Source organism: Oryx dammah, unplaced genomic scaffold (genome assembly GCF_014754425.2).
Source record: "Oryx dammah isolate SB20612 unplaced genomic scaffold, SCBI_Odam_1.1 HiC_scaffold_2, whole genome shotgun sequence".
Lineage (NCBI taxonomy): Eukaryota > Metazoa > Chordata > Mammalia > Artiodactyla > Bovidae > Oryx > Oryx dammah.
In genome coordinates this window covers 77,083,942-77,207,564 of record NW_024070186.1, presented here as the reverse complement: position 1 = coordinate 77,207,564, position 123,623 = coordinate 77,083,942, and the positions used below count along the sequence as shown (strand labels likewise).

The following is a 123,623-nucleotide window of genomic DNA, read 5'->3' as shown; positions in this document are numbered from 1 at the left end:
AGGCACACAGCTGTGGCAGCGTTTCAGCTAAACACATAAGCTGCAAGACAGAAGCAAAGCTCTCAGTCCTGGGCTGGAATTGGGGCCTCTGTTATTTTCTGGGAGGCTGTTCCAACTTCCTTAGAACTTTGGGTTCCCATGGTTCCTAAGCCCCCACGAGGTACCGGAGCTTTTTAACCAGGGCCTAGCACTAGTGTCATGGTTGTTGTTTAGTCACTAAGTTGTGTCTTACTCCTTGGAGACCCTAAGGACTGTAGCCCGCCAGGATCCTCTGGCTATAGGTTTCCCAGGCAAGAATACTAGAGTGGGTTGCTGCCTCCTTCTCCAGGGGATCTTCCTGACCAGGGATCAAACCCATGTCTCCTGCTTGCTTAGGAGGCAGATTCTTCACCACTGAGCCACCTGGGAAATCCCCTAGCACATTTTTAGGTACTCCATAAATGATTTTGAGCAGTGAATTAACACCGACTTTGTTCCTTGACAAAGCAAGATCTTGAATGAGATAATTAAACTCTATGAGCTCGGATTCATCATCTGTAAAGTGGGGGTCGTAATAGCCATCTCCTTTCAGAGTAACTGTAAGTATCAAGTGAGTAACCCTTTGATAACTCTAAAGAACTACACAAACATTGGTAGTCATAGCAACACAGAACACCTTCTTAAACTCACAAGGTCAAGACAGACCCTGCCTTGTCACTGTCTCCCTTGTGCTGCCTAGAAACCCAATGCAACACACGCCCATCAAGCATCTACAAAGGCTGAGGCTCCATGGAAGCCATCAAGAGTCCAGATATTAATATACAGGGAGTTTGGCAGGTAAGACATGAGCGTAAGGAAAAGACACTCCATCACTGAACATATAATTACTGAGTGTTTAGCAGTCAGTTATTCAGTAGCTGTTGAGAGCCAATTATGGACAAAGCCCTGGGAATTCTTGGCAGTGGGAGTTTTTTTTGGTTAGGATAGACTAAGGTAATGACTCAACACAAAACACATTTATTTCTTGTTCACATAACAGTCCTGGATGGGTATGTAGGTTGCTGGGGCAACCCTTCTTCACTCAGTCATTCGACGGTCCAGGTTCCTTTCATCTTGTGCCTCCACCATCCCAAAGGGCCTTGTCATCATCTGGCAGAAAGGGGGAAACATGCAGGAGTGTGCATGAGAGGCTTTCATGGGCCAGGCCGGGAAAGCAGCCCTGACTGTTTCCACTCCTGTTTCATTAGCTACAACTCTGTCCCACCTAACCGCAAAGGAATATGACACGAGCCTTACTTTGTTTCCGGGAAGAAGAGAGAGATTTTGGTGAACACCTAGCCAGTGCTGATACAAGGATATAGCAAGTAGCAAGACAGATCCTTACCCTCAAGGAGCTTACAGTTTGGGGAAGGTTAGGTACACGTATAACCAAGATAATTTCACATAATATTTTAATAGCTACTCTGTAGAAAATAAATAGGGGAATATGATGGTGACTTTAGGTGAGGGGGTTTATTTTAGATGGGAGAGGGTATTATATAAGCAGAGACTGCAATAATAAAAAGTAATCAGTTAGGGGAGAGACAAGAGGAAAAGCAGAGGCTTACAGCAAACAAGTGCAAGGCGGCAAGATGGGACTTGCCTGGGATGCTGAGGATGGAACAAAGGCCAGCACGGTTGGGGTGCTGTGAGTGAAGGGAGAACTTTATAGGATGAGGGCACAGGAGTTAGAGAAGGGCTAGGTTAGCTCAGGTCTTAGAAGCCACAGTAAAGAATTTGGATTTTTAATCAATAAACTGTTGAAGATTCAAGGCGATCAAAGTAGAAAAGAGTTGTGTACCAGTCTGGGACCTATTCATCAACAAATTCTTTCATCCATTCGAAGTTGTTTCCCAGCTCTTTTCTCACCTGCAGAAGGGCTGTGTATCCAGGCTTCCATGTCACTTGCCTTCCAGCTGGTAATAGTAAGTGGAAGGTGTTGGCAGGAGATTGGAGGGTAGAAGAAAGGGTGAAACTGGATATATACCTCTTTCCCCTTTCCATCTCAGGAAGCTTCTACAGCAGGGCTCTGTCCCCTCCATAGACAGGCCCACCTTGGTCCAGCTTCTGCCAGGTGATCCTCTGGACTCAGGATATGACCTCCTCTCTACGTCCTTCTCTAGCCCAGCCTAGTAGAATCCTAGTAGCAACCACTATTATGGCTAATGGCTGGATTGGCTTTGTGGCTTCTTCCTATCACCTATTTAGCCAATGACTGGCCTTAGATTTCCTGCTTTTAGACACTTAGAGTGGCTTCAGTTTCCCTGATTGGACCCTGATGACTGATACAAGGTAGATATCACCACCTGGTTCCAGGCCGGGTACATGGCAAGTCCACGGTGACAGTCTTCGTTTCCTATGACTACTATCACAGCACAAATATTACAGCTCTGGAGGTCAGAAGTCTGAATAGGTCTGTCGTACTGGGTTAAAATCAAGGAGGCTTTAGGGGAAAATGTTTCCTGTCTTTTCCAGATTGAAGAGACACCTCACATCCATGGTTCCTTCCTACATCTTGACCAGCCACGGCAGGTCAAGTCTTTCTCATCAAGCCACCACTCTGATTCTGACTCTTGTGCCTGCCTCTTCCGTATTTAAGAACTTTTGTGATTACATTCTGGGCACATGATTAGTCCTGGATAATATTCCTAGTTTTTAAGTTTTTTTTTTTTTTTTTTTTTAGGCTGATGAGCAAGCTTAATTCCATCTGCAGCCTTAATTAGCCCTCACCGTTTAATATAACACATTCATGGGTTCTGGGGATTAGGACATGGACATCTTTGAGGGCCATTATTCTGCCTGCCACAGTGACTCACTGAGCAAATAAGTTAGAACAGGAGGAGAGAGGTCATGGAGGCTTGCTGAAGGGAGAGTTGCTTGGTGCCTTACCCTGCATACAGGGACAATTGATGCCTGTGAGCTGAAAGGAACACAGAGCGTCCAGTCCTGTGGAGAGAGCATTTGTGTCCTGTGGTTCAGAGGGTTTCTCCAGATACCCTTGAGGCTAGGCTTGCTGTCAGGAACCCCTCTGAAACTTCTCTTGCCTGTCACTCCAGGGATGCGATGCTGGGACCCAGCTCCTGTCCATCTCTCACCCAGGATGGCATGTAGGTTTCTTGTTTTCCCAGAGGAAGGTTCATTTCAGAGAGTAAGTGGGTGAAGGCAAACTGTTGGCTGAAGCACGTGAGGCCCATCAGTTCCAATTCGGGGACAACTGCAGTTGATGCGGGCACTCCAGCCAAATGTAATCAAACGCCTCCTGCTGCCAGACGATGTGTTGTTCAGAGAGGGGCTGGTGGGGTGGGGGGGGGAGGTTTGTTGTGAATTCAAGATGCCTCTGTATCTTTATCAGATGGATCCTCGGAGGCAAGGAGGGAAATTCACTGTACTGGCAAAGGAACTTCAAAATCGCAGCCGATTCCTGAAAAACTCGGAAAACTGCCTACAGAGGAGAGAATCTGCAAGCTGTGGTGGCCGGCACACACTTGGAGTGGGAGGATTTGTGACCACATAAGCCCATGGGGCAGCACGGGGCACCAGATCTCCAGGAAAGAATCCTGGGCCCCCCCACCACTTCACTGTGTTTAGGGCAGGGAGGCGAGTTTGAAGAGGACAGAATTTGGGTAAGTATAGAATGGCTTTCTCTATTTTGAGCTAGATCTTATGGAAATGACTTTTAAAAAACCGCTTCATTGGAGCTGGAATTCCCCCACCCACTCTTCCACCTCCCAGCCCAGCAAGCACAGGAGGGCAGAACACCATGAGGACGGCCCTGCCAGGTCTGAGCCCGGGAGTAGGAGGGGCCTGGGATGTGGGCCTGGGGTTAATGTCTTAGTCACTGCAATCCAGACACACAGAGACTCTGATTTCAAGTTCTGAGCTTTGTGAAGATTCAGATAAATCTTTGGAGCAAAGAGCTGTTTTTAAGGGAGCGTATCATGTTTGAGAACCTCCAACTGTCTTCGTGGGTTAAGAATGATCTTTAGGAAGAGATGCAGGATGCAATTCTGGTTATGTAGCTGGCATCCAGGTGGTGTGATTGCATCTTTCTCAGCACAGATTACATTGCATTAGTGACATGCTTTGATCTGATAGATAGTTTTTGGTTCTTGAGAACCTTGAAGGACTAAGGGACTTTTTAAGGATTAACTTTAAAAATGGACAGATATAAGCATCAGGGCTTCCCCAACGGCTCAGTGGGTAAAGAATCTGTCTACAATGCAGGAGACACAGGAGACATAGGTTCTAGCCTTAGGTTGGGAAGATCCCCTGGAGGAGGAGATGGCTACCCACTCTACTATTCTTGCCTGGAGAATCCCATGGACAGAGGAGCCTTGCAGGCTACAGTCTATGGGGTCACAAAGAGACAGACACGACTTAGTGACTGACCACACATAAGCATCAGACTCGTTTCAAAGGAGATGTAGGAGACTTGGGAGAAATTTGGATGATGAGAAACAGGAGCAAGGGAGAGACTGTCTTCTCCCTGCCCCCTTTTGTGCCTTTTAAATTGTGTATGTTATGCGTGTGTTATTTATTCTAAAAAGAAACTTAGAATACTTTGTAAGCTACAGAATCAATATCATCTTCATAAAGTCAAACAGGTAGAACAAGGGAACTATAGTGAAATTTAATAGTACCCCACTTGCCATGATGAGATTGCTTTTCTTATATCTACCTTTGGATATTTTCTGTATCTTCCTCAATGAACAATCATAATAAATAGAGTTTTTGAAATGATTGTGAAAGTTATATTTTTGAAACAATCAGAGGAAGCAACATTTCCATAGGCCACGGCTACCTTAATCTATAGATCAGACCAAAGCTGATAAGATAGTCCCCGCCCAAATGCCTTTTCCATTTTCCAGTTTCTTCTCAGTTTGCCAATGAGTGGGCTGTGTTTCTAAGTCTGATTTGTGGATCTCCTGTTGTTCACTCAGTCATAGTGAAACGTCGTGCGTACATTACCCTTCGTGACGGCTGGGTTTCGGTTCAGTTAACCTTCCTCTTATCACTATCATCTCCACCGTCAATCCAGCACCATCACCCACTGTCAGCAAGCTTTTCTCAGTTCAGAGCTGTGTGCATTTTTAAGTGCTTGCAACCTCAAGCCATGTGCTGTGAGGAATGAGGAGGTGAATCCATTCCACCCGCTAAGATACTACGTAGCAGAAGCGAGAGACCATATAGAGAGTCAGCTTCCATTAGAACTAGAAAGTGATGAGAACTTTAAAAGGTACTGTGACGTATTGCGGCTGGCAGAGAGGAGAAGCGGGAAGGTATGCTTCAGGGAGGAAACCTTCTTTCCTTTGATCCTCCTGGGTTTCTTCATCTGAGCTTTTCTCTCCAGGCTTTATCACAGTCTGCCATGTGTCATGTCCTTATGTTGATCCTTTTTCTTGCCTACCAAGGCCCAAGTGAGTGTCTTAGTGTAACAGAGATACCAGCAAACTACCATGGAGCTTGGAGGAAGCTGAGATTAACCCTGGAGGCAGAGCGCATAGAAGAGTTAGCATGTGAGCAGACTTGGGGGACAGATGGCATTTAGATAGCAGAGGCAGAGGAAAGAGTGGCTTCAGAGGAGGAGGAGGGCACAGATATGTGGGGGTGCTGTGAGGGACGTGCTTGTCTGAACTTTAGACTCCACTTCTGCAAAGTGAAGATGATCACACCACTGACCTCAGAGGTTGCTGTGAGCATCAAGTAGCACATCAAACAGCACAGCTAACATTTACAAAGCACACACTGCAGGTCCAGGGCCACACAGCTGACAAGAAGCAGAGCCCGGATACACACTTGTGGCTCAGAAGCAAGGCCCTTAGCCACTATTCTATACCACCCTCAAAAGATGAAAGGGCAGTCCGTGCACCAAAGAATTCACAAGTGTGTGTTACACTACCCCTTCTAACTTGAACCTGTCCCTTGGACCGGAGAGGTTTCTGCTTTGAAACTCTAGATTGTTTCTGAGCTAACTGATCTTCCTGGAGAGTTGCCCTGGGCCTGGCCTCATTTGGCTTTTGGCCTGAGGTGTTGGAAGGGTCACCCATTCTAGGCCTGACTGTGACCAGAGCCCCTTGACTCCACTAGGAGGAACCAGCAGCCATCAGAAGACTTTCTTAGTCCTAAAGTTTTCTGTCGTCAAAGACAGGAGTCCCTGAGGCCTCTTCCAGATTGAGAGGCCCATTGAAGAGTCAACCCAGCACCAAGTTACTTCCAGGGATGTGAACAACTATCTGCTCCTCCTCGCCTTTGCCTGATAAACACCATGACACCTTCTTGGAGGAGGCTTTTCATTTCTACTGGACAAATGCTAACAAACTCAAGCCCAGTGGAAACCCAGTCTTGAAAGTGGTGCTGGGCAGTATTCTTCAGGTGTTCTCTATTATTTGTTCTCATATTGCTGTGGTGCCACCTGCAATGGCACCATTACCACTTTTGATAGGGAAATCATTCAGTAATAAAGTTCCTTTTCTGTGCTCTCTTAGAAAAATCAGACCTTTTTCTTTGGCTGCACTGCTTGGCATGTTGGATCCTAGTTTGCCAACCAGGGATTGAACCCATGCCCCCTGCATTGAATGGGCAGAGTCTTAACCACTGGACCACCAGGGAATTCTCCCCAAACATGAGCCTTTAGAGTGATAACAAATATTTGACATTTTAGCTCACAGTGTCTTTCACATACATAACTTTTGGTCCTTCTGCCGATGTTTTGGTGGTGTGTATGGAGGCTGGGAAAATGGAAGGGAGATGCATGGAGACGAGGTACCATTTCCGCTGGATTCACAGGGACTCAGGCTCAGAAAGGTCAGCAATGTGAACGTCAAAAAGCCAGTCAGTGATCATGTAGGGCTCAAATGCTAATTTCCTGCCTCCAGCCTCCATGCACTTCTACCTTTCCTGAGCTTTGTGGGAAGCCCCATTTCCAGATCCTTAGGCGTGAAGAGAGGCTGTGCCTGGTTTCCACACCCTCCCAAGTCCATCCTCAGCTACACTAATCTAAGGAATCTTTTGTTTTCAATTGGGAATGCAACTCATGGCCTGTGGTTCTCAACTAGGGGCAATTTTGCCCCCAGGGAACACTTGGCAACGTCTGGTTGGGTTGTCACAATTGGGGAGAGGGAAGAGGATGCTACTGGCATCTAGTGGGTAGAGATCAGAGATGTTGAAAGACATCCTACAATGGAAAGAACAGCCCTTTATAGCAAACAGTTGTCTGGCCTCAAATGCTAACTGTGCTAAGGTTGGGAAGTCCTAAGTCAGAGTAAAAGGAAAACCCTCCAATTCCCAGATCCCATGCACAGAGTTTTCATGTATGTCTCCTTTAAAAAAGAAAAAACTCCATAGCTGTTTTCACAGACTTTTCCTCTCCTACCATAATGAGGATCTGTCAAAAATGAAAGGGGAAAATAAGCCCAGAAAAAAGAGGTGAGTGCTCAGGATCACAAGCTCATATGTGTTGGAGAAGGAACAGCCCAGTCCTCCTGACCTGAGTTGAATGCATTTTCTACTTCTCATGCTAAATTCCCCGCTCACCAGCTCTGCTTTGAGACATTTTCTGACTCACCGATTCAACAAATGTTGTGATCTGAATATGCTCCCTGACACAGACATGCTTATAGCTTATTCTAACACAGAACAAGGAGACGAGAAGCAACCTAATGCAATATGAGAACTTCTTTGATTCTGCCTCAGTTCTCTGTGTGTCGGTTCTCTGCGTGTTTCCAGAGGCCCAAGGCCCTGTACCCAAGGCCCTGGTACAGCTGCTGGGCAGGGGCGGGGGGCTGGGCAATTCTTTCCCTCTCTCCTAAGGAGACAGAAGGTCAAAACTCTCTACTGGAAATGAAACTGACACCATCTAAGCCCTCAGGCTTCCTTGCAGGAGGCACATTACTGAAAATACCTAAGTTTCTTGGAACTGAAAGATTTTTTTTCTTATTTGATTTTTCATAGCTTGTTCTGTTGGTTTAATGTTTGTTTTTTACTCAGTCAGTTAGTGAAACTGGGTTGGTCAGTGAAACTTTCTAGGGACTGCAGGTTTCACTTTCAGGGACTGAAAGTCTGGGTTTGGGCTTTTAAAGCCTCAATAAAGGCAATCAACACTCCTAGGTTCAGAGTGAGTTTAAAATTACATGAACACACACAAAAAAACACTTAGATCGTATTTATTGAGTAGGTTCATTCATACGAAATATTTATTCGATATGTGCTGTATATTAGACTCTGCTGTGGGCAACAGACAAACAGCCCCAAGCCAGACAGAGACGTTTCCTTCCCTCAACTGCTTACTGTCTGAGTGGGAAGTGAATCAGTAAATAGCTCTGCTCTTCTCCTGCCAAACACCCTTTATCCACTGTATCAGGGTCTTAGCTTACATTTTATTCTCTTACAAGAACACTTCTACCTTTTTTTCTTTGTCAAATTCCTACTTAGTCTATAAGAGCAAAATCGGAGCCAACTCATTCAAAAAAAAACAAAAAAAAAAACCATTAGAAATCTCCCTAGCTGACCAGGAAATGCTGGTTGAGTATATCTTCAACTTCTCCAAGTGGCTACAAAACTATTTCACATTTATCGTGTCCCTTTGTAGGCAAGCAGTGGACCCTGGTTGTTAAGTGGCACCTGTGTTCAAATTTGAATTGTATCATGTACCTGTTGTTGCCTTGAGCAGTTTACTTAGCCTCTTTGTGAGCTTAGCTTCCTGGTCTGCTGTAACGAGAAAATATCACAGAGCTTGTAGCAGTTGCACCTGGCAGGTGGCAACTGCTTAGCACAGAGTCAGACCAAGAAACAGGCATTAGATAGGCTCTGTGCTATGAAGGATCCAAGAAGATAAGGGACATGGACACTCCCCCATGAGAGCTCATCATAAAAAATGTAGACAAAAAGTTTACAAAATCGCTGTAGAACATAGACATAGATGTGTTAGGACACTTGCTATAAGACATATTTGGGAACAAGTGAAAATTAATTCTGAACAAGTGGATCAGATTCTCTGCAAAAGTTCTTGGAAAGAAGAGGGTTTGGGATTGAAGTGGGATTGGATATGGGCTGATTAACAGACTTAGTTGGAAACATAATTAAACCCAAAGTCTTAAAGGCTTAAAAAAGAAAAACTGCTTCATTGGGTCTTCGTTGAAGCGCAAGTGCTTCTCTTATTGCAGAGCACAGACTCTAGGGCACTCAGGCTTAGCTGCCCCAAGGCATGTGGGAATCCTCCCAAACTAGGAATCTATGTCCTCTGCATAGGAAGGTGGATTCTTAACCATGGGACCACCAGGGAAGTCCTCTTGATGGCTTCAAATGCTCAATATGAAGGTTTGGACTTCCACACAAGAGCAAAAAGAAGCCACTGAAGCTTTATGACTTGGAACGCTGGTTTAAGTTGATTAGATTCCTATCAAGGAGCTCACAGTCTGGTCAAGGAGAGAGACAAATAGAGAATAAACAGTAAAAGGATGTGATAAGTGAGATGCTAGAGGCATGAAAATAAGTGCTTGTGAGATGCATGGATAAGGGAACAACTAAAGAGGAAGGTTTTGTGAGAGGAGATGAAGAAATACAACATGAGCCACGTTAGAGCCTCCACCGTCACAGTTCCACATCAGGCTGTACTTAATACTTTAATTTTCTCTGCCTTTCTGGATTGTGAATTCTTGAAGCTTTCAGGCACAGAAACTATACACAACAAATCTTCTTAAAATACTGATGAAACTCAAAGACTGGAGATAACTCTAGGCAGAGCACACAGTGGATTGAGAAGGAAGGGTATTAAGGCTGGGAGACCACTTAGAAAGTTTCTGCAACAGTTCAAGTGAGAGCTAGTGAGGCAGAAAGAAGAGTAAAGCAGACAGGGAAGGGATAAGATGGCCTGGAGATAGACACAGAAAGAACAAACATCAGGGACTGGTTGAAGGTGAACAGGGTGAGAGAGGAGGAGGGGTCAGAATTTACTCAAGATGTTGAATGTGAGTGCTTGGAAGGATGATGATGGCCATCAACCTATCAAGGACTCAAATCGTATGGACAAAGCACAAGTAGGAATTCAACAAATATTTGTGGAAAGAATGATGGATGGATGGATGGACTGATCTTCAATGCTAATCAGGGAATTAGGGACTCATTTATTATTGTGGCTGAAGGGGAGGTTACGTGTCATCAACCCACTCATTCTATATATGAGTGAAATGAGGTAAGATGAGGGAACTGACTGCTTTTGATCACAGAGCTACTAGGTGATAAATTTAGGGCATGAAATTAAATCTCTGGATGCCTAGGCTAGTGTTCTTTCCAGTATGTTATATGGTTATTTTCTTCAATTCTTAAAAAGAATCTCAGAGGAAATGGTATGCATGAATATCATATACCACTTGCAATTTTTTTTTTTAACTAAAAGCTACATTGGAATTTCATTTCCGTTTCACTGATTAAAATAGGAATTCTGAAAGTCATGCATATTGATTGAGGAGTCCTCGACTTTGGGGCCAAATTCTTCCAGTGGCTGTTACCTTCTACAATCCTGTTTCCCCAGACATTCCTCTCTGGCCAACCCAAATGCACAACTTGCAACTAAAAATGTGGGACATGCCTTGGTGAATATGTGCAGAAGACTGGCTAGCATCATTCTGAGGGTGCTTCTGAAAGTATGTTCACTACTCTGCAAAGACGAAATTGACTTTTGGATAGACAGCCACTTGGCAGTTTAGTCAATCAACATCTATGTGGCATGACTAAAACAGAGGGACTAGTTTCCTACCCCTTCTCCAAAACCCAAAACCATGTTCCTTACTGTCCCCCAATTTGTATGTACTTAGTGCCTCCTGTCTGCTCCTCAGCACACTAGCTGGCGAGGTGGAAGAGAAGATAATAAGTTCAAGATACAATTCCTACTTTAAAGAGTTTACATCCCAATTGAAGAGAGGAAACTCACACATACAAAAGTCACTCACACATACAAAAGTCACACACACACACACACAAAAAAAAAAGTCACACAATAATTTATGATGTAAAAGCACATTCTCTTAGGTAACTTTCAGCATTGAACAACTAACAGAGTGAGAGAATCTCAAATTCAGAAGTTTATCACTCCAAATTTCTTTGGGGTACTTGAGGATAATGACAGCATCCTAGCCCATAGGCCATTAGTCTAGGAGGTTAGAGAATGCACCTTTTCACTTGCTGGTCCTCCTAGAACAGTACTGTGGGGGACAAAGAACCAATTAATTAAATGGGATGTTGTGAAGAAGTGCTAGGAGAACAGGAGAAGGGCATTCCACCCAGTCTGGGAGGAGCCACTTGACCTCCATGCTTCTGTCCTGTCTCCTCTCCAATCCAGCTTCCAGACTGTTATTGTTGTTCAGCCGCTCAGTCATGTCCCACTCTCTTGCGACTCAATAGACTGTAGCCTGCCAGCCTCCTCTGTCCATGGGATTTCCCAGGCAAGAATACACACCAGTCAGAACAGCCATCATCAAAAAGTCTACAAATAATAAATGCTGGAGATGGTGTGGAGAAAAAGGAACACTCTTGCACTGTTGGTGGGAATGTAAATTGATGCAGCCACTATGGAAGATGGTCTGGAGATTCCTGAAAAAACTAGGAATAAAACCATCATATGACCCAGCAATCCCACTCCTAGGCATATACCCTGAGGAAGCCAAAATTGAAAAAAACACATGTATCCCATTGTTCATTGCAGCACTATTGACAATAGTTAGGACATGGAAGCAACCTAGATGTCCATTGACAGATGAATGGATAAAGAAGTTGTGGTACATATATACTATGGATTATTACTCAGCCATTAAAAGAAACACATTTGAATCAGTTCTAATGAGGTGGATGAACCTAGAGCCTATTATACAGAGTGAAGTAAGTCAGAAAGAGAAAGATAAGTATCATATTCTAACACATATATATGGAATCTAGAAAAATGGTACTGAAGAATTTATTTACAGGGCAGCAATGGAGAAACAGACATAGAGAATAGACTTATGGACATGGGGAGAGGGGAGGAGAGGGTGAGATGTATGAGGAGAGTAACAAGGAAACTTACATTACTACATGTGAAATAGATAGCCAACAGGAATTTGCTGTATGGCTCAGGAAACTCAAACATGGGCTCTGTATCAACCTGGAGGGGTGGGGTGGGGAGGGAGATGGGAGGGAGGTTCTAAAGGGAGGGGATATATGTATACCTATGGCTGATTCATGTTGAGGTTTGACAGAAAACAGCAGAATTTTGTAAAGCAATTATCCTTCAATTAAAAAACAAAAGAATACCAGAGTGGGTTACTTTTTCTTCCTCTAGGGGATCTTCCCAACCCAGTGATTCAACTCACGTCTCCCGCATTCAGGCAGATTCTTTACCACCTGAGCCACCAGGGAAGCCCAGGCTGAGCCAGCTGTTAAAGCTTCTGAAGGGTTCCTATTGTGGCAGTATGCTTTAATCATAGCTATAACCAGCATTTATTGAGCATTTACACTACACCAGGCTTTCTCCTTAATACTCTGTGTGCATTATATCATTGTATAGTGACAACAGATCAGACATCTTGGTGCCAGCATTGCCAGTACCTGCTGCTGCTGCTGCTAAGTCGCTTCAGTTGTGTCCGACTCTGTGCGACCCTATAGACGGCAGCCCACCAGGCTCCCCCGCCCCTGGGATTCTCCAGGCAAGAACACTGGAGTGGGTTTGGCAGTACCTAGGTGTGTGTTATTAGAACTGCTGATTCTCTCTAAGCCATTTCCTCATCTGGCAAAGGAGGAGGCAGTTCTAGTACTGGAGAGCAAGTGTGAAAGAAGCAGCCCCATTCAACTGTCCATAGGAGTGTAAGCCATTAATAGTACAACTCTTTTCAAAGGGAATGAGGTAATTCCTAGGAAGGTTTTAAATGTGCGTAGTCTTTGACTTAACAACCCAACCTCCAGGAATCCATCCTATAGAGATCATAGCAAGGGCATGTCAGGATTCACATGCAAGGATGCTCGAGGTAGCGTTATTTGCAAAAGCAAACATGTTAAAGCATCATCTATGTCTATTAACCGGAAAATAGTTGAAAACTTTTCGTCTATCTAGTCTAAGGACTAGACTGCTTGTGAGAGACGGAGTTGGAGATTTTTTTCACAACATATTTTTAAACTAAAAAGTAGATCAATATGTAAGGCATAATTTCTTCTCCATAAATACATGTGTGAGTGTACATGTATATATATGTGTGTGTGTGTGTGTGTGTGTGTGTGTGTGTGTGTAGAGGGAGATATATTTGCTTTAACTCGGGAAGATATTTTGACTGATAAATGCTAACAGACTGTAGGAGGAAACTTAAAGTTTGTTTTATATAATTTTTTAAAAGAACAGCATAGGATAATTTTTACTTTGGGGGACTTAGAACTTTTCAAATACAAACTAACACCTGCCTATACGGAAGGAGAATCTGGGCAAACAGGAGGCTCTTTTGTTCTCTGATTATTTACTATTACCCAAAGGAGACCCAACAGAGAGAAGTTTCTGTGCTATGGGTGGGGGCAGTCTGGAGGGCTGGGTGAGGACTTGAGATGAGAAAGAAGGCATAGAAAAGCCCCTGAGAAGGCAGAAAGCTAGGGGTTCACCGCACAAGGTAAAGCATTTAGTGAAGACAGCCTACAAGTTCACAAGTTCCGAGGAGAGGAATCACATATTCAGTTTAAAATTATTTTATTTTAGTTTTTGGCCATGCCACATGGCTTGCAGGATCCTAGTTCCCCAATCAGGAATAGAACCCATGCCCCCGGCAGTGGAAACACAAAGTCTGAACCGTTGGACCACCAGGGAATTCTCCAGTTTGAAATTATTTGAGTTACTATCATGCTTCCTTCTCCTGTGTCCAGCCCTGGATGTTCTTCAGTGAAGCCTATTTCACACACACACATTCATGTTTAAATTAACAATATGTGTAACAAGGACAAAGATGACCTCCATCATCCCTAAGCTCCCTCCTGACTAAAACCTGGGGTGTCTCTGTGCCTTTGTGTTTGCCTCTCCTTATCTGCACCCACCTCCATCCCGCCTTTATCTCCTGCCAGGCCCATGTGTCTACTAAGGAGGTTCTCCCCGTTCAATCCCCAGCTGAGCCACCTGCCCTTCCACACCTTCCAGCTTTTACCTGTGCTTCTCTTGGTCTAGAGTCCCTCCGCTTTCTCTGCCTGGAGGATCCTATTACTACTAATGCCAGCTTGCACGCATGCATGCTGAGTCACTCAGCCATGTCTGACTCTTTGCGTCCCCATAGACTGTAGCCAACCAGGTTCCTCTGTCCATGGGATTTTCCAAGCAAGAATACTAGAGGGAGTTGCCATTTCCTCCTTCAGGGGATCTTCCTGGACCAGGGATTGAACCCACGTCTCCTGCATTGGCCAGTGGATTCTTTACCCTCTGAGTCCTACTTAACCTGTATGGGTGTGCTCCGATATGCCCTTCCTAGAAACCTTGGTTGTCCTGGAAACAGAATCAGTCACTTTTTGCTCCCAACACACTGTGCAAGAAAGTGAAAGTGTCAGCCATTCAGTCATGTCTGACTCTTTGTGACTATAGCTCACAAAGCTCCTCTGTCCATGGGATTCTCCGGGCAAGAGTACTGGAGTGGGGTGCCATTCTCTTCTCCAGAGGGTCTGCCCGACCCAGCTTCGATCCCTGCATTGCAGGCGGATTCTTTACTGCCTGCGCCACCAGGGAAGCACTTCATGTGTACCTTCCTTCTGTTTGTTGAGTAAAGGAAGCAGTCACCATTGTTCTCATCCCTGAGGGTGTGTTTACTTATCTCTTTGGCCTCCAGCACAGGACCCCATCCATAGTAGATGCTCAAAAATTGTTGGAAAAATAACAAATGTGCAAATGAATGAATCTGACTTTGTCTGTCTGTGATTTCAAAGTCCTTCCTGGCTCTGAATCTTTCTCCCTGTGATGAACACCCATTGCTCCAAGATCTATGGGAACATTCTGGTCTGGACCCCTCCTGCTTCACCAGCAAATAATATCGCTCCATCAGCTGGACATTCCAGGCTGTGCTGGCCCCTGGAGGGTCCCCGAAGCCTGTTCAGATCCCCAGTGATTGGTATCCCCAGGCCAAGGGTTGCAGCCTGACTGGGTCTGGGTCTAGGCCTGGCTAAAGGTGGTAGCCCGGCCAGCAGAGGGGACGTCAGCCTGGGAAGAGAGTTTTTTCCCATGAAAAGGATGATTCTGCCCTGTAGCTGAGGACCTGTTAATAGCTTAATGATCATGTGAAAGTCCTTGGCCTGGCCTGGTCCGGTGCTGAGAACTGGCAGTGCTAGGCCTAACACAGGAGAGACCCACCCAGGTTAATTGATCTGTTTCTGTCCTCCAACAGGCCCTGGGCAGGATCAGCACATTTTCCTCTCTGTCCGGGTCTTTCCTGTACCAGACTCACAAATGAAATTTTTCTGAGCTGAGCAGGTCAGGTAGATGTTTAGTTGTCCCTGTCTTGTGTGGGTACCCATACCTCTTCATTGCATCCCTCCTCTCTCGCCTCAGAGTTTTCTCTCATTCCCAACTTAGCTCTGATTTTCTCTCTGGAGTCTCTGCCTGTCTCTTTTTAGCATTTAATGCCCCTTCCTTCATTTCCTTTCCCTTCCCCTCCCTCCTTTCCTTCCTTCCTTCCCTTCTTCCTTCTTTCCCTCCTTCCCTCCTTCTTCCCTTTCTTCCCTCTCCCCCATCCTTCCTCCTTCCCTCCTTCCCTTCTTCCCCATGTTTTTTTGTTCTCAGTTTTTCTTATCTCTGTCTCATTCCTCTGCCCTCAATCTAGATTCTTCCTCCACCTCCTGTCCACAGGGACCTCCTCCACTCCCCCATCCTCCTGTCATCTCATCTTGAACGACCACTTGAGAAACCTCTCCTTTGCTCTCTTGCTTGTACTGTTGGACAGAAGTCCCGTAGGTCTTTATATTATCTCCCCCTCCTTATCCTCCTCCAAGTTTCTGGGTGAAAATGTCACTGGATCCAAAATTGTTTCAGGTAGCACCCTTGTTGTCTGTCTGTTGCCAGGATCCCCTCCCTATGGCCAGGTTGACAAATGCTTATGCACAGAGAATAGACCTAGGTCCCTGGCCAAAGTCAGTGGGGAATGGGATGAGATGTTGACTCTGGAATGAGTCTCAGGATGAGACTCATCCTGAGTCTGACAACCAGCAGTTTAAGAGTTGGCTTCTTGCTCTTCTTCCCCATCTCCTAAGCCTGGTCAGGGTCCCTCTGTGTACCCTGGCCACCTATGAGTACTCAGAGACATACAGTAGGAAATGCAATGATGCCAAGCCAGATATGCCCGTTTCTGACTTCTGATTCCTCATAAAGGATGAAACAGAGGCCACCGCTAAGCTTATCATTACTCTGAGGGGCTTCAAGGGCACAGTCTGGATACAGATAAGTACCTCTTTCTTCCATGAATTCATTCATCGACAACTGGGCATCATTTCTGGCTTTGTAAACAGTGATACAAAGATGTTCCCAGTTCTCAAAGAGCTTATGACTTAACAGAGGCAATGGATCCATACACAGGGATATTAGAAAAGGTCAAGGAAAATATGGACAAGGTGTTGAACTAGAGACTGGCAAATGGGAAGATATACAACAAGAAGAGAGTTCAGCATTTAATTTTTGCCCCCACCCCCCAAAAAAAAGAGAGAAAACATTTGTGTGTATGCATGGTGGTTGAGAGAACTGGAGAAAAATGAAAAATTATGGGGAAAGTATGAAAAACTTAGTGACACCCCAATTAAAAACTACTGGTCAAAGATTTCATTCCCTCCCACCCATACAAGAATCTACTGACATTTTATTTCAAATGGACACATGTCATCAACCCCTAAGCCCTGACTCTGGCTAGATATACCGAAGCTAGAGGAAGAAAGACAAGCTGGAAAGAGGATTTGGAACCAACAGATTAACTCATAGTTGTCTTTAACTTGCTGCTTTGAGTGAATCTCTTCTCCTTCAGCCCTCAATGATTCCAAGGTCCAATCAACTTTAAATATGATGTTTGTTTTACAGGTTGATGGCAATCTGTTGGGCTCTTCCATGGCCCTGCCAAGTGGACCTTCTGTGTCCTTCATGTCGGTCCTGTGTTCCTAAAGCCACAGCCTTTTGGGGGAAAGAAGTATGGGGTATATTTTTCACATGTTTTATGAAGAATAGAAAAATATTTGAGTCCTGTGCCTTACTTCCCAGCCCAGCATTCACCACATCTTCCCAAGCAAGGGGATAAAAGGAAGCAGAAAAAGACTTGAGTTTTCAAAGGGTAAAAAACCCCCATGGAATAAAGCAAGAAGATAACCCTGATCAGCCCCTCATTTTAAGGATGGAGAAAATGAGGCCCAGAAAGAGCAAAGTGTTTGGCCAAGTTGACAGTGCAAGTTAGTGACACAAACTGGATTCAGAGTCCTGTGGAGCCAGCGGCTGGAGCTCTATCACACCTGAGTTCGTCAGGTCTCCGTTTGCCTCTGCAGTCTGACCACAGATGCCAATGATAAGACTCCATCCTTGACATGTCCTAGAGAGCGTGTGACAGGCCACTGTTACATGTGCACTCCTGGGTTCTTCGGAGCTGCTGCTCTTTTTCAGTATGTACCACTGAGGCTTTCTCCAACAGGCAGGTGTCCCATGGACAAAGGTCGACAGTGCTTCATGCAATGGGCTTCTAGGGGCAGATCTTCTGAGCATCCTGAGACAATGAAGATCCTCTTGTTATCTACACTGATGGTTGGTTGAGGCCCAGACTCACTCCAGTGAGATGGAGTCCTAGCTATCTGTGTGTTAGAGGCCACACACCTCTCAGTTTTAACTGCGATAATATGCACAGAATCCATGGTTCTCTCTCCTTACCCTCCTAAAAGAAATCAGATCCTTTAGCCATTGAAATAGCATGACTGAGGTCAGGAAGGATGCGTTGAGGTCAGTTGTGGACATTTATATAAATAATAATTTTCCAGTGGGAACTGTGAACTCTCCTTGTCTCTTCTATTTTTAAATGCTAATTGCTTCTGATTTTGTTGATATAGGCGGAGCTAATAAGAACATTTGCTTCCTAACCATTGAACTTAACATATCTGTTTTTGGACACTTGTGATTTATTTTTGCACACATGCTCCAAACTGGTGCTAATCACTTGAAAGGATCAGGGTTTCTATTCTGAGAGGGATGATGAAAGAATGTCAATTTGTAGTCTCTGAGCATAATGTCCCAATTATCAATGCATTCCAGACCAGAATGGACTTGGCACCTTCTTGAAGGGATTTGGCTGTTCTTTTATCAGCCAGTCCCTGGACGTAGGTTCATGAAAACTTGCTTTCTAGTAACTTGTGGGTGTGCCTGTTCTTTCCTCGGTCTCAAAGACCATTTAGTGACGTATCAGTGTCCCAAATACCTACCATACCATGTCCAACTTGAATGCTTCTCTCTCAGAGCCTTCTTTGATCTCTTTGGCTAAAGACAAGTTTCACTTCCTTATCAAAGTCCCAGAGTATTTGGCTGATCCCTTCCTCAAAGGACACAGCACTTTCAACTTTGAATTGAAATTATTTGCCCACCTTCTTATCTTCTTTCTGCATTATAAGCCCCCCAGGGACAACACCTTATCTGTGTTATATTTGTCCCCACTGACAGCACACAGAAACTTCACCTAATGCCCCATGTTTCATTCTTTGATTTAATTGAAGTGCTTTTCCTCTAATATTTCACCTGCTCAAGAAAACTTTAAGGTAGGTTTAAGTAAGTATGGGACAAATGATTGACTATATCTATACACACACAAATAAAATGACTAAAGTCTATAATGATTATATGAAGTTTAGCTGGAGAATCCAACTTTTAACTATCAAACCAAGGAAAAAACAAAACACTGTGCTGTAGGGAATGGTTGGAGAATAGTGAGAAAGGATTTAAAACTTGATCTACTTAGTAAGTGTCTATGCTAAGTATTGTGTCTGCACCGTGGATACAAAGGTGAATGAGAACATACTAGTTTAACTTTTTAGTCCAAGGGTCTGCAAACTGTACCCAATGAGCCAAGTCTGGCTCACCATCTGCATTTGTGAAAAAAGTCAAATACACTTGGTTTGTATAGTGTCTGTGACCACTTTCCCTAACTACCGAGTTGAGTAGCTCTGACCAAGGCTGTATGCCCTACAGAGACAAAAGAATTTATTATCTGTAATGTATCCCTTTATAGAAAAAGTCCTTTGAGCTGTTTTGTACCCGGGTTTAAAAGTCCTTAAAATATACCAGAGACAGAACCATGTAGAGTGAGGACAGGGTTCCATATGAGACCTAACAGACTTGGAAAGTCAAGAAAGGCCACTTGTATTGGAACCATGGGGGCAGAGACCACTTAGGTCTTGCTTGCTGTGGTATTACAAGTGCCTGTGTGGTGTCTGGCACATAGCAGCTTGCTTAGGAAATATTTATGAAATGAATGAATGAGTGGGGTTACTTCTAAGGTAGGAGTGAGAGGATGATTGGAGTGATTTAGGAGTATGGAGGGATCAGCAGAGAAGGAGGATAGCATGTGCAGAATGCTGAAGCAAGAGAGAGCCAGATACCATGGAGAGCACAGGCGGCTCAACTGGTGGGAGTACAGCGTTCAGGAACAAGCTTTGCTGTTATCTGTCTTAAACGTGGCAGTGTGTACATGTCCATCCCAAACTCCTGAACTATCCCTCCCTTACCCCATCTTCCCCTCAGCAGCCACAAGTTCCTTCTATAAGTCTGTGAATCTCTTTCTGTTTTGTAAATAAGTTCATTTGCATAATTTCTTTTTAGATTCCACATATAATGGGTGTCATATGATAGTTCTCCTTCTCTGACTTACTTCACTCAGTATGACAATCTCTAGGTCCATCTCTGTTACTGAAAACGACACTATTTCATTCATTTTAATGGCTTAGTCTATACAGTCAACAAAAACAAGACGAGGAGCTGACTGTGGCTCAGATCATGAACTCCTTATTACCAAATTCAGACTGAAATTGAAGAAAACAGGGAAAACTGCTAGACCATTCAGGTATGACCTCAATCAAATCCCTTATGATTATACAGTGGAAGTGAGAAATAGATTTAAGGGCCTAGAGCTGATAGATAGAGTGCCTGATGAACTATGGAATGAAGTTCGTGACATTGTGCAGGAGACAGGGATCAAGACCATCCCCATGGAAAAGAAATGCAAAAAAGCAAAATGGCTGTCTGGGGAGGACTTACAAATAGCTGTGAAAAGAAGAGAGGCGAAAAGCCAAGGAGGAAAGGAAAGATATAAGCATCTGAATGCAGAGTTTCAAAGAATAGCAAGAAGAGATAAGAAAGCCTTCTTCAGTGATCAATGCAAAGAAATAGAGGAAAACAACAGAATGGGAAAGACTAGAGATCTCTTCAAGAGAATTAGAGATACCAAGGGAACATTTCATGCAAAGATGGGCTCGATAAAGGACAGAAATGGTATGGACCTAACAGAAGCAGAAGATATTAAGAAGAGATGGCAAGAATACACAGAAGAACTGTACAAAAAGGATCTTCATGACCCAGATAATCACGATGGTGTGATCACTCATCTAGAGCCAGACATCTTGGAATGTGAAGTCAAGTGGGCCTTAGAAAGCATCACTATGAACAAAGCTAGTGGAGGAGATGGAATTCCAGTGGAGCTATTTCAAATCCTGAAAGAGGATGCTGTGAAAGTGTTGCACTCAATATGCCAGCAAATTGGGAAAACTCAGCAGTGGCCACAGGACTGGAAAAGGTCAGTTTTCATTCCAATCCCAAAGAAAGGCAATGCCAAAGAATGCTCAAACTACTGCACAATTGCACTCATCTCACATGTTAGTAAAGTAACGCTCAAAATTCTCCAAGCCAGGCTTCAGCAATACGTGAACCGTGAACTTCCTGAAGTTCAAGCTGGTTTTAGAAGAGGCAGAGGAACCAGAGATCAAATTGCCAACATCCTCTGGATAATGGAAAAAGCAAGAGACTTCCAGAAAAACATCTATTTCTGCTTTATTGACTATGCCAAAGCCTTTGACTGTGTGGATCACAATAACCTGTGGAAATTTCTGAAAGAGATGGGAATACCAGACCACCTAACCTGCCTCTTGAGAAATCTGTATGCAGGCCAGGAAGCAACAGTTAGAACTGGACATGGAACAACAGACTGGTTCCAAATAGGAAAAGGAGTATGTCAAGGCTGTATATTGTCACTCTGCTTATTTAACTTATATGCAGAATACATCATGAGAAACTCTGGGCAGGAAGAAACACAAGCCGGAATCAAGATTGCCAGGAGAAATATCAATCACCTCAGATATGTAGATGACACCACCCTTATGGCAGAAAGTGAAGAGGAACTAAAGAGCCTCTTGATGAAAGTGAAAGAGGAGAGTGAAAAAGTTGGCTTAAAGCTCAACATTCATAAAACGAAGATCATGGCATCCGGTCCCATCACTCCATGGGAAATAGATGGGGAAACAGTGGAAACAGTGTCAGACTTTATTTTGGGCGGCTCCAAAATCACTACAGATGGTGATTGCAGCCATGAAATTAAAAGACACTTACTCCTTGGAAGAAAAGTTATGAGCAACCTAAATAGCACATTGAAAAGCAGAGACATTACTTTGCTGACTAAGGTCCGTCTAGTCAAGCCTATGGTTTTTCCTGTGGTCATGAATGGACACGAGAGTTGGACTGTGAAGAAGGCTGAGCACCGAAGAACTGATGCTTTTGAACTGTGGTGTTGGAGAAGACTCCTGAGAGTCCCTTGGACTTCAAGGAGATCCAACCAGTCCATTCTGAAGGAGATCAACCTTGGGATTTCTTTGGAAGGAATGATGCTAAAGCTGAAGCTCCAGTACTTTGGCCACTTCATGCAAAGAGTTGACTCATTGTAGAAGACTCTGATGCTGGGAGGGATTGGGGGCAGGAGGAGAAGGGGACAACAAAGGATGAGATGGCTGGATGGCATCACTGACTTGATGGATGCGACTCTGAGTGAACTCCCGGAGTTGGTGATGGACAGGGAGGCCTGGTGTGCTGCAATTCATGGGGTCTCAAAGAGTCGGACACGACTGAGCGACTGAAATGAACTGAACTGAACTGAACATTCCATTGCATATATGTATCACATCTTTATGCATTCCTTTGTCAATGGACATTTAGGTTTCTTCCATGTCTTGGCTATTATAAACAGCGCTGCAATGAATGTTCGGGTGCATGTACCCTTTTGGATCATATTTTCCTCCAGATATATGCCCAGGAGTGGGATTTCAGGGTCATATGGAGCTCTATTTTTAGCTTTTTAAGGAACCTCCATACTGTTCTCCACTCTTCACATCTGGCGGCCACCTGATGCGAAGAGCTGACTCATTTGAAAAGACCCTGATACTGGGAAAGATTAAAGGCAGGAGGAGAAGGAGACGACAGAGGATGAAATGGTTGGATGGCATCACCAACTCAATGGGCATGAGTTTGAGTAAACTCTGGGAGTTGGTGATGGACAAGGAGGCATGGCGTGCTGCAGTCCATGAGGTTACAAAGAGTCAGACATGACTGAATAACTGAACTGAACTGATACTATTCTCCATAGTGGCTATACCAATTTACATTCCAGCAACAGCGTAGGCGGATTCCCTTCTCCAGGAGTGGGGTTTGGAAGTCAGAAGTCTGGAAGGTAAGAAGGAGTCAGACCATGCAGGCCACTGAAGCATCCTTATGGAGTTAGATCTTTATTCTGGAGGCCACGGAGAGCCACTAATAAGTTGTAAGCAGGGCAAGAACAAGTTCAAAGTGCTGCTTCAGAAAGACCACTTTGGTTGCCTTATGGAAAATCAGTTACAAGTATGGTAAGCCCGGCACACAGCTGGTTAAGAGCTGTGACAGAAATCCAGGGGCCTGCCCTAAGGTAATGACATTGGTGAGAGGAATCAGTGGACTGATTTGAGAGATATTTAGGAAGGAGAGTTAATAGGACTTGGTGGTTGATTGTTGAGGGAATAAAGAGTCAGAGGGATGACTTAAATAGGATGACAAGAGCTCAATCTTGTCATAGATGCTGGGTAGAAAGTAGGACCCTTCACTGAGATGGGGGGCACATGAGGAAGAAAAAGTTAAGAGGAAGGAAAAATATGGGCTCTGTTTGGGGCATGCTGAATTTGAGTGATATTTACAAGGTAGTTAAATACATGTGTTTGAAACTCAAGTGGGTCATCCTTTCTAAAGATCAAAACTTAGGAGTCATTAGAATCTAAAGAGTAATTAAAGTCATTAGAGTCAATTAAATTTCTTTGGGAGGGTATGTAGATTGAGAAAAGAAAAGGGTCAAAGGATACATCTCAAAACTCCAAGGAATGCCAACATTTACTAGAGGAACAGAACTCAAGCAGTCCTCGAAAAAGCCTGAGAAAGAGAGAAGATCCAGGAAGAAAACCAGTACAGTTGTGTCACAGAGTCAAGAGACATGGTCTAGCAGTGGTGAGAGTTTCAAATGATTAAGAAATGTCTGCTATAATAAAGGGGGAAGCAGAGATACAGACACATTTACTCTGGCACTTCAGGATGGCAGCTTGGGTAGGATGGTCAGAGCAGAAGCAAGACTCCAGTGAGCTGAACCATAACTGGGAGGTGAGGAAATGGAGACATCACAGACCATGTACAAAGGAATTTGGGTGGGGAGGACAGCTGCTGATGGATGTCTCTTTTCTTTTCTTTCGTCTTTTTTTTTTTTTTTAAGTTGGGAGAAATTTGATCATGCTTAAACATTAGCTGGGAGGAAACAATGGTCTCATTTTAATAAATCACTAGGGAAACTTGGCTTCTGCAGATGACTTCACAAGTCATATCTCATTAGAAAAAGAAAATTCAGTAACCCAATGTGTTCTCTTTTTGTAGTTAGTTCCAGGAAGCTTAGAATCAAATTCAGTTCCTTCTAGGTGTCTGGTAGTATTTACTGTCACTTCCTTCACTTGCTTTCTGTTCTGTTTTGTATCTCAGTATCTTATTTCTGAAGAATAATTATTGTGAGCTGTTTACAAGGCCCTTTCACACATGACCGGTCACAGCGTTCATCCTCCATTCCACTCGCATTTAATTTGTGTCCATGGCGGCCATGAGCTTTGCTCTGGGTAGCAGATACAATGTAAATAAACCAGCTCAGTGGCTTGCAGTCTGGTTGACAAGATTGACATCAACTGAATGAGTACAGTAATAATTACAACCATGGTAAGTGCAACAAAGGAAAGTACAGGAAGACCTCAGAATCTGAGGGGTCAGGAAGAGTATCTGAAGCAGGAACAGAGACTTGGAGATGGTGGGGGGTGGGGAAACTCCAGTCACAATGAAATGTCCTCTATGGAAACCCTGTGATGATCATCCAGCTCCTGCCTGGACACTGGCAGTGATGGAAACCAGTGCTGCCTTTTTGGACGGTGCCAATAGTCAAAAATGAGTAGAATATGGCTCACGTCACCTCGGCCTGGAGACGTATACCTTGAGCTCACACAAATAAGTTTAACTTTTTTTCTAGCATGCTCTCTCACAGCTGGAATGTGGCAGCAGAAATGCCCATGTGCACATATTTACAGATAGATTTGTTCTCTCCGTTAAAAACAGGTTTTCCAATTTTCCTTTTCTTTATTTCCAGATGATGACTTGTTAAAAGAGATTTCTGTTTACAAATATTCATCCTTAACTTCTTCTATAGATCTACAACTCCTTGCTCCCTTATATAGAATGGTTAGCTAGATACCTGCTGCCCAACTAATAATTCTAAATATGGGACCAAAGAGTTGTAACAAAAGACTTCATTTCTAAGCTTCTCTTGCAGCTAGGTGCACTATATTACAAGCAAATTTTAAGCAGTCAGCTCTCTTAGAAAGAAAAAAAGCCTTGATTCATAGCAGTTGCCAATTTTCCTGGTGTTAATTCTCCTGAGACTAATTTAAAGCTGTTAGCGTGACTCACTGAATGTGGAGCTGGGAGGAAATGCACACGATGGGCTTTCACTTGCCCTGGGACTGAGTCCAGCGCACCGTTGACTAGATGGACCAGAAGATGAAGTTACCAACAGGATGTGAGGGAAGCAATGTGTGCAACTGCCCAGATGTGTGTTAAAAGGAAGTGGGGTACCTCCATCTCCCCCTTTCCTCCTTCCAATGGTCTGGAATACACACATAGTAGAGGCTCTGTTCTATACCATGGAGAAAAGGACAGCATTCTAGAGATAGCAGAGCAACAAGACAGGAGGAACCTGGTTTCCAAATATTTTAAAGCTACCTTACTAGCCCTAATTTCCTTGTGGATAGTTTTTTAATGTAAAAAAGAAATTTATAACTTGTTTCTAACTTGGACCCCTCATTTGTTGTTCAGTCACTCAGTCATGTCCAACTCTTTGCAACCCCATGGACTGCAGCACACCAGGCTTCCCTGTCCTTCACCATCTCCTGGAGCTTGCTCAAACTTATGTCCATTAAGTCAGTGACGGCATCCAACCATCTCATCTTCTGCCATCCCCTTCTCCTCCTGCCTTCAATCTTCCCGAGCATGAGAGTCTTTTCTAATGAGTCAGCTCTTCACATCAGGTCGTCAAAGTATTGAAGTTTCAGCTTCAGCATCAATCTTTCCAGTGAATATTCAGGATTCATTTCCTTTAGGATTGACTGGCTTGATCTCCCTGCAGTCCAAGGGACTTTCAAGAGCTTTCTCCAATACCACAGCTCAAAAGTATCAATTTTTCAGCCTTCAGACCTTTATGGTCCAACTCTCACATCCATACATGACTACTAGAAAAACCATAGCTTTGACTATACACACATTTGTTGGCAAAGTTGTCTCTGCTTTTTAATATGCTGTCTAGATTTGCCATAGTTTTTCTTCCAAGGAGCAAGTGTCTTTTAATTTTGTGGCTGCAGTCACCATCTGTAGTGATTTTGAAGCCCAAGAAAATAAAGTTTGTCACTGTTTCCTTTGTTTCCCCATCTATTTGCCATGAAGTGATGGGACCAGGTGCCACGATCTTTGTTTTTTCAATGTTGAGCTCATAGAACAGGTGAAATTGTATCCCAAATGACAGTCATCCATTACAGAATGGCAATGAGACCACTGTTATAACATCATGTAGAATCCTGCTACTTACAAGGTACAGTGAGAGCAGATGAACTAGACATGCTCCCTGCTCCAGGAAGCCCATCCCAGGATGAAAAACATCATGTACTCAAATTGCTATGAGGCAAGGTAGAGGTCATGAGTACTCTAAGGTAATGCAACCAGTCAACCATGCAGATTTAAAGGAAAGGATGATGGTCATGGTGATGATGAGACAGTATGTGATTCCCACTTTCAAAGATGGTTATAATTTTGACAAGTAGTATGGAGCAACAAAACATTTCAGGCAGAGGGATTGTACTTTTCATTCAGATTTTAGATTCCAATCATTCTGAAAATGTGATCCCTCAGAAAATCTCTAGACTGCTTTTTCTTCCAAAATAGAACAAATTAATATTGCAAAACTATGACAAAAATGTTTCAGATATTTAAGAGAATCAATTGTTTTCTGAGTCTCTTATCCCGCCATTTACAAAGAGCCCTTGATTTGTTCATTTTGAAGCATTTTGGTGGATTAATTCAAGCATTCCTCTGAGTGTTTTCCTAAGCAGATCTTTCTGGCTTATTTTTAACTGTGCAAGGTGTATAGAGACACTAAAATTTCATTCCTTAAAAACATCTATAATGCAAACTTTTCACTAATGCAAAAGGCCTCTCTTAATTTTCCTTAAGGGAAGAAATAATGCCTTATGTTCCTTTTTCATTGCTTCGCAGTGCCCAGCATAGCACTGAGCACAAGAGAAGCTCTCAGTAAATATGTATTCATCTAAGTGTGAGTCACAGATTTGAGATTCTGAAGGAAGATACTGGGATTATGGAGTGAGGAAGGGACCACACAAATGGCCTGGGGATGTAAAGAAAAGCCTGGTATATGTGTGGTAAAGTCTCAGGAATGAGCCTTTGAGGTCCCCCAGCAGATGCTAACAGTAAAGCCTCAATCTCCTTTTCTTATCATTGCATAGATCAGATGGTAGAGGCCCTGAAGGAAAATGGCCTTGATAAAGGTGACAAAGCCACTAAGTTCTAGAATGGGTTTAGCTTTCTAGGGCTCTTCGGGGCTGGCCCATCTTTGTTTTCAAGATTTTTTTTTTTCCAAATTCATGTCACCATAAACATAACAATAAGAATACTATGCATTTTTGGACATTCAAATTCACACTGTGTTCCTTCCTTAGAAAATGAATGCATGAGTACATATAAAATAGTGGGAACAAAGCCATATATTGAAATTTCAAGGCTTGAAAATGTGACTCCTTTTGGCAAAGGAACTAAAACATTAAAATTGGGGAGTTCTCCCAACCCATCGGGACATCCAGGTGTTATCTGCTTAGCCTCTCCCTTTCAGTGGAGTGAGAGTATTCAAGTCAGGCAGGCAGATTCCTTAAAGAAAACCAAGCAGAAAATATCTAATCTCCACGGGGTTATGTGAGGATGGAGAGTGAGGCAGGGAGGGAGATGAAGGAACCAAGCTGGTGTGGTCAGGACAACGTGGATGGAGCTAGTTCTTGTCAGATGTCTAAGAAATGCAGAAGACTGCAGTTCTTAATAAGAGCAGCTGTAAATGATACACTCCAACCCTTCTTACATATTAGCAACAGGATATGTTATAAGGAAAACTTTATGGAGGAGGCATCATGCTGGCGTGAGAACCAAGTTCTGGTCCAAACTTAGTAACTTTTCTGCAACTTGGACGGTTTATCTCCCTCCTGAGTCTCATTTTCTTCATGGACAAACTGGGATCTCTTCCACATCTAGTGACTTGTGTCTCTTTCACATGTTAAGATACTAATACTTAAATTTCTGAGAGAACTTCAACTTTTATGATTGCAATATACTCTACCATGAACTTCTGTAGAGCTCTGAGAATTATTTTCTTTTTCGTCATCACTTAACAACCGGCTAAGATATTCAGCTCACAACCCATTTAGTGACTCAAGTTATAGAAAAACCAAGAGAAGTGATATGGAATGTTACTTTATTTTTCAAAGTTGGAAGGGGAAATTGCCTATATACTTACCAAAGATAATACTTATTTGTATTACCCTAGAGAAGTAGAATTAGTCACGTAACTTTAAATAGAGTTTAAAGTTTCCTGTACTCTCTCCCGTGGTTCAAGTCTTTAAAGATAAATTATCCTTAAGTTTGGCCCAGAGATTTCTTTTTATTTAGGGCCAACAGGAAGGCCTACTGTGGTCCAGGGCACAGTCATTTTAGGCTTAATCTCTTGACATAGTCCACATATCTATCTCCCTTCTCCCCACCATACCCACCTCTCAAATCCTTTTCCACGTAGCAGCCAGGATGATGTATTTAAAAGCCGAGTCAAATGGCATGACACCTCTGCTTAAAGTGCTCCGGTGACTTCCAGCCTCACTCAGAGCAAGAGCCATACTTCCACTCAGGCCCTGCCGGACACAACTGCCCATCAGATTTCCACTCCTACCCATTCCCCCTCACAAACTTAGCTGTAGCTACAGTGGCCTCCTTGCCATTCCCAGGACACCCAAGCAACCTCTCACCATGAGATCCTTTCTGGTGATGTCTCCTCTGAGAACATTCTTCCCCAGATGGTAACAGGGTGACCTCCTTCCTTCAGACCTCGACTCAGAACTCACCTCCACTAAATAATACATTCATGCCCTTTATCTTCCATCCCCTAATGTATTCTGCATAGCCTCCCTGGTTATATTTACTGTTTGTGTCTTTCCTGTCTGTTCCTTCCCATTAGAATATAAGCTCTGTGAGTTCAGAGATCTTATCTGTTGTCTTCATTCACTCTTATATCTTTAGGGCTTAGAAGTTCATGTGGCATATAGTCAGCATTCAATAAATGTTTATTCAATGTATACTCAGAAGCAGTACTTTTAAAATATATTTTGTGTTTATTTTGTACATTGATTTATTTTGTTTTATTGGGCAATGTGTACAGAATAATTTGAATTGGAAATTTTTACTTTTTTCTCAGTTATATAAAACAACAACCACAGAGAATGTCAAAAGTCCCTGTGAGATCATTGCCAAGCGTGGCAAATTTCAGGGCAGTATAGAAGGGCTGAGTTGATGGTTAATCTGACAAAGTTGAGGAAACTTGAAAAATGCAGAAGTTTGACACCAAAAGCCATGGTGGGGCCATTTCTACCAAGTTGTAGAGTATATGCAGGTAGACAGTGCTTTCCTTTCCTCCTGGGGAACTTAATTTTACAGCAGAGGTGCTATGTAGCTATGTCACCTGACAGCAGCTGTACTGATGTGGAGATCTTCCTTTAGACTGTCAGGACATCGTATGACCTTGATTCTACAAGTGTTAACATTATTGGATGGCTTGGGCTTGAGCAGGCGTGTTGCTGTCCAGTTGACTAAGGCATTAAGATGCGGGAGAGATACACACAGGGAAAGGGTGTTGGGAACAGGGCCCAGAGCCTCTGTAGGTGATTTCAAATCTGGTTTCAGCTACTCCACACTAGGTGAGCTCAAGCAAGCTGCTTAAGTAACCCAGAGCACATTCTTCTCTTCTGCAAAACATTAGTCACAAACAATTCCTACCTTACCACCTCATGGCATGAAATAGCCAGTGTGAGAATTTCTCAAAGTAAATAGAACTCCATGCAAACCACTCAATAAATGACTAAATGCCATTGCTGGGGTTCTTTAGGCTGATTTCTGAAAAGATTAGTAGGTATGTCTAAGTAAACAGTCTTATCTGAGTCCTGCTTTTCACCAAGAGAATGCAACCAGGATTTTATGTCAGTTTTATGGAATCTGAATTTAGGAGTGGTGTCTGGGGATCTGTTCATTCATCTGACAACACATCTTGTGAGCATAGCCCTGATCAGGGTTTTAAGTTCATACTAAGGGCTCCTAGCTCTTCTACTGGGGAAGATGGGTCTGTGATATTAAATTCTTGAACATTTCTGAATCCCTTAACCAGATACCAAACAGTGAGGACTAGAGAAAGTCACTTTCAGTTCAGTTCAGTTTAGTTCAGTCGCTCAGTCATGTCATACTGTTTGCGACCCCATGAATCACAGCACGCCAGGCCTCCCTGTCCACCAACAACTCCCGGAGTTCACTCAGATTCACGTTCATCAAGTCAGTGATGCCATCCAGCCATCTCATCCTCGGTCGTCCCCTTCTCCTCCTGCCCCCAGTCCCTCCCAGCATCAGAGTCTTTTCCAGTGAGTCAACTCTTCGCATGAGGTGGCCAAAGTACTGGAGTTTCAGCTTCAGCATCATTCCTTCCAAAGAAATCCCAGAGCTGATCTCCTTCAGGATGGACTGGTTGGATCTCCTTGCAGTCCAAGGGACTCTCAAGAGTCTTCTCCAACACCACAGTTCAAAAGCATCCATTCTTCGGCGCTCAGCCTTCTTCACAGTCCAACTCTCGCATCCATACATGACCACAGGAAAATCCACAGCCTTGACTGCTGCTGCTGCTGCTGCTGCTGCTGCTAAGTCACTTCGGTCGTGTCCGACTCTGTGTGACCCCATAGATGGCAGCCCACCAGGCTCCCCCGTCCCTGGGATTCTCCACGCAAGAACACTGGAGTGGGTTGCCATTTCCTTCTCCAATGCATGAAAGTGAAAAGTGAAAGTGAAGTCGCTCAGTCATGTCCGACTCTTGGCGACTCCATGGACTGCAGCCCACCAGGCTCCTCCATCCATGGCCTTGACTAGACGGACCTTAGTTGGCAAAGTAATGTCTCTGCTTTTGAATATGCTATCTAGGTTGGTCATAACTTTTCTTCCAAGGAGTAAGCCTCTTTTAATTTCATGGCTGCAGTCACCATCTGCAGTGATTTTGGAGCCCCCCCAAAATAAAGTCTGACACTGTTTCCGCTGTTTCCCCATCTATTTCCCATGAAGTGATGGGACCGGGTGCCATGATCTTTGTTTTCTGAATGCTGAGCTTTAAGCCAGCTTTTTCACTCTCCTCTTTTACTTTCATCAAGAGGCTCTTTAGTTTCTCTTCACTTTCTGCCATAAGGGTGGTGTCATCTGCATATCTGAGGTGATTGATATTTCTTCCAGCAATCTTGATTCCAGCTTGTGCTTCTTCCAGCCCAGTGTTTCTCATGATGTACTCTGCATAGAAGTTAAATAAGCAGGGTGACAATATACAGCCTTGACGTACTTCTTTTCCTATTTGGAACCAGTCTGTTGTTCCATGTCCAGTTCTAACGGTTGCTTCCTGGCCTGCATATAGGTTTCTCAAGAGCTAAGTCAGGTGGTCTGGTATTCCCATCTTTTTCAGAATTTTCCACAGTTTATTGTGATCCACACAGTCAAAGGCTTTGGCATAGTCAATAAAGCAGCAATAGACGTTTTTCTGGAACTCTCTTGCTTTTTTGATGATCCAGTGGTTGTTGGCAATTTGATCTCAGGTTCCTCTGTCTTTTCTAAAACCAGCTTGAACATCAGGAATTCACTTTACTCCCCCTCAGATCAGTTAGGTAATAATGCCTCCATTTTAAGGGTTGTGAAAATTAAGGATTAGAACAGACAATGTTTGAAAAAGCACTAGGAAGTCAATAAAGGACTATATAACTACTTTGCTTCAATAAATGACTCATGCTTTTCCTAATCCAAATGTTAATGATGATACTGTTTACACTATTTTACTCTAAGCCTTCTCAAATATGTTTATTAAGTGGGTAGTCAATAGCTAATAAGTACATGAATAATTAAAATCTTTTATTGGATTTTTTTATCTGACACCTTACCAAAAAAGAGGAAACTGGCTTATAGCTTATCATTGTGCCAAGATGGTCATAGAGACAAAAAATATCACTGTTTCACTGTTGTCATACTAACAAACATTTATTTTTTATTTTTATTTTTTAAATTTTTTATTTTTTATTTTACTTTACAATTCGGTATTGGTTTTGCCATACATTCTAACATTTATTGAGTACATGCTATGTGACAAAGACTGAGCTAAGTACTCTATTCCAAAGACTGAGCTAAGTATTCTATTCTTCATCATCTCATTTAATTATCAAGGAAGTGAAAGTGTTAGTTACTCAGTCGTGTCCAACTCTTTGCAACCCGATGGACTGTAGACCCCCAGGCTCGTCTCTCCGTGGAATTCTCCAGGCAATAATACTCGAGTCGGGTAGCCATTCCCTTCTTCAGGGAATCTTCCCAACCTAGGGACTGAATCTGGGTCTCCTGCATTGCAGGCAGATTCTTTACGATAGGGGCTTCCCTGGTGGCTCAGAGGTTAAAGCATCTGCCTCCAGTGTGGGAGACCTGGGTTCGATCCCTGGGTTGGGAAGATCCCCTGGAGAAGGAAATGGCAACCCACTCCAATACTCTTGCCTAGGGAATCCCATGGACGGAGGAGCCTGGTAGGCTACAGTCCATGGGGTCACAAAGAGTCAGACATGACTGAGCGGCTTCACTTTCACTTTTCTTTCTTTACCATGTGAACCATCAGGGAAACCCCAATTACCAAAGGGGCCCCTTTGGTATAGGTAATTACCTATACCAAATTACCTATAGCCCCAAGTACCAAAGGTACTATTTTTATTCCCATGTTATAGAGGAAACTGAAGCCCAAAGCATCTAAGTAACTTGACTAAGGTCACACAACTATTAAATTTAAAAAGACAACTTTTTAGACGTATACACAGTGTATTTGATATTACTTTATACTGCTGTTGTTGTTTAGTTGTTAAGTCATGTCTGACTCTTTTGCAACCCCATGAACTGTAGTGTACCGTTTTCCTTTGACCATAGTATTTCCCAGGAAAGAATGCTAGATTGGCTTGCCATTTCCTTCTCCAGGGATCTTTCCAACCCAGGGATTAAACTCATATCTTGTGCATTGACAGGTGGTTTCTTTACCACTGAGCCACCAGGGAAGCCCTACTTTATACTGAATCTGTCAAAATAAAACTTTTGAAATGTCTTGAGTGACATGAAGTCGAGGTCACTAGCACAAAAGAACACGGGCAAAATGTTAGTACACAAGTAGTGAACTTGTATGAGTATGTACGCATGTTTGTCAGAAGGGATGGGAGAAAAGCAAAGAAGCATAAGAAAAGTCTAGTTAAAGAAAATCACTGGGATTGCCTACAACTTGTTGCTCTGCACTTCTTTACATGGAGAGACACTTGCCAGCTTACTAACTGATTTGCTAATCAACATATATACTGAGCACTTACTATGTGCAAGGACAGGTGTTCAAGTCTAGGGAACAGAGAACACTTAGTCACAGAGCCTCCTCACTGCACTGCACAGACTCCTGGGTAAATTGTGAGATAAATGCACTGTGATTATTTCTTAAGTATATGTGTACTATCTAAGTAAATTTCCTCTTGGGTAATGCTTTTAAGTTATTTCTTACCCAAACTGTCCTTTTACACAACTGCTCAAGAAAAGAAATAAGGGAGAATGTCCAACTTTGTAGAATATGGGGATAGGATTTGGAGAAGAAGGTGAGTTATTTAAATTGATCAAGATGTTGGGACATAGGATACTTTTATCTTCAGCAGTACTTAAGCTTTGGGGGGGGGGTGGAAATCCAATGTCCTGAAAGCTAAATAAAGGCAACTGGGCCTCTAATTCCCCAAGGTTCAGATTAAGGGCCCAACTCTTCTGTGAGGTTTGGGAAGGATAAGAGACTAGATTTCCCTTATAAGTAACCCTGGAGTTCAATCAATGTGTATTTCTTATGAAGCTCTTTAAGAAACCTGGGATAAGGCCAGAGGGGATGTACCCAGTAGGTCGAGTCAGGAGAGCAGGGAATGCCTATAGCTGATTTCGCTTTGCACAGCATTTACTGCTGTGAATCACAGCTAAAGAAAGCAGCCAGTGGTGGCAGAGGTAACCCCCTGCTGGAGGCCTGGTCATCAGACTGTCTTTTTTCCCCCATGCAGGCAACATGGGCTCGGTTTGCATGTGTGGTATATGTGCACTTCCCCACCTCAGAGAACAGAAGGTCTTGTAATTAGAGGCCATGACATTCATAGCCCAGCCCATCTAAGTACCAGTTCTTGCTACAGGCAGGTTATCTTACTTTTCTCTGTGAGTTTCCTCATCTCCGTCATGAGGCTGACTACACAGAGCTACTGAGTCACTCAGGTGACATGAAGGACATTCATCTACAGCCTGTCATACAAAGGGAATCCAGAAAGAGAAAAACAAATATCATATATTAACACATATATATGGAATTTAGAAAAATGATACTGATGAGCCTCTTTGCAGGCCAGGCATAGAGACGCAGACATTGAGAGCAGATTTGTGGGCACAGCAGGGGAGGCAGAGGGTGGGACGAATTGAGAGAGTAGCATTGGTGTATGTACACCACCAACTGTGGAACAGATAGCCAGTGAGAAGCTGCTATATTGCGCAGGGAGCTCAGTTTGGTGCTTTGAGATGACCTAGAGGAGTGGAATGGGGGAGACAGGAGGGACACGCGAGAGGGAGGGATATATACACACAAACAGCCAATTCACGCTGTTGTACAGCAGAAACTAACACAACCGTATAAAGCAATTATACTCCAATTTAGTAAATAAATAAGCACACTGGGAGGGGATCAAATTTCTCAAACAAGAAAGTGTAAATAATTTAAAATCTAACAAGCTCTGAATACAGATGACCATGCCCATCCACAGTCAAAAACAAAAACGAAACTAATGAATGTTGCCCATAAAGCCATGGCTACACACCCTGTCGACATGGAACAGAACTCAAACTCACTCACCGATTTTCAAGATCCTCCCCCAGACGTTTCCTTTTTACTATCATTGCCTCTTTCTCTAGCCCCCTTTGGTCTCTTGCAGTCTTGTCAAATTAACTGCTCAGTAACTCAGGAGCCAGAATACGGGCTTGTCATACCTCCATTTATTTGTTGGGCTATTTCCACCTCCTGGAATGCTTTCCCCTACACATCTGCATATCCAAACCTGTTTAAACACAGCCTTCTCGAGGAAGGGTTCCATCTCTGATTTTTCCCTGTTTGCAAATCATCTCTCCTTAATCTGAGCATCCCTAGCATTTTTATTTGTACCTCATACACTAAAAACTTATATACCCATGAATATGCTGATTCCTTGAGAAGGATTATGTCTAATTCCTCTTTGGTTCTTTTTGTTACTTACCAGGGAAATGATAATAGCTAATGGCTAAGATTTACTGAGCACTTAACGTGTGTGATCTCTTTTAATCCTCACAGCTAACTGAGGATTCTGATACTGTATTTTCCTCATTTTGCAAATAAGGAAACAGGGAGTACACAATGGTTACGAAAGTTGCCCAGGTACACAGTTATTAAGGGGTGAAACCAAGTTGAAAACCAGGAATTTCTAGTATAAATCTATGGTTTATTCTTAGCATAGGAAGTACTCAGTAAATGCTTGTTGAGTGAATGAACACATGGATGAATGAAGAAAGTGTGAGTCTTTAAGCGTGAATACTCCCATTCTATGTATAGGACTTCAGGTTCTATTTCAGGTCATGGACACTCAAGAAATATTCGCAGAGTTAATAACTGAAAGAATCAGTACTAGAGCAGATGTAGGGGGCTGCTTAGTCTAGAAGGTTCTCAAAAGGCAGTCATTTGCTCCTTCTTTCAACATTTACTCACCACTATTTATTCTTTCAGCATTTATCAAATAACTGCCAAACACTGGGAAGATGACACGGCCTGCTGCCTGCTAAGTTGCTTTATTTGTGTCTGACTTTCTGCTACCCCACGGACTGTATCCCACCAGGCTCCTCTGTCCATGGGATTCTCCAGGCGAGAATATTGGAGTGGGTTGCCAGGCCCTCCCCCCGGGGATCCTCCCATTCCAAGATGACACTGAATAAAGAATAAATGAGACATGAGTCCTGGTTAGTGGAGGCTTATGTTTTGGTAAATGAGAATTGACTGGTGTTTTTCAAGTCTGAAAAAGAGCAGACATTGGCAGAGTAAAGGTAACTCAAGCTCAGGAAATGACCAACAAAACATTCAGAGGTGACCAGTAAGGTAAGCCTGGTGCTGAAGGGGCAGGGGCTTCCCCTTAAAGAGGAACTGCAGCTGAAGATCATGAAGCGCCTGATGACTCACCCATCACAATAGGAAACTGTCTGATAAGGAAGGTGGCAGCATCCAGGCAGCTGAAACCACGAAGATCCTACACAAATACTCACCACCGTCGACTTCATCCCTGCTGCTTGGGCTAGTGTCTGAGGAGTGGAAGACCCACTCACTGGCCAGGGCTGGAGGCAGGGCAGCACTGTGGTGAGAGACCCCAGGCTCTTGGAGTCACTGTCTAACTCTGAACAAAGACTCCTTCATGCAACAGCTCTGCAAATTCAGGCATTCAGGAAAGCAGATAATCACAACACCTTTTTCACTAGCTGTTGTGAAGATCGAAGAGCTAATACCTGAAAAGAACATAGAACAAGCCTGGCTTACAAGCAGTTTAGCTATTTTTATTACACTTCAATCATTGATTCTAATTGTTTTTATTGAACAAACAATTTAAACAATATATTTGAATCAAAGAACCCCTAGTGAATTTTCAAAGGAAGAGAGGATGTTTAAATCACAGGAGTATAAATCACACATCCTATACCTTATAACTACTTCATTCCTAAGATGACAGTATTCTCATTGGCCCAGGGCCTGGCTTCTCTAAAGTGCCATACAGTTTCTTATGTGGCAGAACTCCAAGTAGATGTCGATGTTCCATGTTGGTGAACTTTAACCCAAGACTTTAAGAGGAGCATAGGATAATTCTGCCAAAGTTACACAGTTATATTTTCTTTTACTTTACCAGAACACTGCAAGTATCAGAATCCACATTCTATTTTTTGGTATTTAAATGTTACCCTAACCTAAAAAGTAGATATTTCTTTATTAAGGCAAGTGTTGGTGTAATCCCTATATTTCTTTTCCATTTAAAATATTAAATATATATCTTAAGACATATATATTATAGAAAAAAATTATAATTTATGTAAGTAATTTACAAACTGATGCTGGACCTAACTCTACAGAAAAAAGAATTCTGATTTTATATTTCACATATAGTCTTTTCATATAAATATGTTTTAGTACAAACAACAGTTTTTAAATTTATGACCAATGAATAAATTTTTTCAGAATGTTATTGTTTCTATTTATTTATGTTTACATATCGAACATTGCAACTTACCACCAGATGTTAGGGTCTTAGTTTGCCCTGTTTTCTATAAGATTCCTTAAATAAAAGAACACACCTGTAAAAGGGGAAGAGACTTCCCAAATTGCCTGAAGGGATAACTTAGTTAAATAGTTAAGGAATTTTTTAAAAAATCTCTGCTTCATTACACACTAGCACCAGTCATAGAAAATATTTGGGGCTAATTGGTGGGTGAGGCACAGGAGTAGGTTTGAGATAATCTAGAGAAGGTAGTCCAAGAAGGCAGTGGCACCCCACTCTAGTACTCTTGCCTGGAAAATCCCATGGATGGAGGAGCCTGGTAGGCTGCAGTCCATGGGATCGTGAAGAGTTGGACACGACTGAGCGACTTCACTTTCACTTTCATGCATTGGAGAAGGAAATGGCAACCCACTTCAGTGTTCTTGCCTGGAGAAATCCCAGGGATGGTCGAGCCTGATGGGCTGCCGTCTGTGGGGATGGCACATGACTGAAGCGACTTAGCAGTAGCAGCAGCAGCAACAGAGAAGGTAGTGGCTATGGTAAAAATCACAGACTTTGGTGCCAAGAGGACTAGGTCCCAAATCTTGACTCTGCCACACTGGCTATGTGGCTTCTGAGCCTCAGTTTATTCACATGAAAAACAATCATAATAACATCAACCTCACAAAATTGTTGGGAGGCTTAGAGCTAATAAGTTATTTAAAGTGCTTGAAACAGAGTGCGTGTGCATGCTCACTCTCTAAGTTTTGTCCAGCTCTTTGCAACTCCATGGACTGTAGCCCACCAGGCTTCTCTGACCATGGATTTCCCAGGCAAGAATACTGGCATATGTTGCCATTTCCTCCTCCAGGGGATCTTCCATACCCAGGGATTGAACCCACATCTCCTGCCTTGGCAGGTGGATTCTTTACCACTGAGCCACCTGGGAACATAGTAGATACACAAATAGCTAGCAGGTCTTATGATGAGAATTATTTTGATATATTTGCATGCATGCAGATAAAAGTAGATGGTGTTCACAGTGTATTTTGTTGTTGTTGTGTACTGATAATTTTCAAATGCATATTAGCCACTTCCTTGAGGTTGGCACAATGGGATCTGAGAGAAGTTGGCTCATTCGTGTACTCCATAAAACTTTCTACAGAGCCTGACCCAAAGCACACTAGAGACAGCATCACTCTATACATACTCAGCACATCACCACTGATAATGAAGAGCAGCACACTCTACTAGGAGTAGGGAGTCCAGCGATTTAGTCCTGACTCCATCTCAAAAGGGCTCTGTGATCTTGGGTCAGATGCCTCCTCTTTCTGGGCCTTTGTTTCTTAGTTTTAAGATAGAGAATTCAGATAAGATTTCTTTTGGGAATTTTCCAGTCCTAAAACTGGATTCGGCACCAAAATCTATAATTTTTCTTACCTAGGTATAGGTCCAAAAGGAAGAAAACCTGTGGAAATGACTAATCTGATGGGAGAGATTAAATGTCCATTGGTATCTGAAAAACTATGATATTGACCTGAATTTCATATGTTCTCTTGAAAGTCAAAGGTGATTAGATCAAGTTCTTCTCTGTGACCAATGAAGAATTTTCACACAAGCTTTATCACAAATACCTAAGGCTGTCATTTGAATGTATATGACTAGCCCTGACACTCTGTACAGCAGCCAATATTTTTCTGTTCACTCTGCTGACTGAAGGCTTACATATGGGTTGGGATGTGGGGTATAGTCTGTGATCATGAATCCTATTTGCATCCATTATGGTCACCAACCTACACACAGCCCCAAATACCTTTGGCGAGTGCTATCTTGCTGTGATAAATCGCTTCCTATAATTGAGCCAATAAATAAGTCAAAGTTTAACACACCTAACTTCTAAATCTGATCAACCATAGAATGGGCCACCTTGGGAGGTAGAAAGTTCCCAGCCTGGAGATGTCTAAGAAGAAGCATGATGGACACTTTGTTAGGGGTATCACATAGAAGATTCAGGTATGGAGTGATCGCTGAAGTCCTTCCAAACCCAACAATTTTATGATTTGGGGGTTCTACCTAATATTATCAGGCTAATCCTGGAATGTGGGTAATGGTTTTATCTTTATATTAAAAAAAGAACAGGGCTGTTTAACCCTACTAAAGAAGAGAGGCCAATGTTTTACATTGGATATAAAGACATCAATATTCCAGGTTTCTGAGCCATGAATTATAAATTTTGATTAAATATGAAAGGCAGCATTGTGCAAAAAAAATTCAGTAGAGGAAACTGACATGCCCAAACCTGGACTTGGCGCACAAGAGTGGGCACAATCACCTAGCTGGTATTTGCTGTGATGCTCAACTATTACCTGCCAGCCCACTTCTCCCTGGATCTTCTAAGAATCCCAGGAGCCAGCTTGGTTTGTGCCCAGCTCTATGTCCATGGTTCAAAAAACTGTTCTCCAGTTTAATTCAGTTCTCCTTCCCTTGGCATGCTGCCTGCTCCAACTCAGAAGTTAAAAGGTTGCACTTCCTTAAAATGTAGCATTTCCCAACCAAATCTGCATCAATCAACTGATTAGTATAACTACACATGCTTTGCTCAAGGCAAAACACTGGCTAGTGATCATTGGCTTTGTTTTCTACCAGGCTGTTCTTTCCTTGATCCAGCAGAGAACAGACAACTGGAGAAAAAAGATACACGTGAAGATGTAAAATGCAACTGGAAAAGACCGTGTCAAATTGTCATAGCCATTGGAGGCAGCGTTTGCAGCATCTGTCCTGAACTGGTAAGGTGGTTGAGTCTTGGTTTGCACTGTGGGGTGTGGAGAGTGACTCAGGAGTTAAAGAATGGCTTGGAAAAGGAGTCACTGGAGAGGTTTCCTGCCCTAACTCTCTCCTTGGGCTGTCTACATGGCCTGTGCCCCCTCTGTAAAATTTTCTGATTTGCATGCCTTACCTTGGGTTTGCATTGATTTGCTGGCTGGCTGAAGGAGGTGTGCGGTCTAACACTGGCAAGCCTGGCTGCTTGGTCTGTGTGGATCAAGAGGGTTCTGAATCTTTACAGGACTCACCCTGGCCTCAGGCAGGATCCAAGACGAAGGGGAGAGGCCCATCCCTGGAAGGACTGTACCTGACAGGCCAGGTCCATGCTTGTTAACGCAAGGCAGGTGTTAAGGCTTGGCTTGCTCCTCTGTTCTGTCTCAGGAATCACAAATGGGTGGTAACATCACTAGCTGGAGAGCAGGAAGGGCTCATGTTCCTGCTCCTGCCTGCTCCTGTCTGGAGTTGCTCTAACCTTCTCTGAAAAAAAGAAAAAAAACTGTTTGGCTCAAATCTAAAATATAGGTCTCATTAGCTACCCTCCTTCCAAAGAGTATAACCCAAACTCCCTGTTTCTCCTTTCTCCTATTCCTTGTCCTCTGTCTTCTTTTCAGTTGTTTAGGTTATTATATGCATTTGCAGAGGATTTAAACGTTTAACATGGTCACCAGGGAAGCCCAAACATAAAGGTCTTGAATCTGTTGGGGAAAAAGGGAAGTGATACTGGCTATGGGGTGAGGGTGACATCAAAGAGAAGCCGAGCTCTATTCCCTACAGTGTGGTTGGGATTTTTTATTCCAAGAAGAAAATTAAACAACAGAGCTTTCTAGGAAAAACAAAAAGAAAAAACTGCTTCTTCTACATTCTTTTCTCAATCCCTTCAGAAATGCGTATATACATTTGATACCTGGAGACCCATTTCATTTTGTGCAGAGGACTGAAGCTGTTGAAAACTAGAACAAAAACTATAATTAATGAAACGATAGTCTTCAAATAGTTTTAAACCTACTGTGTTGGTCCTCTGAACAACACACCAGAGTTTGAAGGGAGAAGTATGAATATTACCCCAGGTTTCTGAGAAAAGCAGGGCCCCAAAGTGAAATGACTATCTGGGGTCATACACCTGATGGACAGAAGCATCAAAACAGCATCACTTTGGGACTTCCCTGGTGGTCTAGTGGTCAAGACTGTGTGCTTCCAGTGTAGGCTGTGTGGGTTTGATCTCTGAATGAGGAACTAAGGTCCCACATGCTGCATCGCATAGCCAAAAAAAATAACTTTTTTTACTTTAGGCTCAGTATGATTTTTTTTACTACATCTCTCTGCCTCTCCCTACACAATAATCTTTTAAGATTAAGTTTTTAGACTCTAGAGCTGAGTCCATGGAGTTACTTTAAAGGACTCAGAAAAAAAAAAAAGGAGCTTTCTGAAGGTTATATTGTCATCCATCTTTCTCTGCTCAGTGTCTGGGAATCAAGGGAGGGGATTATTTTTTAAGACTGCTTTGAAAATTTGCTGGCCCACGATTACTTGACTAATGCCAATAACAAAATCCTGTATGTCAAAACCATACTCTTTTCGGTTTTTCTCGGCTCATTACTTGTCTTAGCTGAGTGGCCAGCTATGGGCAAGTTTATGGGTAGGGAGGTTTTCTGGGAGAAATGACTGGTTATGTGGTTTCTGTTGAGATTCAGGAGCAAATTTAGGCAGGTCCACTTGTGTTATCAGGGAGAGGGGCCTGATACAGAGCACACTTTCAGCTGGTTGGCCCAATAGCTTTGTCTAGCAGAGCCTAGACTGATCACACCTGGATCGCTCCTCTCACTGGGAGTTAATTAGAATTAACTACCAGTTAATTATTAATCAGAAGCTTTAATGCTTCTGTATCTGCCAGTTGTGTGACCCTGGGTAAGGCATTTCACTGGAGCCCAGTGTCTTCTACGGTGGGCAATCTGGGATCTTGAAGAAAACTAACCAATTTAGGCTGGCTAACCATGGGAGAAAGTTTCCAGTTCCTACCAAGTAAGGCGAAGATTAAATGGCTCTTGCTCTCTTCCCTTTCAGTCACTATCAGCATCATTAAATCAATCATGGGTGGGACCTTGGAAAAGTCAAGGTATGGTGGCCAGTGCACTCCACTAGGAGCCTGTTTCTCTCCAGGCTCTGTATGTCGTAGACAAAGTGACCTGCCTTTATGGGTTTCAGTGTCCTCGTCTTAAAGATAGGGATTGGACTACATAGCCTTTGACATTTCCAGTCCTGACATTCTTTGGCTCTATCTAGAAAATCAGATTCTGGTCCAGACCTGCTTCACAGAGAATGTTAAAAGATCCTCAAGCTTCTTGCCTTTGGTTTGCCTTTCTCTTCTCGGGGTTGCCAGGGTGACAGCGGACAGAAGAAGCAACACATTTCCCCACAGTAGTCAGAGGTCTTACTGTGATCACCCCCCTCCCGACTTCCCTGGTCCTTCCATCTGCCAGTGACCTTGTGGGTGTGTGTGTATGTGGTCAGTCGCTTCAGTATGCTCCGACTCTTTGCAACCCCAGGGACCATAGCCTAGCAGGCTCCTCTGTCCATGGGATTTGTCCAGAAAGAATACTGGAGGGGGTTGCTATGCCCTCCTCCAGGGGATCTTCCCAACCCAGGGATCAAACCTGCATCTCAGGTGGATTCTTTACTGCTGAGCCACTGGGGAAGCCTTCCCAGTGACCTTAAGCTTGGGTAAATGAAACACACAGACATGACCGGAATCCCTTTATGCCGACGGCTCTTACTTTAGAAAGGAGAAAGGGAGTCACAGGGAGGGTGAAGACAGTCAGTTCCTCAGGGGGACTAGGATCCAGCCCAGACACACTGACATCCCAGTTGAGTGCCTATTTCATGGCACCATCATGCTGGGTATTTTTCTTTTTAAAGCTCTCACTTGGATATGATAGTATCTTCTGTTCATGACTTTTAGAATCCTGAGGAAACACTTCTTAACTTAAATCAAGTTCAAGGAGTTATCTGGTTTGCATTTCTATTCTATGTCCATTCTAACTCCTTCTTCTTATCTCTTCCCCATCGTTAGCATTATAATCATATGTGATTTTGATAATTTATCTTATGGTTTTTTAGAGAAAAAAAATGTTAGGTAAGAAAGAAGTGAACAATAAATAATTAACAATTAAATAATTTCTGATCTGAATACCTGTTCGGTGTACAAAATTAGAAAGCAAGTAAATGAAAGTAAGTTAAGACACTCATTCTCCCATTACTCAGAAATATTCACTATAACATTTCAATGAGTTTCCTTCCAGTGTTTCTTCTATACATACACATGCATACTCTCTATTTTTATCTTTTCATTGGTATTTCAAAGAGGTTTTTAGGACTTATCTTAATATACACCTCTGGTTTTCTATCAGTTGTGCAAGAGCTAATTCCTGTAATTCCATATCACTTTTCTTTCCTAGTTGAATCCAGATTGATACAGAGCATGTTGTTGAAACTCCTAAAACCTGTCAGGTTTGGATTTTAGTATTGGCTTCCCCACCTGGACATATTTCAGAAATAAATTTTGAAGCATCAGACGATATGTTTCAAAAGAGCTCCAGGGTTGTTTTTTTTCTAAAAGGTCAGCTATTGACTAATACAGTTAACATTTATTGAACATCTGCTATACATATCAGACACTGTGCCAAATGACTTACATATATTCTGTTGCTTAATCTTAACTCCCTGCAGGTAAATATACCATTGTTTCCATTTCATAGATGAGGAAACTGGGGCTTAGGGAAGTTCTATGGCCCAACACTGCATAGCTAACATACGTAGCAGAGTCATGATTCAAGTCCAGGCAGTTTGGTTGCAGAATTCATACTCTGGACTCAAAGTTAAGTCACTCTCCAACACAGCAAGCTGGAGGGGAGTCACCTACGGATAGGAAGGCAGGGTCTGGGGCAGTCAGCCATACAGTTGGATTGAATGACCTTATGAGACTGACTTGCTGGGAAAGGCAGCAGGTGTGCTGGGTGAGCACGAACACTGAGTCAAACGAGCATGGCCTCCATTGCTGCTCTTCCAGCTCTCCAGGCATGTGACTCCAGCCACGTCACTTTCCAGTCTGAGCATCACGGCTCTCACCTGTAAGAGTGGGCAATAGGATCCATCTTAGAGGTGGCAGTAGGGATTAAGAATGATAATATGTAAAAGCTCCTGGCATGTTTTCAGGCATATAGTAAATGCTCTTAGAGCTTAGTTGACTCTGATTCTGATCAGAAAGTTTCAAGTTGAGACCTGATTTTTAATCTTGGATCCAACACACTTGGTATGTGATTTTGAACAAGATGCTGGGGACTTTCTAGGCCCAAGGACCTCATCTTTTGGGGAGGTCTTTAGACTAGATGATCTCTGTGATCTTGCCTAGGATCCTGGGCCTACAACTGGTCTTAAGAGGAAGGAATATGGCAGATGGTGTCTCTCCTTCTCAGATCAATATGAAACAAGGCCAGAGTCTAACAGTATGTTTCTCCTTAGCCCCTCTGACCAGTGGATGTTCTTGACTAGATCCAAGCTCTTGGAACTTTCTGAAGTGTCTGATGGAAATCTCAAATATTTCTTAGAAGAAAAGGGTGAGGCCTTTGATTGTCAGAATGCTGTTTCTTTTATTAGCCCTTCTAGGAAAAGAGAGGCCACAGCTTTATAGGTTTCCCAATGATGAAAGAAAAGAACTCTCTGACTCGCCCCAAAGAATACAGTTGGGAAATCATAGAACCAGATGATTTCTTCGGTCCCTTATGCTCTGTCATTTTGTGATTCAGCTATAAGTCAGCCAGCTGAGTTTTAACTGAAGGGCTCTTAGGTACTGAGCATCATGGAATGTGGAGAAATGATGTGGCTTTCACTCTAAAGATGCCTGAGCATGCCTCCACCCAGGAACATAAAGCAAGAGTTAAAAAGGATAGACAAGTTTTGTCAAGATTCCACAGATAGGATATCAAGGTTTTCCCCTATCTCCCTGGCCGTTACACATTCATCTTGGCTAGTGAACTTCTTCCAAACCTCTGACTGGAAAATGTCCTAGGGCACCTTTTCTTGTTTGTCCTCAGTTCCCTGAGGATCCTCTTCAGTTTCACAGTTTTCATAAAATCTGAACAACAACAACTCCTAAATTTGTATTTTCCACTTTGATTTTGCTCTGGGACTCCAGACTCCAAAATCCAGCTGCCTAGTCAGTCATTGACCTTTGCCTGTATATTTTGCTTCCCTGGCTGAATACCTCCAAGTTGGGGTTCCCTGTGTGCCCCTAGCTGTTTCAGATCTACTTCACCTTCAGCCCTTCTTTATTTTTTTGGTAAATAACAATTCCACTTGTAACAGTGGCTCAGGTCAAAATACTTAGAGCTGTGTTTGACTCCTATTTCTTCATGAGCTACAGCCAAACTACCAGTAATACTGTTGGCTCTGCTTAAAAAAAAAAAAAAATAGAATTTGAACACTGCTCACCATTTCCTTCTCCAAGCCACCATCATCTTTCCCCAGAATTATTATAATGCTTCCTAAATAGTGACTATACGCCCACCTTGCCCATCTCCACAGAGCCTCCAGAGGGATTCTTCAATGGCTTTCCTTCTCATCCAGAGTCACAGAAAGTCCTTCTAGTGCCCAATGGGACGTGCACAAATGTACTTCACTTTCCTCTCTGCCCTCCTCTCCCGCTGCTCTGGCCTCTGCTCTGCTCCCATGACACCAGCCTCCATGCTGTTCCTCCAACACCACACACACGTTGGCTCAGGGCCAAGGTCTGCGCCCTCTCCCTGCTGCTCTTACCCCATAACCAAATGGTCTGTTCCCTCATCTTTCAGCCTCCAGTCACCTGCTCAGAACATCTACACTAGCAGCCTGTCTCACTTTGCATCTTTCTCCCTCACACATGCCCTATCCCTCTTCCCTGCTTTTTTCCCTTTTTGACTTTTATTATCATCCAAGCTAGTGTCTGTATTCTGGAGAAGGAAACAGCAACCCTCTCCAGTGTTTTTGCCTGGAGAATCCCATGGACTGGGGAGTCTCGCAGGCTGCAAGTCCAAAGGGTCGCAAAGAGTCAGACACAACTGAGTGACAAAACACACCACACAATGTACGTGTTTACCTTGAATTTATTATCTGTCTCTCCCTGCTGGAAGACAGCAAAGCACAGCGTCCGGTGTTCAGCATAGTTTAGATAATAGGGTGGGTGGCTGGCCACAGACTGTGTGGTGAAAGGTGGGTTTAAGTGACGCTCTGAACCGCAGGGAGGACCTGAGTGACCGGAGCCTGAGAAAGGAGTGAATGGGAGAGAGGAACACTGGGCAAGGGCCAGATTCAGGCAGCGCCAGCCTAAGGAAATTGTTCTCTGTCAGTCTATTCCTTCCTGGTTTTATTTCTTCCAGAAGATCTATTGTCTATCCTTTAATTTGTTTTAATATTTTAAAAAATGTTTGGCTGCACTGGGTCTTCTTGTGGTACACAGGCTTTCTCTAATTGCCCCAAAGCATGTATGATCTTAGTTTCCCAACCAGGGATCGAACCTGCGTCCCCTGCATTGGAAGGCAGGTTCTTAAACACTGGACCACCAAGGAGGCCCCTATTGTCTGTCTTTTAGTATGCAGCAAAAATCCCATAACTGTTTGGTATAATAGAAAACTCACAGATAGAATTCAGAGTCATAGAAGGCCTGTATCTAGAAGTGTGACCCTGGACTAGCCACTTAACCTCTTTAAGTCTTGGCTTGCTCATCTGTCAAAGAAGTAAAGTATCATACCACTGGCTTGGGTTTTGATATGGTTGCTGTGAAGATCACATGAGGTGATGGATGGGAAAGTGCTTTCCACTCTGAAAGCAGGACGATTGTAGGGGATTAGTGGAATGCATGAGACTGTGCTGAAATAATCACTCAGACTCACATGTAGGTTATCTACCTCAGTGGCTAGGAAGGCGGGCAAGGGCTCCACACTGGTGATGAATTCAGAAGTCCTTCATCAAGGCTTTAAGATATGGGAGGGACACAAAAAAAGGGGATTGGAAGATGTACCTTCCTGAAGACAAGGACAGTGCCCAAAGGAGATGCTATTTATCCCCTGGGCTACTGTTAAATGACAATTTCATTTGTTACCCTTGCTCAGGCCAAAAGACTTGGAGCCATGCTTGACCCCTGTTAGCCCTTATATACCAGGTTCTGGAAATTACTTTTCTATTTATCTTTACATACATTTGTGAGTTGGGTACTACTCCTCCTTTCTTTAGAGCTAAGAAAACTGAGACTCGGAGAAGTTAACTTGCCCAGGGTTACACAGCTATTTGGTGTCAGAGCCAGAAGAAACTAGCTTTGTTTAAATAGCCTGTGCTTTTTCCACGGGCTGCCTTTTCAAAGACCTGCTGCTGCTGCTGCTGCTGCTGCTGCTAAGTCGCTTCAGTCGTGTCCGACTCTGTGTGACCCCAGATACGGCAGCCCACCAGGCTCCCCCGTCCCTGGGATTCTTCAGGCAAGAACACTGGAGTGGGTTGCCATTTCCTTCTCCAATGGATGAAAGTGAAAGTGAAAGTGAATTTGCTCCGTCATGTCTGACTCTTAGAGACCCCATGGACTGCAGCCTACCAGGCTCCTCCATCCATGGGATTTTCCAGGCAAGAGTACTGGAGTAGGGTGCCATTGCCTTCTCCGTTTCAGAGACCTAGATACAGCTAATTCAGCAACCAGCAGCGCTGCCTTAGTCTCCTGAATTTGGGCAAGTGGATAATATATGAGTTTAACATCAGGGGTCCAGGCAGATAATAGACTAAGCTGTTAAACGTAATTCAGAAAGTGAAAAGGAAGGTCCATGAGCCACCTGTGAACGTAAATCCTTCTCTAGGCCACTGCTTTGTGCTATGAACGTGATATGTGTGGCAGCAGTACATGGTAACGATTAAGAAGAGACCAGGATTTTGAGCTAATTTTTCAGTAAAGCATAGAGTAATATAGCTCATAGCAATGTCTTCTGGTCTAAGTATCAGAATTTTTTTTAAAGTGATAGTATAAGAAAAGACTTTAGAGATAGTTAACAATCCAGTCTAGATTTAACCCGTGATACTTCAAGCTAGGTAACATAAGGGATTTAATCAATGTCCACTGAATATATGCGGTCATCTCCATGCACATCTATGCCATGTATGTAACAGGTGTGATTTTGATAATCATCTATGTAAATTCATGTGGATGGATAATGGACATACAGATGGATGGATCCTGGGGCCGTAGGTCAGAGAAATGCAAAAAATAAAAGAAAAAAATCTGTTTCAGTGTATAGGATGCTGTTAGAATTAATGTCTGCTTTACCAATGTATGCATCCAAAAGTATATTAAGCACCTACTGGGTGCTGGTGGAAGGAAGTGAGAGGCATGTCTCTTTGCTGGACTCAGGTAACAAAAAGAAACATATGGAGATGATTTTAAAGAAGTTATTTTTATAGATAAGAACTACTTGGATTTGGAGGCTAAGGAGGACCATTCTCTGATTGGTGTGAAGCACCAATAAAGTGTTAGGGGTGAAAGAGGCCTGGGGCAGCCAGTGCACTTAGATATTTTAGACCATAAAACTGAGCTGCATAAAGCAGGGTTACACAGTGATTCACAGACAGACTTCTAAAAAATAAGAACAACCCCTTCCCTAGCCACCAGTGCTTTCTGAAGGTGCTATGGAAACCTTGAAAAATCGGTCAATGCAAGAAATCAGAAAACCTGGTGAGATGGTGTAAGGTCAAGACTATGGGCTTTGGTTTGAACTCAACCAGGCTTTGAACCACCCCCTCATCTGCTTACTAGCTCTTTGATCTCAGGGAGGCTATTTCCATTTGGAACCTCTGGGTCTGACTTATAAAATGAAGACCCCTGCATATGTCTCCTGTCAGTATAAAATTAGATTATGTCACAGGGGCTCTCTCTCCCCCACACCGCCTCCCCCAGCCTCTAACTTCCTCAGGCAAGTGCCTAACCCTTAGGCAAGGCACTTACTGCCTTCTCCGTCCTCATCTACTGCATTCAGGTATTGGATCAGATGATTTCTAAGTTTCTCTTAAATGAGACTGAACTGTCTAGTACTTTCTACCAGATGGGATAGCTGGACAGGATATCAAAGAGTCTATTTTCTACACATTTATGTTAATGAGCCATTTACTGTGCTTTACCATATTTAGTCCTCAAAAGAATACCTGTGAAGTAGCAGTTGCTTTTCTCTTTTATAAATCAGCAAACCAAGTCCAGAGGCATCAGGAGAGACATCTTAGACCTCTGGTCTGGCAGCCGGCTTGCTGGGAAGACTCTTTTGAAAGGCATGACAACAGCTTAAAAAAAACAAACCCCTTCATTATATTGTTGGCCTTGAAAATCAAGTGAAAACTTGCAAGTTTCACTCTATCCATTACCCTCTCTACCCCTACACCCCCTACACCCCTGCATTAAAAGCTCTAGCCATTTTATCTCTCCTTTTTTTCTGGTCTTTTCCCAATGTTGCCCTTCGAGGTTGAGGTCATGACTGTCTTAGAGCCTTCATCAAATCTGGAAGGCAACAGGACTGAAGACAGTCTTTCCTCTTCCCTACCTGATTCTCCAACTGAACATGCACAAACAAAGTTGGTGCTTAGGAATCCAGCCCTTGCTGCCTCAGGCCATGGGGGTAGCTGTGAAGTTTTACCAGCTCTTGCTTGATCGGCTTTCTTTGGCATTTGACATACTTGTCACCGGATCCACGGTACAGCCAGTCTTTTCCTCTAGCCACTAATTTATACTTCCCCAGAGGGCCTAGAACTATGCCCTACACAGAGGGTACTCACTGAGCTGGAATGGTACCACCAACCAGTGCAGACCCAGATTACGTCAAGAATTTAAACAATTGCACCAAATTCCTGGCCAGCCTTGAAGGTTTGGTCAGCCTCATTCCCAATCTTTCCCCTCACAGATTCACAAGGCCCAGGTGTAACTAATTCTTAATAATACAATTAAAATTTTGGAAACTGAGCCGGGTTTCATATTTAAATGTTGACTTTCACCACACAGGAAAGGTTGGCCAAATGCAAAAGTGACTGGGAGATTTTGGCAAAGAGATGAGTTGGATTTTTCCATTTTTAGAGACACTGCTTGGGCTCACACACCGGTAATACTCCAGCGTCAGGGGTTCCCAGGGGCCAAAGAGTAGACAAAACATGAACTCAAAACTCAACATGCTTGTAGGGAATCATTAGTAGTCTCAAACAAACAAAAAAAGACATAGAGGCAGAGTTGAAATATTTCCTCTTTGAAAATGCAATAACACCTACCTCTAAGGGGCATTGTGGAGATGAAATTAGAATATATACAGAAAGAGAACAAACTTATAGTTGCCAGGGGGAAAGAATGGGGGGAAGAGACAGTTAAGGAGTTTGGGATCTACATATGCCTGTGTGCATGTTCAGTCATGTCCAAGTCTTTACAACCTTAAGGACTATAGCCTGCCAGGGTCCTCTCTCCATGGAATTTTCCAAGCAAGAATACTGGAGTAGGTTGCCATTTCCTCTTCCAAGGGATCTTCCCGACTCAAGAGTTGAACCCATATTTCCCTTGGCAGGTGGGTTCTTTACCACAGAGCCACCTGGGAAACCCCCTGCAATCTACATGTACACACTGCTATATTTTAAATGGATAACCAACAAGTTTCTGCAGTATAGTACAGGGAACTCTGCTCAATGTTATGTGGCAGCCTGGATGGGACAGGAGTTTGGGGAAGAATGGATACATGTATCTGTATGGCTGAGCCCCTTTGCTATCCACCTGAAACTATCACAACCTTTTTAATCAGCTATGCATGTGTGCTCAGTTGCTAAGTCATGTCCAACTCTGCGACCCCATGTACTGCAGCCTGCCAGGCTCACCTGAACTCCAATATAAATTAAAAAAAAAAAATTTTTTTTTTTTTTAAAGAAAAGCCTAGCGTGGGGCCTGCTTAGAAATGGGAACATTGAATATATTTAGTTGCTTACACTACATGAGAAAGGGCACTGGTCTGAGGAGACAAGATTGGGTTTTGCCTCTTACTGTACATCTCACTAGCCCAGCTGGTGCCTTCCCGTCCTGACTCCCAATTTCCTCATCTTTCTAACTGGGATAATAATCACGTTATACTTCACAGGGTCACAAGGACAAGCATGTTAAAGACTGACTGAGAAAGTTCTTTGCAAACTAGACAGCTTTCTAGGCAAAATAATGCATCATTAGGTGATACCTAATCTCTGTGCCTTTGTTTCAGCTCTCCTCTCTGTCTGAAATGCCCCCCTTCCCCACACTCCTTCTTCTGAACCTGGCTGTTGAAGTCCTCTCATTCATAAGGCAGGAGAGCATGAGGCCTCCATCGCTAGTATGCAAATCCCTATCTCTGCTGTGTGTTAGCTATTTGACCATAGGGAAGTTACTTTCTGGGCTTCAGTTTCCTGTCTCTAAAGTGACGATAATAGCACCACCCAATTATGTAAGATCATTGTGAGGACTGAAGGCTTCCCTGGCAGTCTAGTGTTAAGATTTCACCTTCCAATGCAGGAGGTGTGGGTTTGATCCCTGGTCAAGGAGCCAAGATCTTGTATGACTCATGGCCAAAAAATCAAAACATAAACAACAGAAGTTTTATAACAAATCCAATAAAGACTTTTTAAAAATGGTCTACATTAACAAATCTTAAAAAAAAAAAAAAAAGATTGCTGTGAGGATTAAATACACTCACAAATGTAAAGTATTTTCACGAGTATGTGCTAAGTCCCACATATGTGTTAACTCTTACTATTTCAGAGATTTATTATTTTGATATTTATTTCAAGGATATGTTCATTATTTTACATTACTTTATACTATGTTCAAACTCCATCCTTCCAAGAAACATTTTTAGATCTCTCAGTTTGAAACAATCATGCTCCCATATATTTAACCAAGGACACTGGTTGTAGCTCAGAGATGGCCCTCCACATTGCTAATGTCCAGTACATCTCTCTCCTGCACTGGCCTAATAGACCTGAGTGACAGAGGCTTTTCAACTCTGGATACACGGTTGATGCACAATATTCATCTAATCGGATGGCAGATATACAAATGTGTACAGATGAATAAGCCTAAATATACTGGACAAAAGCAAATCACAACTATGACATGATACCTATATTTAAAGACTGAACACGGTTAGAACCTTTAGCACCATACCTGACGTATAGCATGTGCTCTGTAAAGGTATTTCCTTGGAAGAATGGAAAGATAACTAAAGGTGCATTAAATCTGATGGAAGGTTTCAATTTATCAGGTTCCTCTGATTCAAAACATGTATTAGACGAGTAAGTTACTTATTGCAGGTGTGAGAGTGAGATTAAGATACATAACAAGAAAAGTAAAAGTGGCTCCTGACCTTCAGGGACTCACATTTGGGAAGAGGGATGGTCCAGTTCCTAAATAATTGCAGGGACCACAGGTGCAAAGCTGACTAGGACAGAGCTATCACAGGAACGTGGCTTTAGCAGCTTGGTACCCACTCTAAGGCATGGACCCTCTCAATAGCAAATTGCCAGATATGTTCCTTTGGGATGACTGTCTTTTTCGTAAGTAGGGAACCAGCAGAGACAGAGACATGACACCATGAGCCAGACCTATAGAATTATGTCTCACCCAATATCTCAGTCTACATCGTTTTGATGTCAGATGTTGACTGCTGCTGCTGCTGCTGTGAAGTCGCTTCAGTCGTGTCCGACTCTGTGCGACCCCATAGACGGCAGCCCACCAGGCTCCCCCGCCCCTGGGATTCTCCAGGCAAGAACACTGGAGTGGGTTGCCATTTCCTTCTCCAATGCATGAAAGTGAAAAGTGAAAGTGCAGTCGCTCAGTTGTGTTTGACTCTTCGAGACCCCATGGACTGCAGCCTACCAGGCTCCTCTGTCCATGGGATTTGCCAGACAAGAGTACAGGAGCGGGTTGCCATTGCCTTCTCTGCAGATGTTGACAGAACATTGTAAAATGAAAAAAGTGCTGCTCCAAAAATGAGACCCAGTCTCATTAATTCCATTTCCACCAATGGCTTCACTTTAGTTCCCAATTTTGCTACCAATTGAGAAATGAGTTTGGACTGGAGTATTTCTAAGACATGTTCCACCTTTACTATTTTTTATTCTATTCTTCAACACCTGGTCTGATATGAAAACCAATCTTTTCTCCTAGCTTCAAATTCTAGCTCTATTTTGATGGATCCCAAATTGAGACATCTCTTTTGAGATCAGGTCTTAAATATCCAACTGCTTACTTTGACATCTACTCCAGAGACATCTGAAATATACCACATTCGAAACAGAGTTCTTGATTCCCAGCAATTATCTCCCAGCAAGCTCCCCCTTCACAGTATTTTTAACTCAGTAAATAGAAACTTATCCACCCAATTACTTAAATCAGAACCTTGGGATTCATTCTTGATACCCTTCTCTGCTTTACCACCCACTCCTACTCTACCCAATCTTTCTTTCAATCTTGTCAAATCTACCCTCCAAGTATGTGTCAAACCTTCCCATACCCACCTACACTGCCACTTCTACAGTCCCAGCTACCTTCATCTCTCTTTGGGACTCTGACCATAGCCTCTTCAAGAATCTCCTTGTGCTTCTTTCTAATTCACCTTCCACACACGAGCTGGGTTGCTTTTCTTAAAATACAAGTCATATCATGGCATCACCCTGCCTGAAAATATTAAATAACTTCTCAGTTCAGTTCAGTTCAGTTCAGTTGCTCAGTCGTGTCTGACTCTTTGCGACCCCATGAATCACAGCACACCAGGCCTCCCTGTCCATCACCAACTCCCGGAGTTCACTCAGACTCACGTCCATCGAGTCCGTGATGCCATCCAGCCATCTCATCCTCTGTCGTCCCCTTCTCCTCCTGCCCCCAATCCCTCCCAGCATCAGAGTCTTTTCCAATGAGTCAACTCTTCTCATGAGGTGGCCAAAGTACTGGAGTTTCAGCTTTAGCATCATTCCTTCCAAAGAAATCCCAGGGTTGATCTCCTTCAGAATGGACTGGTTGGATCTCCTTGCAGTCCAAGGGACTCTCATGAGTCTTCTCCAACACCACAGTTCAAACGCATCCATTCTTCGGCGCTCAGCCTTCTTCACAGTCCAACTCTCACATCCATACATGACCACAGGAAAAACCATAGCCTTGACTAGATGGACCTTAGTCGGCAAAGTCATGTCTCTGCTTTTGAATATGCTATCTAGCTTGGTCATAACTTTTCTTCCAAGGAGTAAGTGTCTTTTAATTTCATGGCTGCAATCACCATCTGCAGTGATTTTGGAGCCCAAAAAAATAAAGTGTGACACTGTCTCCACTGTTTCCCCATCTATTTCCCATGAAGTGATGGGACCGGATGCCATGATCTTAGTTTTCTGAATGTTGAGCTTTAGGCCAACTTTTTCGCTCTCCTCTTTCCCACACTTAATCTCTAAATTTCTGACCATCATCTACAAAGACCTACATAGTGCAGCTCCTGATTCTCCCTCCAAACCCATCTTTGCCACTCTCTCTGTGCCATGCCGGCCGCTTTCAGCTCTCCGAATGTACCATGGTTCTACTCCCTTTAGGACTGCTGATCTCTGTTCCCTCTTCCCAGTATACTTGCCTCCTCATTCTTGACCTGGCTAACATATCCTCTTTTTTCAGATCTCAGCTTAAAGTTGACCTTATAGAGAGGCCTGTACATTAGGTAAGTTCCCTCCTTCTCCCATGCCAGAGCACCTTACCTATGCCTGTATTTCAGCTATCATAATTTATAATGTATATTCACCTGTGGATTTACTTGTATAATGATTGTCTCCTTGACTAGACTACAAGCTTCTGTTACGGCAGGTCTGCAGTTGTTCTTTGTGTGTGCAAACTGTAGCCTAGTACTTAGCATAGGTGCTCACTTCATTACTTTTGTAGCTGTAAATTGATAAGACCTGAAAATATCAACACATATTTATTCCATGCTGAAAAAAGTCCAACCAAATGAATAATAAAATAAGGGAATACAGTTGAATATTTTCTGTTTCTCCATCTTCTCAGTTTCTAGTTCCTAGAATCTTACAGCACTCCTTCATTTTCTTCTGAACCTTCCCAGCTTTCAATGTTGAAAAGGGAAGTATCTTTATGTTACTTTGCTTTCTCCCAGGCCCATCCCCCTCCCCCACCCCCCACCCCCACACACATATTTAGCTTTGTGCAGGAATGCAACTTCACAGGTACGCTTGGGTTAGAGGTGTCAGGAATGGGAAGGGTAGAAAGGGAAAAAAAGGAACCATATGGGGGAGGTGGCTGCCCTTGCACAGCTTGGACATTGTCCCAGCGCTCCCATGTTGGAGGTTTTGGGTTTTTTTTTAATGCCATATACATCCAGTATTGTCTTCTTCCCACCTCTAGGAATCCAAAAATAAGTTAGCTGTTCATCATGGGTTTGGTGCTGGCAAAACTGGCAAACATGGGCAGATGACGTCTCAGTTCTAGGAACTTTCTCTTGCCACATGTCCTGGCCCTTTTGAAGATTTGTCATTTTATTTCCCCTGAGTCCACCTGGTATTTCGTTCCTTTTAGATACCTATTGTTGTAGATTATAAGAAGTAGGATCTAGACTTTTGAGTAGATTTTTTTTTTTAATTCTAACAAAGGTCTGTTGCTTCATCTTACACATTGCCTTGTTTTGTTACTGGAGTGAAGCCCTTACCTTCTCTCCAGCACCCCTGTTCTTGTTTTGTTTCCTCCTCCTTATCAAGACCAGCTTATTCCTAACTCTTTTTTGTATTCACTGTCACATCCATGAAATCTGTCCTACATTTGTTGTGGAGGCAGAAGGGATAGAGAGATGCATGGATTCTCTTACAGGACAAAGCTGGTCCAAGATTCTCTCTGTCATTTGCGTTGGGCCTTTGGTACAAAGTTATCCTACCTCCCTGTTTTAGTAACTCACCCATCAACTCAAGAACTTAACTTGTTGCTCCTAGAAAACAGCCCTGATGGATCTGTGCTTTGTTAATACCTTTTTCCAAGACTAAAGTTAGCTCAAAACAAAAGACTTATTCCATTTGGGTGCAAGGGAGGGGTAGGGAGGGGCCAAGGTAGAAAGAGGAGGAAGAGGAAGAAGGTACCGAAAAGGAGGATCTAATACTGGATTTCAGTTCCCATTACTGGGAAATGGGTCATTTCCAATTCTGCATTTCAAGAACATAAAGACTTTCTGATGATCTTTTTTATTCTCTTTGGATGAGTATGAATCCTCTGCAGTAATTTATGTCTTCCTGTACTGAAAGAGTTAAATTATTTCAGGAAGTGAAATAACCATATTTAAGGATGGTTAAAAGTCAAGGCAGGACACTGCAAACACATTATTCCCCAGATATAATCTGAATCACAAAATCGGTTATGGAATAACCTGATGGCTTCACTCCACTGTGATGATTCACTCGTTAGCTTGTCCATTCACTCAACAGTCAACAACTACTTTGAATTATGCATTATAATTTCCAAAGTACTTTCCCCTCCATGGTACTTGACTCTCACAGGAATCCTGTGATGTCGTCCCTGAACAGAAATTACCATTTTAGAGAACAAGAAACTGAGACTCAAAGAAGTTAGTCAGTTGTGGAACTTTAACTGGAACCCAGATCATCAGATTTCACATCAAATTCTCTTTCAGTTCTACCTACTTGAATTCAATCAACATTTCCTAAGTGAGTACCATGTGTTGGACATAAGTACAATTCAACAAAAATGAGGTATTCTTGTCTTTGAGGAGCTTCTAGCCTATCAAAGGCAATGATCAAGCCCTGGGTGTGGAGTGGAGGTAAGTGTCTGGGTCCTTGGAGAATGCTAAGAGTCTGGGGTGGAGGACTGTTATAGGAGACAAGACCGGGAAGCAATTTGAGGGCCTACAGTGCTTGGTTGATTTACCATCACCATCGTCAAGTCCTCTCAATATATTTCCGAATTCTGACCTTTATTACTGGCATTATTAACCTTTTTCTGTCCCATTTTCTTTTGAGCATTCTGCCAGCATTTCAGTGCCAGTGCCACCAAAGGGTGAGCTGCAAGCTGCCACTTCATGCGCCTTCCAACTAATTGAAGATTGTTGAAATTGTATCAGGAATTCTTAGGCCGTCTTTATAACCAACTCGTCCTTGCCTGGCCATAGAAAGGAAATGGTTATGATTCCTGGCACATGGGTCCAACGATCAGGCAGGCTGGGCCTTGGCAACTAGTGTACTATGCAAAATGGTCTGGGTGCAGGATTGGTACCTGGTTTTATCACTTGTTAGTGTATTACCCAAAGGTCCAGGATGCCCAGAGGATTGGGGTAAACTTGGATTTAGTTGAGAAGGCATCAGGATCTATTAGGTGTTTAGATCCTGTTAGATATGGTATTGGGTTCTGGATTCCAGGCTGTGGACTTTACTTGAGGCTGTGTGCTTTGGAATAGCATGAAGCTGTGTTCGTCATAGAACCTGTCAGGCAGGCAAAGATGTAAAAATCACAGTCTAGGCAAAGCTCTGGCCTGTAGGCTGAGCTGACCAGGTGTTGGGGGTGGTAAAGCTGCATGTGCTTCAGGCTCTTGTGGATTTCTCTGCTTTGGGTATCGGGTGCATTGCATAGTGTATCCACCATTGCTGGATGGTACATTGAGGCAGCTGAGTTATATTCTGTTCTCATTAATATTGAATGAAAAACTCAGAGGCTGAAGCTGCCCAAGGAGGCAGTCAGTGCCTGGCACTGGTTTGGAGTGGGAGGTAGACACAGCATCTGAGAAGAAGCCAGAGGGTTTTATTTGGCTCAGAATCAGGATACTGGGGCCTGGCCTGGCAAGGGGACTATCTTTTGCATGACCTAGGGCAGCTTTTGCACCATTCTTGGCCTTTGCTTTCTCAGTAGACTATGGGTCCCCTAGAGCCAAAGTCCCCTGTTGTATTCATATTTATTTTCCCAGTATACTGTGAAAATAGTGTCTATCCCACAAAAGGCTCCCAATGAACTGTGTGTTGTGTGAATGAGTGAATGAATGAGCTTGAGTATGAGGAATTAGATCAGTGGTCTAAGAGAAGAGGGCTTAACAGAACCATGGTTCTTACCTCACCTCCTAGATCCTGCCATCTCCCCTCCATGCCCTTTTCTGAGAACCAGAGATTCAAACGATGGTAACCGCCCACCCCCTAGAAGTTCCTAACAACCCTGTGATTCTCTGAAGGGAAAAAAAAATTGATAGTTTGTTTTTAAATTGTTTTCCTTAGAATTCACTAGTCAAACAGGTTATAAGAATTAAAAACAAATCTCCTATAGTCCCAGAAGGATCTCAAAGAAGGTCTCTTTACCAGGAGGTCTCCTGGGTGGCCTCATAGAGACAGTAAAGCAACCGGGAAACCCTTTGACATTTGCAAATGCTGTGAAACACCAACAAACCAGATAAGCACACCAAGACCCAGGGGGCGGAGATAGATCAAAGATTTACAGGATCCATTCAACCTCTTTATGGTCAATGTGCTCAGAAAAGTTTTGTTGGTGTGGAGACAAGTGTCTCCCAGAGTAAAAGGTCTTCTCCAGGACTGAGTGGGCAGTTCTCACTTTTGCTCTAGGCCTCAAAGATGTGGGAGGCTTCAACTTTAGATCAAACATTCAAAACTGTGAATTACAGGGTTAACTGCTTGCATTTAAAAGACTTCACTCAGGGCTTTTCATGGTCTTGAGTATGTGCTTATGAGATAGATAGCTATCAAACTGATATATAAACATTATACAATTTGGAAGACAAAAAATAAAGGAGAAAAAAGTATCCGTGATCCTACCTTCTTAAGAGAGAAGCAATGTAAATAGTTTTTTTGTTTTGGGCTTTTTTTTTTTTTTTTTTGGTAATTGTGTACTTTTATTTATATCTAGTTTATTTTTTATGTATAGTATTTTTAAACAGAGTTATAAATACACTGGGCTTTCCGGGTGGTACTAGTGGTAAAGAAACTGCCTGCCAATGTAGAATACATAAGAGACTCAGATTCTACCTCTGGGTCAGAAAGATCCCCTTGGGGAGGGCATGGCAATCCACTCTTGCCTGGAGAATCCCATGGATAGAGGAGCCTGGAGAGTTACAGTCCACAGAGTCACAAAGAGTCGGACATGACCGAAGTGACTTAGCATGCATCCACGCATAAATACACTACATATACAATTCTACCTCTTTTCACTTTATCTGTTACCACAAGTATTTTCCAATCCTGTTTTTTTAAAATTAGTTGCATTTATATTTAACCATTCTGTGTTCAATCCCTTTCCTCCAACCCATCATAATGGGACATGTAGATTGTTCACCCTTTTTGTTGCTAGATATAATGCTTGGATGCATATATTCATTCAAAGATTTTTTTTCCCCTTATATGTTGAATTGTGCCTTGAAGATAGATTCCTAGAAGTAGAATTACTGGGTCAAAGGGCATGACTACATTTATGATTCTTGAGACATGTGACCAAATAGATTGCTGAGAGTCATGCTACCCAAATTGGACTGTGATAGCATTTAGTCTCACCTCATTTCACCCAGAAGTATTTAAATATCAGCCTCCATCGTGAGTATAGGTGTTGGTCCAAGGATCTTATGACCATGTGGCAGAGAGGTTGATGCAAGTGGGAAAAGGTGAGAAAACAGGGAAAGAAGGAAGAGACGCTTAAAATGCAGTGCAGCATTGGAATTGGACACCACTGGTAACTGACAGTTAGAAATAAATGCGGCATTTCTGAAATAAGGTATTAATATACTAATGCAATAGTAGTCCTCAGTTTACTAAAGAGAATACTGCAGCAAAAAACCTTTATTCAGGGTAGGTTGGTTGATAGGAATCAATTCTACCACTAATTTGTGGGGTGGTCTTGGCAAACCATTTCTCTCTCTGGATTTTTCTAGTTTAGGTAAGGGGGTCATAGTCAGAATGAAGACAAACTCAAGAGTTATGGGGTCCAGCCAGCATTCTTCTCTAGACCCAGAGTTAACCTATGATGAGATGCACAGATCTTCTGGAGTTGTACAATGAGATACCAGACATTCTGGAAGGTCCTGGAGCTCCCCCAACCTCAGTGGTGAATCCCTAAGTATTGTGTGTCCTCTATGGACTGAAGGCTAGATCTTTCAGGACCTTGTTTCCATGGAGGGTTTTCTGAAAGAAATGTAAAGTAGATTAAGGAGGTGGCTTGAGTCATCCACCACCATGACAACACTTGGTCTTTGGTGCTTCTCTGGTGTTCTGACAGCTCTGTGTCCAGATGGTGGCATACAGAAATTAGCTAAATTGCTTTCAATTTAGTAAACTGAAGAATACATGCAGGTTCCCTCATTTTCCTGACTCTATTTGGGGGGCATGACTGAGTGAAAAGAAAATCTCCTAGATTTCAAGAGACCTAGCTCATTTTTGGAAGTTTCTCATATTGAAGGAAAAAAAAAAAAAAAAGATATGACTCCTAAATATTTTTTACCACTCCAGTACTCTTGCTTGGCAAATCCCATGGACAGAGGAGCCTGGTGGGCTGCAGTCCATGGGGTCGATAAGAGTCGGACACGACTGAGCGACTTCACTTTCACTTTTCACTTTCATGCATTGGAGAAGGAAATGGCAACCCACTCCAGTGTTCTTGCCTGGAAAATCCCAGGGACGAGGGAACCTGGTGGGCTGTCGTCTCTGGGGTTGCACAGAGTCAGACACGACTGAAGCGACTTAGCAGCAGCAGCAGCAGCAGCAGCTCATGTTCGGAAGTTTCTCATATTGAAGGGAAAAAAAAGATATGCCTCTAAATATTTTTTAAACAGAAATATTGAAAAGATAGAACAACCCTGTAACCATTTTCTCGTTATCATTAACATTTTATATTACAATGGAACATTTGTAACAACTAATGAAACAACACTGATAAAATATTATTAACTAAATTCTGTCAATTATTCAGATTTGTCTGGGCTTATCTCTTTCTGTGACCCCACCAAGGACTCTACATTATATTGTCATATTGTGTGAGGTTACTCTTGGCTGTAGCAATTTCTCAGACTTCCCTCGAGAGTTTTGGGGAATACTGGTGATGTCTTTTGTAGGATGCCCTTCTGTAGAAATCTGCCTGATACCTTTCTCATAAATAGTCTGGGGTATGGGAGAAAGATCACAGAGTGAAAAAGCCATGTTCACAATCCTCATATCAAAGGTACACATAGTCAACACGGTTTATAATTGCTGATGTTGCTCTTGATGAAGTGGCTGGAGTAGTGTTTGCTCGATTTCTCCATGTAACATTATTCCCTCCCCCGTCCCTTCCTAAACTGTACTCTTTGGAAGGAAGTCATTACCCATAGCTCACACTTGAGGAGTGAGAAGTTATATACCTATTCCCATCCTTGACAGCAGTGTATCTACACAAATTCTTTGGAATTCTTCTACAAAAGAAATTTGTCTCTTTTCTCCCATTTGTTAATTTATTTAGTAATTTAGATCACTGTAGATTCATGGATATTTCTTTTATACTTCGGGTTGTGACCCAATACTATTCGATTTCTTTTTCTTGCTCCAAATTTTCCAGCTTTGGCCACTGGGAGTTCTTCAGGTGGCTCCAGTCTCTTTGAAATACTCTATGGATGCAGTTTTTGTTTGTTTTTCAGCAATTCCTTATTTACAGTGCTATATAATGTTCCATTCTAATTTCGTATATACTTCTTGCCCCACTCCTAGCCTAGAACCAGCCATTTATCCAAGGCTGGTTCAAGAAATCAAGAACTGGCACCAGGTGGGCTCTTGGCTATTGTAGCATCATTTTTTCTAGGCCAAAAATATATTAAATTTTACATTTTTAACACCAACGTACACACAATTACAATGCAATCGCACTACTCATGAGATAATTATAGGTTTATTAACAGTGATAAGTCACGGTACCATAGGAAACTGTGAGGAATCCTATACGGCGTCCTACACTGGGACGCACAGGCAGGACTTGTGAATGGCAGTCTGCTCCTTTCCATACTGTCATTGTACTGTTAAGACTGATGTAGAATCTCAGTGGAGATCATCTCAGGAGTCCAAAAGTGGGGACTTCTCTGAAGGTCACAGAAAGTGTAAGGCCACAGAAAATGGCTCTTTGGCAGGTCTGCCCACCCCATATCCTCTCCTCATGATATGGAAAAACACAGTGGATTTAGAACCAGGACATCAAAGTTCTGGATCTGACTCAGCCTGATCCAGTGTGTGTGGCAAATACGTTCTGTGTGGGCCTCAGTTTCCAATGATACAAAATCAGTTGTGTGGGATCAGACAATTGCTGAGGACAGAGGGATTCCCTGGTAGCTCAGCTGGTAAAGAATCCACCTGCAATGCAGGAGACCCTGGTTCAATTCCTGCGTCGGGAAGATCCACTGGAGAAGGGATAGGCTATGCATTCCAGTATTCTTGGGCTTCCCTGATGGCTCAGCTGGTGAAGAATCTGCCTGGAATGCAGGAGACCTGGGCTCAATCCCTGGGTTGGGAAGATCCCCTGGAGAAGGGAAAGGCTACCCACTCCAGTATTCTGGCCTGCAGAATTCCATAGACTATATAATCCATAGGGTCGCAAAGAGTCTAGACACCACTGAGTGACTCACTTTCACTTCCCAGTGCTAGCCTATTATAACTCTCAATAGTTTTTCATTGAGAGAATGTAACTGGCTCCATCTCTCCTTAACAGGCATCAATATTCCAGAAGGTTTAAATGGAGGGATGGTGGTGGTGGGGAGGTCGCTGTTAATAAATAGGAGTTACTTTTAAAATTATTTCCTGAAGATACCAAGGTCCGTTAAAGGTCTTTTGCTTAAGACAATCAGACCTTTCTTTTTAAAGAATGGAGATCATAGAAGTATAGGAAATATTGGTAGAAAGGATCTCTATCATTGCCTTTAAGTTTGTTTTGGTAGAGGAAGGCTTTTTTTTTTTTGGTAAGGTCAAACTCCTCATCTGTTATTTCCTCTGACTTCAAATAATTACTTTTAATGCAGTGATGGCTAAGCTACCTCTCAGTTTCTTACCAGGAATTTCTATCTAGGTTTTTTTTTTTTTTTCCTTCTCCTTCTGTATGAATATTATGACATATTTTTTACATCCACATGGGACCCAGTGGCTTAGAGTGTACATGGGTTACAAGTGTCAGCTCCTTCCTGTCACTGACTAGGACCGATTCCAAAAACAAACAGAAGTGGTGGGGCGGGACAGAACTGTGGTGCAGAAAAGACACTTGGGAACTGTCACATCTGATTAGGAATGCAGGAGATCAAAGGTACAAGGTCTTAGAACTGGCACTTCCAGCTCTTAACATTTGAAATCTTCAATTGGCTTTTGGACCTATTCAGCATAATCTCAGACTTTGGTCTACAATTGGTTAAAAATTGATAGAGGTGAGGATTCTGGGACTGCCTTCTTTACTTAGAAGTTTACATTTTAACTCTTTCTCCACCTCAGGGACACATATATACTCAGCTTCTTTCCATTCCCCTCTCCATCTTAAAGTTACAGATATATATATATATATATTTAGACATAAAGGTATCAAATTTAGAACTGATAGACATCCTGCAGACACTGGGGTTATACCTTCACACAGTTAAGGAGGCTGAGTCCTGACAAGTGGTTTTGTTCCACATCAGATAAGGAGTTCCTGGCAGAACTGTAATTAGAAACCAAGGTCTTCTGGCAGCAAATCCAGTTTTGTTTTGTTTCTTCTCCTACCTCACACTGTGCCGCCGCAGAGTTACACAGCTTTTTGTGTGTGTCTCTGTATGTACATGTGTTACATAGATGTTGACATGGAGGAAACATGCATCGGGCATCTGTGGTCTGACCTCAGGGAACAGTTTAATGACTCGGATTTCAGGCAGCTCAAAGGGTTCTGCGGGTGGAGGCTGAAATAAACAAGAAAAGCCACTGTGGAGATGTGAATGGAAAAGTACCGAGTACTCCCTCCCTCCCCCTCTGCACATTCTTCTGCTCTCCAGCTCTCCCTGCCATCAAGCCGGCTTCAAATAGGCTTTGGCATGGTCAGGTGTGCAGAGGGCGGTGTGGAGAAGAAAGAAAGAAAAAAAAAAAAAAAAAAACCAGGCAGGCACAACACGCAAATCAAGTTTCTCCACTTCTAGCCTTAGGTAGTAAAGACAGCTAAGTACTGCAGCCGGCAGCCAATGGCAGGGTGGGCCAGCCACCCTGAGTTTACAAACACTCCAGTGCCTTCCTCCCTCCAACCCCCTCCTGGTCCAGCTGTTGCTTTCCCTCATGCTAAGGTTTCAAAGGAAGTGAAAACCCTGTTATTCAAAACAGTGATTGAATGCAATAAACAAATGATTATGCACCCCCAATCACTTCTCTATTTTAAGCTCCCAATATTTATTTCCATTTTAAATTAGTGAGAAAAGTATGGAAAAAATCAGTGTTTTGGGGGTAAACTCTGAGCTAGGCTGAAAAGGTTTCTAAAGGAAAAAAAAAAGTCTCAGAATAATACAGGCTGAAAGCAGGCAGCATATGGATCAAAATTAAACGTTGACACTTCTTTTTCTGAAGGTAGTGACTGGAAATCATCTTTTTAAAAAAATGTCTCAAAACTTTCTGCTCAATTTTTCTAAGTCATACCAAGAAAATGCTTTTTTCTCTCCAAGGAAATATAAGGGGCTTGTTTACAATAGCTCTAAATGAAGGATTTGAAATAAAATGAATGGGTACATAAAATCTCCCATACCTATCAAAAGTAGTTGTTGAGTACCACAGTATAGGTGACAGGCACCACCGAGTCCAAACGACTGTCAAAACTCAATACTCATTATGACTTGGAGTTTGTTCTGAAAACCAGTTTACAATTCACACAGAGCCCAAAGCAGCCTTGCTTTCCTCAATTCTGTCAGAAAACGAGACACCCACCTCAAAGCCCAGGTAGTCAGATCTCCCCGATTCTCTAACACAGGACCATAGAACCACAAAGACCTGTTTTCAGTTGTGTCTTGGGGTCCCGCATGCCTCCAGTGATGGTCCTCCTGTCCTCTTGAAAGAAGGAAGCCTCGAGGAGTTGATTGATCTGCAAAGTTCCTTCCAGTCCTAAAATCTATAATTCTCTTATGTAACAGTTTCAAGATCTACCAAGGTGCCAGAAGTTCCTGACAGGTGAAACCAATTTCCTCTTGGGAGTCCCCTTAGAAAGAGGACAAGACAGTGTTTACTCCAAGGATAGCTCCTTTTCAGCTGTGACTGTATTGTGGGGAAATTTGTGAGGGAACTGGATGCAAAATCTGTTCCTTTCCTTAAACAGATGTAATATTAAGACCAAGCTATTTTATTTTGCAACAAAGCTTATATTTATCCAGAACCTGTGATTAAGAACCTATTACCATGCCCAAACCACCAGGCAAATGGGCTGACTTGATCCTCTACTTTGAGTATTAATAGCCAGAAGCCATTAAATCATAGGACTGGTTTGATACATAACCCACCAAGTTCACAAGAATCACACATAAGACCCCAGACATGAAATATCTCTTCAGGTCTTCTTATGGATGATTTGAAAGAATTTGAATATATTCAAGTCAATCCTTTTTTAATCTTATCACTGCTGGGGTGAGGGAGGTTCACAGAGTGATGCCAACTGGTTACTAATGGGGAGAAATCAAGAAATGAGAGAAGGCAGGACATTATGGAAGAAATTCAATGGGTATAAAACATTTGATAAAGTTACTTTCCTAGTAATTGAAAAGAGATTGAGAGGTGGGTGCACAATTTTCCTCACCACTCATTTGGAAAAGAGAAGGGGACCTACAAAAATGTAAATCCTTACCTTTAAAATATTTTCAATAATTTTTTTTTTTTCTTTTAACATCTGTTCTGGTTAATTTCTTTCAGTTTGGGGGGGGGGTAGTATTAGAAATGTGAGACTCTGGCACTTGGCCCCAGAAAGGGTCTGAGAACCCTGGTGATGGGATTAATTATCTACAAACCAGGCCTAGTGGGGTCTTCCTTTACAGACTTCTCGCAGAGAATTAGAGGGCTGAGGAACTAGAAGGGTGAATTCATTCCCAGCCCCCACTCTGGTTGGTTCTACTGCTAAAGAGAGCAGATTTCCCTTTGCTCTGCAGCGCCCCCACGGGGCTAAGATTGGAGTGGCAAAGAGAACGCGGGAGGGACAAGCAGTGTGTTTAAAGTGGTGGTGGGGAGGACCCACTGAGGCTGGATGGCAAATTTGACAAGAAAAGGGACCCCACATCACAAAAGTTATCACACTGCAGAATCAGTAGCAGGGCAGAACCACACAATTCACATTCCAAACCACACAGATACACCTGAGAACATACTAATAAAAAACACAAAAATTATCACCCATAGAAATACACAAAGACGATCGCTTCAGCAAAATCGGGTGTCATTTAGAATCCGGTGGGATTCCTTTAAAACTTTTTCAAAATCAGGAGGAAGGGGACAATTTAAAAAACAGTCTGCCTTCTGGCAAAATGAATCTGCACTTAACAATAACGTGTGTCTTCGGGGGTAAAATGTTCATTTCCACAAGGGTGACAGGATTAGGCCTATGTATATTTTTCAAAAATCCTTCACAAGACAGGCTTTTCTGCAGAAGCTGCAGTAATCCATCTGTCAATAAGTATTAAAATATTCAGATTTCAAAGGGACAGACACACTTTAGGCATTTTTCCTAAGCTCCAGCCCTTGTGGAAAACAATCAACCCCTTTGGATCTCTCCTGGTTCTAAAAACTCCAACACGGCCTTTTCAAAAGGGGGGCTGCACTGACATTTTCAGCAACAGATCTGAACTTCTTACAGACTTCTGGGAAAGAGATCCCCAAATATCCCAGGAAATAGCCAGTAATCTCTCTGCTCACTTCTCCACTATAAACCCAAATTTGGAGAGGTAGATTATTTGGGGAGATATCTTTATTGGAAATTAACATGTACAGAAATTTTGTGGAACCTTTAAGAACTCCTCTGTAATTTAATGAGTCCGCCTGAAGGACTTTCATAGCCAAGGCTCAGAACAGCCTGACCTTTGAAAGCTGCTTCTGGTCCAAACATTTTGGGTTAATACTTGAGGAATCTGAAATATTATTTTCCCCTCACACCCTCTTTTAAGAGAGAGACATAAAAGAAACAAGAGTCTCCCTCATTCAGGGATGAGTAGGAGGGGAAAAAAACCCCAACCAACATTTAAATAGGGAAACTGGCAGTTCTGAATAAACAAACCAAGGCCCACAGTGAAATGATTCTGCACTGCATTTGCCTTTAAAAAGAAAGGAAGGAAGAAAGAAAGATTTCCCCCCTTTTCCTCCTCCTCCTAACTCAGCACTAAAACTAAGAGGACTGTGCTGCGTGAACCGCGTTGTAGTTTTGTAGCACAGTCTGTTCTAAATCCACGCAATATCTGTGATACTGGCACCGCAGGCCTTTAGAATTCCCTCCGGCTGGTCTCTTTAAACACAGACAGGAGAGATTTTTAACAACGACCTTGAAACGAGCTGGGAGGGAGCGGGGGGAACCAAGACCTAAAGAAAAAGCAGAACACAAACATGTATTTGGCTCACAGAATTTTGTAGAACACACGCGTACGCGTACACATACACACACGTTTCTTGCAGCAAGAATTTTCCTAAGAGTCAACAATAACAGAGTAAACCCACCACTTGCTGTCCTGGAAAGAAACAAACCAAAACAAATCCTTTGAACATGTCTTTCAAGCGCAGGAGAGCGTCCTCTCAGTAAAAGTCCAAGGGAAAAAGGAAAATTGAACACCCTTCCCCGCCCCCCTGAAAAAAGTGGGGGTCGGAATTGTTACACACAACAAAAAACTCAAGCCTCTTTCAACACTATCAGTATTAAAATAACACGTCTTCCTTAAATCGTTTGAGACATTTCATAGGGGTAAAACAAAACAAAATCCAACCGCTGCGGGATCCTACGATTTACATAACATCACAAAGTTGCAAAAGGCAAAAATCCGAAGCAAAAATACGAAAACCATCATAATACAACCACCCCAAATCCCAAACCACCACACCAAGGAAAAAAAAAAATCCCAAACTGTCCCAAATAAAAATAAAGCAAATGAACCCACCGAAAACTGCTTGGCAAATATTTTTCTCGTGGTGCCTAATATTCTAGCTGGAAAGAGCTGTGTTTATTGTTTTGTTTTTTTTTTTTCTCTTACTCGCCCCGCAACCTACTATATATAACAGACTTTTCCCAAAGGTTCGAACCTCTCGCCTCCTTTTGTGTTTTGAGCTCGGAGGAGCTGAGTTTATGGGGAAGAGAGGAGAAATGAGCCCCAGACCCCGGGGAGGCAAAGCGCACTCCCCCTCTTATGTCACCGAATAGCAAATTAGTTCTCAGAATTCCAGAGGCCGAGCTTTGCTACAGCGAAGACGCCGACGTCACAGAGGGGCGCCCACGTGACGGTGGCGGAGCAGGCTGTACCACCGACCGGGGGCCGGGGAGGGAGAGCCACCGTCCGGCCCCTCGACCCTCGCGCCGAAACATCCAAACCCGAGACGTTCAGCCTGTGAGGACCCCGAAATCTGCAGGACAGCGGGAAAATATTTTGGCTTGGAGGGCTTTTTATGGCCCGGAGGAGGCATAAGTCGTGGAGAGCTGACACCGAGTCCTCCCCTGCTACGTAGCAGTGGTAAAGTCCCCAGCTCAAATTCCGAGAATTGAGCTCTGTTGATTCTTAGAACTGGGGTTCTTAGAAGTGGTGATGCAAGAAGTTTCTAGGAAAGGCCGGACACCAGGTGATTATTGCTGTTGCTGCCGCCGCTGCTGCTGCCGCCGCCGCTGTTGCCGCTGGTGCCGCTGCCGCCGCCGCTGCTCATGATCATTATTTTACCTTTTAATTCTTTTTTTCTGCTCTTGCCAAATGCTTTGGCTCCAAGTTTCCTATGTGTATCTATTGATGTAAATGTATATATTTATTTATTGTAGCTGTCAGGTGTTAAAATAAATGCCGAAGATTAGTCCCACGTCTCTCCCACTCTAGGATGTAGATTTTTATATTTTTATTATTTTATTCTTGTTGTCTTTGAGTGAATTGGCCGGTTTGGGGAGGCTTTTGCCACCCTCCCTTGTGTTGTTTTGGTTTTTGAAGAGGAGGTGGAGGAGAAGAAGGAGGGGAATTAGGGGGCGGCCGGAGCAGAAAGGACGAGACAGTGCTTGGGGGGGGTGATTCGGGCAAGTCTGGGGGCTGTCTGGCCCCAGACGCCGGAGAGGACGCGCGCTCGCGCTCTCGCTCTTTCTGCTGCTGCTTGCGTACGGCTTGTGATCTCGCTGGATTCGTGCGGCTGTGTTTTTTTTTTCCCTCTTTTCTCGCTTGCAAACTGCCTTCCTTGCTCCCTCGCTCCAGCCTCGCCTTCCTTCCTTCCCTCTCCTTTCCCTCGCCACTCCTTCCTTCCCCTCTCCCGTCCTTCTTGGTCACTCCGGGAGGCGAGGAGGGAGGCTGCCCTTTCGCTCGCCCCGCTGGCTCCCTTCCACCGGCCTCGGTCCTCTAGATTCCTCACCTCCGAGCCGAGATTTTGGAGGAGAAATGCAAGCGAACTCCTCGTGGTTATTTATTTTTTTCCCCTTCATAAACCCAGATGAAGTGTTCCTTTCTGAGCCGCGATCTTCCTAACGAGATCCGAGCGTTTTGGTGTCCCCTTCCCCTGCGTTGTGGGGGAGGTTTAGCTTGCCTGGGGGCGGGGATGTTGAATAGTTTGGAAATCATTCTTTCTTGGTTGCAGTCTAGGGAGTCGGGAACCCCCGCGCGCTCCCTCTCCCGGTCCTGGGGAGAGAGGCTTGTGGCGGGATGGGGATTTGGGGGTGGGGGTGGGAAAGGGGTGCGCGTTTGCACCTGCGGTGCTGTTCAGAGTGCGGGGACTCGGGGAACCTTCACAGGACGGCCCAGCCAAGCGGGAAGGTGGCGGGATTTCTGGCGGTCGCGGTGTTTGTATTTTGGGCGCTGCGTGACTCGGTATTAGCTCCCAATGGCTGTTTCCCTGCTTTCCTAAATTTTTATTTTTCCCATGGTGCAAGCTTTGTGAAAACAAACAAAACAAAAACTGCGGGTCGGAGAGTAGCGGCGTCAGCCTTCAGATTCCCGAGGTCTTTGCACAGGGCGAGGGAAAAAACAAACAGCCCCAGCCCGCGTTCCTACGTGCAAGACCCGGGAGGAGAGAAGGGCACTTTGTGGCCCTGGCTGGGGGACCTGGTGCCGGAGGAGGGGGCACGGGCGCGAACGGGAGATCTTTGTGAGTGATTTTGCAGAAATGGATTGCGAGGTTGGTTGGATTTGCAACCTGTAGCTCTCCTCGAGGGAGTAGGAATGGGGGAAGGCGGCGGCGGCGGCGGCCGGGGGCGGGAGCCGGTAGGGAGTCGGAGCCTCGGAAATCGGCTGCGCTGGGGAGCCGCGGGAGCGAGGGGGCCACTCCGCTGCCGGATGTAGTGACCGTGGTAAATGTCTTGAGAACTGTAGATTGCGTTGCCGTTATGATGCCGTGTTATTGGAACTCTGGCCAAATATGGAACTCGTGTTGCAATAATTGAGTTTTAAAAGCTATCCCATGGAAAACAAGTACACAATCCTACAAATTAAAAAAAAAAAAAAAAAAAAGCTTGAAAAGGATCCTGTTTATGTTGTGCCCCTTCTCTAAATGTTTGTCTTGGTGGTGCGGGTCCTGACAGCTGAGCCGAAGGAATGGCCCCAAACTGGGCGCTCAAAGCCAAGAACTGTTACTGGGTCCCTGACCTCTTCTGTGAGCTCGCCATCCCCTCCAGGAAACTGATTTAATCCTTTCGGATTTTTTTGTTCAATCAGTTTATAGTTTCCAGGAGGAAAATCTTGTAATGCCCCCCGCCCTTAAAGTAAAGTGAGTGTCAGTAGATGCATTTTTTTTACTGTCAAAAAGGAAAAAAAAAAAAAAAAAAAATGGGGCAGGAGAGAAGGAACCAGGGAAAGGGCTGTTTAGAAATACAGTTTGTGGCTCAGAGCGATGCCACTGGCTTCCTCTACAGAGACTGCCAGTTTCCCTTTTTCTTTGCAAGGTGTGTGTGGTTTTGATAAATAACTTAAGAAAAAAATTAAGAGGGGGGCCGGCAAGATCCGTCAGGAGACAGGTATCTATTTTGCTCGCTATTTACTACCAAGAGCCTTTGGCACTTGAACAGAACCTCGTAAATCTGCAGCCCAAGTTGAAGTTCATCTGGCCCTAGTCCACACGCTATTCCTGGAGGTAGCAAACATGAGCTCAAAGGAACGAGGTGAAATCACATTCTCGCTTTAAAATATATGTTTTGTTTTTTAAAGGAGAAAAGATAATGTGTCTCTGGGGGAGGAGGAAATGGAAAGGGAGTACCAGGAGATGGGCATTCCCTGCCTAAAATGACTATAGTTGAGTTTTCAGGCCAAAATAGAAGCCTGCGGATGGGAAATAGTCCCCCTCTCTCCATTTATAAATAGAAGTTTCCAATATCCTACTTGGAAGACTTTCCAATATTGCAGGCCCAAACATTGACTGATTTTAAGGGTCTGTTGATAGTGACGATAAGGCTATCTGTTTGTAAAAACCGAGCAACCTGAAGGAGAAAGCAGATAGAAGTGGGAATTCTCCAACTGGTTATTTCGGCTATGCTCAGTTTCTAAGAGTTCTACCCCCTTGCTTTCATGAAAAACAAATGTCCCATTTTTATTCTGGGTTTAGGACAGGAATGGGACTCTAAACTCTGTCGTTAGCTGAGCCTTAAAGAGTTCCAGTTATTTGTTGAGTAAATGGTAGCCATGACTAGATGTCAAAATTCTTCCTTCCCTCTCTCCTTTGCTGGGTAGCCACACTCACAACCCACTTTGTTGTGAAAAATTAAGATTCAGAGGAGGTGGTGCGGCAGCGCCACCCCTCGGTGGATGAAACTATCTATTTGCAAAAGTCAAATATTTGAAAAATACTGTGAAATGACCTTATGAGGATTTTTTTTTTCTTTAGGAAGGAGAGCTAAAGCTAGCTTTTAAAAAAGTTGATTTCTCAAAAAGAGGGAGAAAAACGGTTTTCGAGCTAGGATGGTGTCAAAATAGGCGAAGTAGTTGGAGTGTGTGTGTGTTTGTGTGTGTGATGGGGGAGGGTTGCCTGGTTGGCTTTAAGTAGGCGAGTTTTACAGGCGGAAGTAGCGCCCCCCTCCTGCCCCTTGGACTTGACTTCTCTGGGCACCCGAATTCTGCTACCTGTCTGATATTGAGATAAGAAGGAATGTTTTGGTGTAAAACAAAAACAAAACCAAAAACATACTGACTGGAAGTCCTGTAGTTTTTGCTGGCGGTGGAGATGGTGTCTGTGGGGGGTTGGTTGGAGAGGGAGGGTTGTGGATTGCCAGGGGCAGTGGCAGGCTGATCTGTAGCCGGTTTGGAGACCTCTGGGAGTTAAAGTAGTGTGGCGCGTGCCAGTTTCCTGCCCTGCGCAACAAGTGGGAAAGCTGCCGCAGTGATCGGAGCGAGAGTGCTGGGTTGTGGGAAAGCTGGCCGGTTTCTCCTCGCCCCGCTGGAAGCCAGAACGGCTCCTCCCTACCGTGCCCGCCTCCCACTCCAAGACCACAGCCCCACCAAAGACCCAACTCGTCCCCACTCCCCCACCCCTGATTTAGCCAAGCTCTATAAGAGTGGGTGGGACCCTTCTTCTGCCCTTGGCCCTCCAGGGTCCCTTTTCTCCGTGGGAATCAGTTTGTACCCGACTTTTTTGGTGGTCGACAGGGTTTGGCAGGAACCTCTGCCAATACTGCCGAGTGCCATCCTGCTTTTTGAAGACAAGTGCATTCTTTCTTTCTGTTCCCAATACATTTAGGGCTGGAAAAATCTACGTATAATACACGCATGCAGCTTCAGATATTGCGTTGTGGTTGGTAGAGGTGTGAGCATGGGGAAAAACGAATTACCTTCTGTAAATTAAAATGTTTTCCTGCTTTGCCCTATGGTGGCAATCCTCTCCCCCTAATACACCACAACAGCAAAAAGGTGGAGGGCAGTCGGGGGTAGAAGGCTGTGGTCGCACGGCGGTTTTCGGACGGACTGAGTCCGCCACCTAGTGGTAGGTCTTGGCGGAGTTCCCCGCTTTGGGCATTCGACAGACCGAGTCACCTTCCGGTCCTCAAGTATCTCAACCAGGTGCTAGGACTGATGGAGGGCACCCTCCAATGAGGATGACACCCGACCTCCAAAGTTTTGGTAAGGCGGAGGAAAATTAGAAGGCCTGCGGATGCTTACCCCATCCACGTCGCTCAGCGACGGGCAGATATCTGCATCTGCTTAGAGAACCCAAAAGCACCCCTTTTTGAAAACACTGCCTCCCAGTCGCTGTGGCCTTTCCCGGGGCAAACTCTACAGTGGAGGGATACCACAAGGGCTCTAGGACATACAGCTCTTTACAGTGAGGAAACAGGCTTGATGTGAGGGTTAATGAGGAGTTAGTGACCTAACCGGAACCAGATTAAGCTTCTGAATTCCAGGTCAGTGACTTAAAGTCAAAGGCGAGTTTGTCTCCGCCCCTTCGAGGTAGCTGAGAAAAAGGAGCAGAAGTCAGAGGGAGCCATAATTTTAACCTCTTAGGTAACCATAATGGGAAAGGGTTCCTTGTCCATATTTCTCCGAGCAACTTGTTTACAAAGTATGGCCCAAAAATTTCAGTAACAGACTTTGAAAAGCCCACTGAAGCGCTGAGGGGTGGGAGCATCAGATCTTGGGGAGGGGGTTGTGCGTGTGTTAGGGCGTGATTAAAGCCCAGTCCCTAAACTTGCAGAGATTGCACCTCACTGTGTCGGAGGCTCACATCTGGATCCTGAAATAGCTCTGACCACCCCACCCCCCACTTACAAACTTTGTTTAGTGGATTGGTGAGAAATCAATTGTGTGCGTGGGTCCTATGGACAGGCAGAGTGTAATCCACAACAGCTTCTCAGTGAAGTTTTCTCGCTTGGAGTTAAAAACTTTAAGATGGCAAACGCGCGTCCGCGTGCTGGCGGCCCCTAGCGACCACTGGCACGCACACCCGCGGGAGAAGCCGTTGATTCCACCGCCCTGGTCAGCAGGAATCAAGTTCTGCCTCTCCCACTGCGGGAGCTGTTGCAGGCCGCGTTGCAGAAACGCGCCTCTGTTCGGGTTGGAAACGAATCTGGGGACGTGTTTGAAGAGCGGTCAAGTTTGACTCATCGTTTTCCAAGGACAGTTAGTGCCTTCCATCTTCATTAACGTGAATAAAGACCTTGGCTGACTTCTGTCCAGATCGGATTTTTAAAGGCATTGTTTGCTTGGGGAGATCATGCTTCTGCCCTCCCCCGCCAGCCTTTTTGCAAAGGCCGAGCCCGCTCCAGCCAGGATGGCCAAAATATCTTTGCTCGTGGTCTGTTGGCATTGACTGCCGGCCCTTTCTGGAAGGCAGTCTCGAGCTGGGCGCCCGGGGAGTGTCCCTTCTGCAGCTCCTCTTCAGATCTTGATGATAAAACACATCCCTCTATTTTATTGCATTTCCTAGAAGCCTGCAGGCTTGCAAGAGCGCTGTTGGCAGGAAGTGTGATAGAAATGAAAGTCAGGACATCATGTCCCTGAACACCTCCTCTGTCACCCAAAGCGACTGCAGTAGCCACCACGTTATCAAATTCACTTTCATCTACGGTGTCCAAACCCTCCCGCGCCCCAGACAAAAGCGTGAGGGGGTGTTTTTCCCCCAGAACAAAAACAACTCGGCGGTTTGACCCTACCCCCACCCCGGTCCCAACCGCCAGACCCCGGAGACTAGACCCGGGCGGCTCCTTAGCTGAGACGCTGCGGAGAAAGGGAGCGCTGCGGTCAGAGCCCTGATACGGGTTCCACTGCGGCGGCTCCGGCCTTATTAAAATGCCTCGTCCCTGCCTCTAAAGAGTGCTTTGCACTTCCAGAGTCTCCTCTGGATTTCTCGACGAGTTATTGGAGTTATTAGATTACCAATAATCCAAAACCCGACCGGGATAGAGAAGGGGGGAGGGGGAAAGGCTTTCTCCAAATCCGGAGACTCAATCTAAACTAGGTCAATAGGAAGGAGGGGCGGGGCGACAAGGAGGAGTCGGTTTTAAGTCTTGATGGAGGGCTCTCTCTAGTGTCAGGCAGCGGTAAAACAGGATTAGGTTTGAGCTCCCGGAACCACGGGGACTCCTAATTTCCAATGAATGCATTTAATTTTAGCTTCCCTTCCTAGATTCTCACCCCATTCCGTATTAAATTGCAGCCTTCGCTTTCACCTTTATTCTACCCGGCGAAGGGATGAGAAAGTGGGATTTTATGAGGCCAAAGATGCCCCGTCTTTACTGACCCCGCCCTCGCTGCTGAGGTGCTGCGCGGCGCAGTGTGACGCTACCCGCCAGTTTTAGGACTGCGCTGCGGCCTAAGAGGCTGCATCTTTCGCGTCCCCTACTCCCTACCACCGGGTCCCGCAGGTGCCTCTCGGAGTCCGATGCTGAGACCGATTAGGAGATGGCGCCCGGGGGTTCTAACTCCGAGGAAGGCCCGGGGAGGGCAAGGCAACCTTAGAATGCGCCCATGAACGCGCTAGAGTTTGAGCCCAAGGCTTGTGCCAATCCCGACCTTTTTAATCTATGGTTTCAGAGAAATCGGATTCGGAAATTTCGAAATCTAGCCAGGTTCGGCCTGGCAGCTTCTATTCTGGGCGGAAATTGAGCTGAGCTGGGTTCTCCTTCTTGCCAGCGTAGGCGGAAGGGGCTTTCGGTTTAGTTTTCCTTCAGCTCGGCTGGGGCGCGCTGGATGGGACTCTAGCTCTAGGGACTCCATCTTTTTGACCTGGGGGCCCTCAACCGGCCAATCCCTTTAAAACGAGGGGACAGGGGCGGAGGGGCAAGCAAAGAGAAAGAGAGAAAAAGACACACCAGGCAAACGCCGTAATGGGGCAACTTGAAGTCAAGCCTGGGATAGAACGCGAAATCCTGGCTTTCAGACTCGGCTGTGCTACTAACTTGCCTGACTTTCCCTGTTTAAAAAATTGTTGTGGGGGAAGGGTTGGACTAGGTGAACTCTAATAGACTCCTGGACCTGGCGCGGACGAGGGATTTAGGGGAAAGTGCGCCGTATTCCCCGCGAGCCTCCCCGGGCGGCCCCCCCTCGCCGGGTGAATCCCCGGCGGCCCGAGCGGCGCAGGCAGCGATCCTGGCTGCCGTCGGGGCTGGCAGCTTCCTGGAAAGTTACTTCTCGTTGGAGTCGGCGATAGGCAGAGAGTGTTCTGTGAAATCCGCTGAGTTGAGATCGACTGTGTTCCGGGAATGAGAGGGCTGTGCCATTCCCCTCACTGCCCCCTGCCTTGACGGCGTAACAGGAAAAAAAAAAAAAAAAAGGCACACATAATGTTAGCCACTGAGGTGCACGAAAAGTTTTACTCGAATGTAACCAAATTCACGGCTATCGCCGGGGCTCCGCTGCGCTTGCGGGGGGCTTCGAGGTGGACGCGCCGCGGTGCAGGCAACACGCCCGGGGGTGGGCGGTCCCTAGCAGACAGGTATGGTGTGATGGGGGTGGGCCAATCTGCGGATCTGCGCCGGCTTGCCCGGCTGCAGGGCTAGAGTTTGTGCCCTTGTGTGTGAGCAAGAGAAGAGGGCCACCTCTGGAGGTGGGAGGAAAAGGATGGGATCTTTTCATACAGGCTGGCTTAGCCCTTCCCATCCCTTGTCTCTCTTTGCCTTTCTGTTGTCTTCTTTACCTTTGCCTTTTTTTTTTTTCAAAGGGGAATTCCCTCGTTTTTCATCAAGCCCTTTAAAGGATCTGCCTTCTCAAGGTGCCTCGTTTACACAGGGAAAGCGCCAAAGGAGAGAAAGTGTATGGGGGTGGAAAAGACCAGTCTAACTTTCACTTGGTGGTTACTGCGGCTGGGGCTGGGATGGCGTCGGGAAAGGTCTGGACTCTTGCAGATGTCAGTTTCTTCTTGACACCTCTGCTCTCTTGGTTGCTTCTGTGGAAGGAGTCTTGTGCTGACATTGGTGGGATGGCTGAAGCTAGTAGGCAGGGTTTCTTCCGGGCTTTGCTTGGAATTAGTTCTGAGATCCTGGGAAAGACTTATCTCAGGCAGCCTCACTCTTCTCCCAGTAAATGGTGGCTATTATAAGGATCAGACACAAAAATGGATGAGAAACAGCTGACTGGTCTGTGAAATGCAAACCAAATGCTAGTGGTGCTCCCACACCTGCAGCATCTAGAGGGTGGCATTATTGCCCACACCCACCATGACTGACATACTCACTGGTTTGGGGGGTTCCTAAGATAAAGCTAGCTTGGAAAGGAGTGCACTTAATAAGGGAGGGGGCTTAGTGTATGTGCATTATTAGGTCAAGCCAGGCGAGAGGTTTACAGTGGAAAGTGCCCAGCCAACAGCCTGACTGACAGTGGACCCAGGGGGCTTGTTTAGTTTGTTTCATTCCACATCAGGAGTGAGTCATTGCCACTTGTCAAGGTGAAACGGCAAATCTGCACTTCCTGTGGTTCCTAGAGTCTGTGTGACTGGAAATCCACAAGCAAGAGGGTGGTTGAAGCTGGTTAAAGGACAGCCTTAAGTATTCCAGAGTTGTTGAGGGAGCTCTTCCATAGGGGAAGAGGAGAAGGTTTATAAATAAACCTCACATGTGTCTGCAGTATTCCTTTTCCAAGGAGACAATCATTGAACTTTGGTTAGGACCCATTCCATGTATCTCTCTTTGCCAATCCAAGTTCAGATGGGGAGAGGAGGAAATAGGTTCTTCTGTCTTTTTCTATCCTCTCTCTTCCCCCATTTCCTTCCCCGCCTCCACTCACTCACATGCACACATTAACCTTGAAGCCTATGAGATTGAGTGACTGGCACTTGGGACCACAGAGAAATGTCAGAGTGTTTGGTTACAGATTCAAGGAAACCTCTCATTTTAGAGTGCTCATTTGGTAAGACTCAGCAGCCTGGAATGGGGGCAAAGTGTCTGTGTGGGGGAAGGGACACAGAAATGAGATTCACCCACATCAGGGTGCTGTCTTGCATGTTCTACAGCACGTAGGCTGATTTGGAAAGGGGACAAGAATTTGAGCCAGAAGACCTAGGGCTGGCTCACTCACCATTTATGTGGCCCAATATGACCTCCTTGGCCTCTAGCCCCTTTACCCGGAAAATAGCTCTGAAATGCTACATTTTTAAAAAGACGAGTTGGGGGAGGGTTCAGATATTGTTTTGTTTCTGCAGCCCATGTGATCATAAGTGAGTCTTTCACCTAGACTTTAACTGATTTTGTTCTAGAGAAACCAGTTTGGAGAGAGTCTGTATTTCTTGAGGGCTCCCTGGCCAGTTCTCAGCTAAACCACACAGTTAAATCTCTCACCAGCAGGGGGAGGCACAAACTTGGAAGTTTGTGGCCCTATATCTGATCTTAGACCCAGGAGAGATGGGATTGGAAACTGAAAAAGAACAAAAGAGTAGACAAACCATCTCAGGTTGGATTCTGCAGATTCCTTATTTAGTCTTAAGTGCTTCAGACAGTCAGGAAATACTGCCTGGCTGTTTGTCCTGGGCAAGCCACTTGAACTCAGTTTTGTCCTCTGTGAACAAAGGATAAAGATATTGACCCTGTTGGTCTTGTGGAATCATTCTAAGTTTGAAAGATAGTATTTTAGCAGGTTTTGAAAAGCATCCGGAGTTTTCAGGCCCCTAAGGATCATTTCATTAATATTGAAAGAATCACTTTTCTTATTTTTTTTCTTTCCCATAAACTCAATTACCTTTGGATGGCATACATTTTTTTACTTTGAAAAAGGAATTAAATGTGTATATGTGAATGTAATTAACATATGAAATTGTATTCTGAGTACTCAAGGTAAAAACATTATTATCGCATAGCTTCGGGTGCCTATTGTTTCTGTAAGAGCCGAGCTAGATAAAATGTTTGCTCACTTGTGGTAAAACCGCACCAGCTGGCAGGCTGCAACTATCAGAGTAAAACTAAATATGTGTGTCCTAAAATAAGACTATAGTGGACAATCTTACATTCATTAAATCAATTTCTGCTTGGTTTTTCTCTTCACTGCAGGTTTCAAGCAAAATTTTAGACTGTGAATCAAGGCACTGGGTAAGTAAATTGAATTATATGCTTTACAGTTTTGTGGACAAACTGTTTCTTTTGAATTTGCCAGTGCATGTGTCTCTGTGAACGGTGCCACTTTTCTTTAGATGAGAGAAAGGACAGCTGATTGCCTCTCCATCACACCCCCCCCCCCCCACCTTTGCCCCTGCATTTGACTATCTTAACACTGTCCTGTGACCTTACTTGTTGCTTGGTTCACAGTAATTTTGCTGCCTACTATGCACCAGCAGTCCTGACAGTTGCATTCTGACAATTCTGAAGTTTAGCAGGGGAGAGACAGATGGTGGCTAGGATGATGAGATGAGATACTGATGAGAATAGCTATAATTTTTGAGAATCTAGTGTGGACCAGGCACATAGCTCTAAGTTTTACCACTGCAGAGGAATTAGTACTCCCCATTTGGGGAAACTGAAGCCCAGACATCGTAAAACAACCTGTTTCAAGTTATACAGCCTGTGAAAGGCATGGCCCACGTGCTAACCTTCAAAGCATGCTTTCTCTCCCCTGTCACTCACTCACTGCCTCTCAATGTTGGCAGCGTGTTTGGTATGTGGAAAAAACGTTCAACAAAAACTCGTTCCCTTCCTCTTTCCCCTATAGGGTTTTCTATTAACAAAGATGATTATCTCCTAGTACAGACATGAAGAGAAATGCCCAGAGGTGGGCCATGAATTGTTCAAAAGCAAACACAAGGGAGCAGGCTGAGCCACCTGCTCTCACACTCCTGGTGAGAAGGAAACAGGTTCTGGAGGACTAACAGGATTTTGACCTTTTCTTTCAGGTGAAGAAAGATGGCCTCGCCGGCTGACAGCTGTATCCAGTTCACCCGCCATGCCAGTGACGTTCTTCTCAACCTTAATCGCCTCCGGAGCCGTGATATCTTGACTGACGTTGTCATAGTGGTGAGCCGGGAGCAGTTTAGAGCCCATAAGACGGTCCTCATGGCCTGCAGGTAAGGGGTCTGGAAGTAGAAGGCAGATGATGGCTATAAGGGGAGCGAAGGTGCTGGCTGCCAGGGTGGGGGGTGGGGGCCTCTTGCAGTGTTTGGGGCCACATCTCATTTGTCTCTAGGTCCCCAGCACATGGCCTGGCAGAGTGGATTCCCAGGTAGCAAATGAATGAGTACACTTTTAGAAAAGAAAGCGTTTCCATTCTGTGGGAATAGAGGGAGAAGAAATCAGATGCTGTCTCCAGAAGAGATGTGTTTACGGCAAACGAAATGACTTTAATTAACCAGTGGGAAAAAAATGAAAAATGAAAGTGAGTTTTTAAAAAATATTTCTAGCAAGTTAAGTCGAAGAAGGCAATGGCACCCCACTCCAGTACTCTTGCCTGGAAAATCCCATGGGCAGAAGAGCCTGGTGGGCTGCAGTCCATGGGGTCGATAAGAGTCGAATACGACTGAGCGACTTCACTTGCACTTTTCACTTTCATGTATTGGAGAAGGAAATGGCAACCCACTCCAGTGTTCTTGCCTGGAGAATCCCAGGGACGGGGGAGCCTGGTGGGCTGCCGTCTGTGGGGTCGCACAGAGTCGGACATGACTGAAGCGACTTAGTAGTAGTAGTAGTAATAGTAGCAAGTTAAGTTGAGATCTTTTGCTCTTTTTTTCTCTGATTTTATTTATTTATACTATGATTATATTTCCGTGGGTATTTCAGAGAATATCTAAGTTGGTGAAAGTGAGCTGGCTAATTCTTCATATTTGTCAAGTATTTCAAATGTTCAGAGCAGTTTTACATTCCATAACCTCCCTGGATTTTCAAAGTGGCCTGTATTATGGATGGCATGATTAGCTCTATTTTATAGATGATAAGATGAAGACGTTTATAGGTGAGCTGATGAGAGTCAGGAATCTTGATTGCAAATAGAGGACATACAGAACATCTACAACAAGCACCTTTAAAAAAAATAGTGGAAAAGTTTATAGAGAGTTAAAATAATAGATGACGCTAACCAAATGCTTACTGTGTTCAGGCATCAATTTATCCCCTTTACATTTTCATTCTTGCCACAACTGTGTAAGGGAGACATTGTCATTCCTGCTTTGCAGATAAGGAAACCAAGGCACAGAGAAGTGAAGTCCCTTACCCAAGGTTTCATAGCTACTTACTAAAGTCTAGTAAGTCTAGCTCATTTCTGGCAACATGCTCAGGAAGAGTAGAATCCAGATGACAGTCCAGAATTCTGGCCTCTCCCTGCATGCTCTTTCCTGAACCTGACATCATGGTACCAGGAGGTATAGCTTGACACTGACTTGGCTCTCCTGGGAGTATTGACCTTGTGATGGACTTTTAGAAAATAATCTATGGACTTTTAGAAAATCAATAAACTAGAGATATAGGTATCATTTTATTTGTTTGTCATCAATACCCAATTTGCTTCTAAAAAATGCAATAAGATTTTTAGAATAAGGATAATGTGCTGGAGCAAGAAAGGAAATGCTTATCCCAAAGAAGTAAACTAAAAATAGTTACTGCAAATGATTGCTAAATTTAACTCTGGTAATCTGTGCAATGAAGACCAAAAGGAATACAGGTTCTGTGACTTTGAGAAAATTACTTGACCTCTTTGATCTTAGTTCCCCCATTTGAAAAGGGAGAGAAGGATAGAATCTATCTTATAAGGTTGTGAGAAACACAGGAGAGTAGATGTAAAGTACTTAATGACTCTCTGGCATTGAGTAAACTCTCCGTAAATGGCAGCTGTTGTTAACTGGCATGGAAGTTCCAGAGCTAGGCCCAGGGAAAAGGGGCTTAGCGCCCCTGCTAACCATAATTGATGACAGTTTCTGTAATTGATGTCTACTATAGTGAGACATTCCTTTGTTTTACAGTGGCCTGTTCTACAGCATCTTCACAGACCAGTTGAAATGCAACCTCAGTGTGATCAATCTGGATCCTGAGATCAACCCGGAGGGGTTCTGCATCCTCCTGGACTTCATGTACACATCTCGGCTCAATCTGCGGGAGGGCAACATCATGGCTGTGATGGCCACAGCTATGTACCTTCAGATGGAGCATGTTGTGGACACTTGCCGGAAGTTCATCAAGGCCAGGTGAGCTGCCACCCAGATGGAGGCCTTGGAGATGGAGGGGATCACAAAAGATCAGTGACCCTTGATAGTGCACGCACGTAGAAAAAATAATCCTCTGTGATACGCCACAGCCTACTTTCCATTGCATTTGCACACTCCTGCTATTCAGATATGCCACGTGCATCCCCACTTCTTGATTCCTTCCATTCACTTGATTGACCCTTTCCTCCCACCCATCCTGTTGACCATGCCTGGATGCCAGCTTCGTAATTGTGCAATAATCACTTTGCTCTTTCTGCAGCTTTTCAGTTGTTTCCCAAAGCCCTTTCTATTCCTGTTAGACTTTGCTTCTCTTTCACTATTTGCATGCGTGTTTTAGTTCTCCTTTAGGCTTCCATTGTAACTATTTACATACTCAGTTCCCCCCCCGGGTTGTGGGCTACTGTACTCATCTCTTATGTCTCTCTGCTCCTAAACAAGAGAATATTTACTGAATTACATTGGGTTCACTGGGTCTAACCCCCTACCTGGGATCTGGTGAGACAGGACAGTCACTGAAAGATGAGAAACCTGAGAGCCAAAAAAGTGAAGAGCTTTGCTAAGTGTAACAGACACTTAGGCCTTGACTTCTGTAGAATCATTTGATTCAGCTTCTCTAGGGTGATTGTAGCCCTTCTCCAACAGAAAGGTTTCCAGCCCCTGTTTGAACATCTCCAGGAGCAAGGAACTCATTGTTCCCAGAACTATGCAGTTCTACCTTGGACAGTTTGAAAGCTGAAATCTGGCTCCTTTAACCTTCATTCCTTGGTTCTACCTCTGTTAACTGCAATCAGACAGAGCTGGCCCACTTTTCGCCCACGTAATATCCCTTCAAGTACAGGCAGCTTGAGCTCTTTGTCTCCTGTGGGTGATCATGGTGGCAAGATCATTTATAAGTGCTTTCCCTGGGTCCAGCCTTGTGCTGGGAGCCTTCAGTAACTAGCTCCAGGTCACAGAGCTGCTGAGTGGCACCACAGGAACTAGAAACCAGGTTCTGTTGCTGCAGAGCCAGGGCTTCCCACCCTGGCATCTGCTGCCTCTTCTCCAAAAGGAAACTTCCCTATGACTCCAGGCATCTCACAGGGTGAGTTCCTTCCTCACAAGCACCAGTTTGACAATGACCCTCCAAACATGTGACACCAGCATCAAATAAATACTTCCCTCCCTGAAGCTGAGGTTTCACATGTGTAAAATGAAAACAATAATGCCTTCTCAACCTTCCTTGCAGGATTCTGTAGGGATGAAATGAGATAAGGGCTCCAAAAGCTTTCCGTTTTATAATAGCAGAATAATTAGAGATTCACACGTATACAAACATATGGGACTTACACAAAATCACACCTGAACAGGCACTGATTGTGTGGCTAGCTCACTTAGCTTCTCTGGGCTAGATTGCTAGACTTTTAGCAGAACTGCCTTGTAACTGCAAGTGTTTCCCTAGTCCAGGGCCACATTGCCTATGTCTAGCTGACCCTCGCGCCTGTGTGGGTTTCATAGGCCAGTGTCACTTGGAAGGTTCTGATTAGGAGGCCGGGGACTTCTCTGTGTTTCCCTCCTGCAGTGAAGCAGAGATGGTTCCTGCCATCAAGCCTCCCCGTGAAGACTTCCTCAACAGCCGCATGCTGATGCCCCAGGACATCATGGCCTATCGGGGCCGGGAGGTGGTGGAGAACAGCCTGCCACTGAGGAATGCCCCTGGATGTGAGAGCAGAGCCTTTGCCCCCAGCTTGTACAATGGCCTGTCCACACCGCCAGCCTCATACCCTGTGTATGGCCACCTTCCAGTCAGCAGCTTCCTTTTCTCTGATGAGGAGCTCCGGGATGCCCGAATGCCTATAGCCAACCCCTTCCCCAAGGATCGGGCCCTCCCCTGCGACAGTGCCAGGCCAGTGCCCAGCGAGTACAGTCGGCCGGCCATGGAGATCTCCCCCGGAGTGTGCCACAGCACCATCTACTCGCCCAAGGAGGCGGCTCCTGAGGAGGCGCGGAGTGACATGCACTACAGTGTGCCCGAGGGCCCCAAGCCTGCTGCACCCTCAGCCCGGAGTGCCCCATACTTCCCCTGTGACAAGGCCAGCAAGGAGGAAGAGCGGCCCTCCTCGGAAGATGAGATTGCCCTGCATTTCGAGCCCCCCAATGCACCCCTGAACAGGAAGGGTCTGGTTAGCCCACAAAGTCCCCAGAAGTCTGACTGCCAGCCCAACTCACCCACGGAGTCCTGTAGCAGCAAGAACGCCTGCATCCTCCAGACCTCTGGGTCCCCGCCAGCCAAGAGCCCCACTGACCCCAAAGCCTGCAACTGGAAGAAGTACAAGTTCATCGTGCTCAACAGTCTCAACCAGAACACCAAACCGGAGGGGCCTGAGCAGGCAGAGCTGGGCCGCCTTTCCCCTCGAGCCTATGCTGCCCCACCAGCCTGCCAGCCACCCATGGAGCCCGATACCCTTGACCTCCAGTCCCCAATTAAGCTCAGCACCAGTGGGGAAGACTCTACCATCCCACAGGCCAGCCGGCTCAACAACATCGTCAACAGGTGATTTCAGAGGCAGTCGGGACTTGGGGCCAGGGCTTACCTGAGCAGGGTTCTGGACTCACTTCTGATGGATGTAGAGGCTGTGTTCTCTTGTCTGACATGCTGAATGTACTGGAGGTGTGGGCTAAAGCCTATTGACTGAATTAGCCTAAGTAAGGAAGGTCCTTAAGCTTCAGTATATTTTCATAGTGAGAGAGAGAATTTCCCCTCCATGGTAGATGAGCAAGAATCCCAAGCTCCTGAGGTCTTGGTCTCGGTATGGCACGGGGCATCCTCCTGCTGTCTTGAACAGATGATGGCCATGGACAGCAGCACCGAGGGGAGGGAACTGAGCCTGGGAGTGAGGTTTGGGCTCCGTGTGACCCCCATCAGTGATCTTGGTATGTCCGCTGTTTGAAGGGAGGCTTGGGGATGAGTAACTCTGTGGTTCCTGATCTCAAGTGGCCTCTGGGCTGCCCTGAGCACAGGGAAGAGGGATGCATGGAGGCCAAGTGGAGGCTCTGCCCTGCTCCATCTGCTGAGGCCCTTTCCTCCTGCCCACAGGTCCCTGACTGGCTCCCCTCGAAGCAGCAGCGAGAGCCACTCACCGCTATACCTGCACCCCCCCAAGTGTACGTCCTGCGGCTCGCAGTCCCCGCAGCACACAGAGATGTGCCTGCATGCCGCTGGCCCCACGTTCCCCGAGGAGCTGGGAGAGACCCAGTCTGAGTACTCAGATTCCAGCTGCGGTGAGTCCCTTCCCTGCCCTGGCCTCTGCTCCAGAGGTTTGTGTGTCTATTCACTGATTGGAAGGAGCCCCTCATTGGAAGTCCATTGACATTTAACTCACCAGCCCAGATTCCCACTCTTGGAGACCTGAAGGGAATGAGACTGACCAAAGCAAAGGATGAAGAATCTGAGTTATTCTTGGGGAATAGAGAAGGATCACACAGCTCTCTCAGCTTGCTTCCAGCAAAACTAGCGATGGGGCTGGCTACCACTAGCTTCCAGAGCCTTCTCAGGCCCTCTGGACCCAAACTGATTGTATGCATACTAGTTCACCTTGCTAGACTGTACATTCTAGAAGGAGAAGCATCTGCCTTATTCATGCTTGTGTTTTCCACAGGGCCTAATGAGTCTAGCACGGAGTAGGCACTCAGTTAATATTAGCTGAATTTGATTCACTGAACAGATTGTTAATTGACATTTTTGGATAGTTTGTGATTGGCACCCCCAGTTTTCCCCTCTTCCCCCAGCTCTGGCTCCAGTAGGGGTAGCCCAGTAATACTTCTTTTAGGGGTAAAGTCACCATGATATGTCATTTCCAAATTGTTAAGACAAAAGAAAAAGATGAGTTCCTTACACTGGGAGGCTTGGCCCAGGGCCATGGGCCAGTAGTTGGGAGAGCAGGGAGGGACTGTCCCATCCTGGCTCCCTGGCTGTTCGCTCTACACTCCAGTTCTTTTTCTCTGGGCCTCTGTTTCTACTCCCACCATCATCTTTTGTCTCCCTATCTCAGAAGTGCTTGGGAGACATAAAGTCTAGATGGGTACAAGGGTGACCACAGTCATTGTTAATTCCTCCTTCGATGACCTCAAAGTATTTTTGACTCTGAGATTCGTATCTTACATTCCTGTGATGCTTGATGGTATACAACATGCTTCTGTGAGGTAGGCAGGACAGGGGTTTGTTATCCTGATTTTGAAGATAGAGACACAGACAGAGGCTGTCTTACCTGAGGGCTTCTGTGCATGAATGTAAGCTGGTACAGGCCATGTGGGTACCTTGGGTGTGAGTTTCCCTTTTCTACCTTAATATTTGAATCTGTCTCCTTTCTCGGTTCCATGACTGAGACCCTAAACACTAAGAAAGAGGGAATTCTCACAGGCCCTTTGCTCTGGGCTCCCATGAACAATGGGCAGACGGGGCACTGGGGCTCAGTTTGGCCCTGGGGGTGGCTCCAGAGGAGAGGCCGTGGAGCCCCACCTCCCTTTCTTGACGTGCTGACCCTGGTGTTCCCCTCACCCTCCAACAGAGAATGGGGCCTTCTTCTGCAATGAGTGTGACTGCCGCTTTTCTGAGGAGGCTTCACTCAAGAGGCACACGCTGCAGACCCACAGTGACAAACCCTACAAGTGTGACCGCTGCCAGGCCTCCTTCCGCTACAAGGGCAACCTCGCCAGCCACAAGACCGTCCACACGGGTATGGCTCTGTAACCCATCCCCAAGCTCGCCAGGGTTCCCTGGGGCAGAACAGGGCAAGGATTCTAGGGAAAGCAGCATGGGGCTTTGGGGCCTGGTGGGGTGAGGTAGGGAGCAGGGATTGTCCTGGCCTGAGTGTAGGCCTGGCCTGTCACGTCTTGGCTTAGTGACCCAGCCACTCTGTGTTCCCTTTGTCTTTCCTTTGAGATACTCTGTGTTGCTTCACCTTCACTGGGGTCAGAAGTGTTCCTCTTACTGTACAGGGGATGAACCTTGGCTGAGAGAGGCAGAGACAGGTTGGTTTTTATAAACCAGAAAAACACTAAAGCCTCTCTGGTCTCTTCAAGGGCTTATTCCTTATCAGCTCACATTCCTTCACCAGGTAGCATCTCATAACCTGATTGTTGTCCAAAGTTGCCTCTCTCCTAGAATTTTAAATGGGCCCATTATCCCAGAAACTTTCCATGAAGGAAGACATGGCCCTTCTATTGGTTTCCTCTGTCTGAGCATCTACTCCACCTCAGGCCCCACCTCTCTTGCAAATAGAATCCAGCTGTAGTTGCCGCAAGCTTAGAAAGGAAAAGCATGTTTTTTCTCAAAGACAGAAACTAGAGCAGCCTGAGTGTTACCTCTCTGAGGAATGGGTTGACTGAATCAGCCTTACCCAAGGGAAGAGCTAGCAGAGCCTTCCTGGGTCATCTCGATTCACCCCTCGGGTGCCAGAGAGGGAAACTGAGGCCCAGAAAAGGCAAGTAACATGTCCACATCCTGAAGTTAGATCATCCTGATGACAAAGCTGGTTCCTGGGACCTCAGTCCCTCCCTGACCCATGCCTGACATTGTCTCTCCTCCTCCATATCACCACCTGCTTCTTGACCCTGGTCATGGGTGAGGTGTGCTGATGTGTGTGTGAGAGAGGGGTAGCAGGTAGGGGTGGCAGGCCCCTGACACCTCTGTCTGACCCCTTCCAAGGGAAGGAAAGCCAAAGTGGCACAAGGAAGGGCCAATTGCTTTGCAATCCAGGGCTCAGAGACTGTGAGAACTTTCTCTAATTATGGCTTTCCTGTTCTCTCTGCAACAGGTGAGAAACCCTATCGTTGTAACATTTGTGGGGCCCAGTTCAACCGACCGGCCAACCTGAAAACCCACACCCGAATTCACTCTGGAGAGAAGCCCTACAAATGCGAAACATGCGGAGCCAGATTTGTCCAGGTGAGCAGGGGGCGTGGGCCAAGGACCCCCAACCCAGTGTGCTGATAAGAGGCTTCAGGGGGTCTGCAGCCCACCTCGACCAAGCCTCTCAGTTTGTTTGCTCTTCGCTCTCCCATGCAGGTGGCCCACCTCCGTGCCCATGTGCTCATCCACACTGGCGAGAAGCCCTATCCCTGTGAAATCTGTGGCACCCGATTCCGGCACCTTCAGACTCTGAAGAGCCACCTGCGAATCCACACAGGAGAGAAACCTTACCATGTACGTGAGCCTCTTGTGGCCACTGGCTGGCCTGGGAGGGGCGGGGAGGTGGAGGGCTGGGGCCACAGGACTGTTCGCTTCCATCTCAGGCATGCAGTGGGATGACCACTGAACTCTCATGGTCCTAAGACCAGATTTCAGTCTGATTTTCAAAGACAACTAGCTTGAGGTTGGCCTGAGTCTTAGTTTGTGGTGGTTGTGCAGTTGCTGAGTCATGTCCAGCTCTTTGTGACCCCATAGACTGAAGCATGCCAGGCTTCCCTGTTCTTCACTATATCCCAGAGTTAGCTCATATTCATGTTCATTGAGTCAGTGACGCTATCTAACCTTATCATCCTCTGACACCCCCTTCTCCTTTTGCTTTCAGTCTTTCCCAGCATCAGGGTCTTTTTCAGTGAGTAAGCTCTCCACACCAAACGGCCAAAGTATCGGAGCTTCAGCTTCAGCATCAGTCTTAGCTTGCTCATCTTTAAAGTTGAGGGTATTGGGCTAGGTAATCCAGGCCTTAAGAAAGAGGTCTGGACTATGGTTACATAGACATCAGAGTCATTCATTCCTTCTACAAACACTTACTGAGTGCTTCCAGCTGTCCCTAAACTGGGCTAGATGTCTACTTCAGACGAGCTAAAGTGTTTGAAAAGGAGCAGTCACAGACGAGGAGGGGAACCAGAGAAAGGTGGTGATAAAAGGGGAAAAAACTAGAGAAAAGACAGCTGCAAATGACCAGAAGCAAGAGGCCATGATCGGGCCACTGGAATCAGTGTTCTAGAGTGGAGTCTTGACTATGGCTTATGGGTTAATTTTTGAAATCCCACGAGCTAATAATGATTTTTATACTTTTACATGGCTAAAAAATATCAATAATATTTTATGACATGCAAATTATATAAAATTTAAATTTCAGCATCCATAAGTAAGGTTTTGTTGGCACACGGCTAGGCTCACTTGTTGACGTATGTCTCTGGCTGCGTTCACGCTACAGTGCAGAGCTGAGTAGTTATGTCAGAGCATGTCAGGCCCACCAAGTGTGAAATATTTACTGTCTGGCTCTTTACAGAAACAGCTTGCTGATCTCTGCTGTAAAGTGGAAAGATACTGGCCAGGGAGCTGAGATATCTGCATTCTTATTTGGACTTTGGCAATGACCCTTTTTAAGGCTGTGGGCAAACCCTGACCCTCTTACTGGGCCATAGTCTTCTTTCTCTATGAAATGGTGAGAATGAGGTAGATGAGCAGGTTTCCAACTGTGCTGTTTCAATCACTGAGGTTCTGAAACCCTGCAGGGCAGTACTGGAATGATATAGCAGCCTGTTTCCCTTTCTAGTTTCCATTTAATTTGAAGAAAAGAATCCCATGTCCTACAAGTGTAGAAACTACTGTTATAGGTGAGGCTGGCTTTGCTGAATTTATGACATCTCTGTAGGTAGTGATGGACACAAGGCTGAATAAAGGAATGGTTAACCCATATCAAAATGTTAACCTGAGAAGGTGGTTATTTTCATTCACTTGTTTATTGGTCCTTGAGTGAATATCTTCTCACCTGATTTTGTTCTTGGGCAAATTAATTATCTTCTCAGTACTTTAATTTCCTCATCTGAGCCTGATAATAGTGCTCACTTCACACAGTTATATTAAATTAATGGATTCCCGGAAGTGTTCAGAACAGTGCTTGCCGCATAGTAAGAGTCCAGTATGTATTTGCTGTTCTAATTATTTGCTGGACATTTAGATACACTGGATATCAGAGCTGAGCGACCTTCAGAGTGTACTGACTCAGTCTCTTGCAGGAAGGAAAGCCAAGGCTCAGAGAGAAATGCTGTGCTCAGGGCACATGGCAGTGGGTGGCACAGGTATGAGGGGCCCTTGACTCCCAAGACTGGGGCTCTTTATACTCACTGCACACCTGTTTTATTTCTTTCTAAGTTTATTTCCATTTTTACTTTAAGACATATTCTCTATAGGAATATATTTTATTACAGTTTTATTAGAGAATAGTTTTAGATTTGTAGAAAAGTTGCAAAGATAGCACTGAGATACCATATGTACACAATTTCCCCTGTTATTAAGTCTTATAACTAGGGTACATTAACCACAACTAATGAATCCATACTGGGTATGTTATTATTAACTATAATCCATACTTTATTTTTACTTTCTTAGTTTTCACTTGGGCTTCCCAGGTGGTGCTAGTGGTAAAGAATCCTCCTGCCAATGCAAGAAAGGCAAGTTCAATCCCTGGGTCAGGAAGATCCCCTGGAGGAGGGCATGGCAACCCACTCCAGTATTCTTGCCTGGAGAATCCCATGGACAGAAGAGCCTGGTGGACTAGGGGTCACAAAGAGTCGGACACGACAGAAACAACTTAGCAGCAGCAGCAGTTTTTATCTAAAACATTTTTCTGTTTCAGGATTATATCAGGGTACCACATTACATTTAGTCATCCACTTTATTTTTAAAGAACTTTTCCACTAAAATTATTATCACCCATTCTTGGAATCAAAACGAGAAACAGCTTCACTTGCTACTGGCTTGTTAGCTGATCTGAGGTCTATGTGTGCAGATGTGCTCCGTCACTTCAGTTGTGTCCGACCCCTTGTGACCCTGTGGACTGTAGCCTGCTTGGCTTCTCTGTCCTTGGGATTTTCCAGATAAGAAAATTGAGTGGGTTGCCATGCCCACCTCCAGGGGATCTTCCTGACCCAGGAATTGAACCAAAGTCTCTTGTACTGGCACGAGGATTCTTTACCACTGGTGCCACCTGGGAAGCCCTCTAAGATACATACACTAAGTTAAAGGAATATAACTGCCTTTTAAAAGCATATCTGAGATTTCCAGAATTTTCATTTGCAAAATTCAGACTGTCCTAATCCATTTGTCCAAATATACTCAGATGTACTGCATAATTGCCTAAGAGGTATATTCACAGGTACTGGGAAGATTACAAAGCTTAGTGAGGTGTAGTCATCACTGTCAAAGCATTCTGCATCTGAGAAGGATGGTAATTTTGGGGATGCCAAGGCTTTTTGGCATTAAGTGGCAAGGCTGGAAATCTTACAGAGGTCAAAGGAAAGGAATTATTTTCACCTTAGAAAGATTCAGGAAAACTTTAAAAATTAGAAGAGTTTGCATCTGAACTGCATTTTTGGTTTAGACTTGAATTTGTTGAGTTAGAGCAGGGAAATGAATCTCAAGCAGGGGAAGAGAGTGACCAAGACTTTGGAAAGAAGGGAAGAGACATTTGCACAAAGTGTACTTGTCCCTTAGCAGAAGCCAGCATTTCTGTGGGCTCTCACCTGCCCACAGGAGGGAAGGGAAGAACTGCCCCATCCCTGGAAGGGAAAATCTCCTTCTCAGGGTCCTTGAGTAATGACACGTTTCCTGAGTGGATGACTTAACAGTTTGCCTCTGGTTCTCCCCTAGTGCGAGAAGTGTAACCTGCATTTCCGTCACAAAAGTCAGCTCCGTCTTCACTTGCGCCAGAAGCACGGCGCCATCACCAACACCAAGGTGCAATACCGCGTGTCCGCCACTGATCTGCCCCCGGAGCTCCCCAAAGCCTGCTGAAGCATGGAGTGTTGATGCTTTCCATTCGAGCCCCTTTTCGGAATCTACCCAAAGGATACTGTAACACTTTACAATGTTCATCCCGTGATGTAGTGCCTCTTTCATCCACTAGTGCAAATCCTAGCTGGCGGGGGCGGGGTGGGGGGAGGGGCGGGGGACGGGGCGCCAAGGCAGCTCCCCTTCCCCCACTGCCGTAAAACTTTAAGAAAATAATATTGCTTCTTCTCCTATGTGTACGGCGAACCATGTCCGCAAAAAGCAAAATCATTTTATATATCAAAGTGGGGGAAGTACGCAAAAGTTCTGACTTGACTTAGTCTGCAAAATGAGGAATGTATATGTTTTGTGGGATCAGATGTTTCTTTTGTATGTAAATGTGCATTCTTTTAAAAGAAGAGACGTCGGTATGTTATCAAAGAGAGGGCTTTAATTTTTTTAACCAAAGGTGAAGGAATATATGGCAGAGTTGTAAATATATAAATATATATATATAAAATAAATATATATAAACCTAAAAAAGATATATTAAAAATATAAAACTGCGTTAAAGGCTCGATTTTGTATCTGCAGGCAGACACGGATCTGAGAATCTTTATTGAGAAAGAGCACTTAAGAGACTATTTTAAGTATTGCATCTGTATAAGTAAGAAAATATTTTGTCTAAAATGCCTCAGTGTATTTGTATTTTTTTGCAAGTGAAGGTTTACAATTTACAAAGTGTGTATTAAAACAAACAAACAAAAAGAACAAAAAAAGCTGCAGAAGGAAAAAACGTGTAGTTTTGTTCTAGTTATCGGTTTGTATATACCTGTACAACGTGTCCTACGGTGCCTTTTTTCATGGAAGTTTTCAACAGGGGACGACTGCGCCATCCCTTTTGGAAGTGTAGGCAGACACAGGGACTTGGAGTTGTCACTAACTAAGCTCTCTTTGGGAATGTTTGTCTCATCACATTCTGCGTCATGCTTGTGTTATAACTACTCCGGAGACAGGGTTTGGCTGTGTCTAAACTGCATTATCGCATTGTAAAATATAGCTGTACAAATACAAGAATAAAATGTTGAAAAGTTAAATCGGTTTGTTCTGGATTTTTTTCCTTGTGCTGGAGTCAGGACTTGAATGGGTCTGGTTCCCCAGCTCTTCACCTGGGTGGGCAGTGCTCATGGAGGGCAGGGAAAGACTGAGGCTGGGGTTTGCATCTGGTTGCTGGGCAGGGCCCACCTTCAGCTCTTGGCAGAAGGATGGACCGCAGATGCCAGATTCTGCTCATGTGGCGCCCAGGTTGGGGATTTTGAATGGACCTCTTGCCTCTTATCTCTGGCTGTTTCCCTCCTTTTTCTTTTTTCTTTCTTTCTTTTTTTTTTTTTAACTGTCTTCATTCACTTTATTTTTCACTCAGAGCTCTAGGCTGAACTTAAAATGAATGACCTCAGTTCTAGCCCTTCTGACACCAATGTGTGGGTCCTTTCCTCCTCTGGGTCTTAGAGAGTTTGCTCATTCTGTGAAGTGAGAAGGCTCATCTTGCCTCCTGGCTTCATAAACAGTTTCTCTCTCCTGGGGTCCAAGGACAGTATGGGAAGCCTCAGCTTCGACTCTTGCCTTCTTCACCCTTGGTGCCTTTGGAGGATTTTTGCTGTCTGCTAGGTGATGGATAAACATCTATAGACATCTATAGAAGCTTTATGAATCCCTATAGGGCAAGCCAAACCCCATCCCTGCAGAAGCGTTCTTTGCACCAAGAACTCTGTGGTGTGGTGGAAGTCAGCCGCCTCTTCCTGAGTGACAACCATTACCCCTCTGAGTCCCTTTTCCACCCACCCCTGAGGGAATCGGATTAACTAGATTGTTTACGATTCCATGATTCAGCCTGGTTTGCTCTCAACCCCCCTCAGAAACCAAGTTTGACTGACAGGAACTAAGAATGGTGAGGACAAGTGTGGTCATGGCCGCCTGCCCAGAGGAGAACGTCCTCACCGCCCTGTCCCATTCCTGGGTGGCAGTGGCGGTAGTGGGGCGGGGACATGAGGCGGAGCCTTCCCTGGGCCCTCAGGCCACTGTCTGGACGGTGGTGTCCCTTGGCAGTGCCTCTGCAGCAGGCTCCACGCACGTGCTGGGAAGCCTGCGGGAGCTGACCCCCCAAAGCCCCTGAGAGAACCTCAGAAAGTCACATTGCCCCTCTGCCAGCCACATGGCCGGCCTTGCAGCTCAGGTTTCCTTTGAAGATGACTTTAAAGGACTCGCCAGCTCAAGGCCTCGGCTCACCCTGCTCTTTGAAAGAGGGGAAATGATCCTCTGCTCCCATAGACACTTGGCAGAAGAACTTAGAAAACAGACAGCTTCAGGAATGACAATTCACGGGCCCGAGGGAGGCTGGCCCCAGAGCTGCTGGGCTCCCCAGGGGCCTCCGAGTGTGTTTACACATCATCACTGTTTAATAGAGAGCAGGCTGGGGCAGACAGTGTGGGTGGCATTCAAGTTCAAACAAAAGAGAAGATCAAAGAGTAACTGCAGCCAATTGACAATCAATAACAGGTAAAAGGCAAAAGTCTCTAAACAGTTAAGCTGGGGCAGAGGGAATACAGAATTTTTATTACCAAAGCGTGACTGGAGCACAGCTTTTCACAAATGCATAACTTTTAACAGGGTGTCTAATGCTTTTCTCTCGGTTGTAAGGTTTTGAGAGGAAAAGTTTCTAAGGACCAGAGTAGTGGTTGGAGGGTGGACCTGGAGAGAGGGGTTGGTTAGAATCAGCTTAGGAGCTGGAAGGATGGAGGATGGTAAGGATCACCACGTTGAAATCTGTCCTTGACCCAGGAAGGGACTGAGGTGAAGAAACTAGGCTACCGTCGCCCAGTGCACTGGGGCAGAGGGTAGAGGGCAGGCTCCTGCCTCTGACCCCACCCAGAGGGAAAGAAGATCAGTAGAAATGAGAAAGCTGATGCAGGCACTTGTCCAGGGTCACACAGCTAAGATGTGGCCAATTAATCTGAGTTCATACAACTGCTTGTTGGTGCAAGTTCAATCACCTCTTTTTTGGGGGAAAAATGAGCTATTTCCTTTGGAATATGGGTTCATTTGCCTCTCTGTGTCACTCAGAGCAGTATATCTCTTAAACATGGTAATAACATCTGGCATTTGTGAGACGCTTAGGATTTTCAAAGCACGTTGGTATCAGCAATCACATTCTATCTCATAACTACTCCTCAGAGTAGAGATGTCAGGGGCGGGGAGTGAGGGGATATACACACCCACCTCAGAAACTCCAGAATAGCAGCAGTTCGAGGAGTTACAGTGGCAAACCAGGGGCCATAATAACACATCAAACTGCACCTGCACACAGAATTTAAAAAAAAAAAATGCTTTGTCCCAGCCCCAGTGGAGGAGTCAGACCTTGGGCAGCCACGTCTCATACCACATGACATACCTCCCTAATTTGTCTAAGGATGGACACGGGACCCCAGGGCAAAGTACTGCCTGGGAGAGACAATGATGAGTTGGACCACTAGAATCTTGTGTCCTGGGGATTTACAGTGACATTTGGAGACAACCAGCCAGTCCAGTGTTTCTCCAGTTTCGGTGATTTGTAATCCACTTTCATGATTTTGCTATCTCATCATACCTTGAACATTTATGTACTGCTGCTGCTGCTGCTAAGTCGCATCCGTTGTGTCCTGTCCAACTCTATGCGACCCCACAGACGGCAGCCCATCAGGCTCCGCCGTCCCTGGGATTCCCGAGGCAAGAATACTGGAGTGGGTTGCCATTTCTTTCTCCAATGCATGAAAGTGAAAAGTTAAAGTGAAGTTGCTCAGTCGTGTCTGACTCTTAGTGACCCCATGGACTGCAGCCTACTAGGCTCCTCCATCCATGGGATTTTCCAGGCAAGAGTACTGCAGTGGGGTGCCATTGCCTTCTCTGACATTTATGTACTAGTTTTCTTTAAATCAACTCACTTTCAAGATATAGTTCTTCTACCATAAATGAAAATAAAGAGTCATCATTCATAATAAAAATGTTCACTCTGTGCCTTCTAGAAACTATATGTTCTATCAGAGGTATGTTTGGAAAACACTAAGAGAATTGGGATATGGAAAGAAAAGGAAAGCGATGCAGAGAGAAGCTGATCCCCTGGGGAGAAGCGGGGTGTCATTAATGGCACCACAGTGAAATCCCTGGACAAGGATTTTAACTAGAATGCGCTGCCACCACCAGGTTGATTTCTAGAAGATTCCATCTCTTTTATAACCACTGCATAATAAGGTCTCTGCCTCTACTTCTATATCACCCATCACACTTGGCCTGGTTTGAGTGAGTCCCTGTTTCCTGGAACCAAAAGAGCACAGTTTACACAAGTACCCAGGTTTGAGGTGTGTGCCATCAGGGGGACCATTCAGTACTCTCAGATTGGGTTCAGGGTTCTCAATAAGAGGCTAAGGAATGCTGTAATCCCTCCCATGTAAGACACAAAGCATGGTCTACCAAATGTACTGTAACCACATGGAAAGACCATGTTCCTCCAATCCCTCAAAGCAGTGGCAGGAGGCTTCTCAAAGGCACGCAGCTGCCGAGCCCTGGTGGGTACCGGCAACACAGTCTCCAGGGTCAGGCACCTTCGCTGAAGGAGGAAAGGCTTCAGTATCACTAAGGAAATGGCCTTCTAGAAAGGGAGGCACTGAAGCAGGAGGGTCTTGGAGACTAGGAAGAGCACTCAATGGGGTTTGGAACCCACAGAGAACTATCTTAACCCTAAGCCCCCTGGACAATGGAAATAGTGACAGACATTATGAACTCCAAAATCACTGCAGATGGTGATTGCAGCCATGAAATTAAGACACTTGCTCCTTGGAAGGAAAGTTATGACCAACCTAGATAGCATATTCAAAAGCAGAGACATTACTTTGCCAACAAAGGTCTGTCTAGTCAAAGCTATGGGTTTTCCAGTAGTCATGTATGGATGTGAGAGTTGGACTATAAAGAAAGCTGAGCACCAAAGAATTGATGCTTTTGAACTATGGTGTTGGAGAAGACTCTTGAGGGTCCCTTGGACTGCAGGGAGATCCAACCAGTCCATCCTAAAGGAAATCAGTCCTGAATATTCATTGGAAAGACTGATGCTGAAGCTTAAACTCCAATACTTTGGCCACCTGATACAAAGAACTGACTCTTGGAAAAGACCCTGCTGCTGGGAAAATTGAAGGCAGGAGAAGCGGATGACAGAGGATGAGATGGCTGGATGGCATCACCAACTCGATGGATACATGAGTTTGAATAAATTCTGGGAGTTGGTGATGCACAGGGAGGCCTGGCTTGCTGCAGTCCATGGGGTCGCAAAGAGTTGGACATGAGTGAGAGACTGAACTGAACTGAAGCCCCTGGAGTCTTGCCCCTTTATTAAAAGATTCTGACTCATGTAATCACAAGAGACTAACTTCTCTTTGCCTCTAAGAGATGAGTTTCCTGGGTCCCTCCTCCTTTAGCACTTGCAACAGGCAGGTTGATTAAATAACAAGCATGCTTAGAAACAGAATCACAGAATAGCATGCCTGTACGGGCCATAGCGATTAGGATCTTAGTCTGAAGAAAGAAGTAAAAATGTTAGTCACTCAGTTGTGTCTGACTCTTTGTGACCCCAAGGACTATAGCCCACCAGGCTTCTCTGTCTGTGGAATTTTCCAGGCAAGGACACGAGTGGGTTGCCATTCCCTTCTCCAGGGGATCTTTCCAACCTGGGAAATGAACCCAGGACTTCTGCATTGCAGGCAGATTCTTTACTGTCCGAGCCACCAGGGAAGCTTGGGATTCGGGCTGTATGCGTGGTAAGCCACTTCAGTCATGGCCAACTCTTTGAGACCCTGTTGACTGAAGCCCTTCAGGCTCCTCCGTCCATGGGATTTCCTAGGCAAGAATACTGGAGTGGGTTGCCATGTCCTCCTCCAAGGGACCTTCCCAGGCCAGGGATCGAACCTGTGTCTCCTGCATTGATAAGTAGGTTCTTTACCACTATCACTACCTGGGAAGCCCAGATTTTAGTCTATGGGTGCCGAAACCAGGGGAAAGGCAACAAACTTAAGGCCACAGCCCGAATTTTTAACAGAGAGGTCTCCTAACACCCAGGTGGTTTATAACATGGTCCCAGCCTCCAGGGAGTGTGCAGTCACTTGGAAAGACAAAACATGGACAAACATGGAAGTAAAATCACAAAGAAACACGTGACATGCCATTGTGGCTAAAAACTGATATTCCTGACTATTGGGAGGGGGGAGGGGTGTGGCTTTGAGGATTCCAAAACGCTAGGAATGCAAGCTGCTCTTTAGGGCAGCACAGGGTAGCAGGCCTGTGGAGCTGGGGCTGGGTGGAAGCACTCCCGGGACTGGTGAAGTCCTCCTCTTTTCTGTGGGACTGCAGTGCCTCCTTCCGTCTGTGAAGATCTCTCCCCCTTGATGTCACCCATAGCAGCCATCTCTGGAGGTGGTTGGTTTGCTAGGGCTGCCTTAATAAAGCACCAAAAACTAAGTGGCTTGGACTCAGAAGTGGGTTGTCCCACAGCTCTGAGATCGAGGAGTTGGCAGGCTTGCTTCCTTTTGAGCTCAGTGAAAAGAAAGTGAAAGTCACTTGGTCGTGTCCTACTCTCTGCGACACTCTGGACTATACAGTCCATAGAATTCTCCAGGCCAGAACATTGGAGTGTGTAGCTGTTCTCTTCTCCAGGGGATCTTCCCAACTCAGGGATTCAACCCAGGTCTCCCGCATTGCAGATTGCAGATTCTTTACCAGCTGAGCCACCAGGGAAGCCCAAGAATACTGCAGTGGGTAGCCTACCCCTTCTCCAGTGGATCTTCCCGACCCAGAAATCGAACCGGGGTCTCCTGCAGCTCAGTGAGGCAGGATCTTATACCAGTTCTCTCCTTTTGCTTCAGTTAGTTTACTGGAAACCCTTGTGACTCCTTGGCTTGTAGAAGCGTCATCTTGATCTCTGTCTTCATCTTCACCTGGCATTCTCCCCGTGTGTGTGTGTGTGTGTATGTATCTGTGTCCATATTTCCCTTTTTAGTACAGACACCAATCGAATGGGAGTAGCACCCACCGTACACACTTCATCTTCACTAATTATATCTGCCAAGATCCTGTCTCCAAATCAGGTCACATTTGGAGGTACTGGGGGGTGAGGATTTCAACATATGGGTGGGGGTGTATACTTCAGCCCATGGGCCTCCCAAGTGGTGTTAGTGGTAAAGAACCCATCTGCCAGTGCAGGAGGTGCAAGAGACAGGGGTTTAATCCCTGGGTTGGGAAGACCCCCTGGAGAAGGAAACGGCAACCCACTGCACTACTCTTGCCTGGGAAATCCCACGGACAGAAGAGCCTGGTGGGCTACAGTCCACATGGGGACTCAAGTGTCAGGCACGGCTGAGCGTGCACAGCACAGGGGCAGCGATTCAGCACGACAGGAATTATCCATGGGAGGGGGCGGTGAGATGCTCTCAGAAGCGGCACCCACCGCACGTCTTCTTTACACTTTCTCTTTACTGTCCGAGGTGAAGGGAACGAAGGTTTGGAGGGACTTCTTGACTCCGGGCACAGGGCTTTGCACTGTGGCCTCAGTCATGTCACAACAAAGCACTGCAGGGGGTGGGGAGGGGCGCTTACTTGACCTCTCCCAGACAAGAGGTCACTTGGTCGGAGTGGGGCAGTGCCTCTTCTCTTTCCCTTCTCACCACCTGTCCCTCTTTTCAATGGCGGCCGTAGGGGAGGGAGGGAAGTGTGTCTCATCTCCGAAGAGCACAAGGAAACAAGGTAACTGAGCTCAGCGAGCAAGGACACTTCCAGTATGCAGAGGGGAGAAAGCTCTAAGAGCCACGGGAATCTCTGCAGAATAGGGATCTCTGAGAATATGTATACAGATCACTACAGGTTTGATAAAAGTCCCCTAACAGGAACAGGAGACTATTATAGTTAGTGGTATTTTGAAAAGCCCTGGAGAGTTTGCACTGACCCTGGTGGTGACCTAATCCAGACCTCTGCCATAGCGAGCATGTAAATGTACTGCTGCCTGCTGCCTGCTCCCTGCTGAGAGGTGAGACTCTGGACTCTCATCCAGCCCTTCACTGTACATAAAAGGATGCCAAGTGACACTAAGCAAAGATTCTAGGAGGACTCAGACACACCTTTCCCAACACCTAAACCAGTATTCTTTTCAGTAAAATTACTGCCATGATTTTCTATTTCTACAGCCTGAGTGCAGCCACTAAATGACTGTCTTCTTCCTATGTCTCCCTACATGGCATCACTTCTTCAGTGTGGCCTGAGGGAAGTGAAACTTGAGCCAAGATTTATAAAGAGGAGGAACTCAATTGGACTGAATGAAGGATTGTCACATAGATGTCTAAGGATGGGATGGGCTCTGAGGTGGCTTCTGAGCTCACTTCTGAGGTGACGAAGCAGAAAATGCACAGTGAGGTAGCAGTAACTTTGACTTGCAGGGAGAGTTGAACTAAATCACTCTAAGATCCCGTTCAAGCTTGAGATTTTTCTAAGATCCCATCCCATTGAGAAACTGGTTCTGACCACGGAAAGAGTCAAGAGCTCAGGTCTGTTTATGAATCCCAAAAGAGAAAAGAGCACGACCACATAAGTTTGGGGCTATTCTGTGTAGGATGAACAGCTTCTGTACCCCTGAACTGAGCTGCATTCCAGGGGTGGCCTGTGTCCCTCCTTTTTTCTTGGGGGTTCACACACAGCATTTGTTGAGAGTGGGACTACACCTCAGCTTCCTCTGTTCCTACTTGGAGCTCCCTATCTTTTAGTCTCATGGAGAAATTCATCATTTTCCCAACATACCAGTCTTCAGTGTCCTTGTACATATCACAGCCTCTGCTTAGCATGTCTTTTTTTCTTCTACTTTCCCTCACCCTGGGAACTCTTTAAAGACCATACATTCATGAATTTTCTCAGCCTGGAAACCCGTGAGCATCTGTATAGTTTTCTTGAATGGCAGACTGAAAGAGTGAGTATGTGATTAAGGGTTCCACTTAATTTTATAGCTCTTCTGGCACCCAGATTACATGAGGGAGTTCTATTAGTGCAGTCTAGCAAATAGCCACAAGGTGGCAGGGTAGACCAAGCCGTGAAGGCCATAGGTGCCACTGGTTCCAGAGAAAGACTATAAACGAGTATCTCAGTGGGAAGTCTTGTTCACCTCTCTGTGACCTCATGGACTGTAGCCTGCCAGGCTCCTGTGTCCATGGAATTTTTCAGGCAGGAATACTGGAGTGGGTTGCCCTTTCCTACTCCAGGGGAATCTTCCCAGAGATCAAGAGATCGTCCTAGAGACAACCATGTCTCTTGGATCTCCTGCTTTGGCTGGTGGTTTCTTTACCACTGTGTTTCCTGGGAAGCCCCAAGATGTAAATGAGCCTGTGCAGTTTTTTTCTAACTGGCCTCCTATGCTTTGTGCTTCTTCCCTTTCTATGACCCTCCTTCCTTAGCAAAGTTATCCAACAGAATTGGCTGGTGGCCCGTGGGATGTGACTCAAGGTCCTTTCGCCCTCAAATAGCTCCTTCAGAGACCTACTTGGGAGTGTAAATTTCCACTCAGGAAGTCATTCCTTTGAGTTTAGCTTTTGCAGTTCTCCTTGGGAAGGAGTGTGTGTGTGGGGGGGTCATAGGACATGATACTAATAAGAATAACTTTAGAGATCACCAGGAGCTCTCATTTCCAAGAGCTCACTTAATCTTCAATGCCATCTTGCCAGTCAAGAAAGAATCCATTTGGCAGATGAAGAATTTGAGGCTCAGAAAGGAGAGCGCATGAAGAGTAAGCGGTGGGCTGGGAGTGGAAACTTTGCCTTCCAACTTGCGGTCGGTGGTTGCTCACATAGACAGTACCTTTGTGTGCTGGGTGATGAGGTGAAGATAAATTCTGCATCATCGTGCTATCTTCATGTGCCCTAGTGCCTGGGTTCCCTGACTGTACAACACAGGCTCGGAAGAGAGCTCAGGACCTCAGAACTAGAATTCCTTTCCATTTAAAATAAAAACTTTTAAGGGAGAAGGAGAGGAAACGGAGAGGCATGGCGTGGAACACGGCATGACACGGCAACAGCAGCCTCGTGTCAGAGTGTGGCCCTGAACCTCGGGGGCCTGGCGTCAGGTGTGGACTGGCTGCCTTACTGCTCCCTTTCCATGCCAAGGGCCTGGGGAGGCGCCATGAACTCTGCTCTCCTAGTCACGTTCAGTGACCCTGGGCAGATGTGTGTGTGTGTGTGTGTGTGTGACATCAGCCAGTCCCTGCTGACGTGGACGTCACACAGTGCTACCCCAGGCAAGCAGCTCTGGCCTTTATTCGAGGTCTTTGTTCTTGGTCAGGAAGCTTCTTCTGCTCTTCAGGCTCCGGCTCTAAATGAAAAGACAGTCTAGGATTGTCTCCCAAGCCAATAAGAAACCATGACTCTGGCTTTTCCAGCCTGTGTACCTGGGAGATGGGAGACAGCAGTGGGTAATTTCTCTTGCTGGGGGCGTCCTGGGACTAGAATTCAGGCATCCAGACCCCAGAATTCTAATTGCTGGAGGCTGGCCCCTTCTCATCTGTTGTTCCCAGTGTTTTCTGCATCCAGGAGACCAACACTTTGGCTTTGGGGCTTCCCTGCATAAGCCTTCTGTTACTATCACAGTTCAAGAGGGGCTTACAAAAACTCTACTTAACAGTTCCCATGGGGCTTAAAGTTCATACATAATTACAATTCATAACTGCTAAGGCATAATCTTTCTTTTAAAAATAACTTATTGCTGTGTCTTTAATTTTGAAATTAATACAAGTGAAGTGCAGAAAAATTTGGAAAACAGTGATGACAATAATAATGAATATCCACAATGTTCTAGGATCATTAAAAAAATTTTTTTTTACTTTTAAATAATTATAGATTCACGGTAAGAACTGCCTGCAATTTGGAAAACCTGGGTTTGATCCCTGGGTTGGGAAGATCCCCTGGAGAAGGGAATGGCTACCCACTCAGTATTCTTGCCTGGAGAACTCCATGGGCAGAGGAGCCTGGTGGACTACAGTCCATGGGGTCTCAGAGTTGGACATGACTGAGTGACTTTCACTTTCACTTCTAGGATCTTTAAACAAAATTTTTTTTTAATTTTTAAATAATTATAGATTCATAGGAAGTCACAAAAGTCGTACATAGAGGTCCTGTGTACCGTTCTTCCAGTTTCCCCCATTGTAAAGTATTAGGTAACTATAAAGGTGTTAGTCTCGCAGTTGTGTTGTAACCCCATGGACTGTAGCCCACCAGCCTCCTCTGTCCATGGAATTCTCTGGGCAAGAATATTGGAGGGGGTAGCCATTCCCTTCTCCAGGAGATCTTTCTGACCCAGGGGCTGAATCTGGGTCTCCTGAACTGCAGGCAGATTCTTTACTGTCTAAGCCACCAGGCACAATATCAAAGTCAAGACGGCGATTCAGCTGGTGTAACCATAGATCTTATTCATATTTTGCCAGTTTTACATGAATTGGTGCATGCACATGTGTGTGTGTATGTGTGTATGAACAGCCCTGTGCAATTTTATCTCCTGTATAGATTTATGGCCACCACAATCAAGACACACAACTGTGCCATCACCACAAAGCTCCCTTGTGCTACCCCTTCAGTTATCCTCTTTCTCTCTTCAACACTAATCCCTGACAACTACTAATCTGTTCTCCATCTGTATAAATTCATCATTTTCAGAATGTTTCATAAATGGAACATACTAATAGCAATATAATATAGTGAAATAATAATAATAAATACCATTTGTGGAGCATTCACTATGTGCCAGGGGCATTCGCTATGTGCTTTTAGCTTTGTATAAGTATGAACCCATTGATCCTCCCAATACCATTGCAAAGTCTCTATTACTATCCCTACTTTATGGACATGGAGACAGATAATCACCCAATTTTATGCTGCCAGTAACAGGCAGAACTGCAATTAAATACAGATATGGCTCTAGAATTTGAGGTTTTAACTATAATATTACACCATCTCTCAAAATACATTCAATACAAAATTTAAAAGCCTAAATACGGAAAAGTACAATAAAGAAAGGGCAACAGCAGCCTCAGAAAATGTCAAAGTTTTGATACCATTATAGACTGCATTCTCTCAGAACAATGCAATAAAGTTAAAAATCAATAACAAAATGAGAACTGGAAAAATCCCATTTATCTGTAAATTAAAAAAAAATCAACAAAACCCTAAAACAATTCATGGGTCAGAGAAGAAGAGAAGAAGCTTATTCTAGCAAGAGGGCCACAGGTTCATGGACAGAATGTCATTGCAGTGAAGGTACGATTGTTTCAAGACCACAAAGGCAACTCTATGCTGCCTCAGACTGAATCTAGAAGGGCAGGGACTGTGTTTTGTTCATCCCAATAGCCTCAGAGCTTCACTCTGCATTGACAGGGAGTCAATCAATAACTGTCTATTTATGAATTAAAAAATAGATCTTACGGTGGGCAATACCTATAGTCACTTGAATCCATAAGACAAAGCTGGAGGAAGCTACGCTACCAGAAGCAAAAGCGCACTGAAACACAGACAGAGGTTGGTAGGAACGGTGACATTAAGGACTGGACATCTGTATTAGGGTTGGTGAGAGCACTTTGCTTCTCATGGTGCCTCCAGACTCCAAGTCTCAGCAGTGAACAGAGCTGGGGAGGTGAGCACTTCTAACGTTTGGAAAGAGAAGATAAGAATGAAAGTGATCGATCTGAGGTTATCACCAATTTGAGTAAGTATCCAGGTCTCTGTCTCCCCATAGAATGGTTTATGCCAAGGGTAGACCCTTCACATTGCCGGAGACTATTTGCCTGAACTTTCGAGAATCCCGAAGTCGAAAACTCAAGAAATGTATACAAAAGCTTACTGCCTTTTACTAGAATCACAGATTGCCAAAGTGTGACCTCATGTCACAAATTAACCACTTTTTTTTAGCTTTTGAGAGTCTATTTTTGCACAGAGGCAGTATCGTAATGACGTCACAAGGTACGGTGTGGGCAGCAGCTTGTGCGAGGCTCAAGGGGACGCTGCAGCTAAGGGGTTGATGGCGGAGCCCGATGGGGTGCCTGAACGCAGGCTCGGGAATAAGGCTCTGTGTCTCATAAGTCATTATATACCAAACTTAAAATATATCAGTGCTATACAACACTTAAAACTGTTACACTCCCTTTTTAATTTAAACACATTTTATAGTCAAATAAAGTAAAATTTTTTACCAATAATAACTGGACAAAATAGTGAAGGGCAGGGAGAGGTAGGGAGAAGAGAATGTAGAACTTTGGCCTATTCTTTAATATATTGTTGTACTGCTTGACATTTTATAGTGAGTCTATTGCTTTTAATAAATCTGGACCTAGGGACAAGCTTAAAGGATAAAATGTACATATTGGTAAGCCAGATTGTTTGGGTCCAAATCTTGGAACTGTCACTGATTAACCAAGGGCATACGTGCAAGCTCAGTCGCTACTGTGTCCAACTCTTTGTGAGCCTATGGAGTAAAGCCCACCAGGCTCCTCTGCCCATGGGATTCTCCAAGCAAGAATACTGGAGTGGGAGGCCATGCCCTCCTCTGGGGGATCTTCCCGACCCAGGGATCGAATTTGAGTCTCCTGCATTCCAGACTGATTCTTGACAGCTGAGCCCCTGGGGAAGCCCATTACCTAAGTGACTGCCAGTAAATAACTTAGACTTTTGACACTTCAATTTCCTCATATGTAATATGGGGATAATAATTAGATTATCAACTTCATAGAATTCTTGTGTGTTTAAATTAATTAACATATGTAAAGTACTAAGAGAAACTCATGATGCAAAGTAAGCACTCTATCACTATTCACTATAATTAAGGCTAATCAGGATTTTCCTTCCAACTAGATTTTAAGGTGAAGAAATAATCTGCTTGTTTTCTTGTTTCATTGTTTCCTTAGCTGTTTCCTGATGTCTCAAGAACTGGCTTGTGACTGCTGCTGTTTCTTACATCGTATAAAGTCTCTTGGAAGAATGACTTGGACTCCCATATGGAAACTGAAGCTACCCATGAGTTTGGTGTACTCTGACCAGTTTACATCAATAGGTCCCCTTGGACATTGAAGCCATTCTGGATTGAAGCTCAGAGTTCCCTCACCCTCTTGGACTTGACTTAATTGTGCAGAGAGCAATACAGATTAAATAATTATAACGCATTTTGCACCTTTGGCTACTTTATCATCACAGAATTTACTCTCCAGTATAAATTACTTTTCAAACTCTTTTCTTCCCATCCTACTGGCATCAGTTCACATTAAAATTTTCCTGTCCTTCTATACGTAATGTGTGCTCAATCATCTCTGATTCTTTTCGACCCCCAAAACTGTAACCCACCAGGCTCCTCTGTCCATGGGATTTCCCCAGCAAGAATACTGGAGTGAGTTGCCATTTCCTTCTCCAGGGGATCTTCCTGATCCAGGAACCGAATCCACGTCTCCTGAGACTCCTGCTTTGGTGCGTGCATTTTTACCGTTGAGCCACTTGGGAAGCTTTCCTGTCCTCCTATATTATCTTTTAAAAACTAAATAGGGGACATTTCTCTCCTTCTGACATGGCACACACTGTGTCTGTGGAGTGTGTTTCTTTCTAAATAAATCCATTTCCTACCTATCACTTTGTCTCTCACTGAATTTTTTCTGTGATGAGACATCAAGAACCTGAGCTTCATAAAGTCCTGAGACCACACACCCTAACACCACACAAAAATAAGCTCAAAATGGATTAAAGACCCAAATGTAAGGCCAAACACTGTAAAACTCTTGGAAGAAAACAGAGGCAGAACACTCTGACATAAATCACAGTAAGACTTTTCAATCCACCTCTTAGAGTAATGAAAAAAAAAGGGGGCCCTAATTAAACTTAAAACCCTTCACACAGCAAAGGAAACCATAAACAAAATGAAAACACAACCCTCCAGAATAGGAGAAAATATTTGCAAATGAAGTAACTAACAAGGGCTTAATCTCCAAAATATACAAACAGCTTATGCAGCTCAATTAAAAAAAAAAAGCCCAATCAAAAAAGTGTTCAGAAGATCTAAATAGACATGTCTCCAAAAATGAAATATGATGGTTAAAAAGTATGACATCACTAATTATTGGGAAAATGTAAATCAGAGCTATAATAAGGTATCACTGCACACTGCTCAGAATGGCCATCATTAAAAACTCTACAAACAATAAATGGTGCAGAGGGTGTGCAGAGAAGGGAACCCTCCTACACTGTTGGTGGGAATGTAAACTAATACAGTCACCATGGAGAACAATATAGAGGTTCCTTAAAAAACTAAAACTAGAGCTACCATATGATCCAGCAATCCCACTCCTAGGCATATATCTGAAGAAAGCCATAATTTGAAAAGACACATGCACACCAATGTTCTCTGTAGCACAATTTACAATAGCCAAGACATGGAAATAGTCTAGATGTCCATCGTGGCAGAGGAATGAATAAAGAAGATGTGGTACATATATACAATGAAATATTACTCAGCCATAAAAAAGAATGAAATTTTGCCATTTGCAGCAACATGGACCTAGAGACTGTCATACTGAGTGAAGTAAGTCATACAGAGACAGAGAAGCATCACGGTATTGCTTATATGCAGAGTCTAAAAAAAGGTACAAATGAACTTATCTACAAAACAGAAATAGAGTACAGACGTAAACAATAACCTTATAAACACTGTAAGTCTCAATAGTTGGTTCAGATCAGTAATGGCAGTCTTTGGAAATGCTACTGAAAGAGATATTTCTTTCTAAACCTGTTGTCAACTTTATTAGTTATGCTATGTTAATCAGGAAGTATAAGTCTGCCCCTCCAAAAAGATCCTCATGTGTTTCATGCTGCTCAGTCTACATGTAAGAGACAGAAAATTAAAAAAATGACCATTTTTCCCCCTCTGGAAGTTACAGTTGGAATAAAACTGAAGTAAAAGTGAAAAAAAGAAAATAAACTTACAATTAACACTGGGTAAGGCAGGAGGCGGACGGCTGCGACGATGCGCAGAGCGCGGCCGAGAGGAGGAGCTCCCCCGATCCGAGGTCAGGGGCAGCAGCCTAGAGGAGCTACCCCACGCCTGAGGCCAGGGGCAGCGGCCAGGAGGACCGACCCCACGTCTAAGGAGCGGTGCCTGCGCGGGCGCAGGAGAACCTAGAGGAGCTATTCCATGTTCAAGGTCTGGAGGGGTGGCAGTGAGGAGATACCCCTCTTCCAAGGTAAAAGATGGTAGGTGTTACAAGAGGGCAGACACATTGAAACCATAATCACAGAAAACTAATCAATCTAATCACACTAGGACCACAGCCTTGTCTAACTCAATGAAACTAAGCCATGCCCTGTGGGGCCACCCAAGATGGGCAGGCATGGTGGAGAGGTCTGACACAATGTGGCCCACTGGAGAAGGGAATGGCAAACCACTTCACTATTCTTGCTTTGAGAATCCCATGAACAGTATGAAAAGGCAAAATGATAGGATACTGAAAGAGGAACTCCCCAGGTCAGTAGGTGCCCAATATGCTACTGGAGATCAGTGGAGAAATAACTCTAGAAAGAAAGAAGGGATGGAGCCAAAGCAAAAACAATACCCAGTTGTGAATGTGACTGGTGATAGAAGCAAGGTCCGATGCTGTAAAGAGCAATATTGCATAGGAACCTGGAATGTCAGGTCCATGAATCAAGGCAAATTGGAAGTGGTCAAGCAGGAGATGGCAAGAGTGAACGTCAACATTCTAGGAATCAGTGAACTAAAATGGACTGGGATGGGTGAATTTAACTCAGATGACCATTATATCTACTACTGCGGGCAGGAATCCCTTAGAAGAAATGGAGTAGCCATCATGGTCAACAAAAGAGTCTGAAATGCAGTACTTGGATGCAATCTCAAAAATGACAGAAAGATCTCTGTTCATTTCCAAGGCAAACCATTCATTATCACGGTAATCCAAGTCTATGTCCCAACCAGTAACACTGAAGAAGCTGAAGTTGAACGGTTTTATGAAGACCTACAAGACCTTTTAGAACTAACACCCCCAAAAGATGTCCTTTTCATTATAGGGGACTAGAATGCAAAAGTAGGAAGTCAAGAAACACTTGGAGTAACAGGCAAATTTGGCCTTGGAATACGGAATGAAGCAGGGCAAAGACTAATAGAGTTTTGCCAAGAAAATGCACTGGTCATAGCAAACACCTTCTTCCAACAACACAAGAGAAGACTCTACACATGGACATCACCAGATGGTCAACACTGAAATCAGATTGATTATATTCTTTGCAGCCAAAGATGGAGAAGCTCTATACAGTCAACAAAAACAAGACCAGGAACTGACTGTGGCTCAGATCATGAACTCCTTATTGCCAAATTCAGACTTAAATTGAAAAACATAGGGAAAACCACTAGACCATTCAGGTATGACCTAAATCAAATCCCTTATGATTATACAGTGGAAGTGAGAAATAGATCTAAGGGCCTAGATCTGATAGATAGAGTGCCTGATGAACTATGGACGGAGGTTTGTGACATTGTAGAGGAGACAGGGATCAAGACCATCCCCATGGAAAAGAAATGCAAAAAAGCAAAATACCTGTGAAAAGAAGAGAAGCAAAAAGCAAAGGAGAAAAGGAAAGATACAAGCATCTGAATGCAGAGTTCCAAAGAACAGCAAGAAGAGATAAGAAAGCCTTCCTCAGCCATCAGTGCAAAGAAATAGAGGAAAACAACAGAATGGGAAAGACTAGAGATCTCTTCAAGAAAATTAGAGATACCAAGGGAACATTTCATGCAAAGATAGGCTCAATAAAGGACAGAAATGGTATGGACCTAACAGAAGCAGAAGATATTAAGAAGAGGTGGCAAGAATACACAGAAGAACTATTCAAAATAGATCTTCATGACGAAGATAATCATGATGGTGTGATCACTCACCTAGAGCCAGACATCCTGGAATGTGAAGTCAAGTGGGCCTTAGGAAGCATCACTACGGACAAAGCTAGTGGAGGTGATGGAATTCCAGTTGAGCTATTTCAAATTCTGAAAGATGATGCTGTCAAAGTGCTGCACTCAATATGCCAGCAAATTGGGAAAACTCAGCAGTGGCCACAGGACTGGAAAAGTTCCGTTTTCATTCCAATTCCGAAGAAAGGCAATGCCAAAGAATGCTCAAACTACCGCACAATTGTACTCATCTCACACACTAGTAAAGTAATGCTCAAAATTCTCCAAGCCAGGCTTCAGCAATATGTGAACCGTGAACTTCCTGATGTTCGAGCTGTTTTTAGAAAAGGCAGAGGAACCAGAGATCAAATTGCCAACATCCGCTGGATCATGGAAAAAGCAAGAGAGTTCCAGAAAAACATCTATTTCTGCTTTATTGACTATGCCAAAGCCTTTGACTGTGTGGATCACAATAAACTGTGGAAAATTCTGAAAGAGATGGGCATCCAGACCACCTGACCTGCCTCTTGAGAAACCTGTATGCAGGTCAGGAAGCAGCAGTTAGAACTGGACATGGAACAACAGACTGGTTCCAAATAGGAAAAGGAGTACGTCAAGGCTGTATATTGTCACCCTGCTTATTTAACTTCTATGCAGAGTACATCATGAGAAACACTGGGCTGGAGGAAGCACAAGCTGGAATCAAGATTGCCGGGAGAAATGTCAATCACCTCAGATATGCAGATGACACCACCCTTATGGCAGAAAGTGGAGAGGAACTAAAAAGTCTCTTGATGAAAGTGAAAGTGGAGAGTGAAAAAGTTGGCCTAAAGCTCAACATTCAGAAAATGAAGATCATGGCATCCGGTCCCATCACTTCATGGGAAATAGATGGGGAAACAGTGGAAATAGTGTCAGACTTTATTTTTGGGGGCTCCAAAATCACTGCAGATGGTGATTGCAGCCATGAAATTAAAAGACGCTTACTCCTTGGAAGGAAAGTTTGACCAACCTAAATAGCACACTGAAAAGCAGAGACATTACTTTGCTGACTAAGGTCCTTCTAGTCAAGGCTATGGTTTTTCCTGTGGTCATGTATGGATGTGAGAGTTGGACTGTGAAGAAGGCTGAGTGCCGAATAATTGATGCTTTTGAACTGTGGTGTTGGAGAAGACTCCTGAGAGTCCCTTGGACTTCAAGGAGATCCAACCAGTCCATTCTGAAGGAGATTAGCCCTGGGATTTCTTTGGAAGGAATGCTGCTGAACTGAAACTCTAGTACTTTGGCCACCTCATGCGAAGAGTTGACTCATTGGAAAAGACTCTGATGCTGGGAGGGATTGGGGGCAGGAGGAGAAGGGGACAACAAAGGATGAGATGGCTGGATGGCATCACTGACTCGATGGACGTGAGTCTGAGTGAACTCCGGGAGTTGGTGATGGACAAAGAGGCCTGGTGTGCTGCGATTCATTGGGTCGCAAAGAGTCAGACACGACTGAGCGACTGAACTGACCCGACTGAAGGCAGGAGGGATAAGTTGGAAGATTGAGATTGACATATACATACTACTATGTATAAAATAGACAACTAGTAAGAATCTATGGCATAGCACAGGGAACTCTACTTAATACTCTGTAATGGCCTAGATGGGAAAAGAATCTAAAAGAGAGCGGATATATGTAAATGTATAACAGATTCACTTTGCTGTACACCTGAAACTAACATAACATTGTAGATCAACTCTACTCTAATAAACATTTTTTTTTAAAATATGGCCACCCTGCAGAGTGAAACTGCCGGTGTGTGATGTGGCCACAGCTATATTAGTGAGCTCTTACACTGTGGCTCCTGGAGCAACCCAGTGCTCTTTGCAGACAAGTGAGGTTGTAATTGTGAGGTGTAATTTGGTTGTATCACAAGCATTTCTTCTTGAGAGAAAACAGGACTGTGGTACAGAAGGATGACTTATATTTGTCTCTGCTTAGACTGCTCCCACTCAAATTAAGTCTCATTCTAGGCCTAAGGGGATTGCATCATTTGAGTAAAAGCAAGCAGGTAAACCCTGACAATCCTGCCCTCTATCTTTTTGTTTTTTCTTCATTGTCATTTGTTCTGAGAACAATAACACAGTATTTTCAAGAGAGTAACTCCTGGCACATGGCTCTGGGCTGGGTCATGGGCTCCTCAATTCATTCAGTGCCCAGGACTCCCGGGAACCCCCAGCCTGCCTGGCTGGTAGCTGACTGCTAAGAGCACCTCCTTTGAGGAGTGAGCCACCCAGTCCTGAGCCCAGGAATTTCCCTGGCCAAATCATTTCCATTTCTGGGCAGAAGCTGTTTTAATTCAGCATCACGAGATTTCAGGTAAGAGATGAGGAGCTCAATGAGGAAATCAGATATTTAAAAATAAAGAGTAGCCCCCCACCCCTCGCAAAAAAATAAAGGGTCCCTCTAGTGCTCTCAGTCAAGGTCTCTAAGTCACAGTTTTGTCGGTCTTCAGCACACAGCTGGTAGAGGACACGTCCTCCTCTGAGAGGCGTTCCAGTGGTGTTTCCCATGACCCCCCCTGAGGTGAACAGCACTCAGGGCAAAGACCAAGTCTGGAGTTCAACACTGAAAGCTTTCTTTCTGGCTCCTTTTAGATCTGCATGCTCTTCACTCTGTGATCCAATTTCCTGGTTGAAGAACCGAAAGATGACTACAGCCAGTGTACATGCGTGCTAAGTCGCTTCAGTTGTGTCTGACTCTTTGTGACCCACCAGGCTCCGCTGTCCATGGGATTCTCCAGACAAGAATACTGGAGTGGGTTGCCATGCCCTCCTCCAAGGGATCTTCCTGACCCAGGGATCGAACCCGCATCTCTTATGTCTCCTGCATTGACAGGTGGGTTCTTTACCACTAGTTCCACCTGAGAAGCCCAGGCTACAGCTGGAAAAGCCCTTCTATCACAGCCTCCCCTGTGTGGGTGAGGAGACTGTGCTCCATTGTGGGAAATGACAGAATTCTAAGACCATGTAGACCTTGGGGCAGAGCTGGAGTCAGCTGCCAAGGCACCTTATCTTTTCCCTGCTGAGGCTGCCTCTCTCCAGCGACTGTGCCTTCGTTTGGATTATGCAAATATGGGGCCAAGTTCGCTGCTAGTCTCAAAAGTACTTAAATTGGGCATCAGGGAGCTGTGGGTACCCTATTGCCTGCCTCTTTCAGCAGCAGCGGAGGCAGCAGTAGCCATCAGCACAAAACCAGCTTGCTCCCCCAGCAGCTGCCTGGGATTAGGAACCGAATACAAGCTCAACAATTCTATGAATTTCTGAATCTAAAATGTTATCACCATGCTTCTCACAGCATGTGAAGTTATATTCTGTCTCACCAACTGGTCTGTGAGCTCCCCAAGCAAAGGAACCACATGTCACCTCTTTCACAATGTGTCACTTTTCTTATGTGTTAGGAGTGCAATAGTACTGCAATAAAGACCCTGATGCTGAGAAAGACTGAGAGCAGGAGGAGAAGGGGGCAATCAGACGGTTGGATCGCATCACCGATTCAATGGACATGAGTTTGAGCAAACTCTGGGAGACATTTAAGGACAGGGAGCCCAGTGAGCTGCAGTTCATGAGGTCACAGATTCGGGCATGACTTAGTGACCGAACAACAACGAAATGAACATATGGTTTTGGGTTTGGTGGAGCTGAATCTGGCTCATGGATGAGCCACTTGGAGGTGTATAAACCTCAGCCTCCTGATCTGGGTGAAGCGAGGTGGGGGTGGTGGTAATCTCTGCCTCGGCCAGAGCACAGGTCAAGCAGCTATGCTTGGCACATGGTAAGTGATGGTTCCAGCACGTCAGGGGACGTGGGTGCCATAGGTGCTGTGTTTCCCAGTCCCTCATTTCTCCGCGGTCCCCTAGAGTGTCCCAGTCACCATAGTACATGAAGTGGAGAATGCCGGGAAGACTGGTAGGGGTGAAACAGAGCCACCGAGTCGTCCTTGCCTCCTGGAGACCTGGGAAGCCTGGGTGAGTGTGGCCCGGGCTCAGCCCCTACCCTGCTCACTGCCCTAGTGTCACTGCCCAGCCCTGCACCCCCAGCCTAGCTCAGGGCCCTGGGACTCCCCTTTGGGACTTCCCTCTTCCCCAGCCCTGGCCTCAGCTGCCATGGCAACAGGTACCAGGGTGACGAAGGAGGTTGCTGGGTCCTGTTTCCTTCTGGTCCTGGCAAGGAAGCTTTTCAGGCCTCAGAGACTGCACTGCTCTGCACCCACCTGGCTGTTTTCTGTGTTCTCGCTCAGGTTGAGCTCAAACTCCCAGCCCTGCCAACAGGACCATGTGTACCAGCCTGACCACTTGTGAGTGGAAGAAAGTCTTCTATGAGAAGATGGAGGTGGCCAAGCCAGCCGACAGCTGGGAGCTCATCATAGACCCCAACCTCAAGCCCAACGAGCTGGCCCCTGGCTGGAAGCAGTATCTGGAGCAGCATGCCTCAGGCAGGTAAGAGGTGGGGTGTGAAGGGCTATGGGGAGCCCTGTGGCACAGCCCTTGGGGCACCTTCCAAGAGGAGGCAGAAATGCGTGGAGCCCCATTCTAGGGTCAACTCAGGTTAGAGGTTAGAGGCCAGAGAAGGAACTGCCAGGTGGGTAGAACCAGCTTTGATTCTAATCCCAACTATACCACTAACTCCCTGAGTGCTCCTCCTAGCAAGCTGTATTCTGTCTCTAGGTCTATATTTTCCATAGTAAAGAGCTGTGATTCTTCAATGCTCCTGCAATCTCTGACACTTTAATGTTTTCACATGTTCCTAATTTCTTAAAGACTGGTAGGAACAAAGCGGAGGAGGCCATATGGTCCATTGGGGAAAGCCTTAGCTCTTTCTGGTCCTAGGTCTGTGCAGTCAGCTCAATGAAATCAGATTTGAATACAAAAGCATTTATTGTTCACCTGCTAAGTTCTAGAAACTGGCTTTGAAGCTAACAACTGAATTTGGGCAAATCCTTTTCCCTGTGTAGTTTCCGTTTTCATATTTGCAAAACCAGAGAGTGGGCCTGAGGTAATCAATCAAATCTTTTCCAGCTCTTTTATCTATGGGTCTCTGACAAAAAGATCTTTGGGCAGGAGTTCAGTAGGTCCTCAGGGCACAGCATCACATACGGGATAGGAGCTCCGTGTCTTTCATACAGCAAGGGGTCCTTGGGTCAAGAGGACACATCCATCTGAAGTCCACTTGCCTCTCCCTCTTCTAGATCACGGTTGGGGTTGGGGCCAAGAGAATGCCCTGCCCAAACTGCCTCAAGCTCCTCTCCAGGGTTGATGTGGGACTCTTTCCCTGGGTCCGCTGAATTAAGGGCAGATGGTAACCCTAGGCTCCTGAGGTGGCTGTGTTCTGGGGGTGTAAACACACAGAACCTGGACACACAGACTGGACTATTCACACATGCTTGCTTGCCTGTGGAGTTCCTTGTGGCACTGAGGGTGAGACAGAAGGAGGCAGGCAGTGGGTGGGGAGCTTACACTTGTACTCCTTCCCCAAACCTGCAAAATGTTAGCCTGAACCCGACTGTAGACAAAAGACAGAGAGGCAGGGGTTGATTAGCTCATTTCAACTTAAACCCCCAGAAGACACATCTGACGGGCACCTGTTATGGGCTGGGCCCCAGCTCTGTCTCTGACTAGCTGTGTGTGTGCAGAGGGCTCTCTTTTCATGAAATGAAAGGCTGACTGGATGATCCGAAGTTTCCCTCCTCCTGGCTCCAGTGCTTTGAGATATAAGTCCTGGGGTCTGGCTTGAGGGAGGGGAAAGATCTCCGGATTGGCTTGATTTTAAAAGGTGCAGAAGGAGGAGACTGACAATGTGAAGCTCTGAGTTGGCAAGTGGGAGGGGTGGAAGGGCTGGAAACTCAGGTGCAGGGGCCCAGCAGGTTGGAGGCTGAGCCCCACAGGCTCATGGCTCCTCTCGCCTCAGGGCTCAGCTGGTCTTACTCCTGGCTCCCAGCTGGCCTCAGGCGGGGCTAGAGAAGCATCACCCTTGTGCATAGTCTGCACAGAGACTTACCCTTACCTATAAATGTTGGGACTCAGTAACCCTGCTGCCCCGCAGCTCTGGCCTAGCACAGGGAGACAGGATGGAGGCGATCACTCCCTGCTGCCTCAGGGCCAATGAGGACGCTCTGGCCTGCCAACCCTGCCTCAGGCTGCACTGGATCCTGTACTGGGCCTGTGCTGTCTGTGGGCCCTAGGGTTTGGGGCCATGCTTGGCCTCATGTCCATTCCATAGGCTGGGCTGCGTGGTGCTTGGCATCACAGTAGGTGCTGTGCAGGACCTGTTGGACTGAATTGAGTTCTTCATCAGAGGTCCTTCAGGGCTACTTACAGGGGTCTTGGAGAGGGTCAACAGTGAGGGCAGACGCAACTCAGTGGACCCAAGACTGCCATACAGCCTCAGGAACAGGGCCCTGGAAGAGCTCTGTCTCAGGGGTGGAAGGAATTGCCATGGGTGGTAATGAGCTCTCTGTCACTGAAGGTGTGCAAGCACTGGGGAGAGCCGAGATGAAGCCCAAGCCATATGAGTCCCAGGCCACTTCCCTTGTACTTCCTGAGGCCAAAACCCAAAGGGGCCTGGTTAGACAAAGCAGCCAGTGTGTATACAAATATGATGTGTATATGTGTGTGGAGGGCCTGTGTGTACATAAATGTGCATGTGTGTATATGTGTGTGGAGGGGTATGCAAACCAGGATACACCTTCCCAACCTCTGCTGCAGCCCTGGATTGGGATCTAAGGATGATCTGTCAAGGGACAGGCGAGTGCCCTTTGTGAAGGTGCACGGACCAAACTCTATAGTCTTCTGCCTGCTGGCCCATCTCACCCATCTGCCTGCCCGTCCTGTGAATTCTCTGTGTTCTGTGTTTGAGACAGCTAGAGGCAAGTCTTTGCCCCAGAGCAGACAGGATGCATGAGTGAGATGTGTGGTCATCGTCTTTATCAGAGTCATGAGAGGTCTGAGCAGGAGGATTCTTATTGGACACAATTATTCTGCATTTCACAGATGAGAAATAAGGTCCAGACTGGCAGGAGTGACCCTGGGCAGCATCCAGACCCATGTCAGGCTAAGGGAGGGTACACAGGAGGTAGGCTGGAGAGCAATGCTGGAGGCCAGATGGCTCCAGCGTCTGGCTTATGAGGATGCTGTCCTAGGCCCAGGGGAGTTCTCCAAGAGGAGGCTGAGACTTCGGCTCAGGCACTAATGTACCCAGGGGCCAGTAAACACTCCACCTTGACTTCCAGGCACAGGCACCCAGGGCCTTTCCTTTCCAGGCTCCTCCAGGAGGGCTGTCTGCAAGGGAGGCCCACCTTGTCCATCCCTGTCTCTCTTCCCCGCAGGTTCCACTGCACCTGGTGCTGGCACACCTGGCAGTCAGCCAACGTGGTCATCCTCTTCCACATGTACCTGGACCGCGCCCAGCGGGCGGGCTCGGTGCGCATGCGCGTCTTCAAGCAGCTGTGCTATGAGTGCGGCACGGCGCGGCTGGACGAGTCGAGCATGCTGGAGGAGAACATAGAGAACCTGGTGGACAACCTCATCACCAGCCTGCGCGAGCAGTGCTACGAAGAGGACGGCGGCCAGTACCGCATCCACGTGGCCAGCCGCCCGGATAGCGGGCCGCACCGCAGCGAGTTCTGCGAGGCCTGCCAGGAGGGCATCGTGCACTGGAAGCCCAGCGAGAAGCTGCTGGAGGAGGAGGCAACCTTCTCCGGTGCCTCCAAGTCAAGGGCCCAGGAGGGATCCGGCTACAACTTCTTCTCCCTTCGCTGGTGCCTCTTTTGGGCCTCCCTCTGTCTGCTTATTGTATATCTGCAGTTCTCCTTCCGAAGATCGACCTTCTTTTAGTGCAGCTGGTTGAGGGTGCGGGAGGGCTCTTGGGGGTGAGAGTGGGGATGCAGGGGGTGCAGTTCCGATCCTGCTTCTGCTACAGATTCAGACGCTGGACAGCTCAGTTACCTCTCTGGACCTCAGTTTATTACCCTGCAGAATGAAAGTTGCTCCAGGAGGTATTTAATAATCCTTCCATTAAAACTCACAGTGATGGGGGCATGGGGAGAAGGGTCTAAGGTGGATTTAGAACTCTCCAGGTCTGGTGTTAGTACTTATCTCACAGTGGGCAGCCCCTCCCTCCACCTCCATCTTTACCCCTTCTTCTGCTTCATTTCCATATCCCATATCCCCTTAGGACCCCCTTAGGTCCAGTCTTGTCCCTGCCTGATTCTCAAGTTTATCTTCAGTTGCTTCTGAGCATCCCACCATGGCTCCCTTTGGGGCGGACTGTGGCTCCACCCGACGCATCTTCAATCAATATTCAATGTGTCTTCAGCCTGTCCCTCTCCTGGAGAGCCAGCTCCCACCATTCTGAAAGGCACCATTTATTTATTTTTTTTTAACTCTGATGCTAGAGCCTGCTTGGCTGGAATTATTTAGAACTGTACTGTCCAATACTATTAGTCATTATCCATATGTGGCTAAGTTTAAGTTAATTAAAATAAAATGAAAAATTCAGTTTCTCAGTTGTACCAGGCATATATCAAGGACTTCGTGACTAGTGGTACTGTGCAGATATAGAACGTGTTCACAGAAGCTTCTACTGAACAGTGCTTGTCTAGAATTTGAAATTCCCATGTCAGTGTATGTGGTCTCATAAAATAAGAGGTGAGTACAGGAAGTATCTGCAGTCTGAGGCCTTCTGGGGACAGGGACAGATTGTGGGGTACAGATACACAAATGAATATGTATCCTCTGTGCTCTGTCAGTTGACTGGAATTCTTGAATCCCAGTGTTACCTAAATTTATTTCCTGAGAAGGAGGCCTTGTAAACGTTCACTGCAAGTGATGGCTCTGTGTGTGTGTGTGTGTGTGTGTGTGTGTGTGTGTGTGTTGGTTTGGGGCTTGGGAGAGTGTATTCCTGTGCTCTGTAGAAGTATGTGAGCTGCGGCACCCCTGTTTACCTGTGATGCAGTATGCTGTGTGATATTGCCATCCTGTATGGAAGTACCTTGCAGAAGATTCTATAGCTGTTCTAAATGCCGGGGATGCTGAGGGAAAGGGCAGGTGAGGCAGGTCTGGGGATGTGAATCCTCCAGGTGACAGTGGAGCTGGGTACCTCCATTTAGGGCAGGCAATGGCCAGGGGGACAGACGATCAGTGGAGACAGCACCTGTCTGCCAGCCTCTCCCCCTTGCCCAGTCCACGAGATTGCCCCCTGAGGGAGAACGCATTTGCTTTACCTGTTCTCGCAGGCATAGCTGTGACTTGGATGATTTGACTCGGTAATTTGATTCATGATCTGGTATCAGATAACCCTGTGCTTATTATTATCTGGAATAGGAAAAGAAACCCTCCCATTCACACTCTGAGTTGCTTCGTGACACTCACAGCTTTCTATAGCTCACCTTCAGAGCTTCTGCCCCAAGGGGGGCCTGCAAACTGAAGATGGGAGTTCAAGGTAGTGTGTTTGTGTGGACGTGATTCCAGAGATGGGCTGCTGTGGACACTGTTGTCACCTGTACACTTACGTGCAGGCTGGCTTTACCCTTCTCTGGCTTTGGCAGAGGGCTTCTGGTGACTTGTCCAGATTCCTCCATGGACCTGCAGGAGCAGATAGCTAGGCTGTCTGGGAAAATCTCCATTTCTTCGACTGGGTGCAAGAGAGGCACAGGAAAAGTTCAGGCTGGTGCATTTGTAAACTAGCGGGCATATGGGGTTGTTTTCACCTCTTCTAGTCACAGAGGAGGCTCAGCTGGGCCTGGGCCTCTGCAGAGCATGAGCCTCAGGGGTGTTGCTCAACTGCAGACACGAGGTGGCTTCTGGGAAGATGAGCATGGCAGTCCAGGAATCACGAGGTTTCCTGAGGTCTCCAACTGTTGCTTGATAAAGCAGCACCAGCAGCATCTATTACTGAAATTGTGGTGTGTGAGTTTAAGGCTAGACTGCTGAGATTGCGTCAAGGGGAGAGTCAGGCCCCAGGTGGATCAACAAAGGTGGAGCCTCTGAGGTGGGCCTGGGGGTTGAAGAGCCACTAAAAATGGAATGGGGGTGAGGGGAATAGAGCAGGTGGAATGAGAGGAGATCTGGGTAGAATTCGAGGAGATGAGCACCTTCTTTAGTGAAGTAATATAATTGCACCTATATCTTCTTCATATTTAACTCAAATGAGACTTCCCAGACTTCACCTCCTCTCTACTATCAGGTATTTAAAAAAATTGCCTCAAAGACATGTTTCTCAAAGAGTAGATTATATTTATCTCTATTTCTTATATTCTCCTTAATTCTTCAGAGTCTCATTTCCATGTCCTTAAAACTGTCACCCTGCACCCCATTGCCAAACCATCTCTGTCTCACTGCTGCCTTTTGGTCTCCCTCCTTGAAGGTTCCAGGTCAGCATTTGCTCCTTAGTCTCCTATTTCTGTTTCCTCTCTGCTGCTATGGCATTCTTTCTCTCAGCATCCTTTACATTCCCTGGGATTCTCTCGCTCTGCTGATTTTATGTTATATACACCGCCCGTGATTTAGGTTTTCAGTGTATATGAACTTCTGGTTCTTATTGATTCTCTAACTATTTCTACCGAACCCCAGATCTCCAGATCAATTGACCTTTCCACCACGAGTTGCCTCAGCATGACCAAAGCTGATCTCACCATTCTGCCATCCAAATTTGCTCCTCCTATTTTAGAAATCTGGTATTTTATCTCCTGACCTCTTGTACCACCCTTCCCCACCCTGGACGAATTGGTCACCATGCCCTGTTGATTGCTCTTCCCAAGTACCTCCAGGGTTGATCTTCTTTCTCTTCTTCCTGTTTACTGCTACCTGACCTCATCATTTGTATGCCTTGGCTCTGTAGTCTCCTTCATTATCATCATGGCTGGAGCCTCCCCCACAGCCCATAGCCCACCCTCCACACTACCACTATCCCGGGGTAATTTCCTAATAATCTACATGGTTGAGTCACTCCCTTGCTCACACTCTTTCCTGCTAATGGATGAAACTCTCATTAGCCAGCCACACCTCATTTCCAGATACTAATAATACATATCATTTATTGAGGAGGACTCAAGAAACACTTGCTGTTATAGTCATTTACTGTGTGCGAGGCGCTGTGCTAAGCCCCGGGAGGTGCCAGGATCTCACCCCTTGAAGCTGCCTCTGCTACTGCATTTTGCATATTTGCCACCATTTGCATGTGTGCCTGTCCCCCACTGTCACTTGTTTTCCATCCCCAGGACCTGACACAAAGTCACTGCTTAAACAGAATGGTTGACTGACTAAATTCTTGTCTTGCTGCTGCAATATTCTCTACCACACCTTTGTTCCCACCGAGAACAATCCTGTGCATTTCACGTATTGTGATACCCCAGCTGGAAGTGAAGGGAATGCAGACTTCATGTCAGCTAGTATTTCTAATCTCCCCTTAGTAACAGCCTGTGAAATAGGTACTATGATTATCCACACTTCCAGGGGGAAAACAGGCTTAGTGAGATGTCCAGTTTGTGAGCTGGTTAGTTTGTTACAGGACCCAGGATTCCAAGAAATAAATAACTAAATAAGCCCGTTTGGGCTCAATATATTATGTTTATTACATATATTGAGACTCAGCTCAGATCCTGGACAAAGACTACAGCACTTTGCCAGAGGGCAGAGGCACCCACGAACATTCGGATGACAGCTGGACCTGAAGGTGGGCGGAGCGGGGGTGGGGTGGGGAGTCAGAGTCTGAGTTCTAAAACCTGGAAGCAGAAATGTCTGAAAAATGTGCAAAAATTGCCTGCTAGTTTGGCTGACAAGAGGTTTAGGAGAGAACTTTCTCAGATACTTGGTGTGAAATTAACCCTGTGGGCACGGATGTCTGTCCCTGTGATGTGGAGTGGATATTTGTTCCTCATCTCTCATGAAGCCCATGTGGCCTTCAAAAGAGGCCGTCTTCTTATTCTTGTTTTCTTAATTCTTTTATACCCTGTAACAGCATCTGTGTTACAGGTGTTACAAGAAGTCAGTGCACTATAACCCCTGTGTGTCTCTTTGTACTATTTTCACACCACTAAGTCAGTATATCTGGCTTTCGTTAATTACTTGTTGGCAGTTGCTTGCAGAGTATCTGATGAAGAGGACAGTGAGCCGTGGAAAAAAATTTGTGCTAAGACTCAGGATCTCTAGGCACTAGTCTAACAGCACAGTGGAGTGAGTCAATGCAGACCAATTACCAACCCAGGAAAAACTGCATGGAGTATATCCTATGGTTATACACCTTTTATCCTTCCATTTTCATCCATAAGTCAACATCTGTCTGCTCTGGTCTGTTTCACTCCTGGTAGTCCTAAGTTCTTGGGTCACAAAGATAATTAGACATAGTCGCTAACTTGGAGGGCTCACAACGTGTGCTAGTCAATGCTAGGAAAGGGAAAATTTTAGTCAAACCTGGGAATAAGGAGTTAAGAATGGTCTCCTAGACCAGTCATGCAGGGGTATATTTTATAGAAGTGGTCAGGGAGTCAAGGGAGGGTCTCAGAGGGAGCTAAGGGCATCCCATGCTGAGTCAACAAAAAAGAACACCCATGGACTTCCCTGGTTATTCAGTGGTTGAGAATCCACCTGCCAATGCAGGGGACACAAGTCCAATCCCTGCTCCAGGAAGATTCCACATGCCTTTGGGCAACTAAGCCCATGCATCCCAACTACAAAGCCTGAACTCTAGAGCCTGTGAGCCACAGCTACTGAAGCCTGAATGCCATAGAGCCCATGCTCCCTAACAACAGAAGCCACCTCAGTGAGAAGCCTGCACCCTGCAGCTGGAGAGTAGCCTCCACTTGCCGCAGCTAGAGAAAAGCACGAGTGAAGCAACAAAGACCCAGCACAGCCAAAAATAAGTAAATAAATTAGAAAAAGAAAAAGGGAGACCTAGAGACAGAGCTTGGAGAAGGCAATGGCAACCCATTCCAGTACTCTTGCCTGGAAAATCCCCTGGATGGAGGAGGCTGGTAGGCTGCAGTCCATGGGGTTGCTAAGAGTCCGACACGACTGAGCGACTTCACTTTCACTTTTTACTTTCATGCATTGGACAAGGAAATGGCACCCACTCCAGTGTTCTTGCCCAGAGAATCCCAGGGATGGGGGAGCCTGGTGGGCTGCCGTCTCTGGGGTCACACAGAGTCAGACACGACTGAAGTGACTTAGCAGCAGCAGCAGCAGAGACAGCTTATTTTACGCTCAGAAAGAATAAGCAACCAGCTACCAGAAGAGGGCAGGATGGAGGCCAAGAGGAATCTAGGCACACTGGCTAGCAAGGAGGGTTGGAGTTGGGTAAAGACAGCTCTTTTGGCTCAAGTAAGGAGTGAGGGCAAGGAGCATGAGAGACATTTTATTATCATTTCTAGAACTTGTCTTTAAAAGCAAATATTAAAAAAAAAATAGTGCTGAACCACAATCCTACCCTTGTGTCTTCTAGAAACATTTGAATGCCTACATATTTTATCGTGGGTGCCTCTATGTATTAAAGTAGCATT

General features: G+C 45.0%; 2 protein-coding genes and 2 long non-coding RNA genes across 6 annotated transcripts; 2 read left to right on the top strand and 2 right to left on the bottom strand.

Annotated features, from left to right (window-relative positions):
• Positions 1 to 28,261: 28,261 nt before the first annotated feature.
• LOC120872560 lies at positions 28,262 to 49,666 on the bottom strand. The gene is made up of 3 exons (XR_005723273.1): positions 49,291 to 49,666; positions 36,287 to 36,523; positions 28,262 to 28,548 (listed from the first exon to the last, which is right to left on the bottom strand). It is a non-coding gene; the product is annotated as an uncharacterized LOC120872560 (long non-coding RNA).
• A 12,335-nt stretch (positions 49,667 to 62,001) lies between these two features.
• Positions 62,002 to 68,453, bottom strand: LOC120872553. Its single transcript, XR_005723272.1, has 3 exons — positions 68,235 to 68,453; positions 63,730 to 64,037; positions 62,002 to 62,594 (listed from the first exon to the last, which is right to left on the bottom strand). It is a non-coding gene; the product is annotated as an uncharacterized LOC120872553 (long non-coding RNA).
• A 391-nt stretch (positions 68,454 to 68,844) lies between these two features.
• BCL6 (BCL6 transcription repressor) lies at positions 68,845 to 93,155 on the top strand. 3 transcript variants are annotated; one of them, XM_040253032.1, is made up of 10 exons: positions 68,845 to 68,907; positions 79,208 to 79,246; positions 80,044 to 80,214; positions 82,099 to 82,320; positions 83,900 to 84,871; positions 85,415 to 85,599; positions 86,886 to 87,053; positions 88,134 to 88,264; positions 88,385 to 88,522; positions 91,943 to 93,155. In XM_040253032.1, exons 3-10 carry the CDS (start codon positions 80,054 to 80,056, stop codon positions 92,084 to 92,086), a joined length of 2,121 nt encoding a protein of 706 aa, XP_040108966.1. In that variant the 5' UTR covers positions 68,845 to 68,907; positions 79,208 to 79,246; positions 80,044 to 80,053; the 3' UTR covers positions 92,087 to 93,155. The 3 variants fall into 3 exon arrangements, with proteins under 3 accessions (XP_040108966.1, XP_040108975.1, XP_040108957.1); XM_040253041.1 differs by lacking the exon at positions 68,845 to 68,907 and adding an exon at positions 68,927 to 76,665; XM_040253023.1 differs by lacking the exon at positions 68,845 to 68,907 and adding an exon at positions 76,672 to 78,074.
• Positions 93,156 to 114,391: 21,236 nt separating this feature from the next.
• RTP2 (receptor transporter protein 2) lies at positions 114,392 to 117,963 on the top strand. Its single transcript, XM_040265475.1, has 2 exons — positions 114,392 to 114,570; positions 117,456 to 117,963. The coding sequence occupies exons 1-2, from the start codon at positions 114,407 to 114,409 to the stop codon at positions 117,961 to 117,963; spliced, it is 672 nt and encodes a 223-aa protein (XP_040121409.1). The 5' UTR covers positions 114,392 to 114,406.
• Positions 117,964 to 123,623: the final 5,660 nt, after the last annotated feature.

What these genes read in the sequence shown, in the direction of transcription:
- RTP2 (XM_040265475.1), top strand. Translation starts at nt 114,407, where the DNA reads ATGTGTACCAGCCTGACCACTTGTGAGTGGAAGAAAGTCTTCTATGAG. An exon ending in GAGCAGCATGCCTCAGGCAG is followed by an intron (nt 114,571 to 117,455) that starts GTAAGAGGTGGG and finishes TCTTCCCCGCAG; the next exon opens with GTTCCACTGCACCTGGTGCT.
- BCL6 (XM_040253032.1), top strand. Translation starts at nt 80,054, where the DNA reads ATGGCCTCGCCGGCTGACAGCTGTATCCAGTTCACCCGCCATGCCAGT. An exon ending in GTACTCAGATTCCAGCTGCG is followed by an intron (nt 85,600 to 86,885) that starts GTGAGTCCCTTC and finishes ACCCTCCAACAG; the next exon opens with AGAATGGGGCCTTCTTCTGC. An exon ending in CCACAAGACCGTCCACACGG is followed by an intron (nt 87,054 to 88,133) that starts GTATGGCTCTGT and finishes TCTCTGCAACAG; the next exon opens with GTGAGAAACCCTATCGTTGT.